The sequence below is a fragment of the Phyllobates terribilis genome, unplaced genomic scaffold (genome assembly GCF_046119375.1).
Source record: "Phyllobates terribilis strain yellow unplaced genomic scaffold, ASM4611937v1 Scaffold_8__6_contigs__length_399053987, whole genome shotgun sequence".
In the NCBI taxonomy this organism is placed as follows: Eukaryota; Metazoa; Chordata; class Amphibia; order Anura; family Dendrobatidae; genus Phyllobates; species Phyllobates terribilis.
In genome coordinates this window covers 289,756,642-289,900,820 of record NW_027362768.1, presented here as the reverse complement: position 1 = coordinate 289,900,820, position 144,179 = coordinate 289,756,642, and the positions used below count along the sequence as shown (strand labels likewise).

Genomic DNA, 144,179 nt, shown 5'->3' with positions numbered 1-144,179 from the left:
GATGCATTTAGCAGAAGATAATCCTCTGTCAAATGCATCAATAGAGCAACCGTTGCAGTTTCATATCACTGGTCTCTCAGCAGCAGACAACAAGCATGGCTCAACTAATCTCAGTCCCTGTATACAGTGCCATCCTGCAGTATAGTTTTCCTTAAAGTCCCATTCTGCTGTATGTCCTCCTTTCAGCCCCGCTCTACAGAGCACTATTCTGCAATAAATTTCTTCTTTCTGTTGTCTATGTACAGCCCATCCTACAGGATATCTCTCCTCTCAGCCCCTGTATACAGAGCACCATCCTGTAGTGTAGCACTTTCCTCAGCCCCCCCATGCTGTAGCCCTTCTATACACGACCCAGTCCTGCATTTTGTCGATCCTCTTACAAGCACACCGCTTTTTAATTGTATGAGCTCTGCACTATAATGAAGGAGCTCTGCCCCTTACTGTGACTTCACCTTTCACTTTAGAAGCTTTGTTCTAGACACAGCAGAGCCATTTTTGCAGGAAGCCAGCTGAGAAAAACTGCACTGCCTTTAATCAACCAGGGCCACTTGAACTACTAAAGAACGGCTCTAATGGCAACTGGATGGTCATCTGTATGGTCATGATATGTGCAAAACAGAAGAGATTTAAAAATGGGTTTTATTGGTACAAATGAATAAATATTCGGATATACCACTTTTAAAAAAAATGAACATGGGTAAAAGAGGGAAGGTGAAAGAGTCTTCAAACTTCCTCTTTTGGAGGTGATGGGGGGAAGCAGTAATCGGGACTAATGCACCATCTCTGCAGCTGGTTATTGGTACCAGCTGTCACATGTTGGCATAACCCAAAGCAGAACAGGATGTCCAATACCGGCTGTCAGTACACATTATTATAGCCTCTTTACACAACTGCTCAGCTGTCATCTTGGTTCTAAGGAAAAGAAGTCTCAATGATTGCCCCACCAGTTGGATCCCTAGAAAACCCTTTCCCTCCCCAGGATGTAGTAGTAAGTCCTGTGGGTGTATAGAGCCGACCCAGGAGATAATGGGTTGTTATAACAGCTAAAGGTCTGCTGGAGTCCCCCATTGTCTCCATCGGTGTTCTCCTGTGAAGCCCAACTAAAGTCTTCATAGGAGACTTTGATATTTACTACAGTACTGTCACGCAAAGTGTGGGAAAGACTAAGTGCAACATGAAGGGAAGAGGGAAGGGAGCCCAGACACTAAGGAGGGGGGGGTGGAGACCTCCTAGGCTGATCTGATATCACCCTGTCGCCCCTATTGTCCCTATATTGGTTCCTCACCAATCGCCGCACAGGAACCTCAACCCTGTATCTCCCAAGAGCTTGGCCCTGGATAGGGAAGGGAGGAGGGTGAGCACTAGTTGATCCCCACTAATGATTAAAAACAAGAAGGGAGACAAACACAGGGGAAAGTAACTTAGCTTGAGCCAACATCAGAGAGATTACACCGAACGTCCTCTAAGCACCAGAGAGGAAGTAAGCAGACAGCAACAGCTCCAAGCCTTCACAAGAGAACATGTGAATATCACCGGCTCCTGCCAGTAGCAAACAGCAAGTATTTAAACACCCAGGCCTGGATGTCAATTAGTAGGAGGGAGGTAACCGCTGGGTCCTGAAGTGAGACAGATCTAAGAAGGTGTCTGTAATGCCAAACGAAGGGATCTTCTGCAACCAACTGCAAGGCGACTGTCTGATCAAACAATCCCCAGGGGGACTAAAAAATAAAAGTGAGAGAAATGTATTTTTTTCAATATTAAAAAAATAAGCTAAAACGAATTTTAAACTAAAAAAATAAGAAATAAAAATGCATCTTTGGTATTACCACATTAGTAAAAGGCCTATCAAAATATTAAATTATTTAATCCATAGGGTTAAGACCGAGCATAAAAAAAAAAATCCAGAATTGCTGTTTTTGGTCACCAACGTCCCCCAAAAAATGCAATATTTAGGGCCCGATTTCATAAAGGTATTTATGCCAGTTCTCTGTTGTAAAACACCATTTATAAGTTAGCAAAGCTTGGAAGTTGTTCAAAAATTTTTCAACATTTTCAGGCCAGTCATGGCCAGCTTCGCCGAAATGGATGAAACATGAGCATGACAGGGAATAGCTTATCCCCTCTAATTCATTTAAATTTACACCACCTTGGTAGCATAAATTTTTCCAATAATGAACTCCAGTCCTTGACTGGACTACACTTCTGGCGGCGGCTTATGCTAGTTAAGTGATGCGCTTAATTCTTTTTTATATTTTATTTATTTTACTCACTTATATAGCGCCATTAATTCCACAGCGCTTTGCGGACATTATCGGCGCTGTCCCCATTGGGGCTCCCAATCTAGATTCCCTATCAGTATATCTTTGGAGTGTAGGAGGAAACTGGAGAACCCGAAGGAAACCCACACAAACCCGGGGAGAAGATACAAACTCCTTGTAGATGTTGTCTTTGGTGGGATTTAAACCCAGTGACATCTTTATCAGACCAAACAGGGATTCTATCAAAATGACAGCAAGCAGCCCAGTAAGTGATACATCTCTGAAATCAAGGTCTCTGTCTTTACCTTAAGCTACTATCAGATTCCATAGCAAAAACTTGGTGACAGATTCCCCTTAAACTTAAAATTTTCTGTCTTTTATATTAAATCTACATATCTAACATCTATAGAAATCCAAGGTTTTACTAGTGATAAAGTGCTAGTCTAAAGAACTGGAGATAGAATATGGGAATAATTTATGTTTTTATTATTATTTTGCCATATTTTATGCCCTTTGATTGATTGTACTGGTAACCACAAAGCCGAGTGTGGGGATTAATCCTCCAACCTGATGATCAACCCATCAGCAACCACTGACAAAGGACCACCAACGTACAGTAAGTTTAATTCCATTTGATTCCACTTTCAAATCCATTTTCTGCTCTCTATGTACAACAAACCATTACATGCAACATGTTAGTAAACTTTGAGACTTTTCTCCTAGGCACTAGGCAGGCAAATGTTAAAAGTGACAAAAAAGGCAGTTTAAGTAAATGTGGCACAATGATTTTCTGTACTGGTGACCGCACAATTTATACATGTTATGGACACAATAGTTGTTGTCACCAATAGTTATCCTACACAATAAAGTGAATTATCGCTGATACAATCAGGATGTAGAATGGGGCATTAGTGACAGAGAGAAGAAAGAAAATGCAAGTACTGTATGTGGTATTGCCCAAATGCTTCTGATTAGTGATGAGCGTCTGCCCAGTGTACCATACAAGTGTATTATAAAAGTGTTCAGCTCTGAAGAAGTATACAGCTATGAATTATACCAGAATCGAAAGAGAAGGGAACTGAAGGGAACTAGATACTTAGTCGCAGTAAACAATGTTTCTGTTTGTTTTCACTCTAACCCCTACAGTCCTTCACTTCCTACTAACCCCCCTAATCAATACACCTAGCAAGAAAGTGGTCATCTCAACCTCCATCTTCCCCATCCACCTCACCTCCTCCTCAGAACTGTTCCTCAACATTCAATCCTTTGTCTCCAAACACAGACAGCCGCCTCATGCTCTCTCCTGCTCCCACCTACTAACACTTTCTCTGCTCCTCCTCACTGCCGGCGATATCTCTCCAAATCCTGGCCCTCCTCACCACGTCCCCACAGTCACTTCTACCTCGCATCCTCGGTCTATCACAAATTTTTGCTACCTTTTTAACCTTATGCCCATCTGACTAGCCCCCACTTCCCCAGTCCCACTAACAGGAGCTCTCTGGAACGCTCGCTCTGTCTGCAGCAAACTTTCCTACCTCCATGATCTTTTCATTACTAACAAACTTTCCTTCCTCGACATCACCGAAACCTGGCTCATCCCCTCTGACACGGCCTCTCCAGCTGCACTTTCGTACGGCGGATTCCACCTTTCCCACAACCCCCACCCCAGTGGCAAGCATGGAGTTGGTTTTCTCCTGTCAGATAACTGCTCCTTTTCCCCAATTCCACTGCCACCCTCCATTACTCACCCCTCTTTTGAGATGCACTGTGTATCTTCTTCCTTTCCAACCTCCAACTGGCTGTAATTTACTGCCCCCAAGTCCAGCCACCCTCTTCTTAGACCATTTCATCACCTGGCTGCTTCATTTCCTTTCTGCTGACAATCTCACTATTATCATGGGAGATTTCAACATCCCCATTGACACGTCCCACTCATCTATCTCTAAACTTCTATCCCTCACTCCCTCCTTCGGCCTCACTTAATAGTCTTCCGCAGCCACCCACAAAGATGGCCTCACACTGCACCTCATCTTCACCCCCCTCTCTTCCCTATCCAACCTCTCTAACTCACCTCTCCCTCTTTATGACCACAACTTACTCACATTTCTCTTCCCTCTCCTCTCCAAGTCCACAATCCCCATCCACAAACTTGCACACCCTCGCAGAAATCTCTTACACGATGCAGATGCTGCTGCCACTTTATATAGCACCACAACAGCTGCAGCTCCTGAATCGGTCGCCCCCTTCACACATACCAATGCTCACACAATCAACAGGCAACCCTGTCACACCAGCCTGACTAAAGAACTGAGACTGGCTTCCAGAGTTGCTGAATGGAGATGGAAAAGATCCCACTCCAACAAGCACTTCATCGCATTCAAACAAACCCTCACTACTTTCAAGTCCACACTCACTGCAGCAAAACAAACCTACTTCTCATCCCTCATATTCTCCCCGTCTCACAAGTCTAAACAGCTATTCAGTACTTTCAATTTTGTCCTCTGTCCCCCAGCTGCGCCTCCCTCTCCTCTAATCTCAGCTGAAGACTTTGCCTTATTCTTCAAGCAGAAAATTGACAACATAAAGTAAAGCTTTTACCTAAAGTCCCCACAGCCCCTTCTCATAACTACTCAACTCTCCTCCTCCAAAACCAGCTTCTCCGCCATCACGGAAGATCAATTTTCCACTTTACTCTCCAAGTCACATTTCACCACCTGTGAACTTGACCCAATCCCGTCCCACCTCATTCCAAACCTTACCGCAGTCTTCACCCCAACCCTAACCCACCTCTTCAACCTGTCACTAGCAACTGGTGTCTTCCCCTCATCTTTCAAACATGCCTCGATCACACCCGCCCTCAAAAAGCCCTCTCTTGACCCATCCTCTCTGTTTAGCTATATCACTTCTTCCCTATGCCTCAAAGCTACTGGAACAACACATGCATCTTGAACTGTCCTCCCACCTCTCCTTCTGCTCCCTCTTTGACCTCTTACAATCTGCTTCTGACCGCACCATTCCACTGAAACTGCCCTGACTAAAGTCACCAACTACCTACTAACCGCCAAATCCAAGCAACACTACTCTGTCCTCCTCCTGGACCTGTCATCTGCCTTCGACACAATGGACTATACCCTCTTACTGCAGACTCTCTCATCTCTTGGCATCACAGACTTGGTCCTATCTTGGATCTCCTCATACCTAACACACCTCCCTACTAACCAGAATCCCACATTTTCTGTCTGCTATTTCATCTTTCTTCTCTGCTAGATTTCTAAAACTTAACATGGATAAAACCGAATTCATCATCTTTCCACCATTACATTCAATCCCCCCAACTGACCTATCTATCAAAGTCAATAGCTGCCCACTCTTCCCAGTCCCGCAAGCTCACTGCCTCGGGTAACCCTTGACTCTGATCTCTCCTTCAAACCTCATATTCAAGCCCTTTCCACTTCTTGTCTCCTCAAACTCAAAAATATTTCCCAGATCCGCACATTCCTCAACCATGAATCTGCAAAAACACCAGTGCACTCATCATCTCCCGCCTCTTGCAACCTCCTGCTCTGCGGCCTCCTTTCTAACACTCTTGCACCCCTCCAATCTATCCTAAACTCTGCTGCCCAAATAAGTCACCTGTCACCCCGCTATTCCCCGGCCTCTCCTGTCTGTCAATCTCTTCACTGGCTCCCCATTGCCCAGAGACTCAAGTTCAAGACCCTATCCTTGGCATACAAAGCTATCCACAGCCTGTCTCCCCCATACATCTGTGACCTAGTCTCCCAGTACTTACCTGCACGCAGCCTCCTATCCTGACAAGATCTCCTTCTCTACGCCTGTCTTATCTCCTCTTCCCACAATCGCATACAAGATTTCTCCAGTGCATCTCCTCTACTCTGGAACTTTCTATCCCAACATATGAGACTCTCACCTACCATGGAAACCTTCTAAAGGAACCTGAAGACCTGCCTCTTCCAACAAGCCTACAGTCTGCAGTAACTCTCGCTCCACCATATTGCTGCATGACGAGCTCTACCCTCACCTACTGTATCCTCACCCATCCCTTGTAGATTGTGAGCCCTCGCTGGCTCGTTTTTGTTCAAATTATTGTACTTGTTGTTTGCTATGTATACCCCTTTTTCACATGTAAAGCGCCATGGAATAAATGGCACTATAATAATAAATAATAATAATAATGAGCACAAGTGCTCATTACTCAAGTTTGCCGAGGGTGTTCGGGTATGCACTGTGTATCTCGGGTGCTTGAGTGACATGCTCGAGTCCCCGCGGCCGTGTTTGTCAGGCAATCCCCTCATATTTTGTGGCTATCTAACAGCTGGGAAACCGAACATGCCACTAGAGCACTCTAGGCAAACTGGAGTAACGAGCACTTGCGCTCATCACTAGTTCTGATTACTAACGGAAAAACGCAGTGTCTAAATATTTAGCACCTCTGGTAATTGGGAGAATTTTCACACTTCTGTCTCTTGTTGCTAAGTGAAAATTAAGTTGTAAATTAGGTTCTGTTGACAATGCAAAAAAAGTATGAAAATGTAAATTCAACCATTCTCACAGGTTTCTACGGATGGAACAAGCAGTATACTAAAATTCAGTTTTGCATGCACTCTGTCTATCTATCTATCTATCTATCTATCTATCTATCTATCTATCTAATATATTATGGCCAGGTTCCAACTGAGGCTGAAATTCTTACATAGAAGCTCCTAGTCACAAGGAGTTCTATAAAAATGGAACACTGGTGTCACCGTACCTTTCTTCACCATATTAGAAGTACAACCCCAATTCCAAAAAAGTTGAAACACTGTGTACGATATAAAGAAAGCCAGAGTGGAATGATTTGAAAATCTTAGAGCCATATTTTATGAAGAACAGAGATCCAATGGTGAAATTCAGGCATTTCTCCATTTCATTTGAAAAAAATGTAACTAGAAATTGATGACCGCAACACAACTGAAAAAAATGTTGGGGCAAGTTTAATAAAAGGCTGGGAAAATACGTGTTACTAATGAAAAGCACCTGAAGGGTCAATTTTCAACTGAGTCATATGACTGTGTATAAAAAGAGCATATTAGAGAGGCAGAGTCTCTCAGTAGCAAAGATGGTCAGACGTCGCCAATCTGTGCGCAACTGCATCTAATAATTGTGAAACAATTTCAGAAAAATGTTACTCCTAAGACTATTAACCGCACTCCAATGAAGAACTTGGAATGTTTTTGATGCTGAAGTTTTATTTGTGCAACACAACAACGTAGTGCTGGGTTTAGAGAAATATGCGACTGGCAACGTGACGTTTCAACGCGTCCCGGATCTTTTTCAAAGAGTCGCTGGGGGAGAACCATTTCTGGTGACTACCTCTTGAAGCTCATCAAGAGAATGCCATGAGTGTGCAAAGCGGTCATCAAAGCAAAAGGTGGCTACTTTGAAGAACCTAAAATATAAGACATATTTTCAGTTGTTTCACACTTTTTTGTTAACTATATAATTCCACATGTGTTTATTCATAGTTTTGATGCTTTCAGTGTAAATGTACAATTTTCATAGTCATAAAAATACAGAAAAATCTTTAAATGAGAAGATGCGTCCAAACTTTTGGTCTGTACTGTATACTGTTAATGACCTGACAATAGGCTTGTAATGAGAGCTGAAGAAGCAAGGAGAGGGATTGACAGGTCACATACAAGCCAGGAAAGTACAGAATGAAAGTGAGGGTGAGGGAGTACATCTAACCCACACAGACTGTGATTAGCCATGATCAGTGGGATGGATTACATAATAAGTAAGACACAATTCACACCCACTGATCTCTGATCTAGCGTCCCAAAAGGGAGATGGCATGCTCGAGCAGCAGCAGTCATGTTCACAAACCTTCCTATTGAATGGCTTCTTGAATTTTATTAACAAACTATCTGTTGTGTTTATCAATTAGGCTGAATATTTTATGGCTATGATTTGTCTCATCACCAATATCTCAATTGAAATGGGTGCTGAGGTTTGCATTATCTAAAAACTAGTTTAGCCCCCACTTCATTGATTTTCTTCATGAATTTCTTTGAAAAAATAATTTGTATGTCTAAATGATTTGTTTAAACAGAATGTACTTATTTGGTGCCGTTACATTGATGATGTGTTTTCTGTTTGACTGAAGGATTTCCATTCCCAGTGGCTCCGCAACACAAGCACCTCATTGTTTAAGTACATTCTTTGTATCCATGTCATTGGCATGGTGTGTGTGTAATGACACCATGATTTCACGACTTCATTGCATCCGGGATTATCACAGAGTCTGACAGATGCACAGGCATCAATGGCTTAGTGTGTGTCATGACATAATGACATCACAAAGTTACTGCCTCCAGGATTATCGTAGGGCCAGACACATACACAACCACAGACGGGGACAGGCGGAGTCAAAGGATAAATATACAGTACAGGAGAAGATGGAACACAAGGAGAGCAGCAGGAAGAGTAGGCATTGCTGTAGTATGACACGCAGTATCACGGCATGGAGAAAAGATAAAATAGGAGGAGAGAACTAAAGAGACATAAGAATCGGAATGATGATATATAGATTATGTAACATAGGAAGGCGAATATGGAGTATATGGAGAGCAGGAAAAACAGGTATGAATTACAAATAATAAGCGAAAGTCACAGTGTTACAACATGAAGGAAGTGGAACAAGCACACCCTAAGAATCAAAAGTAGAAATAAAACAGAAAGAAAGCGTAAGAAAGTAAATGATTACCAAAATCCAGGTCAGAGGCTGTACATGTCCACACATACAAGGGTGTGAACCTCTTATTGTCATATGAAAAAAGTCAATCATCTAGTGAGTTAAAGTGCAATAAAGAATATTAACAGAAGTGGTCCATTGTCACCACACCATTTAGAGTACCATAGTTCCTGCCTTTAGGATGCAGGAAATCCAGACTATAGATCCACTGCATCTCTTGTGCAGCATACTGGCTCAGTGGTTAGCAGCACTGTTGCTTTGCAGCGCTGGGGTCCTGCGTTCAAATCCCACCAAGAACAACATCTGCAAGGAGTTTGTATGTTCTCCCCTTGTTTGCGTGGGTTTCCTCCCATACTCGAAAAGACATACTGATAGGGAAAGATTGTGAGCCCCACTGGGGAATATGGTGCCAGTATGTAAGCAAAGAATAATAAAAGAATAATAAATCTCAACAACACAGCTCAGAGGTGGTACCCAATCTGTAACATGGAGAATAAATTGATGTTTCATTGAAATTAAATGGAATAGGAAGTTCGGTATGCCGATTTCTGATTGTGGACTTATGTTTCGATAGTCTGTACTTTATTCTCATACTGTAGACTATGCATTAGTAAGCATGCACACCATCCCTCTGACATCTCTATGCTTGTAATTTGGCTACACCAATCCCATTACCGCAAGTAGTTCTCTGAAGTTTTGCCCATGATATATTATGCTCTCTCCTTCTGGGGTTAATTATTTGAGATTATTTAACAATAAAGTGTATAAATGGCATGAGAATACTCATCTTGCTCATACAAGTTGACACCTAGTTATGTACCCATTTTATGGATCACAATAATTCATTGATTGTAATGGCCATTTACCCTTCCCAACTCAGAGGATCCTCTGTACCTACCTGCATGGTCCGATACTTAGTTTTTAAAGGGAATCTGTCACCAGGTTTTTGCTTTTTAATCTGAGTTCAGCATAATGTAGGGACAGAGGCCCTGATTCCAGTGATGTGTCACTTACTGGGCTGTGTTTTGCTGTTTCAATAAAATTAGTGTTTCATCACTACAGGACTAGGTGTCACTTCTCTTCTGGTCCAACCACATCCCCACCATTGATTGGCAACTTTCTGTCAATATACAATGTACACAGAAAGCTACCAATCCATGTTGTGGGTGCGGTTATACAGGGCTCAGCATTCCAAGCTCTGCTAGATCTGCAGTAATGAAAATTGTGATTCTACTACAACTACTGCACCCAGTCTACTAAGTGACACATCGCTGGAATCAGGGTCTCTGTCCCTACATCATGCTGCTGTTAGAATACATAGCAAAAACCTGCTGACAGATTCCCTTTACCTCTTCATTGTATGCTTGCTTATTATATGCATCATGGTGGCTCAGTGGTTAGCACTGTTGCTTTGCAGCACTGGGGTCCTAGGTTCAAATCCCACCATGGACAACATCTGCAGTGATGTATGTTCTCCCTGTGTTTGTGTGGGTTTCCTTTCACACTCCAAAGGCATTCTGGTAGGGAATTTAGATTGTGGGCCCCAATGGGGACAGTGATGATGATGTCTGTAAAGTGCTGCAGAATATGATGGCGCTATATAAGTAAGCATAATAAATAAATACTTTTAGTCTTCTAGATTTGGTTTACTTTTCTCATTACATCATGTGATTGATCTAATATTCATAGACGTTCTTGTATTTGTGGTTTCTATACTTGCATATATATTATATATGTAGATAGACTGTCCTGGGCATAGGAGGCGACCTACGCCTCTGTCCTTTGAATATTTTCTGCCATTTGATTCACTTGTTTTCTTTTGTACTAATGTTCTCTCTCCCCCACCACCCCAACTTTCTCCTGTTTGTGTGTTAGTACATATTTAGTATATACATATGTACTGTTTTATTCCTGCAATAATTGAAGGCTGTATACCATAACTCATTTTTGTTTCAAACTACTCATCACAGTGGGAACTTGTAAGAAAATACAGAGCCTCCACAAATTGCTCCCTATCCAGTTCTGGCAGTGATAAATAGACATACAGCTTCCTCATCAATACACAAATGGTGAAACCAGCTTTTTACACCATCTCCAAAACTCATAAACACCTCTAGATCGATCAATAGATAGATGCCTCCGCAGACTCCCTCCTCTCCTCTTTGTCCATTTTCTTAGAAAAGATTCTTTCCCATGTAGTCAAAATCCACAAAATCCTTCCTACTAGACACATGGGCTTTTCTGAAATTTATTACTGATCTCTGACAGGTCAAGAAAGATACCGCACTGGTCTTTTTATGTCAACTGTCTATAAACATCCATCCAACAAATAAGACAGATGAAAGCTGTAGGGAACTTCTTTTTAAATCAGAACTGGACATGGCCACAATTCAGTTTTAAATTGACTTATTGGAACAAGTACACACTAAGAATTTCTTCGTATCCCAGGATACTTTCTATATCCAGAACTAAGGGACCGCAATGGGGTCCAATCTTGCGCCCTCATATGCAAACGGCTTCATGTTACATTAGGCCACCAGAAAACACTGCAGTATTTTACAGATAGGTTAACCAGTAGTTTGTGAGTTTTGCGAGCCTTTCTTGCCATGTTTTCATCAATCCCCTAACTTTAGGAACAAATTAGTTTGAGCAAACATACATTTAATCACACTTTTTATCCTTTTGCATACTACATGGATAAGACTATGAAAAGACACTGTGGTATTTCACAAAAAGGTTACTCAATTGGTTCATGAGTTTTGTGAACCTTTCTTGCCATATTTTCATCATCTGTCTAACATAAGGGACAAATTATTTTGAGCAGGGTTTTGAGCTCTTAAAAAAAAAAACTATTGAGACAGAAATTCCTTTGAACTCCCATCCGAGGCACGTACCAATGTTTACAATGCTATCAGTGCAGTAACATACAGAAAGAGGATAAGGTCTACTCTGATTATTTTTTTCTTCTGAGTTTTGCTATGTTTTTTACATGAGCAAATATCCATGCAGTTTCATTTATGTATATGTCCACCAGGGGCAGGTTGGCAATATTTGGTCTGGGGGGCAAGCCCAAAGCACTGGCCAATGAGAGACTTGGCCCTTCTTTAGGTTTGGGTCTCATGTAGCACTAGGTTACAAATTATTCACAAATGGTTTATTATTGTCACTGGCTGCACAATTTCAGCGAAATTTTACAGTGACTAACAATAAGCAAGTAATATGCACTTGATTTCTAATTTTTCAGTGGAAAGAAGCTATGATTTGAGTCATCCTCCCATCAAAATGACATAGACCCTTGCAGTAATAACCTTCACTCATTGTATAATAATAAATCATCTCCCTACCATTATAACTTCATACCCCCCTGCAATGATCACCCATCGTATAATAATTAATCCCAGCCACCTAGATTATAACATGCAGTAATCATCCCTTCCATCTGGATTATAATCACACACCCCTTTTTGCCATGAATGAAAGATGGTAATAAGTAAGTATTTTAACACACAGTACATTACATACTCTTGTTCTTATTACCCTCTGATTTTCTCACTGGCCTTCATCTAGCACATACATGTCAAACTGTGGCTCTCGTGGGGAAAATGTGGCCTGAAGGGTGATTATATTTGGCTCGCAACAGCACAGCTGCCACCCCTATGTGGGGCCCATTATTCTGTATGGAGGACTATGTGGCCCCATTATACTGTATGGAGAACTATGTGGGGCCATTATTCTGTATGGAGGACTATGTGGCCCCATTATACTGTATGGAGAACTATGTGGGGCCATTATTCTGTATGGAGGACTATGTGGCCCCATTATACTGTATGGAGGATTATGTGGGGCCATTATTCTGTATGGAGGACTATGTGGGGCCATTATTCTGTATGGAGGACTATGTGGCCCCATTATACTGTATGGAGGATTATGTGGAGCCCATTATTCTGTAAGGAGGACTATGTGGGGCCATTATACTGTATGGAGGACTATGTAGGGCCATTATTCTGTATGAAGGACTATGTGGTACCATTATTCTGTAAGGAGGACTATGTGGGGCCTATTATTCCGTATGGAGGACTATGTGGGACCCATTATTCTGTATGAAGGACTATATGGTAGCATTATTCTGTATGGAGGACTATGTTGGGCCCATTATTCTGTATGGAGCACTATGTGGGGCTCATTATTCTGTATGGAGGACTATGTGGGGCCCATTATTCTGTATGGAGGACTATGTGGGGCCATTATTCTGTATGGAGGACTATGTGGGGCCTATTATTCTGTATGGAGGACTATGTGGGGCTCATTATTCTGTATGGAGGACTATGTGGGGCCCATTATTCTGTATGGAGGGTTATGTGAGGCCATTATTCTGTATGGAGCACTATGTGGGGCCCATTATTCAGTATGGAGGACTATGTGGGGCACATTATTCTGTATGGAGGATTATGTGGGGCCATTATTCTGCATGGAGGACTATGTGGGGACCATTATTCTGTGTGGAGGACTATGTGGGGCTCATTATTCTGTATGGAGGACTATGTGGGGCCCATAATTCTGTATGGAGGACTATGTGGGGCCCATTATACTGTATGGAGGACTATGTGGGGCCATTATTCTGTATGGAGGACTATGTGGGGCCCATTATACTTTGGAAGTGCATTGAGGTGAAGGGTACATTGCTGGAAAAGGAAAAAAAAAACAAAACAAAAAAAAAACCTCTTTAAATCTCTTAGTTTGCGAGTGTGAACGAGCTGCGTGTGTCCGGAGCGTAAGTGCGAACGAAAGTAAGTGTGTGACTTGTTTTTCAGTGAAGAGGTATTGGGAATCCTGCAGAAAATACCTGTGTGAATTGCGGTGAGTGCTGCATTGTGACCTGCTGAGTGCTTTTCTACCTGTTTAGATTTATTGGGCTTTTTAAAACCTATTTTCTCACTACAGTTTTAGTTTCTTAGTTTACTACCTGTGTATTTAAGGGTTAACTACATTGCACTAAAATCCTGAGGTGTAGATTTACTCACAAGGGGTTAATTAAGGGGAAGGGGTCATAATTAAGGGTTTATAAGGGGCAGCTGGTTGGGCATCAAGTCCTTTGGAAGTGCATTGAGGTGAAGGGTACATTGCTGGAAAAGGGAAAAAAAAAAAAAAAACTCTTTAAATCTCTTAGTTTGTGAGTGTGAACGAGCTGCGTGTGTCCGGAGCGTAAGTGCGAACGAAAGTAAGTGTGTGACTTGTTTTTCAGTGACTTTGGATTCAGGGAGTTTGGAAGGGAGGACTTAGGACTGAATTGCTGACTGTATTTCATTCTTTCTTTACTTTACTTTTTACTTAATTAATCCACCTGACCTACTTATCTGATTCCCCCGTCCATACTTGATACTTAATTGATCCCCCGTCCATACTTAACTGATCCCCCGCCGATATCTAATTGATACACTTGCACATCCCTAATTGATCCCCGTCCATACACCTATATATAAATAATTGTGTTTTGTACTTGTATATATATACTGACTGTATCCCCATATTTAGAATGACGTCCATGTTGGCCGGAGCCGTGCAGTGTACATCTTGCGCAATGTATGCATTCCGTGAGCAACAGCTCGAGGATCCATACTGCTGCGAGAGATGTGAGCATATCGTGCACTTGGAAGCCCAAATTCTGGATCTAAGTGCTCAGATAGCGATACTGAGGAGCATCGACAACATGGAACAGAGTTTGCTGCTCACCGAGCAGACACTCAATGGGTCAATACTGGGGGTGGAGCATAGAGGGGAAGTGCAGGCTGAACAGGCAGGGAGCTGGATAACAGTTAGGAGGGATAGAGGGAAGAAGTATAGGAAGGCTGGTTCAGAACCGGCATTATTGGAGCACGACAGATCCTCTGACCGCCGGGGGAGTGTATGCTCCAGTAATGAGGGGGAGGGGGGAAGTGTAGGGCAGGCAAGACAGGTTCTGGTAGTGGGTGACTCTATTATTAGGGGGACAGACAGGGCAATCTGTCACAAAGACCGGGATCGCCGAACGGTGTGCTGCCTCCCTGGCGCTCGAGTCCGTCACATCGCGGATCGGGTTGACAGGTTACTGGGTGGGGCTGGCGAAGACCCAGCGGTCATGGTCCACATCGGCACCAATGACAAAGTGAGTGGTAGATGGAGGGTCCTTAAAAATGATTTCAGGGACCTAGGTAGGAAGCTTAGGGCAAGGACCTCCAAGGTAGTTTTCTCAGAAATACTACCAATCCCGCGAGCCACACAGGAGCGCCAGCGGGAAGTTAGGGAGGTGAATAAGTGGCTAAAGAGTTGGTGCAAGGCAGAAGGGTTTGGGTTCATGGAGAACTTGGCCGACTTCGCGGTCGGCTACAGGCTCTACCGTAGGGACGGGCTGCACCTCTATGGGGAGGGTGCAGCGGTGCTGGGGAAGAAGATGGCTAATAGGTTGGAGGAGTTTTTAAACTATAGATGGGGGGGGGGAACCAAGGAAATAGGTGGGATGTGAGGCAAGCAAGGGGGAAGGGGAAAAGTGAATATAATGAGGGTGGAGAGGGGGGTGGGGATAGTACAGTTAGATCGTTAGAGAAGAATAGGATGCTAAATAACCCCAAAGTTTTATCTTGCATGCTGACCAACGCAAGAAGCCTGACCAATAAGGCGGATGAGCTGCGGGCGCTTATATCGGAGGAGAGGTATGACATCGTAGGTATAACAGAGACTTGGCTAGACGATAGCTACGACTGGGCGGTAAATGTATTAGATTATAGTTTATTTAGAAGGGACCGGAAACAGGGGAAAGGCGGAGGAGTCTGCTTATATGTAAAGTCATGTCTAAAACCCAGACTAAGGGAAGATATAGGAGAGGAAGAAGAGGGGGTCGAGTCCATGTGGGTAGAGATAGAGGGGGGCAAAAAATAATAATAAAATATTACTGGGGGTCTGCTATAAGCCACCAAATATAACAGAGGAGAATGAGAATCTGCTATTAGGACAAATAGACAAAGTAGCAAAACATAATGAAGTGATTGTAATGGGGGATTTCAACTACCCGGATATTGACTGGGAAACAGAAACCTGTAGATCTCAGAAAGGAAAAAGGTTCTTGACAAATATTAAGGATAATTATCTCTCCCAACTAGTGCAGGAACCAACGAGAGGGAAGGCCGTGTTGGACTTAATATTGACTAATAGGCCTGATAGAATAACTGAGGTACAGATAGGGGGGCACCTAGGTAATAGCGATCTTAATATTATCGACTTCAAAATGCCCTTCAGTAGGGTTATCAATAAGGGAACAACAAAAACATTAAACTTTAGGAGGGCGAAGTTTGATCAGCTGATAGAAAACCTTCAACTTATTGACTGGGACAAAGTACTTAATCAATGGAATACAAATAGTAAATGGGAAACCTTCAAAAGAATTCTGAATACTCAGTGCTAGAGGTATATACCATATGGGAATAAAAGGGCCAGAAAGAAGAGGAAACCAATATGGTTGAACAAGAACGTAAAAGGGGCGTTAAATAGCAAAAAAGAGGCATTCAAGAGATTAAAACAGGAAAACAGTAAGGAGGCACTAATGTGTTACAAGGAAAAAACGAGAACCTGTAAAAAACAAATAAAAATAGCGAAGGAGGAAACAGAGAAACGTATTGCTAGGGAAAGTAGATCAAATCCCAAACTGTTCTTTACGTATATAAATAGTAAAAGGATTAAATCGGATAATATTGGACCGATAAAAAGTGAGGAAGGCAAAATCATAGAGAAAGATGAGGATAAAGCTAATCTATTAAATAATTTTTTTTCGACAACTTTCACAAAGGAAATAGAACTAACAGGAGAAATGAGAAGTGACAAGCTTAATCCTCCACTAAGTATGACTAATCTAACCCAAGCTGGGGTACAGAAACGCCTCAGTAACATTAAAATAAACAAATCACCAGGACCTGATGGCATACACCCATGGGTACTAAGGGAACTAAGTAATGTGATAGACAGACCGTTATATCTTATATTTAAGGACTCTGTTGAGACTGGGTCTGTGCCACTTGATTGGCGACAGGCGAATGTAGTGCCAATATTCAAAAAGGGAGCGAAAAGTGACGCCGGAAACTATCGGCCGGTGAGTCTGACGTCCGTTGTGGGCAAAATTTTTGAAAGCTTCATTAAAGAGGCAATTACGGAGCATCTTGATGCTAATAATCTTTTAATCCCGAACCAACATGGATTCATGAGGAATCGCTCCTGCCAAACAAACCTGATTGACTTCTACAAGGAGGTTAGCTCTCGATTAGATCAGGGGGAACCAGTGGATGTCGTGTATCTCGACTTCTCAAAAGCGTTCGATAGCGTGCCACATAATAGGTTGGTATACAAAATGAGAATGATGGGGCTGGGGGAAAATGTCTGCAAGTGGGTAGCTAACTGGCTAAAGGATAGAAGGCAGAGGGTGGTTATAAATGGAATATACTCAGATTGGGTAAGCGTCACTAGTGGGGTACCACAGGGGTCTGTACTAGGCCCAATGTTATTTAATATCTTTATTAACGACATAGTCAACGGGATAAATAGTAAAATATCAATATTTGCAGATGACACAAAGTTATGTAAAACAATTAATACAAAAGAGGACAGTGCAGACCTACAGAGGGATTTGGATAAGCTGGGTAGGTGGAGCATTAAATGGCAAATGAGGTTTAACGAGGAGAAATGTAAGGTCATACATATGGGAAGGAAAAATGGAAGTCACCAGTACTCACTGAATGGGAAATCATTGGGGAATTCAGAGATGGAGAAGGACTTGGGCATCTTGATTGATAGCAAACTAAATTGGAGTGCCCAAAGTCAGGCCGCTGCTGTAAGGGCAAACAGGGTAATGGGATGTATCAGAAGAGGTATAGCTGCAAAGGATGAGAACATTGTTCTTCCACTGTACAAAGAACTGGTCAGACCACACTTGGAATACTGTGCTCAGTTATGGGCCCCAATATATAGAAAGGATATAAATGAGCTTGAAAAGGTACAAAGGAGGGCAACAAAATTAATAAAGGGAATGGAGGGACTGCAATATCCAGAGAGGTTGGCAAAACTAGGACTATTCAGCCTGGAAAAGAGAAGGTTGAGGGGGGACATAATAAATGTGTACAAATATGTTAGGGGACAGTATAGAGATCTTGCCCGGGATTTGTTCAAAAGGAGGGATATTACGGTAACGAGAGGGCATTCACTTAGACTGGAAGAGAAAAGGTTTCAGCACCAGCATAGGAAGGGGTTCTTTACGGTAAGAGCAGTGAGAATATGGAATTCACTGAGTGAGGAGACGGTAATGTCAGATTCACTACACCAGTTCAAGCGGGGACTGGATGCATTTCTAGATACCAGGCAGATTTCAGCATATACTTAAAAATAAAATAAAATAGTAGGTTGATACAGGGATTTATTCTGACTGCTGGTTTCAGAGTCGGGAGGGAATTTTTCCTCAGGTGAAGATTGGCTAAATCATTTGGGGTTTTTGCCCTCCTCTGGATCAACTTTAGCAATTACAGAACTAACAGGTCGAACTTGATGGACGCAAGTCTTTATTCGGCTTTACAAACTATGTTACTGTGGAGGACCATTATTCTGTATGTAGAACTATGTGGGGCCCATTATTCTGTATGGAGGACTATTATGGGCCCATTATTCTATATGGAGGATATGTGGGGCCATTATACTGTATGGAGGACTATGTGGGGCCATTATTCTGTATGGAGGACTATTATGGGCCCATTATTCTGTATGGAGGGCTATGTGGGGCCCATTATTCTGTATGGAGGGCTATGTGGGGCCCCCATTATTCACTGTATGGAGGACTATGTGGGGCCCATTATACTGTATACTGGTTGGCCCATGACTTTGTCCAAGATTTTCATTTTGGCCCTTTGTGTATTTGAGTTTGACATCCTTGATCTAGCATATGACTTATTGTCTTGCCAAAAAAACACTTTCTAGTTCAAGGTGCTCTTCTCCTCTGTTCCACAAGACCGGAAGCCTTCTATCACATGTTACTGACGTACTTCCAGTATTAGTCCTACGCTGACACAGCGCCCTCCCTACAGTGGGATCCCCACCTTCCATACAACACCAAACTTCTTTCTAACCTTTCAATGCATCTTCCTGCAGTTTAGCACTGACCTATTGCATATTTTTTGCTGCTATAGGGAGAAAAAAGTTATATTCTCCAGCCAGCTGTACACTTCCTGTCATCTGGGCGGTGCAGGGAGCTGTAGCAGTCACCACACTGAGTGCGCTGTACTCACTCCCCAGCACTTTGATTGACAGCCTGCTCTGCAGTGCATGTGTACAACAGGGACAATATAACTTCATATTCTCTCTGTAGGCGCTCTTCCAGTAAAATGGCCAGACATGATTTAAAGGTATATTTACTTGCAGATTACCACTATATCAGCAGGTAAATAGAATTTTTAAATCTGACGGCTTCCCTTTAAAGGGTAACCGTCATTTGAATTTTTATTTGATAAATCAGTGGTACACATGAAAATGAGAAACTTTGTAATATATCTTATCAGAGCAATCTGCTTCCTTCTCTGCCAGAATTGGGCATTAATTGGTCAGACCCTTTACTGAGATAGGAGATGACAGTTGTAGACTCCAAGTAGAGGGGACAGAGGAAGGAGCTAGAGCCTAAGCTCCTCTCCCCTTCCATCTACATAGAATCTTATCAACACAAATTGCTATCTCCCACAACCAGAAGTTTACATACACTCTATAAAAAGACACATATGCATATTTTTCTCAATATCTGACATGAAATCAGAATAAACCTTTCCCGTTTTAGGTCAATTAGGATTACAATAATTTTTAATATTTGCCAAATGCCAGAATAATGAGAGAGAGAGAATGTTTTAAGGCATTTTTATTACTTACTGCAAAGTCAAAAGTTTACATACACGAAGATTACTATGCCTTTAAACAATTCTGGACTGCCCATATCATGATGTCATGTGTTTGGAAGCTTCTGATTTTGGCAACGTCTGAGTTAATTACAGACACACCTGTGGATGTATTTTAATACACACCTGAAACACACTGCCTCTTTCTGTCGCATCCTGGGAAAGTCTGATAAGATCTACTACAAAGTTGCTTATTTTCATGTGTATTATTGATTTATGAAATAAAAATTTAAACAACATTTACTCTTTAAGGCCCAGGGTCTAGTGCTGCACTAACAAGCAGAAAATAATTTCAGAACTTCCCCTATACCCCCTCAGTAAGACCCGCTACTAAATGCGACATGTGTATTTTGGGAAAGGGTGCGCGACATACACGGCAGTGTTTTCTAGACTGGGATCTAGAGACAGACGGAGCAGTCGGACCGCTCCTTCCTCTGTTATGCCCTGTAGTACTAAGTGAAAATCGGCAGCGCTGATTGGTGGACCAGCAGTGGCTGTTGGCTGCTCCACCAATCAGAGTGTTGCATACTGACCGAAACATCACTGAGAAAAGAGGAGGGGGTCTGACGCCGTCCACTTGTCAGAGTCACACAGGCTGCTGTACACTAACTCTGCAAGTGTAATGTAAGTAGTATGCTTACACTTTGCTAAAAGCGACCCTCCATCCTTTATGGCGTTTGGCTTTGAAGACTGTTTACATCCGACCGCCGCTGGAGCGTAAAATGGCTGATTGTTGGGGGTGCTGGACCACCTCTGATTTGAGACCAATTACCTATCCTATGGCTGCATTCACACATAGCATCTCAGTGTGACTTTTTGCACAATTACAGTAAAACTTTAAAAGAAAATTATGTCAAAGTGGTGCAATTTTTTTGACTACGGGAAAAAAATGCGTCGTTGCTGCAACATGTGATTACAGCCCATGTATTGATTATCAATATCGCAGTGTCTATTAACACTTGGCTGTAACTTTTTTTGCAGTTTTGGCCACAGTAGCTCATCTGTGGGATTGTGCTATGTGAGCTAGCTTTTGCTCCTCACATGCTTCAACAAGCCTTAGCCACCTGTTATGGATTCACCAGTTATCTTTGCTTGAACAGCTTTTTGTTAGTTAATAAACAGAACGCCCTACAAGATCTGTCGTTCTGTAAAATGACCGTGGGCATTAGCCGTAGTCGAGCTGCTGTTCCATAACACCCGGGCACTTTACAGGAAAATCATGTCCCAGTCCCAATGTGCTACCAGGTTTGGGGTGCATCACACTCACTTGCAGGCCTCCACTTTCTCCAGGCCTCCATCTTCAGAAGCCGCTGCACATAACTCAGGGAACTTGCAGTTCGTTTATACAAGCAAAAGTTTATTTGGCAATTCAAGTTCATCAAATTCTAGCACAAAGTATTGGACACAACACTTCCTAGTTCTTGTTTCCTTAATACAGTGTGTCTTCAGCATTACTATGCGTTCTTCCTGAACTATCCCTATATTTACTGTTCTTGTCAGCCCCAGTGATTTCCCGTCCAGTTCCACAGTACACTCGGCATCCATTACCTTCCCTTCACACAGTTCCACATCCATCGTCTCCTCTACGCCAGAGGATAAGGCACTCTTCGTAGTATACAGTACAGAACAACAGTTTGGACACACATTCTCATTTAAAGATTTTTCTGTATTTTCATGACTATGAAAATTGTACATTCACACTGAAGGCATCAAAACTATGAATTAACACATGTGGAATTATATACTTAACAAAAAAGTGTGAAACAACTGAAAATATGTCTTATATTCTTGGTTCTTCAAAGTAGCCACCTTTTGCTTTGATGACTGCTTTGCACACTCTTGGCATTCTCTTGATGAGCTTCAAGAGGTAGTCACCGGAAATGGTTTTCACTTCACAGGTGTGCCCTGTCAGGTTTAATAAGTGGGATTTCTTGCCTTATAAATGGGGTTGGGACCATCAGTTGTGTTGTGCAGAAGTCAGGTGGATACACAGCTGATAGTCCTACTGAATAGACTGTTAGAATTTGTATTATGGCAAGAAAAAAGCAGCTAAGTAAAGAAAAACGAGTGGCCATCATTACTTTAAGAAATTAAGGTTAGTCAGTGCGAAAAATTGGGAAAACTTTGAAAGTGTCCCCAAGCGCAGTTGCAAAAACCATCAAGCGCTACAAAGAAACTGGCTCACATGAGGACCGCCCCAGGAAAGGAAGACCAAGAGTCACCTCTGCTTCTGAGGATAAGTTTATCCGAGTCACCAGCCTCAGAAATCGCAGGTCAACAGCAGCTCAGATTAGAGACCAGGTCAATGCCACACGGAGTTCTAGCAGCAGACACATCTCTTCAACAACTGTTAAGAGGAGACTTTGTGCAGCAGGCCTTCATGGTAAAATAGCTGCTAGGAAACCACTGCTAAGGACAGGCAACAAGTAGAAGAGACTTGTTTGGGCTAAAGAACACAAGGAATGGACATTAGACCAGTGGAAATCTGTGCTTTGGTCTGATGAGTCCAAATTTGACATCTTTGGTTCCAACCACCGTGTCTTTGTGCGACGCAGAAAAGGTGAACAGATGGACTCTACATGCCTGGTTCCCACTGTGAAGCATGGAGGAGGAGGTGTGATGGTGTGGGGGTGCTTTGCTGGTGACACTGTTGGGGATTTATTCAAAATTGAAGGCATACTGAACCAGCATGGTTACCACAGCATCTTGCAGCGGCATGCTATTCCATCTGGTTTGCGTTTAGTTGGACCATCATTTATTTTTCAACAGGACAATGACTCCAAACACACCTCCAGGCTGTGTAAGGGCTATTTGACCAAGAAGGAGAGTGATGGGGTGCTACACCAGATGACCTGGCCTCCACAGTCACCAGACCTGAACCCAATCGAGATGGTTTGGGGTGAGCTGGACTGCAGAGTGAAGGCAAAAGGGCCAACAAGTGCTAAGCATCTCTGGGAACTCCTTCAAGATTGTTGGAAAACCATTTCCGGTGACTACCTCTTGAAGCTCATCAAGAGAATGCCAAGAGTGTGCGAAGCAGTCATCAAAGCAAAAGGTGGCTACTTTGAAGAACCTAGAATATAAGACATATTTTCAGTTGTTTCACACTTTTTTGTTAAGTATATAATTCCACATGTGTTAATTCATAGTTTTGTTGCCTTCAGTGTGAATGTACAATTTTCATAGTCATGAAAATACAGGAAAATATTTAAATGAGAAGGTGTGTCCAAACTTTTGGTCTGTACTGTATGTACCAAGCCTTGAGCTCTGGACAATGAAGGAACGTCTGCAAGGGATTCCAGTAAGGCTTCCTACTGCCCCGAACGATAGATGCTTGCCCACTGCAACTTGAACTTGACCTTAGTTACTGTACTTCCTTATGTGACTAACTATCAGGAAGCAGTCCCTCTTTACTGGGGCTTTCTCCTCCCACTATGGGCTAGTCCCAACTTTAACTATCTCTATCCCTATTATATGTAACTTGGCAGATATACATTTACCAACAATTTGCATTGCATACATTAAATATATTACATTTATACTGCTTACCAAATTCTATCTTATCCTATGATCACTAACTTATGTCCTAAAACCTAACCTATGTATTATATCACTTATCTTATACTTTACACTTCCTGTATTCCTACTGCACCCTATGCCTATTACATACCTCCCAACTTTTGAAGAAGAGAAAGCAGGACAGATTATGCAGCGCACGTACCGCGCCGTGGCAAATTTTGGTCCCGCCCCTGGCCACACTCCAATCCACTCCCATTTACCATTTCTTTCTCCCCTGGAGGAGGAGTTGTCAGAGGGGTGCTGGTAATGAGGGGCATTCAGCAGACCACCCTCATCCCCATTCCTAGTATGCATGGCCCCCTCATCCCCATTCCTAGTATGCATGCCCCCCTCATCCCCATCCTGGTATGCATGGCCCCCTCATCCCCAACCCTGGTATGCCTGGCCCCCTCATCCCCAATCCTGGTATGCCTGGCCCCCTCATTACCAATCCTGGTATGCATAGCCCCCTCATCCCCAATCCTGGTATGCATGGCCCCCTCATCCCCAATCCTGGTATGCATGACCCCCTCATTCCCAATCCTGGTATGCATTGCCCCCTCAAGCCGAATCCTTGTATGCATAGCCCCCTCAGACCCAATCCTGGTATGCATGGCCCCCTCAGACCCAATCCTGGTATGCATGACCTCTTCATCCCCAATCCTGGTATGCATGGCACCCCTCACCCCCAATCCTGGTATGCATGGCCCCTCATCCCCAATCCTGGTATGAATGCCCCCCTCATCCTCAATCCTGGTATGCATGGCCCCTCATCGCCAATCCTGGTATGCATGGCCCCCTCATCCCCAATCCTGGTATGCATGGCCCTCTCATCCCCAATCTTGGTATGCATGGCCCCCTCATCCCCAATCTTGGTATGCATGGCACCCTCATACCCATTCCTGATATGCATGGCCCCCTCATCCACAATCCTGATATGCATGGCCCCCTATACTGTTATACATGGCCCCCATCACTGCACACATGAAAAAAATAAACACTTCTACTCACCTTCCTTCCTCCCCTCTGCTCCAGCGCTGCGTCCTGGGGATGAAGGGGCCTATCCTGGTATAAATGGCCCCCAATCACTGCACACATAAAAAAAATAAACACTTCTACTCACCTTCCTTCCTCCCCTCTGCTCCAGCGCTGCGTCCTGTGTGTCAGTAGCTGATCTCAGCATCTGAGCAGCACATGACATCACTGTCATGCGCCCTCAGATGCTGAGGTGAGCTGCAGGGATATTCAGTCCTCTCCACGCCAGGACTATGGGCATGGAGAGGAGTGAATATTCATTCTCCTTAATAGCGCACACTGTCAGCACGGCCGCAGCTCCTGCTAGCTCAGCGATCCTCTGTGCCCGCTAGTAATGAGAATGAATATTCACTCTTCTCCATGCCCATGGGAGTGGAGAAGAGTGAATATTTATTCTCTCTAATAGCTGGCACACAGGATCGCGGAGCCGCAGCAGGAAGCCGGCTTCTGCGATTGACAGTATGCGCTATTAAGGAAAATGAATATTCACTCCTCTCCACTCCCATGGGCGTGGAGAAGAGTGAATATTAATTAACTTTAGCAGCGGGCACACGTGGTAGCTGCAGCTACTGGCTACTACCTGTGCCCGCAGCTCCACCGCCACAACACTCCCCACCACCCTCCACAGCCGGGAGAACAGCTGAGCTGTGACGGGATGCGGGACTGAGCCCTCAAAGCAGGATAATCCTGCCTAAAACGGGATGGTTGGGAGCTATACTATTATACTAACAATACATTTCCCCACGATACATTATCCAGGTTACACCTATAATGCTTATCACACTCTATACATTATACAGGGTGGGCCATTTATATGGATACACCTAAATTAAATGGGAATGGTTGGTGATATCAACTTCCTATTTGTGGCACATTAGTATATGGGAGGGAGAAACTTTTCCAGATGGGTGGTGACCATTGCGGCCATTTTGAAGTCGGCCATTTTGGATCCAACTTTATTTTTTTCAATGGGAAGAGGGCATGTGACACATGACACTTATTGAGAATTTCATAAAAAAACAATGGAATGCTTGGTTTTAACGTAACTATATTCTTTCATGAGTTTTTTACAAGTTTATGATCACTTGTAAAATGTGTTCAAAGTGCTACCCATTGTGTTGGATTGTCATTGCAACCCTCTTCTTCCACCCTTGACACACTGATAGCAACACCACAGAAGAAATGCCAGCACAGGCTTCCAGCATCCATTCTTTCAGATACTGCACATCTCGTATCTTGATGGTATGGTGTGATATATGGGGTACAAAGATAGTGGGGCCATTCTTCATCAATGGAAACCTCAATGCCACTGGATATCTGAATATTGCTACATGATGATGTGTTGCCCTCTTTATGCACTGAAGATGGCACGTTCCCTGAGTTTTTCCAACAAGATGATGCACCACCACATTATGGGTGTCAGGTCCGAGTATTCCTACATGAACAGTTTCCTGGAAAGTGGATTGGTTGTGGTGGGCTAGTTGAATGGCCACCAAGGTCTCCCGATCTGACCCCCTTAGACTTTTATCTTTGGGGTCATCTGAAGGCAATTGTCTATGCTGTGAAGATACGAGATGTGCAGCATCTGAAACAACGGATACTGGAAGCCTGTGCTAGCATTTCTTCTGCGGTGTTGCTATCAGTGTGTCAAGAGTGGGAGAAGAGGGTTGCATTGACAATCCAACACAATGGGCAGCACTTTGAACACATTTTATAAGTGGTCATAAACTTGTAAAAACTCATGAAAGAATAAAGTTAGGTTAAAACCAAGCACACCATTGTTTTTCTTATGAAATTCTCAATAAGTTTGACGTGTCACATGACCCTCTTCCCATTGAAAAAAATAAAGTTGGATCCAAAATGGCCGACTTCAAAATGGCCACCCTGGTCACCATCCATCTGGAAAAGTTTTTCCCCTCCCATATACTAATGTGCCACAAACAGGAAGTTGATATCACCAACCATTCCCATTTAATTTAGGTGTATCCATATAAATGGCCCACCCTGTACATTACAGAAAATATCTAAAACCACATGACACTATTCACATTATAATTTACAGCACAGCGCGATTGGTGTCTCCAGGGGTAGGAACACAATAGCACAGTCCACCAGTCTTACAGTCCTACAGATGCTTTTACCCAGTCATCTAGTTATCACAATTTCTTAGAACCTTGTAATCTCCTATTATCTTGCTTCCAATACATCATCTTCAAGAATGGACTGTTCACTTGCTGCCTCATATCTCCCACCCCTTGACGGGTTTAGCAAGATAATCGAGGAATTATTCACTTCATCTATTAGGGGTTTTAGGCTGCGTTCACATACTTTTAACCGCATCAGCCTTGAGCCACGGCGGTCTTTCTACTGTTTCACTCCACGATCTCCTAATCTTGTAGGTAAACAACTCTTAGGCTAAGTGCCCACGATGCAGAAATTAAGCAGAAAATTTCTGCAGCATTTCTGCATCTCCCTGGCAGAAAAAAACGCATGCAGATTGTGCATGCGTTTTTCCTGCAGAATACATGCGGGTTCACATGCGTTTCCGCATGCGGATTGACAAGCACTTTCCAGGCGATAGCATCACTTGCAAAGTGCTTGACAACTAGGTCACACTGTATAAATCCATGCAAACGGCATGGATTTATATAGTGTGACCGTAAAAATAAAAAAATAAAGCCATACTTACCGCTTGTGCTGTCGCGCTCGTCCTGGCTTCTTCCGGGTTGCCGGCATCTCGCGAGACAGCCTGCGGTCACATGACCGCAACGTCATCTCAGGTCCTGGAAGGAGAAGCGCTGCTGGGGCCGCCGGACAGGTGAATATAAATTATTTATTATTTTATTCTTTTTTTACAGGTACAATGGTACCCAGGTCTGGATGAGAGTCTTCTCTCCTCCAGAACTGGGTACCATCCGCACATTGAGACGCATGATATCCGTGTGTACAAATGTACAGACACGGATTATATGCGTCTCAATGCAAGTCAATGACGGCGCTTCCGCAAAATTAATGAACATGCTGCGGATTTATTTGCGCTGCAGAAACGCTGCGGAAAAATCCACAGCATGTGCATTGACATTGCGGAATTCCATTGGGGACCATGGGGTGCGTATTACCATGCGTTTTTGATGCGTTTCCGCTGCGGAAATTCCGCAGCATAAACACATGAAAAACGCATCGTGTATACGCAGCCTTAGGCTATGTGCCCACGATGCAGAAATGCTCCAGATTTTTTCCTGAGCGTTTCTGCATCTCTCTAGCAGACAGAAAAAATGCATGCAGATTGTTCATGCGGATTGTACATGCGGATTGTACATGCGTTTTCCTGCCGGGGACATGCGGATGTGAAGCGTTCTTCACTTGCATTTTCGCATGCGGGTTGACAAGCGCTTTTCAAGCAATTTTAGCATCACTAGGAAAGTGCTTGACAACTTGGTCACACTATATAAATCCATGCAACCGGCATGTATTTATATAGTGTGACCCGAGAGAATGTAAAAAAATAAAAAAATAAATCTATACTTACCTTCCGATGGCCCCCGGAGTCTTTATTCGCTCCGTCCTGGCTGCCGGCACCTTGCGGTACACTACACTGAAGGACCTGCCGTCACATGACTAAATGACATCAGCGCAGGTCCTTCAGTCCACCGCAATCTGCCGGCAAGTGAAGACAAGGAGACCGGGGGCCATCAGAAGGTAAGTATCATATTTATTTTTTTTTTTTTACAGGTTCTATGGTACCCGGGTCCGGAGGAGAGTCTCCTCTTCTCCAAACCCGGGTACCATCCGCGGATTCCATGCGTTCCAATGCAAGTCAATGGCGGCGAAAACGCAGCACTTCCGCAAAATAATTGGTAGTGCGGCGTATTTTTCCACAATGATAATCTGCAGCGGAAATTTCTGCAGCATGTGCACATCACATGCGAATTATCATTGGGGAACATGGCAGGCCTTCTACCAAGCGTTTTTTTAAGCATTTCTGCAGCGTTTTTGCCGCTGCGGAAACGCTTAAAAAACGCATCGTGGGCACACAGACTTATAACTGGAGACCACACTGCTGATAGTAAAGGCTGAAAAAGGTGTTTGTCTGCAAGATAAAGTGATTGTGCACTAAAATAGTATAAAGACTACAGCAGTACAGGCCTGCTGAAATTAAAAGCTGCAGCATGTGAACATGGCCTGAAGCTGAATTTTAGACATCTTTGTAACATGGTCCCAGTCCTTGGACCATTCAGTCTTAGGTCTATTAGGACACAGACGAAAAATGGACTGTTTCAGTAGTGCTTTTGGTCCGAGTTTCATCATAGTGTCATCAGAGTTTCGTTTGAATTTCATCAGTTTTTTCGGAGGAGGAAAAAAAAGGTTCTCCACCTTTTCTTATCAACCAGACTGTGAAAAAAGGACAGCACACGGATGGCGTCTGCGTGCTGTCTGATTTTTTCTTTTCACAGACCCGTAGACATTCGATGCCAACTTTGATCCAACACTCGGATCAATATCAGACAAGTCTCTTCAACTTTGCAAGGACCACTCGATCCAACAAATAAACTGAACATATGAATAGCCCCATAGACTATATCATAGGTACATGTTCTATTTGTGAAAAACGGGCATCTAAATGAGTCCTTAGGATGAGACTACACACGGCAGCTTTGTTTCAGAGTCGTTCGGACATTGGCTTCTGCTGTTGGGTGGATCTTCGGAGGCCATTGGGCATCATGGTGGACAGATTTTCAGATACGTGCAGCATGTGCAATCACTCAATATACCATGACTAGAGTTGATGAAAATCGATTAGCACATCCCAGACCATCGGCCACAACAGTGATCAGTGGCCGTAGGATGGGAGCCGGAGAACCACCTCTTACCTGATGGCATCTACGGCTCTTTTTTTAATCAACCGGCCTGGGGTGATGTCACACCGCAATGTTGACGTCATATCAGGCCAGGCCAATCAAAAGAAGAGCAACGGACACCTTGAAGGAGGTTCTTCTGCTCCTGTTCGGCACCCACAGATTACGGTCAGGGCCGATGGACAAATTGATTTGCACCAACTCTAATTGTGACTGATCAGTGTTCTGGTCATGATATACTTAATGACCCAGTCTTCTGCATCGCTATGAATCCTCACTATAAACAGCAATAGGGTTAATTCATGACTCAGGATGTTCTGGCTGCAGACCACTTGCAGTAGTGCAGATTAATAAATTGCAGTATTAAATGATGGCTTCTGCCAGTAACATCCACTTCTGTGGAAAATCAATTCTGTAATGCAAAAAGTAAATGAGGCAGGTTTATCAATGTACGTCCGTGGAGTTTATTCCATTTTCATGAAGCTCCTGCACCACATCCTGGTAGATGAAAATAGTGGTCATTACAGAAAGATTTCGCCAAAATAGTCTGCCTTTAAGCGAATTGCATCTTTGCCCGGAGTGAAAGATCTGGACACAAACTACATTACTGAACTGCAGCGTTCATATTGAATTCAGATGTATTTCCTATCCTATGGGGAAGTAAGAATAGCTTGGATTTTTTTTTCCCCTTAAAATTTCTGACTTTTTGTCAAATAACTAATAGAGAAAATGGTTACTTTTATTAAAAGCGACTTAACTTTTAATAAACTTTGGGGTTGCAATTCCCAGAACAATCTTCTAGAGATGTAGGAAGGGTTGATAAATGACTGCGCTTTCTCCTGCTATGAGGCAGCGCCATCTAGAGGTAAGAGGGAGAATTGTGCTGACTGACATTCTGGCCTCTTCTTTCCACTCCTTCCCCATAACGACGACAACAAAATAGTTTCTTAGCAACCGGTGTAATGGGTGAAAGAGAATGAGCAAATGAGCATTGTGAGATTCGCTTCTCTGCTGAACTTATGTGGACGCCGTAAATGGAGGCTAAAAGCTCAGGTGAGATGAGACTGACTGACACAGACCCTTTCCTCTTGTCTTCATAGCAAAACCATGCATGAGAACCATAAATGATTCTACAGTAACTAGCACGTATACTGAGCGCTCACACAAGAAGTATTTCCGAGTATGCTAGTCAACTAGATGTGCTGAATGTCCCCATGTCTGGATTTTCTGGTCCTTTATATATCACCGAGAATTTTCGTATCAGTTTTTATCTCTAGGAGCCTCCCGAACGTACCTGGAGAGATGGCAATTATAGATCTAAAGGCCCCAATACACATTGGATAAAAGTAGTCCGATTATCTAATATCTAAGGTGGCCTCCCCATTGTCCAACAATGGATTACATCAAGGGAAAGAAGGATCCGGCCACTGGAATATCAACAGACAATTGTTTAGCGGCTGCACCGGCTCTGTCATAGAGAACACAAGAGCGCTCAGCCAGTATGGAGGAGTCGGGAGAGATAGCTGTCTAATGTGGTTTGGGTGCTTAAAGAGGTTGGCCACTACTCTTTATTGATGGTCTATCAGTAGGATAGGTCATCAACATCTGATCGGTTTCGGAGCGACACCCGGCACTCCCACCAATCAACTGTTGCTGGCGGCGGACAGAAGTTCTCGAATGCTCCTGGAACACAGCATCTCCGTCAAAACTTTAGTGGCCGTGGCCGGATACTACAAATAAACCCCCTTTTCATTTCATAGAGGGTTGATCTGTAGTACCTGGACGTGGCCACTATAGAAGTGACTGAGCTACTGTGGTCCCGCAGCGTCCGAGAACTTTTGGTCGCCGGCACCGGTAACAGCTGCTTGGCAGGGGTGTCAGGTGTCGCACACCCCACCGATCAGATATTGATGACCTATCCTAAAGATAGGCCATCAATGAAAAAGTAGTAGACAACCTCTTTAAGTCTTTTTTTTAATCTGATAAAATAAATACAGGTCCCTATAAATATTAAAATAAATTCATCCAAATTCATCGATATTGACGCACCCCCAGGGCCGTGGGGTACTCGGCAGCCGTGCCTCTGGTTGCCGGGGGATATCACGGTGGCGGGCCCGGTCTGTGGCCCAGGGCGGTCACTCAAAAGGGGAATAGTTATAGGGGATTTAAGTGTTCGTGACGCCACCCGTGGATTGCGGTTAGAGGGAGTCGCCGCTGCGGAGCAGTCCTCTGGAGCTGGTGTTACGGCAGCAGGGAAGGTGTGGCTCTCCACGGGTAGAGCTAGCTCCAGGGCAGTGTAGGTGAATGGTGGTTGCGCTGGGCGTTGTAGTGCAGGGAGGGAATGATGGCGCAGACGAAATAATTGGGCAGAGGCGGTGCAGTGCAGTCATCCGTGTCTTTACTCACAGTTCTTTAGTTCCACAGGGTGCACTGTCAGCTTACAGCCTCCCACGTCGCGCTGCGTTCACCAGGCAGGGGTTCAGCTCTTCCTCAGGGGATTTAGGAATGCCTGACAGAACCCCACTTTCTCGTGTTCCTCTCTAGACCGACTTCACACTGGGTCTTTCTCCCTCCTGCCCTGCGCTGCCCACTCTCAATGCTGCTCGGGTGCTCTGAAGTCCTTCCTGTACGTCAGATCCCGGACCTGCTTGACCGTCCTGGGGATTAGAATGCGGCATACGATCCCTCTGTCTTCTGACAGATTCGGGGCGTACGGGTGCCGTCCTGCACTCGCCGTACCCCCTAGGATCCCTTTTGACAGAACGAAGCCTTCTCCCTGCTCCCCTCCTGGGCCTACAGACTTGGCCCTAGTTGTGGAGTAGAGCTCCTAATGAGACTCTGCCCCTGGACTGTTCTTCTGAATTGTCCCGAGCTGTTCTTCTGAACTACTCTCCTCTGACTGATCTCACTATTCTGCCACCCTAAGATGGCTTCCCTATTTTATACTCCTACCAAAGTGCTCCCTCTAACTACTTCCTCCACCCACACCCACTACTGGTTCCCCCCTACCTTTGGGTTCCCCCCACTCCAGCCAGGGTCAGGGCTCAGCAGCTGCGCTCTGCATGTTGCCCCCCCAGCTGGCCTGGAGCAGTGTAGTGTTGGATGTGGGTGTTTGGGGTTCCGAGCAGCACTCCCTCCTTACCTGAGAAAAGGAGACACCACACCTCTGAGTGAGGTGCAGTACCTCTGTGGCGACCGAACCCTCAGGGGCGCCACAATATCAACATGCTTAGCCGACCACTTAATGTGTACAGGGTCCTCTCAACTCTTTCTCGATACATGATGTTGTGGGAGAGAAGGATCTGGCCTGTTAAATTTCAGCAGCCGATCCTTTTATTCTCTCTGGAGATAAACTGTTTTGTCACAAGAGTTTGGAAGCGGCTTTCTTATAGCGCACCCAGGCCAATCGTTCAAGTTAATGGAAGAGTCACAAAAGATAGTTAACAGCTATCTGTATAGGGGTCTTAAAATTGATGTTTTATTTGATCTCTGATGCCTTGAATTTCTTGACTCTACCCCTTGAAATGCACTGTATTAGTAACTAATGGTCTTGGGAAATTTTTTAAAGGGAGTTTATCACCCCCAAAAATGAAAATTAAACTACTTAAACATTTATATAGGGGGGACATAGCCCCTATAAAAAAATATACCAGCATGTATATTTTAGAGTTTTTGTGACAGAGAAATCAAATTTTACTTCATATGCAAATGAGGGTGCATTGGTGCACATTTGATATGGCCAATGCTCACTGCACCGTCACGCCCACCAATTTGCACTTCGAGAACTTTCCCTGATCTTGATTGACAGATCTCGCTTACCCAAAGCGAGCACTGCCTGAACTCAATCCATATTCCTATGCACACTGACACTGGAGGAGCCCAGCGGTGCACACAGTGTCAGTACTGGCGCACTCTGATCCCTGGCTCCTGTCTGCAGCCACTGCTTACTACACTAACACACCCAGAAGACTTCAGATAGGAGCCAGGGATCAGAGTGTGCTCTCCTTGAGACTGTGCGCACCGCTGGGCTCCTCCAGTGTCAGTGTGCACATACAGGATCGCAGATGGAATTTCCTTTTTAAAATGAACGTAGTTTAATTTGCGTTTTGGGGGAATGGAAATCTATGGAATCTAATTGCTTTATGATAACTTTTTGTATACGAACCTTCTCTGCTTCAGCACTCAATGCAATTAACTCCCCCTCTTCCAATATATCCAGAAAAAGTTATGACATACGTGCACAATCCATTAATCTACAGTAATCTCTGCACAGAATAGACTTTTATTATTCCAGACATGTTTATCATTGCTCCACTCTCCGTCAAGAAAAGTTGCATCACTCACCGGAAAATGGAAAATGTGCTGCCTCTATGTACGCCATTACTCATTACATGACTTTTAGATCCCGATGCTTTTAACACATTGCATTCACAGTTTTGCTAAATGGCACAGAATTGTCATATTTCTATTGTACCTTAAGTGATACATTAGGGCCTCTTTCTCACATACTTTTTTCAGCTTTTTTTTCCCTGCTTCTATAAAATGCTATGAATTTCAGGCTTTTTCATCTTTTTAAAAAAAACATTTTTATTGGCTTTTTTTTCTATTTACATCAATGAAACATGCATTTTTAGGGGATTTCTCAAGTCTAAGGGAGTGAAAATGCCATAAAAAAAAATTCTATACTGAGGCCATGCACTAGAAAAACTAAAACCAAAAGAAATGACTCAAACAATGCAGTAAAAGATCAGAAAACAAATATTGTTTTCATTTTATATCTCACTATAACAGTTCATCTGGCTGCTGGTTTTTAATTAAAAAAAAAACGCAGTAAAAAAATGGCAGGAAAAAACTTTTTTTTTCTTAAAAAAAAATGTCTGAAAGCAGCCAATAGTATGTTTATGCAGAGTTTTTTATCTTGAATGTTGAACCAGATTCTGCTCACAAATTTACGTGAGAAACCACTTCAAATACTCTTTCAATAAGCTTCCTATTCATTTCAGTAGGAAACACTGCTATAATACATAAGGTTCTGTTTTTTCCCAACTGGAACAAGAAGCAACATGTCAATTCTTGAGGCACTTCTGCTTGAAAAACGCTCCAAATTTGACTTATGAATCAATTGAGGCAGAAAAAACATCCCAAGCTAAAAAAAACATACCCAAAAATGTGCTAAAAACATCTGCCATACATATCCTTGTCATAAAACTCCTTGTAAATATACCCTAAAGGAATTTAGCATCTCCTATTATCTTTTGCTTCTAGTCATCAAGTGCGACCCATCTTTACCTCACCCAAGATCCGTTCCCTCTCATATAGTCCATCATCATAAGAAGAAGCTTCAAATGAGTTCAGCAAATTTGTACCGTGCGAATCATCAGACTACGAGCAACCAAAATGGAAATTTAGATATAAGAAGTAATACATCTCCAGCACATAGAACAAATTGTCAAGAACTTATGAGGGACCTGGTCCCAGCTAACATTAGACATAAGTATGGCAGCCACGTGGTTGACCAACTTATCTCTCCAGAGCAGGTAAGATGTGTGGTGTAGAACATTTTTCAATCTTCTGCCCAAAATTCATTTAACGAAGATTTTCTCCTTGTCCAACGTAGGTAAGAAGCTCTCTGAGTAAGGCGAGAACACAGTGCCACCAAGATTACTACATACCCAGACTAAGAATGGAGACCTGTTTCATGGAGGATTATCGACACAAGATCTATTATGAGCTGGGACATTGCCTCCGTAGTAATCTATTTCCAGGTCTTACTCCATCTCTTATTGCCTACTTAAACCTTCTTTACTTTCGAGCCTTCTTCTAAATATTTATTGGATCCTGGATTGATTTGTTTAAAATAATCTATGTAGAATGCAAGAGACCTAGTTTTAGGAAACCTCAGGCTCTAGAACTTTCACTACAAGCAAAATAGAACAATGTTAATAGCAGGAATAGGCTAAACTAAAGGTGGTCATACACATTGGATAGACGTTATGTGAGGGTTCAACACCCGTTGACCTAAACCAGGCCATACACATTAGATAACTGTTGATTGGACTGGGGTTTGGCTGACTGCTATCTCTCCCGACTCCCAAGCAGCTATCGAATTCCAACTGCTTGATCCTCATGGTCTACTGATATGATCGGTTGGAGGCCATACACATAAAATAGTAAGACGATTCTGCTGAAATTGGCAAGTTTGGATGACTTTTATCCTATGGTTTTGGAGGTTTTAAAGGCCTTCATATACATTAGATGAAAGTCAGTTGAGCTCTCTGATTTCAGTGGGACAAGATGTATATGGCGATCTCCTAACTCTTCCTTCAATAGATGATATTGGGGAAGCGAAAGATTGGATATTGGCGTTTCAACGCCTAATCCTTTTAATCTCAGGGGAAATAAACCGCTGTAAGATGATTCTGGCAGTGTTTTTTTCACAGAGGGGAGTCAGGAGAAATAGCTTTTAGCTGAACGATCGTTCTAATGTGTTCAAAGGGAAAATAAGAGAAAGCCAGTGCCAGACATGTCAGCAGCAGTTTTCTCCTCACGCCCCCATGAAAAGTGCATGGGAGAGCCAGGATAGATAGCTGACCACTATCTCATGTGTATAGCCAGCTTAACGATTGTTTCACAGACTAAACTATGTACATTTTAGTCTATATTGGCTCATGCAGTTGTTCAAGCTGGCCATACATGTCCAATACCAATGGATACAGGACGAGAGATCTTCCCGGGACTGTTCCTTCAAAGATGTTCATGAATGTAAGCTTTTTTGGCCAAAAGTTAGAAAAAAAATTTAAACACAGACGACTTTGATTCAGCCAATGGCTGTAGTCTACAGCGATCGTTCATTGCTAAATTTTGAAAGTCCATTCTGGTTAAAATTATACATTTTCACCAACTTTAGTCTAATTTGATTGGGCATCATTGGTAATTGAGATAGTAAAAAATAAACAAGTAAGTTGCCAGATACTGGTTGGGGGATATAGACTGTCTGATTTTATAATCTAAACTTCTCTAAATATGTGAAGTGTAGCAGTATTAAAATAATTACCGTTTGCCGTCTTCCCTGGTTTCTAGCTCCGTTCCGGTCATGTGACTTTAAAGGGAATCTATCAGTGCGCTTTTGTTATGTAATCTGACAACAGCATGATGTAGGAACAGGGACCCTGATTCCAGTGATGTGTCACTTAGTTCACTGTGATACAATCACAGTTTATCTGCTACAGATGTAGCAGAGCTCTGAATGCTGAGCTGTGTGTAACCCCGTCCACAACACTGTTTGGCAGCTTTTGTGTACACTATATATTGACAGAAAGCTGCTAATAAGTTGTGGTGGGGCGTGGTTGGACTATGAGGCATGAGACAGCTAGTCCTGTAGGGATAATCTCCTGCTGATAAAACAATGATTTTATTGAAATAAAAAAGCAAGTAAGTAGTAAATAAGTAAATTAAGAGACACCGCTTAAATCAGGCTCTCAGCCCTTACATCATGATGCTCTCAGATTACATAGCAAAAACCTGGTGACAGATTCCCTTTAAATTAGATTTGCCGGATCACACTGGGGTTATGTGCAGACCAGAATTTGCTTTTACCATGTAAGCCTATGGAATATCAGAACAAGACTCGATAGTCTTACATAGTAAAAACGATGCCACGTGATTCAGAAGAAGATCGGAGCAACAAAGTGTTTAAAGGGGTTGTCTGGTCCAAAATCTAAGCTACTGCAAGTTGTCGTTGTTTCTCCCATCAACATTGTCGAAATGCGTTGTTGAAAGCTATAAGACGACTTTCATTAACCCTTTCAGGATCTGGCGATTTTTAGTTTTTACACTTTCGATATTTTTCATCCCCGTCTTCCAAGAGCTATAATTTTTTAATTTTTTTCATCAACGTAGCTGTATGAGGGCTTATTTTTTGCGGTATGATTTGTAGTTTTGAGCTGACACTGTTTACTTTAACATACAATATACGAGAAAATGGGAAATAAACTCCAATTGGGATGAAATGGTGAAAAACTTACAAATCAATTTTTTTCTTCTTTTTTTTTGTCTTTATAGTGTTTGCCATATTGGTTAATTTCTTTTATGTTTTGATAGATTGTACTTTTATGCTGTTTATAGATATGTTTATTTTTTATTTCTTTATTTTTAAACTGGGAATAATTATTATTTATGTTTTTTTCTGAGTTTTTGAGTAATTATATTATTATTTTTTATATAAATATTATAATAGATAATAATATATTTTTTAGTCTTTTTAGTGCAGACCTGGGCAAACTGTGGCCCATGGGCCACATCCGACTGTCTGGCTGTTAACGCTAACTACATCCTTGGGATGCAAACAGCGGTGAATACATTGGTGGTGGACAACACCGCTAGCTGCATCTTCCACCAATCAGCATGTGCGACTGAGCAAGCTGACGTGTTGACGTCATGTCATTGTGTCAGCAAAGCACTGTGGAGAGTCAGTGCATCAGAGAGAGCAGAGAGCCGAGGGAATGGGAGCGAGGTGAGTATGTGTTGTTTTTTTTCATGTGTATGTGATGTTTGTATGTTTATAAGAGGCTTTGTGGGGCTCATACTGTATATAGGAGGCTATGTGGGGGCTCCTGTTGTATAATGGAAGGCTGTGTGTGACTCATGCTGTGTATAGGAGGCTATGTATGGCTCACACTTCATATAGGAGGCTATTTGGGGGCTCATAGTGTATATAAGAGGCTATGTGGGTTCTCATGTTGTTTATGGGAGGCTATGTGGGGCTCATGCTTTATATTGAAGGCTATGTGGGGCTCAAACTGTACATAGAAGGCAATGTGGGGTTCATACTGTACATAGAAGGCTATGTGGAGCTCATGCTGTATATCAGAGGCTATCTTGGGTTCATGCTGTATATGGTAGGCTACGTGGGGAATCATACTTTGCATATGACGAGCCCCCAGAGCCGTGGGGTGTACTCGGCAACCGGGCCTATGGATGCCGGTGGGGGATATCATGGTGGCTGGCACGGTCCGTGACCCAGGGCGGTCAATAAAAAGGGGGGTTTTTATTTATAGGGGGATTTATGAAGTTCGTGACGCCACCTGTGGAGTGCGGCCAAAGGAAGCCGCCGCTGCGGAGCAGTCCTCTGAAGCTGATGTTACTGCAGCAGGGATGGTGTGGCTCTCCACAGGAAGAGCTAGCTCCAGGGCAGTGTAGATATAGTTGGTTGCGCTGGGTGTTGTAGTGCAGGGGGAAAGACGGTGCAGTCATCCGAGTCTTTACTCACAGTTGTTAAGTTCCTCAGGTTGCACTGTCCAGCTTACAGCCTCCCACGTCGCGCTGCGTACACCAGTCCGGGGGTTCAGCTCTTCCTCAGGTAGGTTAGGAGCACCTGACGGAACCCCGCTTTCTTGTGTTCCTCTCTAGACCGACTTCACGCTGGGTCTTCTCCCTCCTGCCCTGCACTTCCCCACTCTCAGTCCCGCTCGGGTGCTCTGAAGTCCCTCCTGTCTAACTGGAGTTCCCGGACCTGCTTGACCCTCACGAGGATTAGAATGAGGCTTCGGCAACTGAACTATAAAAGCCAGAAGCCTCCGGTTTTTCCAGCCGAGACCTGGAGTAACACGGCTGGTCCAGGGGCCGGTCCCCTTCTTGCGGCCTGATCCCTCTGTCTTCTGACAGATTCTGGGCGTACGGGTGCCGTCCTGCACTCGCCGTACCCCCTAGGATCCCTTCTATAGATCGGAGCCTTCCTCCTCTGCTCCCCTCCTGGGCCTCTAGCACTAGGCCCCACTTGTGGAGCAGAGCTCCTAAAGAGACTCTGCTCCCCGACTGACTAACTTCTCCTACTGTGCTGTACTGCACTGACCTGCCACCCTAAGATGCCTTCCCTTTTTATATCTCCTACTATGGTGCTCCCCTAAACTGCTTCCTCCACCCACATCCACTACTGGTTCCCTCTACCTTTGGGTTCCCCCCACTCCAGCCAGGGAAAGGGCTTAGCAGGGAACACATTGCATCTTGCCCTTCCAGCCGGCCTGGAGCAGTGTAGTGTTGAATGTGGGTGTTGGGGTTCCAGGCAGCACTCTCTCCTTACCTGAGAGAAGGAGACACCACACCTCTGGGTGAGGTGCAGTACCTCTGTGGCGACTGAACTCTCAGGGGCGCCACACATAGAAGGCTATGTGGAGCTCATGCTGCATATAAGAGGCTATGTGGGGCTCATACTGTACATAAGAGGCTATGTGGGGCTCATACTGTACGTGGCAGGCTATGTGGGGCATATGTTGTACATGGGAGGCTATGTTGGGCTCATGCTGTATATAAAAGGCTATGTGGGGCTCATGCTGTATATAGGAGGCTATATGGGGCTTATACTGTTGATAGGAGGCTAAGAGGGGGTTCATGCTGTATATAAGAGAAAAAACTGACCAGCACCTCTTAGCTAGTGTGAACAGGTGCATGCTAATGTAGCTCCAATTGTATTCATTTACTAGAGTGCAGCTATATATTTTTTATAACTGTTGTCTTACACCTGTTCGCACTAGCTAGGAGGTGCTGGTCAGTTTTTGTTTAGGACTGAGCAGATGTAGGGAACGGTAAGAAGGCAAATCATCAATACCAGGAGTGAGTAGTCTCCCCCAGAACTCTTGGTTTCCAGGGCAAAATCTGTAGCCTACCATGCGCTATTTATGATAATGGTGTATTCTTATAGTTTGTGCCACAGCGGCTTTTGGACTTTCTCGGGCACTTGGGCCAAGGTGCAACAGCAGGACGGTCAATCTCCTTTAAGTCTGGATAACAGGCTGTGTCCAATGAGTGACTGAACGAGCGTCGATGCCAGTTATGAGTTATTGCTTTCCGTTGCTCAGTTATCGCTTTTTTATATTGCAATGTTATATATTTTCTCAGCCAATATATGAGAAGCTGTCACTTGTCAGCCAGCGTCTGAGAAGCTGCCACTTGTCTGATTTGTGCTCACTGATATTCTAAATCAGCCTCTGTTCCCACTTTCCAATTTGCTCGCTGTGAACAATCAGTTCTCCAGTCTTGTAATATATCGGATCTCACAGCTTACCCGTCTTGCAGGGGTGCCTATGAAACAGAACAGCTTGGTGCATGACTCCTATACAGCAGAAGTGAATGAAAAGGGAAGGCTGGAAAAACACAATAATCATCACTGGCATGGAAGGAAAACCGACGAGTTAGGTATTTATCATTTAATTTAGTATCCTTTAGAGCAGGGTTCCCCAACTCCAGTCCTCAAGGCCCACCAACAGGTCATGTTTTCAGGATTTCCTTAGTATTACACAGGCAATAATTCCATCACCTGTGCAATACTAAGGAAATCCTGAAAACATGACCTGTTGGTGGGCCTTGAGGACTGGAGTTGGGGAACCCTGCTTTAGAGAATTTACTTGCATGCCCAGAGAAATAACTTGAAGTTCCTGGTCCCAAAAAGTGTCATGGGCCATGATAGTACAAGAATCAATCCGTGTGGTAGTAGGAATGATGTGCCCCTTTAGGTACTTGGGTCTGGATGTAACTACAACCTCTGCACCTGCTATAGTTACACCCTTATGTGCCTCTTTTATGTTCTCTTATATTTTTTTAAAACATATTTCTGTAACTGATTGGTCAATTCATGCAATTTAGCAAAAGAAACTAACTAGCAAGTCCCGAGAGGTAGCTAGTGTTACCCTATAAGTCAGTGTCAGACCCTTTAACGAGCCTTGCAACATGACCAGAGATAAATTCCAAGCCAATAACTCATCCACAGACTGCTGTTTCGGGGTGTTTGCCTTTCATCAGTGTAAAGCAGTCTGGCCAGCTGAGTGCGTTGTCCATCCAGTACTTCATCATTGCCTCAAGGTGAGATCTCCTTCAATGGAAGTCTTCAAACACAGGCTGGACAGACATCTGTCTGAGATGGTTTAGTGAATCCTGCATTGAGCAGAGGGTTGGACACTATGACCCTGGAGGTCCCTTCCAACTCTAACATTCTAGGATTCTATGATTCTAAGGACTGTGAACTTAGCCAGCCAGACAATAAGGGTCAAACACTACAAAGCCAGTTTTTCATAGATGGGTTTCTAGTTTGGCATGTATCCCTGTTTTATTGCATTCTTTGACAGCACTAATTTGCATACTTTTCTCCCTTGGGGCATTGCATGTAGACCTCCATACTCACCTGATCTCTTTACGTAGAACCAGCATTTCCCCCACATACTTATTTGATGTTAATTAAACTGGTTGCTGTAATATTTAAAAAAAAGGGGGAGCCAAAAAAGGGGAAAAACAATTCTTTAAAAAAACTAGTATATATAATAGCTGTACGGTAGATTTTCAGAAATTGTGACCCCTTTTCCTGTGGGTCCCAAAGGCTTAAACATAAATTTAGCCATAGAAATTTAAATGGAACCTGTCACCTTGGAAAAATCTATTTATCTGCAGATATAGTGTTAATCTGCCAGTAAATAGCTTTACAATGCTGCCTGGCCTCTTTATTGAAAGTACAGCTTCTGGGAGAAAGCAAACTTATTTTGTCCCAGGAGCTGCTGGCTTTCAGTCATGGGGGCGTACACAGAGCAGCTACAGTCATCACTCACAGCACTGCTCATTATACTTTGAGAGGCAGCAGTAAGCACGCCCCGACACTTTGATTGATGGCTCACTCTGCACAGATGTGCTGCAGAACCGGCTGTCACTCAACATGCCAGGCCATGCTTACAGCCATTTCTCACAGTACAGTAAACGGTGTTGTAAGTGGTCACTGTAATCGCTCCCTACATCGATCCTGCAACTGAAAGCTGATGGCTCCAGACGGAATAAGTTCATTTTCTTCCGGTAGCCGCCGCAAAGTGGCCAGGCAGCATTGTGATGCTATTTACAGTTGAAACCAAAAGTTTACATACACTATATAGAAAGACACATCTGCATGTTTTTCTCAATATCTGACATGAAATCAGAATAAACCTTTCCCGTTTTAGGTCAATTAGGATTACCATAATTTTTAATATTTGCCAAATGCCAGAATAATGAGAGAGAGAGAATGTTTTAAGGCATTTTTATTACTTACTGCAAAGTCAAAAGTTTACATACATTTCATTAGTATTTGGTACCATTGCCCTTAAACTGAATGACTTGGGTCAAACGTTTGGGATATCCTTCCACAAGCTTCTCACAATAGTTGGTCAGAATTTGGGCCCATTCCTCCTGATAAAACTGGTGTAACTGATCCAGGTTTGTAGGTCGCCTTGCTCGCACCTGCCTTTTCACCTTTTCCCATAAATTTTCAATAGGATTGAGATCAGGGCTTTGTGATGGCCACTCCAAAACATTAACTTTATTATCCTTAAGCCACTTTGTTACCATTTTGGCAATATGCATCTGGTCATTGTCCATCTGGAAGACCCATTTCTGCCCAAGCTTTAACTTCCTGGCTGATGTCTTGAGATGTTGCTTCAGTATTGCCACATAATTTTCTTTTCTCATGATGCCATCTATTTTGTGAAGTGCACCAGTCACTCCTGCAGCAAAACAACCCCATAACATGATGCTGCCAACCCCTGTGTTTCATAGTTGGAATGCTGTTTTTAGGTTTCCAAGCTTCTCCCTTTTTCCTCCAAACGTATAGATTATTATTATTATTTATTATTATTATAGCGCCATTTATTCCATGGCGCTTTACATGTGAAAAAGGGGTATAATACAAGAACAATTACAATAATCTTGAACACAATGTGACAGCGACTGGTACAGGAGGAGCGAGGACCCTGCCCGCGAGGGCTCACAATCTACAAGGGATGGGTGAGGATGCAGTAGGTGAGGGTAGAGCTGGTCGTGTAGCGGTATGGTGGAGCGGTGGTTATAGATGGTCATTATGCCCAAAAAGTTCAATTTTAGTTTCATCAGACCACAGGACATGTCTCCAAAAATGAAGGTCTTTGTTCCTGTGTGCATTTGCAAACATTAATCTGGCTTTTTTCCTTTTCTTTTGGAGTAATGGCTTCTTCCTGGCAGAGTAGCCTTTCATCCCGTGTTGATACAGTACTTGTTTCACTGTGGATATTGAAACAATCTTACCAGCTTCCGCCATCATCTTCACAAGGTCTTTTGCTTTTGTCCTTGTGTTGATATGCACATGTCGAACCAAAGTACATTCATCTCTGGGACACAGAATCCGTCTCCTTCCTGAACGGTATGATGGCTGGACATTCCCATCTTGTTTATACTTGCATATAATTGTTCGTACAGATGAATGAGGCACCTTCAGGTATCTTGAAATTGTACCCAAGGATGAGCCAGACTTGTGCAAGTCCACAATTCTCTTCCTAATATGTTGGCTGATTTCTTTTAACTTTCCCATGATCTTACACAAAGAAGCAGTGTGTTTCAGGTGTGAATTAAAATACATCCACAGATGTGTCTCTAATTAAATCAGATGTTGCCAAAAAACCTCAGAAGCTTCCAAACACATGAGCTCATCATATGGGCAGTCCAGAATTGTATAAAGGCATAGTAACTTAGTGTATCTAAAATTTTGACTTTGCAGTAGATAATAAAAATACCTTAAAACATTCTTGCGCTCATTATTCTGGCATTTGGCAAATATTAAACATTATGGTAATCCTAGTTGACCTAAAACGGGAAAGGTTTATTCTGATTTCATGTAAGCTATTGAGAAAAACCTGCAGATGTGCCTTTTTATATAGTGTATGTAGACTTCTGGTTTCAACTATACCTGAAGATTACCCCTATATCTGCAGGTAAATAGCATTTTCCAATGTGACAGGTTCCCTTTAAAGTGTAAGTAGACATTTTTGATATATTGTAGTCCTTCTAATACACTGTGGGTCAGTGGGGTCAGGTTCTGACACCAACAGGCATAAGCATTGAAGGTCATACATGTATGGACCTATAGTCTTTCTAATTATTTAATAATTATTATTCTTATTTATATATTGCCATCATATTCCACAGCGCTTTGTATACATTATTATCACTGTCCCCATTTTAACAATTTCTTGTTGGGTCAGCACTTATCTCTCCTGACTCCTCTATAAACATGCATGCTCTTCTCAGCCCAATGTCCAGATTTAGCTGTATAAGAAAAGGGGAATAAGCTTACTGCAAACACCAACAAGCCGACTCTTTTTTGCCCTCTAAGATCTGCTGCTGCTGACACTTGCTAACTCCCATACGTTTGGGCCATCATGATCATTCTTAAAGAAGCACTCCTCTCATCAGAGTTTTTATCCTCTTAATATATTGCAATCATCATATTATATAGCACTGTGTACTTACAATTGCTCATTTTCCCTTCTACCCAGATAATTCTTCTCTTTTCCATAAGGTCTATGACATCATATGATTAAAAACGAGCTAAATCCTTCTAAGCTGTATGTAGAAACAGGAGGTCAATTTTCCCTGTATGAGTCATGAGTGACTGCAAAAGTACCTGGCAGGGGGGAGGAGGAAGCAGCTGGGTCAGTAGTTGAAGAGGTGAAATGTTTTTTTGCAGGGAAAAGAGACTTCCTACTTCTACATAGAGCAGAGAAAAGAGAAAAATTAGCTGGGTAGAAAAGCAAAATGAGCAATTGTAAGTACATAGTGCCATATAATATGATTATTGCAATATATTAAAAGGATAACTTTAAAAACTTTCACAGGAGTGCTGCTTTAAAAAACAAAAAAATGATAGCCTGCAATTTTCACACTGGACACTGGTGTTTTATTATTCTCCTGCTGCTTGCTCCTTTCAGTAAGCATTTTTAGCAGGTTTCTCATCATTAGAGGCAGGATTACATGACACACAACTGATAACAAAAAGATCCACCAATTACAACAGGCGATGACACAGGTGACCCTGCACACCTTCTTGTTCCAATGACCATTGTGACTATGTACACATGTTGTTTCCTTAAACAACAGGAAGTTAGAGTCTAAAAAAAGCCCCAGTAGTCAGTGTAAAAATTGCAAGATTCCTATTTTTTAGATTGTGATGCAGAAAAAAACAACATTGACAAAAAAATACATTTAACAGAAAAGTTAGATATAAACAATAGATCATTTACTGTTGATAGCTTTCCTTTATAGTGTACAGGCTGCTTATGAAAGGAGATACAATGACTTATCACGCTACTTGTACAAAGAAGTAATCACACAACACATGCAAATGAATGATTCATGCTTATAGAAAATGTAAATCTTATGTGTAAGTACATCAGCTCATGGCATCATAAGGAGTAAAGCAGTGGGCTAACGTTCTTCAAGCTACACCGCTGAATACCATTAGTATTGTACTATTACCTATTACTGATTTACTGTCTATAGGGTATATACTCATTCTTCTTTTTTTCCTTAACGTTTATGTGAATAGGAGCATAGAAAAATTACTGGAAAAGTACTTTTGCCCTTTAACATTACATAAAATCTGGTATCTGAACTAAATATTATCAATATTATTATTCAGTCATTGGCATCATGATGCCAGTAATAAGGCACATGACTGCTGTGGTACTGATTGGCTGCACCGGTCAGAATCTGGCCACCAATAAACAAAGACAAGAAGCACCGCTGCAGGGTCAGTGCTTGCTTGTCTGGAAAAAGAGTAAGTACCCTGTTTTTTGCTTTTTTTTCATCCCCTGTTGTTTTTAAAAAGTTGGATAACCTCTTTAAGTTTATGTGAATAGGAGCAAACAAAAGTTACTGGAAAATTACTTCTGTCTCCTTTACCATTACAGAAAACCTGGTTTCTGAACTTCGTTGCCATCTTAAAATATTTGTACTGGTTGAAATTATGCAGACTTTGGAGTCACAAATTTTACTTTACCAAAAAAAAATAGTTCTTTAGTATTTTATCATTTAGGCCCTGTTCACATGTTCAGTATTTGGTCACAATTGAATGCTATTGAAATGCACATTAATACTGTTGGGGGCTGATTCGTCATACAGTTTACACCAGTTTTCTGTCTTTAAAGGGGTTGTCCACTATTTCGACAACCCCTTCTCAATCCGTGTGTTTTCCCCTAGTAAAATAATAACACTTAGGCCATGTTCACACGTTCAGTATTCGGTCAGTATTTTATATCAGTATCTGTAAGCCAAAACCAGGAGAGGAACAATCAGAGGAAAAGTATAATAGAAACACGTCACCACTTCTACATTCATCACTCACTACTTGTTTTGGCTTACAAAGCCATCCCACCACGTCAAGGTGTACCCATTGTGACGGTCTTAACCTGTCTCTAGTATTAAAACCTTACCATGAGTGAAACTACGTCAATGTGAATAAGGGCAGAGCAGGACAGGACCTTGGTGGGATGGCTTTTATGCTTTTTTGACCAAAATAGCGTTAACTATGTACCCTATGTAATTGAGATGTACTATTACTATTTACTGACTTATTTGCTGTAGGGTATATGCTCATTTTTGTTTTTTTTTCTTGTTTTTTTGTCTATAAAATGGCTACAGTGTGAACGTGCTCTTACACTTTGCACTACACCAGCTTATAGTCCAGCTCAGTTTTTTGGTTTTGCTGTAATCTCTTGTATTTTATACAAACATGGGGCATGGCACCTCTTTCTGAGCTGAATATTCTATCTGTGTAGCTTCCCATGGATGGGTGTCTCAGTCGGGCCTGTCATGCTCTGCCCGTATTCACACTGACATCGTTTGACACATGGTAAGGTTTTAATACTAGAGACAGGTTAGGACCTCCCGATGGGTACACCTTGATGTGGTGGGGTGGTTTTATATTTTTTTGATCAAAATAGCGTTAACTAAGTGCCCTATGTTATTTACATGTACTATTACTATTTACTTACTGTAGGGTATATGCTCATTTTTGGATTTTTTTGGGGGGGGGTTGTCTGTGAAATAACCACAGTGTGAACATGCCCTTACACTATGGACGTGTACCAGCTTATAGTCCAGCTCAGTTTTTTTGGTTTTACATAAACTTTAAGGGGTTAGCCAACCTTTATAAAACAATCAGGGATGTTAAAAGAAAATACAAGATACTTACTTATTCTTTTCTCCGACGAACAGGCACCGACTCTGCAGCAGTGCTTCTTGTCTTTGTTTACTTATGTCCAGCTTGTGAACGCTGCAGCCAATCAGTTGCTGCATCAGTAATTTGCCTTATTACTGGCATCATGGCTTCCATCGCTGAGTGGTAATGCCGGTAAGATTGTACATGACAGTAGATATTTTTAAAAGTAAACTGTCAGCAGGTTTTTGCTATGGAATATGAAAGCAGCATGATGAAGGAACAGAGGCCCTGATTCGCCCGATGTGTTACTTCCTCAGCAGCTTGCTGTAGTTTCAATAAATCAGTGTTTTATCAGCAGGAGATTATCACTGCCAGACTAGGTCTCATATGCAGGCCAGTCAGGCTGACCTCTGTAACCCCGCCCCCACCACTGATTGGCAGATTGCTGACAATGTACAGTGTACACAGGAAGCTGTGAATCAGGGGTGTGGGCGGGGTTATACAGAGCTCAGCATTCTGAGCACCGCTACATCTACAGCAGAGAGAACAGGGATTCTATCAAAATTGCACCAAGCAGCCCAGTAAGTGATACATCGCTGGAATCCAGGTCTCTACACTTACATCAAGCTGCTCTCATATTACATAGCAAAAACTTGCTGACAGATTCCCCTTAAACAATTTTCAAAGTCACAGATAGGGACAGTGGTCTCTCGCATATCACAACTGTGTTTCTGCATGGAGCTTACATAAACTGGAAAAATTCGACAATATGGCGCCCACACAGGGCTAGTTTTGCTAGTGATCCTGCACGACACAATTCTGCATACGGCAGCGAAGCTCAGGCTGACCAGTGTCCTCTACTTTTCCAGGCAGGTGGCATGAGAAGAACTTTACTCTCCTGAACATAAAGAAGGCTGTAGAGCAGAGAACCAGGGAATCGCAGCAGTAATCAATGACAATAAAACTGATTTTGTCGCAATCAGGGTCTTCTATTTCCTATGTATTGTCTAGGAAATTTCTTTAAAGTTTGATTTTCATTTTTTGCCTGTTAGGACTGATCTCATAGTATATAGGTCTCAGCCTAATAGTTCTTACACAATATCTTTTGGCCATGTTGGATTCTTCGCTTGGGGTAAAAGCACTGACAGGTTTCCAGCACCAGCTTATTGCCTCCTCCTTATGGCACTAAATCAGCAGCATGAGTGCTTGTGGCAGAGTCATCGGCGATAGCTGGATAAAGTTTTGAACTTTTTTTCCGACTCTTATGATACGTGTGGTTCCCTATACAAAGGATGGCCCACAACAAAATAGTTTGGCTAGGTCCAGACGCCATATTTCACAGCCTATATATGGACCGTAATGCAAGGACTGACCGCTTGTCTCACAACCTGAACTCACAGCCTCTTATCTGTAATTTCGGATCAGAAGAGCCTAGGTCAGTCCTGGCATTGCGGTCCATATATTGACTGTGAAGAACAGCTGTTTGCACTAGGCCTTAAGGTGCCATGAATATGCAATGTGAACCTATGGTAATATTGCATTATGAGACTTCAGATAAATGACATTTTAAAAAGAAGTAGGTCAACTTTATTCAGAACTTTTAATTTAAATGGAATCTGTAAGCAGGTTGTTGCTGTGTAATCTGAGAGCAGCATGATGTGGGGGTTGAGACCTTGATTCCAGCAATATATCACTTACTGGGCTTTTTTAATGAAATCAGTATTTTATCAGCAGGAGATTATCACGACAGGACTAGTGGTCTCGTGCCTCTTGGTCCAACCACGCCCCCACCACTGATTGGTAGCTTTCTCTGTACACTGTACATTGACAGAAAATCTGCCAATCAGTGGTGTGGGCGGGGTTATACAGAGCTCAGCATTTGAGCTCTGCTAGATCTGCAGCAAAGAAACAGTGACTGTATCAAAATGACAGCATGCAGCCCAGTAAGTGGCACATCGCTGGAATCAGAATTTCAGACCCCAAATTATGCTGCTCTTAGATTACATAGTGAAAACCTGTTCACAGATGTCAATGGAAGTTTTACCAAACATTTTGTAAACATGATAGCAGTCTACATATTTGTTAAGATATTTTTAATGACCAGTTCACCAGTCCATGTATTCAAAGTTCCCCAGTGTCTTCAGAAATTGTGAATCACCATCGGAAATGTGGGCAAGATATAGCACATCTCTAGTTATACTCTTGGGATCTGGATTTAACTTGCTATATGTTGAGCTTCTACATTGAAAAGTTGAATCAGCAAAAACTGACAAGCCCATTATTGAGCCCTTATTTTTCAGGTTTTGGCAGTTGTTCTACCAGTTGAGATTGGTTGGCAAACCAGTTTCTCGAAAAATTACCTCTTCCGATTCCCTACTTATTTGGTTTTAGGGTACCGTCTCACATAACGACGTACCAGCGATCCCGACAACGATGTGACCTTGCTGGGATCACTGGTGCGTCGCTAAGTGATCGCTGGTGAGCTGTCAAACAGGCAGGCTCACCAGCGATCAGGGAAGCAGTAACATCGTGGAAAGAATCTTTCCACGATGTCCTGCTCCTGGTTACCAGCCTGCTGAAGCAGGAACAGGCTGGTAACCATGATAAACAGCGGGTTACTAGGGGCACATGCACACTTAGTAACCCGCTGTTTTATCATGGTTACCAGTCTGCTACGGTGAGCGGGAGGTTACCGCTCACCGTAGCAGAGTGGTAATCTTGATAAACAGCGGGTTACTAAGTGCGCGTGTGCCCCTAGTAACCCGCTGTTTATCATGGTTACCAGCCTAATCGCTGGTCCCGCTGGTCACACACAGCGATGTGTGCTGACCAGCGGGAGGGCAACGACCAAAAAATGGTCCAGGACATTTTGCAGCGATCAGCGACCTCACAGCAGGGGCCTGATCGCTGCAAAGTGTCACACATAACGACATCGCTGGTGAGGTCGCTGTTGCGTCACCAAAACCGTGACTCAGCAGCGATCTTGCTAGCGATCTCGCTATGTGAGACGGGGGCTTTAGGTTGTGTGCCCACGATGCGTTTTTTAAGCGTTTCCGCAGCGGCAAAAACGCTGCAGAAACGCTTAAAAAACGCATGGTAGAAGGCCTGCCATGTTCCCCAATGATAATCCGCATGTGCTATGCACATGCTGCGGAAATTTCCACTGCGGATTATCTTTGCGGGAAAAAACGCAGCACTACCAATTATTTTGCGGAAGCCCTGCGTTTTCGCCACCATTGACTTGCATTAGAACACGCCATTTCCGCAAGTCTTCATCTGTACTTGCGGAATTGGCGCGTTCTAATGTGCGGATGGTACCCGAGTGTAGAGGAGAGGAGAGTCTCATCCACACCCAGGTACCATTAAAAAAGCTGTAAAAAAAGAATAAAATAAAAAATAAATGTATACTTACCTCCGGACGGCCCGCGGTGCGCTCCTCCTTGCTTCCCGGCACTTTCTGCATCGTGGGCACATAGCCTTATGATTCTTTGACTCTTTAGTGATATTTTTTCATTTTACATCTAATCTAATCCATCTTCTTTTTATTGTATAAGCCATTTGGTCTGCAATGTTAGTGAAAACTGAAGCCATAGCCAAGATCCTGCAGAGTCAGCCCAAATCAGCTCGTACCTTCTCACTCCCTACGCGGACTAAAGTTCCTAAAGACGTTCCTCCTCTTCCTTCACCAGTGCAACCACCAAAGAAGCCAAGAAAAGAGAGACACCAGGCTAAGAGTGAGAAGCCAGAGGTCCAGCCTCCTCCAGTCTCACCGCCCAAAGAAGAAGATGACTTTTGGGACTTCTATGATAAATCCATTTAGTAATGTCAGACAGCAAATTGGGGAGAATTAAAGGGGTCTTCTTCATACATACTCTACTGTATGTGACTGCGTATTGCTGAATCTTGACTGTGTGCAACATGCACACTGTCAGGATGCTGCACTTTTACTGGCTGGAGCAATATGTGGTCACGTGCCGATTAGCTTCTCATTGGCTTCTCTCATAGGCGTCACAATGGAAGAAAGAAATATTGCTTGTTGGCACGTTTCTGCATGCATGCAAATCACATACATGTGGTCAGGTGATGACCGCTCAAGCTGGCAAAAGAGAGGATTCAGCCATCTGCAGTCATATAGAGTGGCTGCAAAAATTCATGTGGAGTCTGGAAAACCCCTTTAAATAGTGACTACGATTTCAGCAAAGTAATGCAGTATTCTAATATGCAACTTTTCCTCATAGTTGTCAAGATCTCTGCTAGCTGTTAACCATCATTGTTCACTGACAGTGGATAGAGAGCTCTGATAACAGTACCTTTAAGGCTTCTGTGTTTAGTTCTTCATATATTTGCTGATCGGCAAAATAGTTACCGATCTGCAGTCATTTAACGCTGCAAAATCGATAAATGTTAATGCTCCCTAAGTTTACCCTGAAAAAGTAGACAGGTATAGTAAATCTTCCCCAATGACTTTCCTTTAGAGAAGAGTCAGACAGCCGTATAACTCGAAATGGCGATAGCAACACAATGTTCCGACTGGCCGTTGGCTCTCCTTACCCGAGTGAGACAGCTTGTATCTCTATGCAGCTATCATGTTCAGGCCGGGAGAGCCGACGGCCAGTCGGAGCATTACGTTGTGATCCCCGTCCGAGTTATATGGCCGTCTGACTCTTCCTTTATAAGCACCGCTTGAGCATTCGATGATCACAGGGTATCCCACTGCTAGGAACGCTCGGGTGCTCGCCGAGTATTTGTGATGTGCTTAGCATCTAGGTTTGATCTGTCGCGGCTTCATGTGTCGCGGCTGTTAGACAGCTGCGACACATGCAGGGATTGACTAACAACAGGCAATCCCTGCATGTGTCGCAGCTATCTAACAGCCGCGACACATGCAGCTGCGGCAGATCAAACCTAGATGCCGAGCATGCCACAAATACTCGGTGAGCAAGGATTAAATGAGCACGCTCGCTCAACACTACTAGGAACCCATGTGCTCAATAATTGATGACAGTCTTAATTAGGGGGCAACTTTTATTAATGCAAAATTTACATAGGTAATTACAGGGTGTTTTTTAACCAGACAACTTCTTTGAAATTTTTGCTGACATCCATTCTTTCTGATTTCTCTGTCCATTAGTTCTGCCATGTAGGAAATAAGTAGAATTCTATAAGATGCACAGCTCATTATTTGCGGGCTCTGAATATACGGTATGTCATATTGGCATGACTGTGCTTGCTTAATTTTGTGGCAAAGCGAGGTAATCTCCTTGCATCATTTTGAATGCTTGCACGGCAGGAATGGTGGAATCTTTTGACACCAGCGAATGCATTTTCGCATTTGCTGGCGCCATCTTTCTTTCTAAATTCTCTTGACTTCCACGAACTCCAGGGAAGAAGCAATAATCTCCCACCTGCTTTAACACAAGTGGACCAGTTCCATCAGGATTAATGATCATCAAAGGTCCTTCTTGGGAGACTTGGACATCGGCAGGTGGTGGAATAGTAAAATAACCACTTTTCTTAGACTGGTGTTTATTATCGTTGTCTTTCGGGGGTGTCTGCAGAGGCGGTTGTGTTTCCATATTCAATACGTAATTCATTTCATTCCCAGGGGATATAGTCTGGCAAGATGGGATGAACTCCTTGGGAAGACTGAACTTCTCACTCTGACATTTAGGTATCGTAGAATTATCTGATGACTTGGATTCTTTTGCAGTAAAATCTGACATTGACTGTGCGCGAGTGAAAGTGAAGTATGGGCTGTTGTCACCCATCCTGGAAAGATTTACAGTAGGCTGTGAAATGGACGCTCCTTTTAAGTCTGGAGTTCCTTCAGTTCCTGGTAATTTGCAAGAGTCTTGGAGATCCTGGACTTTCTCTGCCATAGGTGGAGCCATTGAGTATGAGCCCAGTGGAGAAACGCCCAGCTCTGATGGCGTCTCCACTACTAACTCTTCTGAAACACGAAATATGGACTGTGGTGATTCAATTGGACTGTAAAAAACAAGTGAAAGACAAGTTTTTTTAATTTTTTTTTCAATGCAAGTTCATAATAATTAACATGTGAAAACTAATATAGTTTTTGTTAACCAAACTTTTCGATCTCCTCTATATAAGACAACCAGTCGTTATAGCAATGTAATACCGTCCTTTTTTGCTCCTCATGATCAAAATCTCATTCCTGTTTGACTACTTATTTTTGTTGTGAGGTTATTCTGCAGTTTTTGGTCAAAAAATCACTATAGCTGATTCCAATGATTCAAAAGGAACCAAAAAAGTAATGTAAGTCTATGAGGGCCTCGTTCCGACCTCGTTCTGTCTTTTATAGACTTACATTGAGAAGTAACCACCGGATCGCCCAGCAAACAATGGATTGATACGGCAGGTCACAACCCGCAGAAGAAGGACTGAAGCGGTGGCAATAAAAGATGAAAATGGCGCATGGTAAGTATGATACTAGTTGCACCACTCCAGCCCTGCAATAAAAAAAACCCTGGAGTGATGCTTTAACTAGCATTCACCTTTTAATGAATTTGGGGCATCTAATTTCTGCACGCCCCTCATCAAGGCTGGTGTACGAAACCATTCTTATTGAATCGGGGTCTTAGCCTCACTGGCAACCCAACTATTCGATAACTGGAAAATGAGCTCTATCTCATGAAGAAGACACATTATGACAGCACATCCCTCAGATGGTAAGACAGAAAGCCACTGCATTTTATACATACATGATTTAGGGCAAAGGACAATCATTTTCTGGCCTATTGGGCCATTGAGATTACAGAGACTTAACATGGGTTCCAGTGGGTGTTCAGAGCTGGTATACAATGGCAAGGTGTATAGTTGGTGGTACAATTACAAATAAATGGCGGAACAGAAGCCTTAAAAGATTCCACACCCCTGGCATCCTGACCTATTCAAAAAAAGGGGTCTCGGGAACCTATCCCCACCAGTGATGCAGCAGTTGTGAATGAATAGGTGGCCACATATGGAGCTCTACAGCCCCTTACGTTGCTTAGTAGTAACTGCCAAGTACTGTGTTTTGTCTCCCATTAAGCAACTTACAGGGCTGTTGCATTTCACTGTGTACATCACTTTAATCCGGTGGCCACCAGAGTGGTTTTCAGCTGATCATTGAAGGAGCTGTGAGTTGGATGTCCACCGATCTCATATCTCAAACATCATTAATATATCATAATTAGTAAGTAAGTAAGTATCTTAATATTTTTAGGCTATTTTTAGCATTTTTTTTACAGAAGTGGTTATTTTATACACTATTTGCTTGTAAAAATATACAAACCAGAAAATGGTGCTAATAAAACTAAGCATAACCACAACGTGTCATTATGAGACAGTGCCCACAGAACATCATGTTGGTGATTGCTACTATCACAGCCATGATTGCCCTCTGTCCATGAAATGACTGAATATTTTCATGCTTATATAATCTTGGCAGGGGTACGATGGCATTTATGGAAGTTCCTTCTGTTTACCCAAGACGCCGTTTGCCCTGTGTTTGGGTTCTATGTGCAGAACATGTGTGGTTGGCGTTCTTCAGCCGGGAGTTCAGCCAACAACAGGCAATCTGCTCAACTATCTGGATAAAGTATAAGCACCGAGGCTTCATGAAAACTGAGACCTACAACAATGGCTTAATTCCTAACAGATGTTCATTAATGAACGTGGGTAGAGAGTGCATCTTTTTCCAAGGATTCATCTTAATAGCCCTTCATAGACATAGCCCACATCTAGTCCATAAAGCCACCTGTTCAGAGAAGAGGCAAGAAAGTAGATAATTTTCCTGGCAAAAACATTTTGACTCAGCTCATTTAGAACCCATGCTTATATTTAGCTATAAAAATGTGGTGCATACTTTTCAACTTTTTATTGCTCTAAGGCAGGGCTGGGCAATTAATTTTCCTGAGAGGCCACATGAGAGACCATGACTGTTGTGGAGGCCGAACCAATAGGCTGAAATTAATTCTGCTCAATATTAATATTAACATATTAAGTATAATTATTTATATTATTATTAATAGTATCACTTAATATTGAGCAGAATTAAATATACTGACATGACATCCCTCTATATACCGTATGAGCCCATACACAGCCCCCCTTATAAAATATGAGCCAACACACAGCCCCTACGTACCAAAAGAGCCCACACACAGCCATTACATACAGTATCAGCCCCCACATAGCCTCCTATATACAATATGAGCCCCACATAGCCCCCTATATACAATATGAGCCCCCACATAGCCTCCTATATACAATATGAGCCCCACATAGCCTCCTATATACAATATGAGCCCCACATAGCCCCCTATATACAATATGAGCCCCCACATAGCCTCCAATATACAGTATGAGCCCCAAATAGTCTCCTATATGCAGTATGAACCCCTACATAGCCTCCTTCATACAGTATGAGTGCCCACATATCCTCTTATATACAGCATGTGCCCCACATAGCCTCCTATATACAGCATGTGCCCCACATAGCTTCACTATGTACAGTATGAGCCCCCACATGGCCTCCAATATACAGTATGAGCCCCCACATAGCCTCCATATATACAGTATGAGCCCCACATAGTCTCCATATATACACTGTGAGCTCAATATATACACTGTGAGCCCCACATAGTCTCCATATATGCAATATGAACCCCACATAGCCTTCATATATACAGTATGAGCTCCACATAGCCCCCTATAAACAGTATGAGCCCCACATAGCCTTCATATATACAGTGTGAGCCCCACATAGCCTTCATATATACAGTGTGAAACCGACATAGCCTATTTTAGAGAAATCCATAGTAGAAATGATATGCTAATGAGGTGCAGGTGTAGCGGGTGGGCGCTGCACTTACAGGTCTCCTGCCTCTCTCCCTATTCCCTGCCCACTCCCAGCCTCTTGTCTCTGATTGACAGATGACTCGTGCAGAGATGAACGAACCCGAACTGTAAAGTTCAGGGTTCGTACCAGACACCTAATGTCTGGTGCTGAACTCTGAACACGGACTTGTCCCGGAAGTCTGTTTTAGTGTTCATAGTTCAGATGGAGAGAGAGAGACAGACTTTGGCAGCCCCCTAGCCCTTACTTCGACCATTTTACACCACCAAAGTTGGTGTCCCCATTGACTTCTATGTGGTTCGGATTCAAATTCAGGTACAGTTCTGGTACCCGAAACGAACTGACTAAAGTTTGGTCGATCCCGGTAGACCACTCATCCCTACTCATGTGTTAGTGACCTGTAAGTCAGAGGCAGGCAATGGGTTGGGAAAAGGCAGAGAGGCAGTAGAGCTGTAAGTGCAGCGCCCGCCCACTGCACCTGCACCTCATTAGCATACAGTTTAACTAGGGATTTCTCTAAAACAGCAAAATGGATTTCTACAAGAAAAGTAAGGATTTACTCATCATAAAGCACCTTTACATACATGCCATTACTTGGGGTATAAAATCCTGTTAACAGATTCCCTTTAACGTCTAGTAAGTCCATCTGGTGGTCTGCCTCTAAGGGTCCATTTACACCGCAATATTATCGTGAACAAGCTAGGAACTAGGAATGCTTCTTGCCGATAATCTTGCAGTGTAAACAGGCTGCCAATTACACAACAAATGAGCAAAATTCTCGTTCATTAAGTGCAATGATCTTTTGCGCTGCACAAAAGATCATTGTTCTCCACAGCGCATTGTTCTTTAGTAAATAGGACCTGTGTTGCCGAGAACAATGGCAGCCTTTGTGCACAGAATAACCTATTACAGATCGTTCAGTGCACATCTGAAGCGCGATCAGCTTGTGTAAACAGGATATTTAACGATATGCAATTGGTAAATATTTCTTCGCAGTCGTTTATTGTGCATTGGGTGCTGTAAACCCACCTTTACTTATAGCTTTAGTGGTGACCTTTTTTACAGTTGATTCATACTGGCTTTTGATAAAATTTTAAGGGCATATGTGGGTGGATTAAAGCAGTATTATACAGTTGTGCTCAAAAGTTTACATACCCCGGCAGAACTTTTGCTTTCTTGGCCTTGTTTCAGAGAATATGAATGATAACAAAAAACTTTTTCTCCACTCATGGTTATTGGTTGGGTGAAGCTATTTATTGTCAAACTACTGTGTTTTCTCTTTTTAAATCTTAATGACAACCAAAAACATCCAAATAACCCTGATCAAGAGTTCACATACCTGCCCATTTTTCTTGGCAAAAAGCCTCCAGTTCCTGTAAATTCCTGGGCTGTCTAGCATGAACTGCACGCTTGAGATCTCCCCAGAGTGGCTCAATGATATTGAGGTCAGGAGACTGAGATGGCCACTCCAGAACCTTCACTTTGTTCTGCTGTAGCCAATGACAGGTCGACTTGGCCTTGTGTTTTGCATCGTTGTCATGTTGGAACGTCCAGGTACGTCCCATGCCCAGCTTCCGGGCTGAAGAGTGCAAATTTGCCTCCAGTATTTGCTGATAACGTGCTGCATTCATCTTTCCTTCAACTTTTACCAAGTTTCCTGTGCCTTTGTAGCTCACACATCCCCAAAACATCAGCGATCCACCTCCATGCTGATGTTCCTTTCATCATAGACCTTGTTGACCTCTCTCCAAATATAACGTTTATGGTTGTGGCCAAAAAGTTAAATTTTGGTCTCATCACTCCAAATTACCTTGTTCCAGAAGTTTTGAGGCTTGTCTCTGTGCTGTTTAGTGTATTGTAGGCGAGATACTTTGTGGCATTTGCGCAGTAATGGCTTTCTTCTGGCGTCTCGACCATGCTGCCCATTTTTCTTTAAGTGCCTCCTTATTGTGAATCTTGAAACAGCCACACCGCTAGTTTTCAGAGAATCCTGAATTTCAGCTGATGTTATTTGTCGGTTTTTCTTTGCATCCCGAACAATTTTCCTGGCAGTTGTGGCCGAAATAATTGTTGGTTCACCTGACCATGGTTTGGTTTTTACAGAGCCCCTGATTTTCCATTTGTTAATCACAGTTTGAACGCTGCTGACTGGCATTATCAATTCCTTGGATATTTTTTTGTATCCCTTTCCTGTGTTAGACAGTTCAACTACCTTTTCCCGTAGATCCGTTGACAATTCTTTTGCTTTCCCCATGACTCACAATCCAGAAACGTCAGTGGCTGGATGAAAGATGCAAGAATCTGTCTGGATCCTAGAAACTCGCTCAGCTTTTATGCACACACATTGATTACAAACAAACAGGTCACAAGTGAGGATGTTACCTTTAGTAGCCATTCAAACCCATTTGTGTCAAATTTTGTGCATGTTATCAGGCCAAAATCACCAGGGTATGTGAACTTTTGATCAGGGTCATTTGGATGTTTTTGGTTGTCATTAAGATTTAAAAAGAGAAAACACAGTAGTTTGACAATAAATGGCTTCACCCAACCAATAACCATGAGTGGAGAAAACGTTTTTTGGTATCATTCATGTTTTCTGAAACAAGGCCAAGAAAGGAAAAATTCTGCCGGGTATGTAAACTTTTGAGCACAACTGTAAGTATGTGTGATCGATAACTTGCATACCCCTTCATGTATGTTTGTGTTCATCATTATATTACATATGTGTACTGGGTGGTGGAATATTGTCCATTATTTTTGCTATCGGTGCTTTATGACTGTTGTGCTTTTATGAAGTATATGTTTGAAATTTGTCTTTTCGTATTGAATCATGCTATATATTTTTTCAATACGTGTTTTGATTAATTAATTATTACACAGCCAAAGCCACATGCATGGAACTGCGCAAGGGCACAAGTGATAACATGCTCTAAGCTTTCTGTGTGCCACTATATGGTGTCTGCACAACAAGGCATATGAGTGAGCAACCTTCAGATGTCAACATGTAATATTGAACACACACAATGGTACATTAATCTATGGATGTCCTATTAGGTATCAGCATAATCGTTACACACCTGTCCAGGGTGTCCTGGGTTCTGCTTTCTTCATCTCAGTCCACCCTCTGTTGTGCTCCATGTTGAGTTTGGCAGATTATCCGCCATGGCTCAGTGATGTCACCTCCCTAATCCCATTTAAGGCCCATTTGGACACACAACTGTGTCTTGGGATTGAGACTCTAGCGTTCCATTTTTGGTTTGCTCCATTACTTGCTGTGTTTTCAAATTGCATCCATCCCTGATGGGTTCCTCTACAACTATCTGACTACTTCTGGAATTGCAGATAGTCAAAATCCTTGACTCCACATGTCCTATGGGAAGCTGCATCAACACTCGGGATACCCAGGACAGGTGTGTAGGCAATAATATAGGTCCATAACATGGTTTAGAGCATGGGCCCTAAGTCATTGCTATCAGATTATGCACCATATTCTGTGGACATACTATAGACTCAGTCAAGCATGCCTCTGCACAGTGGGAGGAGAGGCAGACTTGCTCTTAGTGACTGACAGTCAGAAAGACCCAAGAAGTCAAGACTAAATAAAGCAAAACTAGGATTTATACCATGTGGGAGAGTAGCGGTTGGTAAGTTGCTAATTTTGTGGTGAATCCATAATGCAGGGATCTGTGCTAATATTCTGTGGCTTTATCAGCAATGCTCAATGCATAGAAAGTTTCACTCCAACTTTTCACCAACGAGAAAACAAGAAAGTCACTGACATTTACCCCTGAAGTATCAGAAATAGGCGAAACCACTGTAGTTCTACAACTATAGCTAGAGTTTAACAAAAGTTCTACACTACAGGATTGCTGTTGATTTTAAGCAATAAATGCCATGAACTTTCCTGTATTCTTGTTGGTGAATAACTATGATATATTTAAAGTGAATGAAATGAACAAGACCTGCAAAATCACTGCCAGTATGGAAATTGTATCTGGTATTCAGCCTGTATTCATCTGCACTGCACCATAGGGTATTTAGGTGAGCCGTATGACAACCTAAGTTCTGCATATTATATAACAGAACATTTTTCTAAATGACTCAGTTTGTAATAGGTCATGCACTGCTGAGTATGAGCTTTCGCTTGAGACTAGCAAAAAGAGTACAAAATGTCACACAAGGAATAGATTTCAGGCCAAAAAAAGAGGGAACTTTTATACATTTCTTAAAATGAATCTGAGCTTAACAAGTCCCTAATGAAATGAATGTCAAGTTTCTGCCAAGTCAAGTTTGCTTTTCTTTATTACATTATTACCCAGGAAGGGAAACATCGAAAATTTTGAAAACAGGTGCAGATGAGACGTTTTCTATTTTCAGTAAAAAAAAAATCCAAGTTCAGTGTGACACTCCACTTACCCCACCTATGTAATCATATATTAAGCTATTATCTTTGTAGTAGCAATCCCTAAATATATCATTATTAATAATTCTTGCTCTCTAGTGCTGACATTTAAAGTTTCAAAATGACAGTATGGAGTCCGCTGATGGTGCAATAAAAGGGTCTGAAAGTAAACCCAAGGTAATCTACAATTCTGCCCCATTTTCAGGTTACTATTGGATCACCCTTTGCCTAAAAATGTCCAGAGACACCACTATGTGTTGCAAATGGTGCAACAAGGCAAGTCTGGCTGTGAAGCCTGGAGCAAAGGAGACTTGCATCATCATGCCAAGATTTGGTTCTGTGGGTGTGTAATATTGAGTCCTTTACAAAAATTGAATATTTGTTGTGTCGATAAGGGTAAGGTCTAGTGTTGAGCAAGCATGCTCGACATGGCTCGGTACTCGCCCGAGCATCTCACTACTCGGGATGTTCGGCGAGCACCGAGCATTTTCGGGTTACTCGGGCGGGTGCTCGGGTCTCCGCCCTGCATGTTTGGTGCTCTTTACAGAGCCAATGAACATGCAGGGATTGCCAGCCAGTCACTGGAATGACGCAGCCATGTTGTTTGTGGGCATTACAGTGATTGGCTGGCCGCACAGCGTCACCTCGAGTATTTAAAACCGGGCGCCGCCATCTTGGACACAGTCGCTCCGGATCAGACAGTGTAGGGAGAGTGCTGCTGAGTTAGGGAGAGATATATAGTGCGAAATAGGTAGTGTAGGGTAGGGTCTCTAAAGCCTGCCAAATCAAACAAACAGTCCTTCTCAGGACTAATATCCATCCCAGATATCAGGCAGGCAGGCTGTATAGGAGACACAGTGGTTATACCAGCAAAAGGTGCATTACAGTCCTGTGTGCTCCTGTTGGTCAAATTGCTAGACTTATCCCCCGGTCTCAGGGGCCAGGAGAAATTCTTTTTTTTTTCATCTAAATCCTGTATTTTTTTTTTCCTCAGTCAGACTGTACAAATACGCGTCTTATTAACCTTTTGCTATTTTTTTCCCCTCCCCAAAAAAATTGAGTGTGTCTGTGACTGTTCAGACACCAATATATCTGTTTAAAAGAGTCTGGTGTAGGCCAGAGAAATAGAACTGTGGTTTTGTAGCTCCATGGGTTAAATCTCTGTATTATCCTGCTTTTGGCATTTTTTGCAGTAAAAAAAAACTGTAATAGTGTCTCCCTGACTGGTCAGACACTAATATATCTGTTTAAAAGAGTCTGGTGTAGGCCAGAGAAATAGAACTGTGGTTTTGCAGTTCCATGGGTCAAATCTCTGTATTATCCTGCTTTTGGCATTTTTTGCCGTAAAAAAAACTGTAATAGTGTCTCCCTGACTGGTCAGACGCCAATATATCTGTTTAAAAGAGTCTGGTGTAGGCCAGAGAAATAGAACTGTGGTTTTGCAGTTCCACGGGTCAAATCTCTGTATTATCCTGCTTTTGGCATTTTTTGCCGTAAAAAAACCTGTAATAGTGTCTCCCTGAGTGGTCAGACACCAATATATCTGTTTAAAAGAGTCTGTTGTAGGCCAGAGAAATAGAACTGTGGTTTTGCAGTTCCACGGGTGAAATCTCTGTATTATCCTGCTTTTGGCATTTTTTGCAGTAAAAAAAACTGTAATAGTGTCTCCCTGACAGGTCAGACACCAATATATCTGTTTAAAAGAGTCTGGTCTAGGCCAGAGAAATAGAACGGTGGTTTTGCTGTTCCACGGGTCAAATCTCTGCATTATCCTGCTTTTGGCATTTTTGCCGTAAAAAAAAACTGTAATAGGGTCTCCCTGACTGGTCAGACACCAATATATCTGTTTAAAAGAGTCTGGTGTAGGCCAGAGATATAGAATTGTGGTTTTCCTCTTCCACAGTTCTAATCTCTTTTTTATTACCCTTTTTCCATTGATAGTGCAAGTGTAAGCTATTTTACTTCATTTACAATGGGCAAGGCGCGTGGCAAGGGACGTGGAACCGGACGTTCTGGTGATGGTGCGTGTAGAGGACAGGGGCTGTGCCCAAGGTGAAAATGTGCCACAACCAACAGCCACATCTTCTCGCTCCCACTTCTTGACCGAATTACTAGGGAAGCACACTACAACACCAGTATTGCGAACTGATTAGTGTGAACAGGTTATTAATTGGATAGCAGATAATACTTCCAGTTACCTGGGCACCACCACCTCCAGTCTGTCTTCCACACGGTCAAGTTTTAGTAGCCGTGAGTCTCGACCGCATACTCCTCCTCACCCTGATGCTCCTTCCTCCCACCATGCCGAGTGTCGTCAGACAGCAACTGATCCCACACTTGGACACTCTGAAGAGCTGTTCACTGGTCCATTTCCATATTTGTGCCCCTCGCCTGCTCAGCTTGAAGTGGTGGAAGAGGAGATCCCATGTAGCGATGCCCAAATATTTGAACAGCCATGGCCAGAGGAAGTCGACACTGGCAATTTGTCACAAGAGGTGGACGATAACGAGACACAATTGCCACGAAGTGAGGAGGAGGATCGTGGTGCGCAAGTGGAAGAGGAGGAGGTGATGGATGATCTAGTAACTGACCCAACATGGCAGGAGGACACGCAGAGCGAGGCCAGCAGCACACAGGGGGAGGGAGGCAGAGTACCCCAACAGGCAGGAAGAAGCAGTGTGGTGGCCGCACACAGAAGGCGGGCAACAGTTCCCTGTAACACCAACACGAGGGACCTTGCCAGTGCAACCGGTAGGTCTTCCAGAGTCTGGAATTTTTTTAAAGACTCTGCTGATAACCCCAAAAAGGCCATTTGTACCACCTGCCATGCCAGCATCAGCAGAGGTGACAAAACTACCAGCCTGACCACCACCAGCATGATCAGGCACATGGCAGAAAAGAACCCCACTTTGTGGGGCGAACCCCAGGGTCCACGACCAGTGTCAACGGGTTTCACCACTGCTTCTTCCGCTGTTGTGCGTGTAATAGAACCCCCTGTTGTGCGTGCAAGGCAATCCCCTGTCCATACTGCATGCAAAGATGCCCCCTCCTCTCAGTCTTCACTTGTTATGGCAGTTTCTCAAGAAACAGCATCAACGTCCACGTCCACTTCCCACCGCAGCGTTCAATTGTCCATATCCCAGAGCTTTGAACGAAAGCGCAAATTCGCAGCCAACGCCCCACAGACCACAGTCCTAAATTCGCACATTTCACGACTGCTTGCGTTGGAAATGCTGCCTTTTAGGTTGGTGGAGACGGAATCCTTCCGCAACCTTATGGCGGTGGCCGTCCCTCGGTACTCGGTCCCCAGCCGACACTATTTTGCCCGGTGTGCCATCCCCGCACTACACAAGCACGTGTCCCAAAACATCTGCCGTGCCCTCAACAATGCAGTTACCTGGGAGAGTCCACCTGACAACGGACACGTGGACAAGTGCTTGTGGCCAGGGACGGTACATCTCCCTGACAGCACACTGGGTAAACATAGTGGAAGCCGGGACCCAGTTGGACCTTGAGTCGGAACACATCCTCCCCACACGAGGATTGTGGGCCCTATGTCAGTCAGAGTTGCCCCTACAGTGTACAGCTCCTGCGCATCATCCTCCTCCTCCTCCTCATGTTCAGCCTCCATCTCAGATATCACCACATCAGTTACAAGCTGGAAGCACTGCAGTACTGCCTCAGCCAAGCGGCAACAGGCTGTGCTGAAACTCATAAGCTTAGGTGATAAACCTCACATTGCTTGTGAGTTGTGGACAGCTGTGAAAGAGCAGGCAGATCTGTGGCTGAGACCGCTGAACCTACATCCAGGCATGGTCGTGTGTGACAATGGCCGTAACCTGGTGGCGGTTCTGAGGCGAGGCGAGATCACACACGTACCCTGCCTGGCTTATGTGCTTAACCTCGTGGTTCAGCGGTTTCTTAAATTGTACCCCGAGTTGCCAGATCTGCTCGTCAAAGTACGCAGCCTGTCAGCTCATTTTCGCAAGTCGGCTACAGCTTCCACCGCCCTTGCTGTGTTGCAGCAGCGTTTGCAGCTTCCGGCACACCGACTGGTGTGTGATGTTCCCACACGTTGGAACTCTACCCTCCACATGTTGCAAAGGATTTGTGAGCAGAAGAGAGCAGTTGTGGAGTACCAGCTGCAACAAGGCCGTCGATATTCAGGTCAGACTCCACACATAAGACCTCAGGAGTGGACCTGGATGTCTGACATATGTACCATCCTGACAAACTTTGAGGAGTCCACCAAGATGGTGAGTGGCGATGACGCCATCATTAGCGTCAGCATCCCACTTGTCTGTCTTTTGCAACGCTCTCTGCAGAGAATTAAAGAGGAGACATTGCAGCCAGAGTATGATGAGATGGATCAAGAACCCGTAATGGCCAATTACACAGAGCCCAGCCTCATCTCATCCCAATGTGCATTGGGGGGCAATGAGGGAGAGGAGGAGGAGGAGGAGGAGGAAGAACAGGAGCTGGTATCATGCGCTGTAGACCGTAGTACCTGTAAAACTGTCATACAGTCGGTTCAGCGTGGGTGGCCTGAGGACAGGGGGGAGGAGGAGGAGGAGGAGAGCATGGTCATTCGTCATCTTGGTGAGGACACGGAAGTCTTGCCCGTTACCAGTTTGGCACGCATGGCTGACTTTATGTTACACTGCCTTAACCGTGACCCTCGCGTTGTCAAAATGTTGGGTGACAGTCATTACTGGTTGGTGACACTTTTAGACCCCCACTACAAGGGCTGGATTGGGCCAGACTTCTCATCACCACCCAATGACAGCAGAGTAACATAAAGTCAAATCGACTGTGTTATTTCGGGAGGTGTATTCCCATGCACCGCTTCACACCCACACATGGGTATACGCTTCCTCATTTCGGCTGCATTTTGCTCTTCTCCTTATCCTCAGCCTCCACCACCACTATACCACCAGGGTGACCGTGGTCCGTGTTGCCAGCATTGCAAGTTCCTCCGTCCTAATTTTTGCAGCTTTTGCTTGGAAGGCATAGGCAAAGACTATGGGAGACCCACTCCCCAATAATGGGAATAATATTTTTAATATGCTGTACTGCATGACTCTTGTAAGGGGCATGAAAACCATCTTGTTAAGCTACTGCGACCTCCACCACTTTTCCCAGGGGCATTGATATTGTCTTTTTATTCCACTGCAACCTCCACGTCTCTTCCAAGTGGCATTAAAACCGTCTTGTTAAGCTACTGCGACCTCCACGTCTCTTCCAAGGGGCATTGATATTGTTTTTTTATTGCACTGCAACCTCCACGTCTCTTCCAAGGGGCATTAAAACGGTCTTGTTAAGCTACTGCGACCTCCACGTCTCTTCCAAGGGGCATTAAAACCATCTTGTTAAGCCACTGCGACCTCCACGTCTCTTCCAAGGGGCATTAAAATCGTCTTGTTAAGCTACTGCGACCTCCACCACTTTTCCAAGGGGCATTGATATTGGCTTTTTATTCCACTGCGACCCCCACGTCTCTTCCAAGGGGCATTAAATCCGTCTTGTTAAGCTACTGTGACCTCCAAGTCTCTTCCAAGGGGCATTAAAACTGTCTTGTTAAGCTACTGCAACCTCCACGTCTCTTCCAAGGGGCATTAAAACCGTCTTGTTAAGCTACTGCGACCTCCACCACTTTTCCAAGGGGCATTAAAACCGTCTTGTTAAGCTACTGCGACCTTCACCACTTTTCCAAGGGGCATTGATATTGTCTTTTTATTCCACTGCAACCTCTACGTCTCTTCCAAGGGGCATTAAAACCGTCTTGTTAAGCTACTGCGACCTCCACGTCTCTTCCAAGGGGCATTAAAACCGTCTTGTTAAGCTACTGCGACCTCCACCACTTTTCCAATGGGCATTGATATTGTCTTTTTATTCCACTGCGACCTCTACGTCTCTTCCAAGGGGCATTAAAACCATCTTGTTAAGCTACTGCGACCTCCACGTCTCTTCCAAGGGGCAATAAAACCGTCTTGTTAAGCTACTGCGACCTCCACGTCTCTTCCAAGGGGCATTAAAACCATCTTGTTAAGCTGCTGAGACCTCCACCACATTTCCAAGGGGCATTGATATTGTCTTTTTATTCCACTGCGACCTCCACGTCTCTTCCAAGGGGCATTAAAACCGTCTTGTTAAGCTACTGCGACCTCCACCACTTTTCCAAGGGGCATTGATATTGTCTTTTCATTCCACTGAGACCTCCATGTCTCTTCCAAGGGACATTAAAACCGTCTTGTTAAGCTACTGCGTCCTCCACGTCTCTTTCAAGGGGCATTAAAACCATCTTGTTTAGCTACTGTGACCTCCACGTCTCTTCCAAGGGGCATTAAAACCGTCTTGTTAAGCTACTGCGAGCTCCACCAGTTTTCCAAGGGGCATTGATATTGTCTTTTTATTCAACTGCGACCTCCACGTCTCTTCCAAGGGGCATTAAAGCCGACTTTTTAAGCTACTTCAACCTCCACGTCCCTTCCAAGGGGCATTAAAACCGTCTTATTAAGCTACTGCGACCTCCACGTCTCTTCCAAGGGGCATTAAAACCGTCTTGTTAAGCTACTGCGACCTCCACCACTTTTCCAAGGGGCATTAAAACCGTCTTGTTAAGCTACTGCGACCTCCACCACTTTTCCCAGGGGCATTGATATTGTCTTTTTATTCCACTGCGACCTCCACGTCTCTTCCAAGGGGCATTAAAACCGTCTTGTTAAGCTACTGCGACCTCCACGTCTCTTCGAAGGGGCATTAAAACCGTCTTGTTAAGCTACTGCAACCTCCACCACTTTTCCAAGGGGCATTGATATTGTCTTTTTATTCCACTGCGACCTCCACCACTTTTCCAAGGGGCATTAAAACCGTCTTGTTAAGCTACTGCGACCTCCACCACTTTTCCAAGGGGCATTGATATTGTCTTTTTATTCAACTGCGACCTCCACCATTCTTCCAAGCGGCATTAAAACCGTCTTGTTAAGCTACTGCGACCTCCACGTCTCTTCCAAGGGGCATTAAAACTGTTTTGTTAAGCTACTGTGACCTCCTGGACTCTTCCAAGGGGCATTAAAACCATCTTGTTAAGCTACTGCGACCTCCACCACTTTTCCAAGGGGCATTGATATTGTCTTTTTATTTCCACTGCGACCTCCACCACTTTTCCAAGGGGCATTAAAACCGTCTTGTTAAGCTACTGCGACCTCCACCACTTTTCCAAGGGGCATTGATATTGTCTTTTTATTCCACTGCGACCTCCACCATTCTTCCAAGGGGCATTAAAACCGTCTTGTTAAGCTACTGTGACCTCCACGTCTCTTCCAAGGGGCATTAAAACTGTCTTGTTAAGCTACTGCGACCTTCACCACTTTTCCAAGGGGCATTGATATTGTCTTTGAATTCCACTGCGACCTCCACGTCTCTTCCAAGGGGCATTAAAACCGTCTTGTTAAGCTACTGCGACCTCCACGTCTCTTCCAAGGGGCATTACAACTGTCTAGTTAAGCTACTGCGACCTCCACCACTTTTCCAAGGGGCATTGATATTGGCTTTTTATTCCACTGCGACCTCCACGTCTCTTCCAAGGGGCATTAAAACCGTCTTGTTAAGCTACTGCTACCTCCACGTCTCTTCCAAGGGGCATTAAAACTGTCTTGTTAAGCTACTGCGACCTCCACGTCTCTTCCAAGGGGCATTAAAACCGTCTTGTTAAGCTACTGCGACCTCCACCACTTTTCCAAGGGGCATTGATATTGTCTTTATATTCCACTGAGACCTCCACGTCTCTTCCAAGGGGCATTAAAACCGTCTTGTTAAGCTACTGCGACCTCCACGTCTCTTACAAGGGGCATTAAAACCATCTTGTTAAGCTACTGCGACCTCCACGTCTCTTCCAAGGGGCATTAAAACCGTCTTGTTAAGCTACTGCGACCTCCACCACTTTTCCAAGGGGCATTGATATTGTCTTTCTATTCCACTGAGACCTCCACGTCTCTTCCAAGGGGCATTAAAACCCTTTTGTTAAGCTACTGCGACCTCCACGTCTCTTACAAGGGGCATTAAAACCATCTTGCTAAGCTACTGCGACCTCCACGTCTCTTCCAAGGGGCATTAAAACCATCTTGTTAAGCTACTGCGACCTCCACCACTTTACCAAGGGGCATTGATATTGTCTTTCTATTCCACTGAGACCTCCACGTCTCTTCCAGGGGGCATTAAAACCATCTTGTTAAGCTACTGCGACCTCCACGTCTCTTACAAGGGGCATTAAAACCATCTTGTTAAGCTACTGCGACCTCCACGTCTGTTCCAAGGGGCATTAAAACCGTCTTGTTAAGCTACTGCGACCTCCACCACTTTTCCAAGGGGCATTGATATTGTCTTTTTATTCCACTGCGACCTCCACCATTCTTCCAACGGGCATTGCATTTCCTACTAATTTTAGTCAGCTTTTGCTTTTAAATACATAGGCGAACACTAAGGGAGACCCACGCCCCAATAATGGGTAGAAGGTTTTTAGTATGCTGTAATCCACGTCTGTTTAAAGGGGCATTGCAGTTCCTCATAATTTTTGGAAAGCCTTCCATTCACTGCTTAGGCCAACAGTGCACAGGAGACCTAGTTGTTATAAATGGAAAAAACGGTTTAGTTAAGGCCCTCTGACCTCCATGTCACTTCCAAGGGGCATTGGAGTGCCTCTAAATTTTTGGTAGGCATTGCACTCACTGCATGCCCTATAACTGTGTAGCCGAACCGCTGCTTTTGGTACAGAAATATATCCTACAAGACATATGTGGTTGACTGGCCTGATATTGATGTGAATGGTCCCTGTTCCTCCTGCTCTTTCTCCTTTGCCACCACCTCATCCATCATTCATCACCTGAAGCTTTGTTTTAACGGGAGTCATAGAACTGGGATAGTAGCAGGAAAACATCCAGCAATGCTCGGAAGAGGTAGGATATGCGCCAAAACGCTTACCACCTCAGGCCTAGCCGCTACTACCTACATGCGCTTGCATTCCAAGAAAACAAAGTTGACGCTAACTTCTATCATCATCATCATGCTCCTCACCTTGGCACTCTCAACTCCCCTGATGGAGAAGCCAGGGCCCACCGGAAGAGTCTGGTTCTCTGGTGGGCTCGTCCAATGCTGCCCTAAAGCAGGCCAGGCTAAGAAAAGTGTGGGGAAACTTCCAAAGAGAAATAGGGGCGGCTGGGGACCGTTTATGGACACCCGGCCGTGGGGCAGCTGGGGACCGAGCGTGGACACCCGGCTGCCGGGCGGCTGGGGACTGAGTATGGATACCTCGCTGCTGAAGCAGCCATGAGGTAGTGGCCAGCATCGGCCTCCTCCTAACTAAAAGGCCCCATTTCAAGTGCAAGCTAGCAGTATGGTATTGCAGCCTGGGGGTGGGTGGGTGGCAGGTTGCACACTTACGCTTGCATTCCAAGAAAACAAAGCAGATGCTAACTTCTATCATCATCATCATGCTCCTCACCTTGGCACTCTCAACTCCCCTGATGGAGAAGCCAGGGTCCACCGGAGGAGTCTGGTTCTCTGGTGGGCTCGTCCAATGCTGCCCTAAAGCAGGCCAGGCTAAGAAAAGTGTGGGGGAACTTCCAAGGAGAAATAGGGGCGGCTGGGGACCGTTTATGGACACCCGGCCGCCCCCAGACGGCTGAGGACTGTGTGGGGACACCCGGCCGCGGGGCACCTGGGGACCGAGTATGGACACCTGGCCGCCCCCTGGCGGCTGAGGATTGAGCGTGGACACCCAGCCGCCGGGCGGCTGGGGACTGAGTATGGATACCTCGCTACCGAAGCAGCCATGAGGTAGTGGCCAGCATCGGCCTCCTCCAAACTAAAAGGCCCCATTTCAAGTGCAAGCTAGCAGTATGGTATTGCAGCCTGGGGGTGGGTGGCAGGTTGCACACTTACGCTTGCATTCCAAGAAAACAATGCAGATGCTAACTTCTATCATCATCATCATGCTCCTCACCTTGGCACTCTCAACTCCCCTGATGGAGAAGCCAGGGCTCACCGGAGGAGTCTGGTTCTCTGGTGGGCTCGTCCAATGCTGCCCTAAAGCAGGCCAGGCTAAGAAAAGTGTGGGGGAACTTCCAAGGAGAAATAGGGGCGGCTGGGGAGCATTTATGGACACCCGGATGCCCCCAAGCGGCTGGGGACCGTGTGTGGACACCCGGCCGTGGGGCGGCTGGGGACCGAGTATGAACACCCGGCCGCCTCCTGGCGGCTGGGGACCAAGCGTGGACATCTGGCCGCCGGGCGGCTGGGGACTGAGTATGGATACCTCGCTGCCGAAGCAGCCATGAGGTAGTGGCCAGCTTCGGCCTCCTCCAAACTAAAAGGCCCCATTTCAAGTGCAAGCAAGCTAGCAGTATGGTATTGCAGCCTGGGGGTGGGTGGGTGGCAGGCTGCATACTTGCGCTTGCATTGCAAGGAATGGGGGAGGTACAATTGAACACTGCCCTGGGACAAGGACTTCTGATGCGGAAAGGATCACTTCTGATGGGCACACTTTTAGGCAGTGACCTGGGTGTCAGAGATGCTTCCAGGGGTCTTCCCCATGCTGTTCCCATGTCCCTTTCAGCACTGTATGCATGTGTCACACAGCACTTGGCCAGATAAGATTGTAAAATGTTAAAATGACATATCCTGGTGAATTCATTTGTCACAGTTGAAAGCAATACAAAAGTGCAAAAACACATAAAAAATGCTACTTGTGAACATAGCCCAAGTTGTGGAGGAGTATTTTTGGTTTTGGTTATTTATTTTACCTTATACACAAGTCTTTACCCTGGATAGGAAGTTCCTTAACATATTTCACAGGAAAACCATTTCAGTTTCGTTTTTGAACGTTTTATTGTGAGCCCGTAAAAGTGGCTTAATACCTCTGACCACGTTGTTGACAGCAGTGACATGGGGGTCAGAAATGCTTCCTGGGGCGATGCCCATGCTGTCCCCATGTCTTTTGAGCACTGTCACTATTGTTTTGGGCACTTTTTAGGCTTTCTACAGACTGCCGGGGGTGCCACCGCAAAAATGCTCGGGTCTCCCATAGACTAACATTGGGCTCGTTGCTCGGGTCGAGCACCCGAGTATCACGGTGAGCTCAGCCCGAGCTTCGAGCACCCGAGCATTTTAGTGCTCGCTCAACGCTAGTAAGGTCAGATGACAGTTTTCTCCATATTTGAGAAAACCAGTCCTATTATTCTGATCAGAGTTTGATCAGAGTGTCATCAGTTTTTCTGGGATGTGGAGAGAAAAAAAAAGTTTCTTAACCCTCTCCATTCTGTGAGTCTGTGTAAATCGGACCATGCACGGATGTCATCTGAGTGCGGTCTGATTTTTTTTCATGGACCCATAGACTTGCATTGCCAATTTTGATCCAACACTCGGATAAAAATCAGACATGTCTCCGATTTTTTTCTGCAGACCACTGTGTCTGAGGAAAGAATCGGACATGTGCACAGACTCATAAAATATCATAAGTACGAGTGTTATCCGTGACAACCACCGATAGCACCAGTCCAAGAGAATCAACCGTGTGCACAAGCTCTAAGAGAGAATTTTGTCCTCAACATTTTTAGTCTCCAACACAAGTCTTAAAATTCAACGAGAAGACTAAAAATTGCCAAATTATTATTCCATCTATTCCATTTAATTTAGGGTGGAGAGTGCACCTCATTTACCTTTACAAGACATGAAGAGCAAAAAAATCTGAACATTAAAATTTTTCTAATATCTAATCTGTATCTTCTCCCATTCAGTTTCATCCCATTGCTTCTAATGGGAGAAGATACAGATTAGATATTGGAAAAATCTTTTTGACAGTGAGAGAATCTGTTTGCACTAGCTCTATACTGTGAATGCCAGAAAAAAACATTCTTCATTTTGTAATCTCAATAATGTTGCTTTCTTACCTGATTTGGAGAGATACCAATGGCCGTTCTACCTCTACGCAGTAATCTGAACTTATGAACTGAGGAAGACATGGATCTTGGTATCCCTAAAAATGTAGAAAGAACTGTTACCGGACATGAAGACCATACTGTGCTCATTATTAGATTTTTAGCATTTCCATATTCAGAATTTCTGATTACACTTCCTCACATAATATATGTTTCCATAAAAAAATATCACCAGCGTGTTCATGGAAATATATAATACCAAGGCGTTTACCCCATATTACACCCCATATTAGTTGAGATAATATTGTGTTAATTGAGGGAAATCAGTTGAACAAAATCCCAGAAGGTTTTAGCTATTGCGTTTCATCATAGTAGTCTCGATAAATATTTGGACCTGTGAAAACAATATATAACACCTATTATTTTGATTCTTATTGTTATATTGTAATACCTTGCAGGTCCATCTTTTATTTACGGAGTTGTCCACTATTTTTCCACTAATGACCTATGCTTAGCTTTGTTGGCCATATATAAATGGTGTACAAGGTTGAACATTGCAGATGCATACACTGCTACTGGTTGGTTACTGCAGATCAGTTCCTGTTGTCTTCAATATTAGCTGATCTGCAGTTCTCAGCAATTGCCACCAGTGTATAACACATTGTTTGATGGCTTCTGTTTGGTCACATGTAATATCATGCAGGCCCCAGGAGATCTGGTGCCAACATTGTTGGAGGTGAGTATATGTTCTTTTTATTTTACAAAGGGGTGGTGTGTTACTTAATTTAAAAAGGGGGTTGTCCAGGTACTCAGTAAAAAGTAAGCATCACCAAGAACATAAAGAGGACTTATCAGTTCAGTTGTCTGTTTTAGTAATTATTATTATTCCATTTCTGTTATTTCAGTTATAAATTATGAAATGCCAACTGTTTGTTAGCATTTCCATTCTTATAGGTGTTGTCCCATGAACAAAGTTCTTCTAATCAATAGATCTTGGAATAATAATAATAGGTTCCATAAATGAGTGTGTTAAAAAATGTTAGTGTCCTGAGATGACCTTATAAATGAGCCCCTGCTATGTATTGTCTTATTTGCTGCATCTGACCATGCAGACATACAACAGCTCCTGGCCAGGAGAAGAAGCATAAGTGAATAAATAGACAACATAGCAGGGGCTCACAGCGTCTGCTTTCTGTGAGATAACATATTTTCCTCCCTGTTTGCTTTATTACAGGAGCGGATGTTTTTGCTGTGTCACTTGCCCTATGAGCTCATCATAAATCAAGTCAGCGACATACATGCTCAAGCGGCAGCTGATCTCATACATTACTGACTGATTTATGGTGAGCTCAGAGGGTTGGTGACATGGAAGAAACACTTACTGCTGTGATAAAACAAACAGCCAGGGAAAAGTATTACCTCACAGGAGGAAGCAGCTGTGAGCTGTGAGCCCCTGCTATTTTGTTTGCCTACTCACTTATGCTTCTTCTTCTGGCCAGGAGCTGTTGTATTATGGGCCGACCGTGAGATGTAGTATGCCTACATGGTCGGACATACTGTAGCAAATAAGAAAGTTCATAGCAGAGGCACGTTTATAAGATTATCTCAGCATAGGAACATTTATTAACACATCCAATTGTGAAACGTATCATTATTCCAAGATCTATTGCTTAAATTGTAGTTTGTTCGACGGACGGCGCTTTTAAGGGAGTGTTTCAGGTACAATCAGCACTGATTGGACAGTCTCACAGTTTGCATGCACACAACCCCAACTAGTAACACCAAGATGTCAGTTTAATCATACATTTCTAGAAGGAATGACATAATATAAAGGTCTATGAAAACACAAGATTTCTTGTTAAACAGGGACTATTTTACTAAAATTGTCAAGTCAGGAGTGGAGCGGTTTACCCAACGAAAAACATTTACAGCTGTCTCACAAAAATTGTCAGTACACATGCTTTAATGGGGCCGTTGTATTCACATAGAGACTGAGGGGCTTAAGAGAATGTGAAAAATTGTTTATCACCTATGGTGCATTGAAGTGACAGGTGACCATAAGAAGAGCACAGTATGAACAAATGACTATGTGCTGTGACCTCCCTCTCTGACAAGAAGCAAGATCAATAGGGTTTAATGAGTAACTAAACGCTTTTTTTTTATTATTTGTCTAGCATGGAAAGTTATGAAAAATTGCAAATCACTTTATTAGGGAATTTGTCTTCACTGTTGTAAAAGAATTGCATGTATTTGGCTTCCAAACCCCTGCTTTTCCGCAGTCTATTTGCTTGCCTTAAGCTTCATTTATATCAGAACATACTCATTTGGAGTACAGATGATGGCAGTGATGGGTCAGGTCAGCATCTGTGTGTCACTAACTCTGTGGATAAGCTGCGGCAGGAGATTGTTCTAATGAGTAAAACACTCAGGATAGGAGACATGTGTTGACTAGTGATGAGCGAGTATGCTCTGTTAACCCTTTCGGCGAGCATGCTCAGGTGAACACCGTGTATCTTCAGTGTGCTCGGGTGTTATGTTTCAGTCTCTCTGTGTGCATGATTTGTGACTGTTTGACAGCTTTAATACATGTGAGGAATGCTTGTTTCTTAGGCATTCCTCACATGTATTAAAGCTGTCAAACAGTCGCAAATCATGCACACGGGAGTGATTCAAACATAAGACCAAGCACACTGAAGATACTCGGCGAGCACCCGAGCATGCTTGCCTAAAGGGTTAACAGAACGTACTCGCTCATCACTAGTCAACACATGTCTCCTATCCTGAGTGTTTTACTCATCAGAACAATCTCCTTCCGCTCATCACTAGTGCTGACCTATCACTGCCATCATCTGTACTCCAAATAAGCATGTGCTGATACAAATGCAGCAAATAGACTGCGGAAAACAGGGTTTTGGAAGCAACTTGCATCCAATGTTTTATAGGTGTGAAGACAAATTCCCTAATAAAGTCATTTTCAAAATTTCATAGCTTTCCATACTGGACACAATTATTTAAAAAAATGAGAAAGTTTAGTTACTCTATAAATATTTTCTCGGCATTTGCTTTTGGTCTCCGCATTCATGTAACTGATGGGGATCACAGAAGTCAATACCTCATCAATTAGATGCTCGTTTACTCTCAGTATCTTTATATACTTACCAGTGGCGATTTGCCAAGCTTACTTTTCCTGGGATCAGGGATGGAATTCTCCCACTGCTGCTTCAATCTGAAGAAAAGAAAACACAGTTAGGCTATGTGCCCACGATGCAGAAATGTTCTGGATTTTTTCCTGAGCGTTTCTGCATCTCCCTGGCAGAAAAAACACATGCGGATTGTACATGCGGATTGTACATGCGGATTGTACATGCGGATTGTACATGCGTTTTTCCTGCCAGGGACATGCGGATGTGAAGCGTTCTTCACATGCATTTCCGCATGCGGGTTGTCAAGCGCTTTCCAAGTGATTTTAGCATCACTTGGAAAGTGCTTGTCAACTTGGTCACACAATATAAATCCATGCAACCGGTAAAAAATAAAAAATAAATATTATACTTACCTTCTGATGGCCCCCGGTGTCCTTATCCGATCCGTCCTGGCTTGCCGGCAGCTCGCAGTGGTCTAAAAGGACCTGCCATGACGTCATTTAGTCATGTGACAGATTTTTCCGCAATGATAATCCGCAGCGGAAATTTCCGCAGCATGTGCACAGCAGATGCGGATTATCATTGGGGAACATGGCAGGCCTTCTACCAAGCGTTTTTTAAGCGTTTCTGCAGCGGAATTGCCGCTGTGGAAATGCTTAAAAAACACATAGTGGACACACCGCCTTAAAAGGGTTATCCGGGACTATTATTATTTTGTGTAGGAATCTAAGAATTAACAGGTAGGTAGCTACTAACCACCTGCCTGTTTTGCATGGGGACAATCTCAGACATCGATTCTGCTGCTTCATTTTAACCCCTTTACCCCCGGGCCATTTTCTATTTTTGCGTTTTTGCTCCCCTTCTTCCCAGAGTCATAACTTTTTTTTTCAGTCAATATGGCTATGTGAGGGCTTATTTTTTACGGGACAAGTTGTACTTTTGAATGACACCATTGGTTTTCCATATCATGTACTGGAAAACGGGAAAAAAATTCCAAGTGCAGTGGAATTGCAAAAAAAAGGAAATTCCACAGTGGTTTTGGGTTTTTTCTTTATCAGGTTCACTATATGGTAAAAATGACCTTTTATTATGATTCTCCAGGCCATTACGAGTTCTTAGATACCAAACATGTATAAGTTCTTTTTTATTTAGTGGGGGTAAAAAAATCTAAAGTTTGTTAAAAAAAAGTCGTTAAATCAGATCAGCTATCATGTCCCTGTAAAGGTGCAGACTCATCGCCGGAGCCCGCTCCAAAGGGAGAGACACAACTTGTGCCGTAAATGTACGGCACATGTCAGAAAGGGGTTAACATCCTCTTCCAGGCTGCTCTGTCGACAGGGTTGCGACTGCAGACATCATGCTGATTGACAGCCGGCTCCCTGCAATTAGGCAGTCAATCAGTAGACATTGGTAGTCACACCCATCAACAGAGCAGAACGAAAGAGAAGCAGCTGCTTTGTTGAGGTGACATTTGCGAAAGCCGCAGAATTGCCGGCAGGAGCAGTCTGTTACCACTTTGAGCTGGAACCACAGAGACAATGGCTCCAATTAATGAAAGAAGTTCTCTGAGAATGTGATTAAAATGGCCAACGTAACATATTTCAAACTACAAACCATCCCAGTCACGCGTCATTACGGGTTGCAGCTGGAAGAAACACCACTCGAGACGTGTCTCAGCTGTGAGGCTGAGGTGCAGCATCATCAACAAATGTTACTACTGATCTGCTCACTCAGCCGCAGAGCAGGGCTGTAACAGGAGGGAAAAAAAACTTCTCCTCTTCTGACAGAGCAGAACAGGGTTTTTTTCCCCAGCTTCAGTACTGCTCCATGTTCTTCTCAGTCAGTCTGAGAGATTCACAGCAGGGCATGGCGTCTGACTGAGCACAGAGCAGGACTGAAGAAGGAGAAAAATATAGTTTTTTCTTTTTCTCCTTCTACAGCGCTGCACCGTGGCCTGAATGAGCAGATCAATTATGCTTGCTCCTGATGCTGCTCCTCAGCCTTATATATGAGACTCATATATTTTCCTCAGACTGAAACCCATCCTGACATGTGACTAGGATGGATTGCAGCTTGAAATATGTGAGGGGGCCATTTTTTATCACATTTTGAGCTTGTTTTAAGCTATTGTGGGGTAATGTTATTATTTATTCCCTGTGTATTCCTGCCTGCTTATGATTTGTAAGCATCAGAGGAAACAAAGTACACGTCCCCAGTGAAACCTCTCTGGAAATGCCCATTTGGACTTAAAATAAATTAACTGTTTAAGTGCCAAATACTTTAATCATTAATATCTTCCCAACGGAGAAGTGAAAGAAAAAACTATTACATCGTGTGTCTAGTTCAACATGAAACATTTAATGAATCTGAGTCTTCAACCAATATTGGTGTAAAATTACTGCCATTATTACCCAGTTTTGTAACTTTAGGGGGGGGAGGAAGGAATGAGAATCCAAATTTACTTGAAGAGTTTCTGCCCAATCTATACAGAACCATAATTAGGTGATGATTTTTCTGACCCAATGCTAGTAGTCACATATATGGATGTTTAATCTGTTGCATCCATACAGACTGGATACATACCACATGTGAAAGCACTAATATCTACAATACTAACGTGACTCACCTTTTGAAATAAATAAGGCAAAGATATACAAAAATCAAGAGTCCCACAGATGCAAAAAACGTAGAAACAATTATGGCCACTGTATCCACAGCTGGAAGAAAAGAAAAATCATGTCAAAAAATGTGACAGCACACAGGCCCCGATTTGTCATTGTTGATTATCCACATTTCTGGAGTAATTTGCTCTTTTTTAGTGACTTTAGCTTTTTTTCTCCTTATTCTTAATTCTCAAGAGAAAGCCAACGGTGAAACATTCTTCTGAGTCCTGGGGTCTTTAGCTCTGTGTTGATATCGCTTACGTATGGTATGTCTGTTATTCGATATATGAAAGGTATTCCTATTGTACTAGTTATTTATTTAATAATCCACTTGTTTGGTATATTTATACAGTAATTTCTAATATTGTATTCTTTTTATAAAGACTATTACTTTTATTCTTAGAGAACACAACGCCACTATTTATATAATATCCATTTCAGATGAGCTCACCTTTGTCTGTTTTCCACGAATGATTTTGACTCCAGACACTCCATGGCCCATTGAATCCAGACCCATTTTCTGGTTTTGCTCGCACCTTCGCTGTGTAATTAGTAGAACTCGAGAGTTTAGAACTCGGGATGTAATATTCAGGCACATAACCTGACACATTAACCAGTAAGAGATCAGAACATTCTTCATCACCCTACAGGAGTAAAGACGATAGATAGAATCACTCTACAGGTATAATGACAATCACTGGAGTAACACTACAGATATAAAAAGTATCCCTTCAGGTTTAATAACAATGACTGGAGTCATACTACAAAAATAAAGAGACACTCTACAGGTATAATGACAATAACTAGAGTCATACTACAAAAATAAAGAGACACTCTACAGGTATAATGACAATGACTGGAGTAACACTACAGATATAAAAAGTATCCCCTCAGGTTTAATAACAATGACTAGAGCCATACTACAAAAATAAAGAGACACTCTACAGGTATAATGACAATAACTAGAGTCGTACTACAGATATAAAGAGACACTCTACAGGTATAATGACAATAACTAGAGTCATACTACAGATATAAAGAGACACTCTACAGGTATAATGACAATAACTAGAGTCATACTACAGATATAAAGAGACACTCTACAGGTATAATGACAATGAATAGAGTAACACTGCAGGTATCATAATCATAACTAGAATAACACTAAAATTGTAAGCGACCACTCTACAGGTATAACAATAACTACAATAACACTACAGGTATAAAGAGACACTCTTTATGACACATGTATGATGGCCATAGCTAAAGTCACTCTACAGGTGCATAATTACAATAACTTAGAGTCATATTAGAGGTATAAAGAATCACCCTACATGTATAATGACCATAGCTAAAGTCACCGTACAGTTATAAATAGCCTCTCTACAGGTATTATAAGAACAACTAGAGTCATACTACACATATAAAGAGTTACCCTAAAGGTACAGTCATGGGCAAAAGTGTTGGCATCCCTGAAATTGTTACAGAAAATTAAGTATTTCTCCCAGAAAATGATTGCAATTACACATGTTTTGCTATATACAGTAAGTCCTCAGACAGTTCTCTTCTCCTCTTTCTGTTCTCCATGCTTAGTGTGGCGCATACAGACACACACTGCAAAGACTGAGTTAACTTCTCCCCTTTCAGGTGTGATTTCTATGTTGCCCACACTTATTACTTGCCACAGGTGAGTTTGAACAAGCATCACATGCTTGAAACAAAGTTGTTTACCCACAATTTTGGAAAGGTGCCAACAATTTTGTCCAGACCATTTTTGTGTAAAATTATGTCCAATTTGTCTTTTTGTCACAATTTATATTGTGTTGTTCCAATACACATAAAGGAAATAAACATGTGTATAACAAAACGTGTAATTGTAACACTTTTCTGGGTGAAATGCTTAATTTTTTGGAAAAATTTCAAGGATGCCAAAACTTTCACCCATGACTGTATAAGAACAATAAGTAGAGTCACCCTATAGGAGACATTGACCTCCAGTTGGAAAGGGATAGAGAATATAATAACAATCTGTAGGATTACTTGCTTCCAGAAGCATAACTGGTATGTCAGCTTGATTGTGGGATACGCAACCACTGGTGGACTCCATCCCAACTTGTATTTGTAGTTTACCGGGTCCTTTATTTTGAGATCTGTGGGGGGATCAGTCTGGACTGAAACACAGCAAAATACACTGATGTATTACACTAATGATAAGGAAGGACAATTTATAAAATGCAAGGCGTAAGTGAGCTAAATTCTAACACTGGAATACCAAGGTTTACTGTATTTAAAGGGTCGCAACAATTGCATCACTTATTTTCAATAAAAGCCAATAATATTTTGATATACGGAGATTCAGATAGAGCTAAAATTAATGTAGCAAACATCTTCCTCCATACATCCATATGTATGGCCACAAGGTATGTCCTAAATGGACCTTATGTGGCCATTCTCCAAGCGACACAAATTTAAGAATTATTTTGAATGATCACATGTTAACAAGCACCTATAGAGTTTTTGGGTGTGGAAGGAAGAGATGTAAACCATATACAGTTATATGAAAAAGTTTGGGCACCCCTATTAATCTTAAGCTTAATGTTTTATAAAAATTGATGTTTTTGCAACAGCTATTTCAGTTTGATATATGTAATAACTGTTGGACACAGTAATGTTTCTGCCTTGAAATGAGGTTTATTGTACTAACAGAAAATGTGCAATCTGCATTCAAACACAATTTGACAGGTGCATATTACTATATATCCACGGTTATGACCACTAGCAACTAGCTAACTAACTGTGACTTTATCAGTGGATGTAACCATGGATGCCTAAGGTCCTGTGATGCCTGCACATGAGGAAAGAGAGATAGTGAATCAAAAATACGATACTACATTTCTAATTGGATGTATTTGCTAATATTATTATTATTATTATTACACCTACTACATATTGGGATAGGATCTTGGAGATGGGAATACCCCTTTAAATCCGATTTGCATAATAATTTGGAATGCAGTTGTAGAAGAGGATACATTGCATATGAATGTAGATATAAGACAAAAAACAAATGGAGGGAGAGGATCCTGCATGTAACAACTTGCAATTTTCATGGAATAGGAAAATAAGGCAGAAAAAGGGGTGGTAGGAATGTATTATGTTAGTATAGAGGGAGTTTTAGTAGGCATTAAAGTCCAAGAGCGCTAAAAACGCAGGTGAAAAAATGCATGTAACAGCGCTGCAAAAAATGCACATTTTTGCAGCTACATTTTTTTCTGCCAAGAGATGCAGAAATGGTGCAGAAATTTCGGTATCCAAATACTCAACATGTGCACATACCCTTACTTTCAAATGATTTAGCAGCTATGGTGACCAGCTAGGTAATTGAGTAAAGCGCTGCCTCCAGTTCCTATACAGAGCGCAGCAGTCAGAATTAAGTTGTCATCAGCTGCTCTGCTTTGTATAGGCTGAGACTGAGATGACAGAGACTAAGCAAGACAGTACCGAATCATGTGCACTCTACAAGTGCTGCACTGTGCTCTCCCACAGCTCTCTGTCTCTCCTCTCTTCTTATCCTAAGTCATGTGACAAGGCTCGTTAAAGGGTTGATATTGACTTTTAGGATTGCTACATCCAATAGGTGGTGACAGAGATCATGTCCTCTTCCTCTCTGAAGAGGCTACTTGCTTATTTAAGTTTCTAGAGAAGCACTGCTTGGCCTACGAATCTCCTTACGCCAACTTGGCACTTTTCACAAGGAGAAATATCCCCCCTTAGAGCCCCAGTCACAGGCCTTTTGTCTAGCCAAATCAGACCTCCTGCTTTGCGCTGAAGAGGGGCAACATCCTGAAACACACTTCTGCAAATTGAGTTTCTGGTTTGGTTTCTTGTCCTTAGTCATATGACAAGGCTTGTAAAAGGATCAATCTTGATTTGTTAGGATTGCTACCTCCAATAGGTAACCCCAGAAATAAAGTCCTCTTCCTTCTGCAGAGGCTATTTGCATATCTCCTCTCACTTGCAATTTTGAGGAGACCTGCTCCAGAGTTATACAAAAGTTAAAAAAGTTTCCTGCTTAAAAAAATCTATTAACTTTATAAATAATTATAATAATAACACAATAAATATTACAGTTTTATTCACATTTTCCAACTCTAATTAGGATTAAGGGTAGAATTAGGGCTAGGGTAATAAAACTGTCACAAAATACACAAAAGAAACTAATAAAAAGAAATCTAAATAAAACAATGTATATAATATTATTATTATTTTTAAAATTTTATATCAAATTTCAGCAAAGAAAAAAACAAAAATTGAAACAACTAGAGATAATGGGCAAACTATAATTACATTAGAATTTTCTAACTACAACACTTCTATATAAGAAGAATATTACTCACTGTGTTTGAAGGGTTTGAAAATTTTCAGCTCTTCTTGTGGTCGGACTTGAATGTGAAAAGAGCTATGGGCTTGAGAAGAAGGGATTTGGAATGAGCAGCTGTACAATACATACGGCGTCCCATATTTCATTTGTCTTGAAGGATTATTACAGGGCTTTTCTCTGCAAAAGAAAATTCACATTCTCTATTAAAAGGAAACATGTGAGGAGGTTTAAAGTCCCCAAAGTAATAACATTGCTGAAAAGCAAAGTAAAAGACAATTTAAAGGGATTGTCCAGCCTTAGGCTGCAAATCTGCAGTCTCTCTATGTGACTGCAGACTTGTGAATCCTCACATCTCATGCACTGCTCACTGTAAGGATTCACTGCCATCGGGAGCGGGCGGCCATGTGACCATACTTCCAGCCACATTCTAACTAGACTGTGTCTCAATGGCCGCTCCCATCTAGTTGGCATGTGACTGCATATAAGCAAATCTCATACTTGCGGTCACTCCTGGCACCGGCACCAGAGAATCCACATAGAACACAGTGCGCGCGTTGTGAGGATTCACAAGTCTGCAGTCTCATAGAGTGACTGCAGACTTGTAGCTTTAGGCCGGACAAACCTCTTTAAGCAAACCGGTCTGGCCATCAAATTAATATTTCATAACTGGGAGAATCAACTTTCAGTCTTTATGTACAGTAAGTGTGGCTGCAAGTGCATCGAGGGAGGGACAATTCCCATCTAGTGCATGAGTCCTCTTTATTTTCCCCCCTGAGCTTGATTGATGTCTATTTAGTGCTGCTAATAAGGACACATTACGGGCCGAGATTGGACCACAATGCTCGGAATGGCCAGTGGCTCTCCCGACAGCTTAGTAAATTTCTATACAGCTGGCAGGGTGGGGTCCGGAGAGAAGCCGGCCAGTCCGAGCACTGCATTCCTATCTTTGTCCGATATACAGTACAGACCAAAAGTTTTGACACACCTTCTCATTTAAAGATTTTTCTGTATTTTCATGACTATGAAAATTGTACATTCACACTGAAGGCATCAAAACTATGAATTAACACATGTGGAATTATATACTTAACAAAAAAGTGTGAAACAACTGAAAATATGTCTTATATTCTAGGTTCTTCAAAGTAGCCACCTTTTGCTTTGATGACTGCTTTGCACACTCTTGGCATTCTCTTGATGAGCTTCAAGAGGTAGTCACCGGAAATGGTCTTCCAACAATCTTGAAGGAGTTCCCAGAGATGCTTAGCACTTGTTGGCCCTTTTGCCTTCACTCTGCGGTCCAGCTCGCCCCAAACCATCTCGACTGGGTTCAGGTCGGTGACTGTGGAGGCCAGGTCATCTGGCGTAGCACCCCATCACTCTCCCTCTTGGTCAAATAGCCCTTACACAGCCTGGAGGTGTGTTTGGGGTCATTGTCCAGTTGAAAAATAAATGATGGTCCAACTAAATGCAAACCGGATGGAGTAGCATGCCGCTGCAAGATGCTGTGGTAGCCATGCTGGTTCAGTATGCCTTCAATTTTGAATAAATCACCAACAGTGTCACCAGCAAAGCACCCCCACACCATCACACCTCCTCCTCCATGCTTCACGGTGGGAACCAGGCATGTAAATGTAATAATGGGGAAGGGCGTAGCCTTCCCTTGGCACTGAGGTAGTTAAAAGAAGTGTTCCTGTAGTTAGACTTCTCTGAACTGTTGGTAGGCCAAGCTAAGGGGTTAGCTTCAGTGGTCCAGTCAGCAGAGTAAAGGGGGAACTTAGTGCCCTGATCAAGCCTTGAGTGATATAGAGCTTGTTCCTGGCATAATTCCTTGTGGGCTGCAGTACCTGTAAACAGCCACAAGATGCCACTGTCCTGGGTGCAGATGCCAGGACGAGTCTGCTAGCAGTGTTACAGACAGTGATGGGTTAATACTGAATGATGACAGCTCACAGAGGGTGGGCACTTTAGGAAAATCCCTGCTTAGTTTCCAGAAGCAGGAGGAGAGATTCAGTAAGAGATAGGACAGTGAACTGTGCGGGCAGGCTGACTATATAGTGGCTGCTAGGGTAGACGGGAGCTCCATACCCTCAGACAGTGGGATCACCAGTGTGAAAGTCTCCCTACGCAAGAGCAAGAGTCCTGTTAGCCGGCCGGAGAAACTCAAAGGAAGTATTGAGGACCCGGGGCACTTCTAGTCTGCAGGAAGCAGAGGAAGATAAATAGGACTCCTGGCTAAGACGTGGGGGAGAGATATCGGATCCAGATCACTGTTGGTAGTGCAGAAGAGTCTCTTGGGCTAGAGATTAGAGTCACAGAGATGCTTCACTTAAAGAGGGAACCAGGGCTGAAGATGTTGTGAAGCACCTGTGAGAGAGATAATAACCTGTCGGGCCTTATCCATTATATCTGGCTGCAAATACTGTACATATTCCTCTTCCCCAAGTAAAGTCCAAGTTATGGTTAAGAATCTCGTGACCTCTGAATTTATTGCTGCCCTGGTCCCAGAAGAGAAATGCCTGGAGACAGCCGCGATCGGATAGCTTGAAGTAAGTGGAGAGCACCACATACACAGCCACACATCAGAGGGAGGACATGAATTGTTTGTAGGGTGCCAGAGCGAGAGGGGGCTACAGCTCGCCCACGACTACCTCGCTGGGGCACCTTACATAGAGTCCATCCATTCACCTTTTCTGCGTCGCACAAAGACACGGTGGTTGGAACCAAAGATCTCAAATTTGGACTCATCAGACCAAAGCAAAGATTTCCACTGGTCTAATGTCCATTTCTTGTGTTCTTTAGCCCAAACAAGTCTCTTCTGTTTGTTGCCTGTCCTTAGCAGTTGTTTTCTAGCAGCTATGTTACCACGAAGGCCTGCTGCACAAAGTCTCCTCTTAACAGTTGTTGTAGAGATGTGTCTGCTGCTAGAACTCTATGTGGCATTGACCTGGTCTGTAATCTGAGCTGCTGTTAACCTGCGATTTCTGAGGCTGGTGACTCAGATAAACTTATCCTCAGAAGCAGAGGTGACTCTTGGTCTTCCTTTCCTGGGGTGGTCCTCATGTGAGGCAGTTTCCTTGTAGCGCTTGATGGCTTTTGCAACTGCACTTGGGGACACTTTCAAAGTTTGCCCAATTTTTCGCACTGACTGACCTTCATTTCTTAAAGTAATGATGGCCACTCGTTTTTCTTTACTTAGCTGCTTTTTTCTTGCCATAATACAAATTCTAACAGTCTATTCAGTAGGACTATCAGCTGTGTATCCACCAGACTTCTGCACAATACAACTGATGGTCCCAACCCCATTTATAAGGGAAGAAATCCCACTTATTAAACCCGACAGGGCACACCTGTGAAGTAAAAACCATTTCCGTTGACTACCTCTTGTTAATTCATAGTTTTGATGCCTTCAGTGTGAATGTACAATTTTCATAGTCATGAAAATACAGAAAAATCTTTAATTGAGAAGGTGTGTCCAAACTTTTGATCTGTACTGTATATGGCCATCTGATTTTGCCATAGTGGTGCAAAACAAACATCAATCAAGCCCATTGACATAGGATTGTTGAGAAAAGGCCCCACCCTGGATGCACTTGCAGTCTCATATACATAATGACTGACAGCTGGTTTGCTAAGTGATGTCAAATCAAGGAGGTTTTCTTGAACTTGCCTTTTGCTAACCTGCCTGGTACTGTAATTTCTTTGTTAACCCTTAAGCACTTGACAGGCTTCCTTTAAAGGAAAGTCTAGAAAATAATGATCTTATGCATGTTCCCACATTCCGACTGTCTTCACCTTGAGGCCTCATTCACACGTCAGTTTTTCACATACGGGTGCTTTCCGATTTTTTCACAGTTAGTCTATGGGGCTGTTCACATGTCTGATTTTTTGCGGACCGAGTGTTCCATTCAAAATAGCAAAGACATGTCCGATATTGATCCGAGTGTCTGGTCAAGCTTGGCAATACAAGTCTATGGGTCAGTGAAAAATCGGACAGCACTTGGATGCCATCTGTGTGCTGTCCATTTTTCACCGACTGATCGGAGAAGGTGGAGAAACTTTTTATTTTCCCATCAGTGACAAAAGCTGATGAAACTCGGACCAAACTCTGATGAAACTTTGATAAAACGCTGACTATTTTTCTCGTAAGTGAAAAAAACCTGACGTATGAATGAGCCCTTTAGTGGGTATGACTTATCAAACAGGGCACAGCATATATATATTGGCATTTCTAAAAAGTGAGGTCATCACTAATTTGGAAGTGGACATTTTTACATATTTTTAAAAGACAAACTCAGAGGTGAATCTTGACCACAATGAAAAATTTGTATCAGGGTTACCTACTCCCCATATGTCGTTACTGCTGCCTTATTAGGCAGAGGGGTCTTCAGGCACCAGATTTCCTGCACCCATATAGGTAAGCCCCTGAATAAACTCTGCATCCCTATAACATCTTACCCATGGATAGATGTCTTGGTTGTCCCATTTCTGGCACCATCTTTGTAGAACAACATGTAGGACAAAGAACTTAGCTCTTTTCTCACTTCCCAGCTGCACTTCATCTGTGTAACCCCATCATATTCGCAGTGCAGGTTTTGAGGGACAGCTCTGTCCGCTGGAGAAGAGGATAGTAACAAATCAACCAGTGAGATATTTTATATTTTTGCACTATTGATATGTGATATTTTCTGGACAAACAACTCACAACTTCTGAGCATTTTCTCTGCATCTAAACCCAAAACACAGGAATGGGGATTTTTTTTTCAATTTATATTTGACGGAATACTGAATAACAAAGCTAATATATTATACTATTATGTTATATTACTATTCCATGCTTTTATTTGTTGTTTATGTGCCCCCTCTGGTGAGCAAATACTGGAGCCACCCTGCCATCTGGGAAGAATGGACATCAACTTCACTAGTCACAGTTGGAGAGTTCATGTTAACTTCAATGGGGAGAGGGGAAAAAGCCTCTCACACAAGAATAAAGGATTAGACATGTTGAATTCCAACATGCCTGCTCTTACTTTATCCCAACATTTGTCTCACTAAATACACTTAGCACCTTTCCACAGGATAGTTGATAACCGAATGACAACTGGGGAGACATCACCAATCTGGAGATGAGTGGTCAAAAAGTTCTCTGTGTGAATGTTGAGCACTTGCTTGAGCACCACTCCATGAACTTCTATGGGCCTGATTGAGATAGCAGTTGAATCCTCACCATAGAAGTGAATGTAGAAGTGGTCAAGCAAGTGCTCAATTGTTTCACTCACACAGGGAACTTTAGGACACTTTTTTCCTCTATATAAGGGCTCATTCAGACATCAGTTTTTCACGTATGAGTTTTATCTGTGTTTTTCACAGATAGAACTCATAACCATTATAGTTTATGGGGCTGTTAATGACGCGCCAAGGGGATGGGGACGACTCGGTACCCAGGCCTTTGCCTGGATTGGGGATGTCGCGGTGGTCGGCTCCCGGGCCCGTACCCTGGGGTCACTCTTGAAAAAGGGGATTGGAACTTGGATAGGAATAAAAATAAAGTAAATAGTTTGTGATGCCACCTGTGGTACCTGGTAAGGTTTACCAGCGCTGCTGCAGACCCCCGGGGGGTGATGGGATGGCAGCTGGGATGTTTCTGCTCCCCACAGGCGGAGCGGGCCCCCGGGGCAGTGTGGAGTTTGATGGTGGGTGGTGATGCTGGGGCTTGTAGTGCAGGCGGGATGGCGCAGCAGGAGAAACTGACAGAGACAGGGGATTTGCTTCAATACCTTTACTGGTGTGGATGTCAGGTACGGTCCAGGGTACTCAGTAGGATGGGTGCACTTCAGGACTTCTCCCCAGTGAGCGGGTATAAGGCCTCCTGGTCCGTGTCTGCCTCTCTGTATGCTCCTGGCCAGCCTGCAACTGGGCCTTCACCTGTCGCTTGATAGTGGGACCTTCTGCTGGCAACCACTATCCCTGGTCGCCGGGACCTTCATGGTTCCTGGTCCTGTAATGGGTCTAGCTTCAGGTCTGCCAGGGACTTGTAGTCCTCCTGGAATGCCAGTGGTCCCTACTGGATATAAAGGACCCTGTAGGCGCGGACCCAGTGTCCGGTTTGTATATTCGGGTTGAGCCTATGATGCTCCTCTGCCCCTTTCAACTTCTCTCTCCTCTCCTCCTTGCCGTCGGCCACACTCGGTGCCCTCAGAACTCAGCAGCAGACGTGCTGCGTCTTCGCTGCTCTCAGCGTCAGCACGCTCTCAGACTCTCTGATTCTGTATGACTGACTGACCTTCCTCCATATATATATGTCCCTAATGGGCTCCCTCTGGTGGTATGAGGTGGAAGGGTGGAGGTGTTTGTATGTAGTGAGGGCCTCTTGTGGAGAAGTCCATCCATGCACCCTGGGTCCTGTGGTACCTGTGAACAGCAGGGTGCCACATTAACATCTCCTTGTATTTTTGGGACTGAGTGGTCTGAGTGGTCTGCACAAATCAAGGAGACCTGTCTGATTTTGATCAGTGTATGCAACTGTTCACATGTCCATGATTTTTTGCAGACCGAGTAATCCGTGCAATATCGTGTAGACATGTCTGATATCAACATCCATATGCTGTCCATTTTTGCCAGACTGTTTGATCGGAGAAGCTGGAGAAACCATTACTGTTTATTTCTTTATCATCAGAGCAAAAACTGATGACCAAATTCTGATGGTAAAAAACTGACCAAACTAAAAACACTGATAAAACCCGGACCGTTTTTGAGAACAAAAAATATCACTGACATCTGAATGAGCCCTAAATATTGATCCAACCATTGGCACATATTGTGCTTTAAATCTGATGTCAGGCCATCAAAGATCGTCTAGGCTCTGCGAAATAAATGTTGCAGTGAGAAGTGATCATGGCAATCATTTTTCTCACAACCATGACTTCTTAAAGGGAATCCGTCACCAGATTTTCGCTACTTCATCTAAGAGCAACATAATGTAGGAAAAGAGACCCTGATTCCAGTGATGTCTCACTTAGTTTACTGGGTGCAGCAGTTGTGACACAATCAGAGTTTTTAGATGAAGCAGAGCTCAGAAAGCTAACCCCGCCCACAACACAGTTTTCTGTGTACATTGTCTATTAACAATGCATTTCTTATTAGAGGAGGGGACGTGGTCAGACCAGGACTCACATGAGCTGTAGTCCAGGCAGTGATAATCTCCTGGTGATAAGACATTCATTGTATGGAAACAAGAGTACACAGCCTAATAAGTGACCCATTCCTGAAATCTGTGTCTCAGCCCCTACTACGTGTTGCCCTCAGATTACATAATAAAAAAAAACTGCTGACAGATTCCCTTTAACATGCAGCCACTTCTAGACTAGATCATCTAGATACCAAATATTGGACAAAAAAGTCGAAAAATCCAAAGTTATACCAAAAGTTTACCCTCATCTTCCCCTACCTCATCCCATTTGGATAGAAAAAAGTTAATTTTTTCCACCACTGACATTATTATGAGAACATCAGTTTTCCCATATGTCATTAACAATGAAGTCAATCAGATGACGGATGAGAAGCACAAGAGGTGCTGTGAGTGTGAAAAAGCAGTAGATGCCTAAAGAGGTTGTCTCATTTCTAGAACTCCTTTTTAATATGAAACTATTTTTGCAGAGGGAAGCTGCAGGAGCAAAATCATATTACTTTTAAAAAGGCTGTCTGGGACTTATCATCATTATTATTATTTATTTCTTTTAAAGGGAATCTGTCACCAGGTTTTTTCTATCCCACCTGGGAGCAACACCATTGACAACAACACACACACAGTTCTTGGGTCCCAAAGATGACAGTACCTGGGCGCATCAGGAGTGCCTCCCCCATTGTACAACAGTGTGATAATAAGGCTATTTTCAATGGTTGTCACTTTTTAAGGGGCTTTCCGATCTCATAAACTGGTGGTACATTGCTAGGATATTCTATCAATTTCTGACCTAAAGTCCAAACTGTAACCAGTACTTTAAAGTAACGTTTTGAAATAAGCTGTCCTGTGTGCGCACAAGAGAAACAAGACTATCTCTGTCCATTATATCTCTGGTATCTGGAATTTTCACCAGTTTTCTCCTCTGCAGGCTCTATATCTTAATTTGCAATTGACTCTGAGTTGGTGGGAGGAGAGGAGCAGCTATAATGTGTATCATACACTGCACAGGACACAGAGAGCAATTCCAGCTCTTCATTCCTTTCTTAGTGCAGCCAGAAGCAGCAATAGCATGGAGAAAATTATTCATCAGTACTGATCAGTGTGGATGTGAATCCAGCTCAAGGGTGAGGTAAAAGCACGATCTTTCTGTGTCTCCCTCTACCTGTTTATAACAACAGAGAACGTGCTGCTGTTTGCAGTAGCCTGTTCACATGCTCGAAATCTAAGATGCAGAGTGTGAATCTGCTCTAAATCCACAACATTCTTATAGCTAAATCCACACAATTTGGTGCTGGTTTCGCTATGGATTTTCCAAGTAGACATATGCAGGAGGTTGTAAGCAGAGAGAATGTAGTTGCTGATAGATTTGCACAGCAACAGGAAATAAGTTTCTAGGTTGTAAATAGAGGAGTTTACTACATTTTGTTAAAGGTCTGTATATATCTCTGTTTTGTCCATAAATACCTTCTTCAGGCATCGTCCATGCTATATTGTCACTCCAGGCACTACGGTACAATTGGCCTTTGTCTGGGACACAGCGGACTCTGAACAGGTAGGTGTTCCCGGGGACAAACTGCTGAGGACTGAAGCTGAGTTCTGTCTTTCCCATAACATTGAGTAAAGCAGCGTCCTGAAGGGTGAAGAGTAAAATTATATACATACACCAAGAGACATAGCTCCAGCTCATGAGGTTCAGATAAGGGGAACTCCGCAAAGTATTCATGCACATGATAACAGGAATTCACCACATCTGAGCAAAATGGTCCGATTGTTCTGATCAGAGTTTTATAAGAGTAGCATCAGTTTCTCTGGGATGTTGAAAGAAAAAAAAAGTTTAAAAACTTTCTCCACTTTTTCCATTCTTTCTTTCTGTGAAAATCGGACCTCACTCAGATGTCATGTGACTTTTTTCATGGACCCATAGACTTTCATTGACGATTTTGATCTGACACTCAACTCAAAATTGGACATCTCTCCAATTTTTTCCTAAGATTGCTCAGTCCGAGGAAAAAATTGTAAGTGTGCACAGCTCCATAGAATATCATTGGTACGAGTGCTATCCGTGAAAACCACAGATACCACTTGTCTGAGATCTTTGATCGCGTGCATGAGCCCTAACTAAGCACTATAGCAAGGTTCTTTGACACTAGGTATATGCTGGATCTGGAACTATTAGTATATCTTAGCTCTAAGGCTGGTATTATTACACTATGTAAACAATTGCCCCGAGTCATTAATACTGGCGTTTTATATCCCAATCTTATTGGGAGGCGTGCTGGAATAAGATGTGCCAAATCACTTAATTATTACGATGCATCTTATCAGTGGCGAGTGCCTCTGTGTGCCTAGCCAGAAATGTTACTCTAGTCAGGGACTGGAAAAACATTTCTGGCATAAGAAATGTGGACACTTTTGCTGAGTTTGTTGGGCACTCAATTCCGACTCTTCCCAAGCTTCACCCATTTTGGCAGAGCTGCTTCAAACTGTCTCGAAATCGCCAAAAGTTGCAACATTTTTGTGCAAAAATGTTGTGACTATTCAAATTGCTTTATGCCAGTGTTTAAACACTTTAATATATTGGCCCCACTGTGCCTGGTACTATTTATACACTATAGGACATACTTATGAATACTGTCAAATTTTTCGGGCCCCGATACACATTGGACTAAAGGCAGCTGAACTTGATGATATCGGCAGGATTGTCCAACAGTCTAATGTATGAGTATGAGAGTCTTCTGACTCACCCCTAAAAGTTGGTGTTGGAAGAGAAAAGGATCTGATCTGCAGAATTTCAGGGGTCCATCTTTTTGTTTTTACTGGAGATAAGCAGCTGCTGATGGAGTCTGGCAGCGGCTCTCTCATAGAGAACACAGGCGCGCTCTGCTGAGTCCATCTTTCCTGTGTATGAGGGAATCGGGAGGGATACCTGTCGGTGAAGGATCATTTTGCCAACTACTATCTTATGTATTTAATGACCTTTAGTCGGTGCACACTTTGACTGTCTTAAAAATGCTCTTAGATCTATTAAATTCTGATGCATTTAGATTGTTGAATATGCCCCTATGTCTGGTAATATTATCGAAACTATGCAATATGTACTATTATTGTATCTGTGCACTTTGCCTGGTATTATTACACAATCTGTACACTATGTCTGGAGTTATTAAACCGTGTCGGGTCCTATTTTGGTGTCTGTGCTTTGTACTGTTTCTAATACAGGATGTATCCACTATGGTTGATACTGGTGTAGTTCTGTATCACCCCCGACCCAACTCCCAGACCCGTATAGTAGATCTAACGATACCTCCCAAGACTCCCAGTCCTTTCTGTAGTATGTGACTTGGTATAGGAGATTTTCAGAGTAGACATTTTCAGACATTCTCCAGCGTACAATTATTGAACCATTATTTGAACCAGACTCTTGGACCATTAGCTCTTTTGGTGGTGGCATCCGAACTGCAAAATTAAAAATTATTCATCGTTAATGGACAAAATGTAAAGTATGACTCCTTCTTTCTACAATGCTCATCTATCTTTTCAAGCACAAGAAGGAGTACACTGCGCAAAAAAATAAAGGGAACACTCAAATAACACATCCTAGATCTGAATGAATGAAATATTCTCATTGAATACTTTGTTCTGTACAAAGTTGAATGTGCTGACAAAAAAAATCACACAAAAATCATCAATGGAAATCAAATTTATTAACCAATGGAGGCCTGGATTTGGAGTCACCCCCAAAATTAAAGTGGAAAAACACACTACAGGCTGATCCAACTTTGATGTAATGTCCTTAAAACAAGTCAAAATGAGGCTCAGTATTGTGTGTGGCCTCCACGTGCCTGTATGACCTCCCTACAACACCTGGGCATGCTCCTGATGAGGTTGCGGATGGTCTCCTGTGGGATCTCCTCCCAGACCTGGACTAAAGCATCCGCCAACTCCTGGACAGTCTGTGGTGCAACGTGACGTTGGTGGATGGTGTGAGACATGATGTCCCAGATGTGCTCAATCGGATTCAGGTCTGGGGAACGGGCGGGCCAGTCCATAGCTTCAATGCCTTCATCTTGCAGGAACTGCTGACACACTCCAGCCACATGAGGTCTGGCATTGTCCTGCATTAGGAGGAACCCAGGGCCAACCGCACCAGCATATAGTCTCACAAGGGGTCTGAGGATCTCATCTCGGTACCTAATGTCAGTCAGGCTACCTCTGGCGAGCACGTGGAGGGCTGTGCGGCCCTCCAAAGAAATGCCACCCCACACCATTACTGAGCCACTGCCAAACCGGTCATGCTGAAGGATGTTGCAGGCAGCAGATCGCTCTCCACGGCGTCTCCAGACTCTGTCACGTCTGTCACATGTGCTCAGTGTGAACCTGCTTTCATCTGTGAAGAGCATAGAGTGCCAGTGGCGACTTTGCCAATCCTGGTGTTCTGTGGCAAATGCAAAGCGTCCTGCATGGTGTTGGGCTTGTGGGCACAACCCCCATCTGTGGACGTCGGTCCCTCATACCACCCTCATGGAGTCGGTTTGGAACCGTTTGTGCAGACACATGCACATTTGTTGCCTGCTGGAGGTCATTTTGCAGGGCTCTGGCAGTGCTCCGCCTGTTCCTCCTTGCACAAAGGCAGAGGTAGCGGTCCTGCTACTGGGTTGTTGCCCTCCTATGGTCCCCCTCCACGTCTCCTGGTGTACTGGCCTGTCTCCTGGTAGCACTTCCAGCCTCTGGACACTACACTGACAGACACAGCAAACCTTCTTGCCACAGCTTGCATTGATGAACCATCCTAGATGAGCTGCACTACCTGAGCAACTTCTGTGGGTTGTAGAGTCCGTCTCATGCTACCACGAGTGTGAAAGCACAACCAACTTTCAAAAGTGACCAAAATATCAGCCAGAAAGCATTGGTACTGAGATGTGGTCTGTGGTCCCCACCTGCAGAATCACTCCTTTATTGAGGGTGTCTTGATAATTGCCAATAATTTCCATCTATTGTCTATTTAATTTGCACAACAGTATGTGAAATTGATTGTCAATCAGTGTTGCTTCCTAAGTGGACAGTTTGATTTCACAGAAGTTTGATGTACTTGGAGTTATATTCTGTTGTTTAAGTGTTCCCTTTATTTTTTTTGAGCAGTGTATAACTCCGTAAGTCTTGTTTCCAGTTTGGTTAAAATTTGGTTGACGAGGAATCATTTGCTAAACGCGATGGCATAAAGATCAGATATACAATTAATGTCTAATTAATGTGGTTCCATAGTCAGTTGCCAACCATGTGGCCTCTTGAACAAGCTGAGAAGAGCTGACAGGAAATGAAATGCCATAGAGCTTTCCTATGAAATTGGTGGAGGCAACAATAGTTAGAACCTTACAGATTGAACATTGATGACATATCCTAACATTTGTATTCAGAAAAGTCATTTGAAATGAACCTATCACATCAGTAAATGCTATTTACCTGCAGATATAGGGTTAATCTGCAGGTTTATTGAATTACAATGTTGCCTGAATGTCTTACTGAAAGTGCAGCTACCAAGAGAAAATGAATTTATTTCCTCCCAGGAGCCGCTGGCTTTCAGTCATGGCTGGCGCACACAAAGTGGCTGCAGTCACAGCTCACAGAACCCTCAAGAAGACCATTTGTCAGTCGCTTTTCATCTCAAAGTGATGTCACTGTACTGTTATAGGGGTTGGAGATCGGTTTCTGCAGCATGGACCTCCCATTGTGCTTGGCTCGCTTCAGTTATTATTTTTTCAGCTCTCCATGGATTTCTGGTTTATTCACTTACCATTAGAATTTGGGATGATGTAAGTATCTTTACTCACATCCCACTTTGGTTCAAAGTGGTATGTAGTATTCATTGCGTAGATGAACCTGTCATTTATTTGACAGGACATATATACTTCTCCATCTTTTATCTTGACAGAGTTTTCTGGTTCACATTGTCGATTCCCATTTCTACAAATGAGGATAAAGAAACACGTAATTATGATCATATGTTATAAAACCTCTCTGCTCAACAAACTGTATATGTTTTCCTGACATATACTGTATGTCTTTCTGTATGCTTATACATATAGAAATGGTCGTATGGTGTTCTGTTAAATGTAATATGCAAATTAGCTCTTCAGAAAGGAAGAGGACTAGAACTCTAGTGCCGCCTACTGGAAGAAGCAATCCTAAAAGTCAATATCGACCCTTCAATGAGCCTTGACACATGACGTAGAGTAAAAGTCAAACCAGATTCTATATTTGCAGACACGTATTTCGGGGTGTTTGACGCTCCTCAGTGCAAAGCATGAGATCTGATTTGGCTGTATGAGAAGTGTCTGACTGGGGTCTAAATTGTAACATCTCTTGTGGAATGTAACATGCCTTATTGACTTTTAGCATTGCTACTGCCAGTAGTTGGCACTAAAGTTGTATTCCTTTACCTCTCTGAAGAGGCAATTTGCATATTTAATTTCCCAGAGGGCATTGCATGGCCTATAAGTCTCCAAATACTGGCATGACAGGCATGTCACTCTCCACAAGGAGAAACGTTACCGCTTAGACTCTATTTAAATGTCTTAATTTGTCGCACTAATATTAATTTAAAATTGCAAGAAAAAGTAAGTGAACCCTTAAGAATTACCTGGATCTCTGCACTGACTGCTAATAAAATGTGGCCTGATTTTTATCTGTTACAATTATTGGCTAAGACAATCAAATAATATTAATAACACAAAAGTAGTTGTTCTACCACATAGGGAGAAAAAGTGCTTGAATTATAAAGATGAGAATGAAAGTGTGCTTTGCCCATGACATAAAGGTGCACAAAGCCTGGTTTATTACAGATCTGTTCTTATTAAGAAAAGTTGATTAGTGTGAGCCCTGAGATAGAAAAAAGTTTTAAAAGACATGTTGTAAAAAAGTTTCACCAGAATTCTGGTATAAATTGCTTTGAAAAGTCTTAAAACTTTTGGGCAATTCGAGAGTTGCCCAAAAATGTTGTGTCTTTTGGCATTTTCACCCCCACTGCCAAAATGAGCAGAGCTGGGCCAGGACAGAGGCACGACGCCATAGCTCTTTTAGCTCCTGATGCCAGGAATCTTACTCAAGTCCCGGACTGGAGTAATATTTGTGGCGAGGTGTATTCAGGAACACACCACCCGTCCACTCATCAGACTCTCCTGATTCGTTAAGAGGTGTGTGCCTCTTAATGATTCAGGAGAGTCTGACTCCAATATGCCCCCGTCATCAAGATCGGAGTGAAAATCACCGGTCTTGATGACATCCGAGTGCGGTCCGATTTTCTTGGACTGACATGATAGAGGAGGTGGAGAAACTTTTATTTTTTTCTAAACCTGCATGAAAACCCGATCCCACCCTGATCAAACAATGCACAGAGCTCCTGTTCTCAACTTGGCTATAAATGAAACACAATTACGCTGATGTAGCACCCTGAGGATTCGACTGCTACAGGGGTATTGCACCTCAAGCCAGAGGTGTGATATTCCACTCCCGGGTAAGGATGGAGTGTGGAACTGAGCTCAGTTAGCTGCATACACTACATACATCCCATTTCCGGGGGACAGATCAATGGCACTCCCACTAGGTATATGTGCAGGTACGACAGTGTCTGTCCCTGGCTGGAGTGGGAGGGGGGTGGAACATCCCAGTAGTGTAGGGGCAGATAGGGGGAGCAGTCTGGGTAATGCTAGGAGCTCATTGGGTGCTGGTCACCTGAGCTCACACATAGAGGGAGTATATAAGGTGGGAACCATCTTAGATCAGGGTCAGTCTTCTGTAGAGAGTCAGTCAGTCCTGAGAGAGGTCCAGGAGCGCCTGCAGAGAGAAGAGAGAGAGGAGAAGAGAAGGACCCAGAGGGGGAGAAGAAGGAACCCCAAGAACCCAGAATTAAACCAGAAGGGTGAAGGGTTGGCACGCAAGGGAACCGGATCCCAAATTAGTGGAGGAGAGAAACAACCCTCAACTAAGAACCGGAGGCTGCGACATTACATGTGGAGCAGCCCCTCACCAAGTCCACAAGGAAGGCACACCAGGTATAGGGTCAGGGAACCCCGAAGAGGTGCACCCACCAAGAGGCCCGAGGGAGCCGGACATAAGTGGACCCCTGGTGGGAACGGCCAGTAGAGAGGACAGTCAGAAAGGGAGCTCAGGACCACGCTCCAGAATTGCTTGGGGGTTGGCCGAGTCCAGGACCTGGCGGACGCAGCACGGCTCGGGCGGTCACTCAAGGCCAGAGTGACCAACAGAACAGCAGTAAGTAAAAACCCTGAACTGCACAGCCCGACTCTGAGTCTTCTTACCATCCACACTGCACCACCACTACCACCATCCTCTACACCTGACCCCCTGAGGCTATACCCCTCCCGTTGGGGGTTATGCTATCATAGCTGCACACATACCACCAGCCTCAGCGGACCCTGCTGCAGCGGCGGCCGTATTGACCGCAAATCAACGGGTGGCGTAGTCGACACTAAGAACACTAACAACATCTGTAAAGACTGCCACACACGGAGTTTGACACCCTGGGCACGGACCGGGTCGCCGCCACTCGGAGACTACAACCCCCATCTGATCCGGCTCCGGGTATTCCCCAAACAGCACTGGCCCAGGGGGCGCGTCACTGACTCATCAAAACTGGAATTTTTCAAGCAGGATGGAGCACAAAGCACCTTATTCATTAAGAGGCTGAATCCTCTTAATGAATCAGGATAGGTGTGAAGTGCTCTGCACTTTCGTGTGTGGGACTGGAGTAAGTTTTAAGACTTAAGGAAAGCCACCAGGCTTCATAAATTTGACACTTAGTCAGATTTGAGTGAAAATATCACCAAAAGTCGCAACATTTTTGCTCAGTCTAATGTTGCTCAAAAGTTTTGCGACTTTTCAAACTTTTTTCAGCCAGTTTTATGGCGTAAAAGCTTTGATGAATCAGGCCAGTGTTTTACAATTGGAGAAGGTTGAAGGTCAAGTCTGGTCACATGATACTCCAGCAACAGGAGACTGCTGCACTAAGTGGGCACAGGGTAACAAAGGCAGAGAACCTGTAATACTTATATATTGGTGTCACACAATCATGTCCCCAACAATAGAATACAAAAAGTAGACAACTCTTTTAGCATTAACATTGACTTCTTCAGCTGTGATGCTCCTTTATCCAATATAGTCTGATTTGTTTACCTGGTGCTCTTTGCTAATGTTTAACCCTACCGCTATAACACAAGGCGATTTTTGCTTTCTCAAAGTTTTGGATTGTCAAGTCCATCATAGAAGTACTGTACCTGTTCAAATCACTGCGATAAATTAGGTTCATGGGGAGAAGTTCATGAGCTTCTACGCTTAATTTCCAGTTACATTTCCAGTGTGTTTTGTAGTTGTTCACACAAGTAAGAGAGTCTAGAAGTGCAGAACCTGAAAGGTAGACATCTAAATCAGGCTTGTAGTTATCAAGCACCATGACAGACTAGACAACGTGATTGAGATATAGCAACTGGCTCAAATGTGTTCCTCTAATGCTCCTATAAAATAATTTTACTGACATTACTATTAGGCTACGTTCACACAACCACATTTTCAGTCCTAGTGCTGTCCATGATGAAAAAAAATGACAGTACTTGGACCAATTTTATTCAATAAGGTTGCTCCGAATGTCCCCGTGAAAAAAAAGGACAACATGCTCTGTGCTATTTGTAACAGTGTGGGTCTTTTTGAGGATGTCCATTGCTTGGCCATGTTGATAGCTTGCTAAAGTCAGGACAGGTTTTTCCTCTCCAGTTTTGTGGAAAGAACAAGCTAATCGTTGAAAAGGAAACTCAAGTCCAGGACTTGGGCCCCTACAGAGAGTAGATGTCTGGTGGAGCACAACTGTCTCTAAGCAGATATCCACTCTATGTATTACTCCTCTGTGAGAAACCTGAATATTCTATGTGTAGTGTAAGAGTGATCTTGGAGAGAACTCTGAAGGACACTTTTAAACCTTTACTGTTCACATCTCCATTCATGGCTCCATTAGGAGAGTCCAGCTTAACCTTTGAAAAAAAAATGGGATTTGGACATGGCCCCAACGAAGTCCTTGACTTGAATGAGGCAAAGGGATTCCAAATATGAAACTTTGGACTCTATCTCACCTCCTTTATGGTGGTGTCCGTCTCTTTAGCTGAACACACGAGTGTAGTCTGCTCATTGAAGTCAATGGCTCCATAGAGGGCACACCGGCACCCCACAACAGAGTATGAATGGGGACACAGACGTGATCTGAACCAAACCTCAGCCTAACATTTGTTTGGCTAGCAGCTATTTCCCACATCGTTTTGATCAACATTCTCATTTAGTGCCACCAAGTTTTTATGTTAATCCCAGTTGATGGAGGAAGACAAGGATCTGTGACACTCTGAGCAGCTCAAGGTGCATTTACACCCGTTGACTGCAGCCATTAAATGACCATTGATTGGCTATATGCAAACCGGTGGTCGTTTAATGGCCTTGTTTAGACAGACTGGCCACAGTTTTATGCTGGCAGAACAATCATTAATGTGATCGTTCTGTGCTCTTAAAACATCGGTATCGGCAGACCATCTCCTAAGGATGCAGAAGGTTGTGAAACTGATATCGATTTTAGGGCTGGAACAATCCAATCATTCAATGAAGAAGGATGTTGTTTGAGTGCTGGATTCACGAACAGAATTCTAATGAACTCTCGATCCTGAGTATTGGTTCATCTAAATGGCCTTAATTTATAAGCAAAATGAAATAACATGAATGGTGAAACTCAATAGACCCATCCCTGGATAATGAATCGACTGCCATCAGGGTACAATCTGGACCAGACACATTAGATTGTCGAAGACATTAATTTAATGTAAGTAGGTAGCTATAATCTTTCCATTAAGGTTGAAATCGGCTACATAACGATTGTCAGTATAAACACTATACATACCTTGCATCCCCTGTAGGAACTGTAGGGTGCAGAGTAAGACACATAGGCCCCGTGTTCCCATTTTTACCTCATCCTTGAAAGTATAGAAAAGGCAAATGTCACAACAAAATCAGACCTTAATGTTTTTAATCATCCCATCTAGACCTGCATAAATTATCTTCTCTTTGTGGGGATTTCTCATGGAAAATTAAGTAACACAAAATAAGAAAAAAAGTTCTGACGCATAATTTTTCGTTGAGCCTATGGAGAGAGAAGGTCCCCTGAGTCACATTCTCTTACCCCATGGAAGAAATGGGAACCCAGCTCAAAGTTGTGCAATGTGGATAGGTCAACCTCACCATAAACATGTGTTCTCCACTAAACCTGACTGTTCTTTCAATGGAAGAAGGGACTAAAGTCCCCTATAGACTTGAAATTGCTGTCAACAGCTTGACTTCCCCATACACATGAGTGCTCGACTCCTCTGGCCGTGACTTATCTCCAGGGGGATCAAAAGGATCGGCCATTAAAATCCAACAAGATGCCGAATCCTTCTCTCTCCCTGCAATAAATCTGTCGGGGCAGAGTCAAGAGGTCCCCATCCACATTAAACCATTGGCTATTCCCAGCAACATGAGAGGCTTTTGACGACCTTAGTCTTCTGCAGGAAGAAAAGAATTCAACTCTTTCTTCACCTGATATCTTCCATTGAGAAAGTATCTAAGTACACCCTAAAAATGAGATAGTGTCCGATCCTGACAAATTCTCTATGTTTGGCAGACTTTTTTCTAATATCAACTTAAACAATACCTGTGATTTAAAAAAAATGTTTACCATGTCATATTGACATATCAAAAGTTTTGATTGGTTGGGATCTGGCTGTTTCAATGATCATTAACACAATGGGAGCACTGTGCCCCTTAGTTTCTGGTCAGCTTTGCTTGACCTCGGAGCATAGGTGAAAGGTGTAGACTTTACCCGAGGAATGCTGAGCAAAGACAATGAGAAATAAAAAGCGCATAGCTCAGCTAAGTGCTTTTTCTGTTTTTTCTTTGATTGCGGTTAGTCTCAATGCCAAGACCCCCCCTCCAAATCAAAACTTCTGACAAGTCACCAAAACTTATGAAAAGTTTTTATGAATCATAATTGATACCCTTCAAGGATCAAATCTCTTTTTCCTTCTGCATGTGAGGAGTCATCAGGATTTTCATACTTAATGCCTGCCTGGAACATAACAGTAATATCTATAATATGTAAGGTAATTCAGAGCAACATTTTTATGTAAGGTTCTTCTGGCTCCTATGTTGGAATTATAACTAGCGCTGAGCGAGCACTAAAATGCTCGGGTGCTCGAAGCTCGGGCCGAGCTCACTGTGATACTCGGGTGCTCGACCCAAGCAACGAGCCCAATGTTAGTCTATGGAGGACCCGAGCATTTTTGCGGCGGCATCCCCGGCAGTCTGTAGAAAGCCTAAAAAGTGCCCAAAACGATAGTGACAGTGCTCAAATGACATGGGGACTGCATGGGGATCGCCCCAGGAAGCATTTCTGACCCCCAGGTCACTGCTGTCAACAACGTGGTCAGAGGTATTAAGCCACTTTTACGGGCACACAATAAAACGTTCAAAAACGAAACTGAAACTGTTTTCCTGTGAAATATGTTAAGGAACTTCCTTTCCAGGGTAAAGGTTTGTGTATAAGGTAAAATAAATAACCAAAAACAAAAATACTCCTCCACACCTTGGGCTATGTTCACAAGTAGCATTTTTTATGCGTTTTTGCACTTTTGTATTGCTTTCAACTGTGACAAATGTATTCACTGGGAAATGTCATTTTAACATTTTGCAACCTTATCTGGCCATGTGCTGTGTGACACATGCATATGACTCGCCCCCTGGGCCGTGGGGCACTCGGATCCGGGCAATAGGGGAACGATAGGGGTAGTAGTGGCAACCCGGTTCCGTGGCTCAGGGTGGTCAGGCCAGTGGTAGTCCGTTATGTGCTGATGATTATGTCCGACTACGCCACCAGTGGATTTGCGGTCATTAGGAACCGCCGCTGCAAGGCAGACCGCTGGGGCTGATGGTGTATGCAGCTGAGGTGGTGTGACTCCCCACGGGAAGAGTGCAGCCCCAGGGCAGTGTAGTGGATGGTGGGAGTGATGGTGGTGAGAGTCCCAGTGCTGATAGTGCTGGAGGAGCAAGGAGCACACAGACAACAGGTTGCAGTCCAGGGTCTTTACTTAAACAGATAAACTGACCCATAAACAGTCCCGGCTAGGAGGGGACCTGGATGTCTGAGAGCAATTGGGAGATTGGCCCTGGTCAGGGTGAGGGTGTAGGCCTACCGTGCTTTCTGTGCTCCTTCTGGCTATCTCCTCCTTATAGGGTAACAGCCCACGTTTCCGAGCTTTCCGTGTACTCTCGCCTGTATGGCCTGCGACGTGGGTTCCTTTCTGCTCCCGGCCTGGTACGGCTTTACTGGTCCCTTCTGTTGTGGCAGAGCCTCCAGGTTTCTTAGGCCAAGGAACATACAGTCCCCTGCGGACTGGTTATATGCTGTGGGATGTGGAATCCTCCCAGCCTCAGACACCAAAGTCTGGTAAATTAAGTCCTTTATCTGCTAAGACAGGCTCACTTCGCTTCTTGTCTCTGGCTTGTGGCTCTCCTCCTGCCACACTTCCTCTTAGGTGCAATACAACTTTCTGTCCCTGCTCTGCTCCGGGACAAGTCTCAGTACTGAGACAGGTCATCCAGTTCTCTCTAACCCTGCCCCCAGTACCAGCTTTTATAGGGGCAGCCTGCTCCCCCTACTGGCCTGAGGCAGGAGGTACTGCATGCTAATGTTCCCCTGACTAGAGAACCTCCCCCTTGCTCTCAGACACAGCTTTATTACATTTTGTGGCATCCAGGCCAGGGTGACACATTCCCCCCTAGTAAAATTTAGTACTCCGGGACTAAACAATAAACAAAGACAATATGCATAACCATAAAACATTAACAGACAGACGACGCACAGCTTGAGTTCTTAAGGTCACAGTGTGGCCTGTGACCGGGTGTCCATATCACCAATACAACGGGGAGCCTTAACCAGGTGGGGGTCTGTCCTATCCCAAGTCCTTCACAGTCTTAGTTCATTCCTTGGTTAGGCTCCGAACGCAGTCCATACAAGGTCCCGGTTATAAAAAGTCCATAACCTGTGAGTCCTTACGGTAGCTGCAAGAAACTGAAACACAGAATTACCAAACATGCATGTAACTTGGCAAACATTTCAACATTTGGCAACAGGGTTATTTACAACTTTAGTGCACCCTATATTCTCCAGCGAGCGGGTATCTGCCCCTTTGTGCTCCTGGTTGATCTCCTTAACCCACTGTCTGGTGGTGGACCGACTTGGCTTTCCCCACTAGCGTTAGGGGTACAGCTACCAGCTGGGTGTACAGGTAGGGCAGGCAGCTGTCTGCGGGTTCTTTGGCTTACAGCAGGCATGGCATGCTCACTGTCAGCAGAGGGTTGACTCTCCTGGGCTGCTGATACAGGCTCTTCTGCCTCTGGAACCGCTTGCTCCTCTTCACCTTCCGGCTCTGGCGTTGGTTATTGCGCAGTCGGTTGCAGGAAATGCAGGACGGGTACCACTATAGCATCATTTATTCGAGTCCAGGACTGAGGGAACTCTCCGAGAACGGTGCTGATCATTTCTTCCTTGTCCTCTGCGGGTTCAAGGTCACTCTGATCCTCTTCTGCACTACGGAGTTGCTCGGGGCACCTTTTGAGGTGGTCTCTGGAGACGGTACCAGTGGTTTCTCCTCCGTCGTTGGTGATCACGCACACCTTCGGGTTGTCGTGACCAGACTGCAGTACGGTGTAGGCTTCCCTTTTCCACTGGTCGTCCAACTTGTGAAGCCTTCTCTTTCGCTTCAGGACTTGCTCACCTGGTTCTAGGGGACCAGCAGGGGCGTGTTGGTTGAAGAGTCTTTCTTGCCGTTCTCTCACCTGGGCTAGGCTCCTCTCCACACTCTTCTGTACCTTCTTGTACTGCAGTTGCCTTTCCGTATCCCAGTCCGCATCCGGTGAGCTGTCCTCAGGTGTTAGGACTCCCATCTCCAGGTCTACGGGCAGCTTACCTGGTCTGGCTCGCATCAGGTAAGCCGGGGTGCAGTTGGTAGCATTCACCGGGATATGATTGTATAAGTCTATCAGGTCCGGCAGTTTTTCTGGCCACAGGCTGCGTTCCTCCAGGGGCAACGTCTTCTGGAGATCAATGACTATGTTGTTCATTTTCTCACACATCTCGTTGGTTTGTGGGTGGTAAGGCGTTGTCCGAATCTTCTTACAGCCATAGAGGTTGCAGAACTCCTGGAAGATTTCAGCCTCGAACGCTGGACCCTGGTCTGTCAGGACCTGTTCCGGATACCCGTGTGTACGGCAGAAGTATTGGCTGGAAGGCTCTGGCCACTGTTTGGGCTGTCAAGTCTGTTACCGGGACCACCACGAGAAAACGAGAATAGTGGTCAACGATTGTCAGGGCGTAGATGTACCCCGACCGGCTTGGAACCAACTTGACGTGGTCTAGAGCTACCAGCTCAAGAGGCTGCGTGGTGACGATGGGCCTCAAGGGTGTCTTCTGGCTGGCACGGTCCTTCCTCCTTAGGTGACAAGGGCCACAGTCTCTGCACCACTTCTCTACAGCCCCTCTCATGCCGACCCAAAAAAACCGTCCTCTTAGCAGGAACTCCAGTTTCTTCCAACCGAAGTGCCCCCCTCTGTCATGGTAAGCCCCCAGGACCATAGCTGCATCCCGCCTTGGGACCACGACTTGCCAGGTCAGCTCGTGCGTCCGGTGTTTGACAATCCTTCTGCACAGCTTGCCTTCGTAGAGGAACAGCTTGCTCTTCTCCTTCCACAGCTGCGTGGCTTCCGCTGGAGCATCCGGATCCATGCGGGCGTCTTCCTGGGTCAGCAGATCTTTCACCAGGCGGATGGCAGGGTCACTATCTTGGGTCTCGGCCCAGCTGTGGTGAGGTAGGGGATTGATCATCACGGTTGTTAGATCCTCCTCCTTCACGCGGTGGGAGTATTGAGCGGCTCCATACCGGTGAAACGCGGGGAGTTCTACCTCCTCCAGCTCTTCTGGGTCTTCGTCACCTTCAGGTAAGTGAGGCATCCTCGATAGGGCGTCAGCGTTGGCATTGGTTTTGCCGGCCCGGTACTTGATCACGAAGTCATAGTTGGAGAGACGGGCCATCCACCGCTGTTCTAGGGCACCAAGTCTTGCATTGTCTAGGTGTGTTAACGGGTTGTTGTCCGTGTACACTGTGAACTTTGCGGAGGCCAGGTAATGCTTGAAGCGTTCCGTCACGGCCCACACCACCGCCAAGAATTCTAGCTTGAAGGAGCTGTAATTCTCCGGGATCCTCTCGGTGGGCCTCAGCTTCCGGCTGGCGTACGCGATCACCCTTTCTCTGCCCTGTTGGTTTTGGGACAGTACTGCTCCCAGTCCCACATTACTGGCGTCCGTGTGGAGAATAAAAGGCTGATCATAATCAGGGTAGGCCAGGATCTCATCCCCCGTGAGGGCCATCTTCAACTGGCGGAAGGACTCCTCTTCCGGTTTATCCCACTTGAAGGGCGGCTTTTGGCTCCTGGACTTAGACTGTCCGATTAGGAGGTCCTGCATAGGAGCTGCCATCCTAGTGAACCCGGGGATGAACCTTCGGTAGTAGCCTACCAATCCGAGAAACTGTCTCACCTCTTTGATGTTCGAGGGGCTTGGCCAGCTCTTGATTGCCGTGACCTTGTCAGGGTCGGGGGCCACTCCTTCCGCGCTTACCACGTGCCCTAGGTACTGGACCTTTGGTTTCAGCAGGTGACACTTTGATGGTTTCACCTTCAGGCCATAGCCTGCCAGGGCTTCGAACACCTCGGCCAGGTGCTTTAGATGGTCCTCGTAGGTTTTCGAATAGACGATCACGTCGTCCAGGTAAAGGAGGACCGTCTCGAAGTTTCGGTGCCCTAGATAGCATTCCATCAGCCGCTGGAAGGTCCCTGGTGCGTTGCAGAGCCCGAAAGGCATACAGTTGAACTCGCTCAGTCCCATCGGGGTGGTGAAGGCGGTCTTCTCCTTGTCAGCCTCTGCCACAGGAACCTGCCAGTACCCGCTAGTAAGGTCCAAAGTAGAAAAGAAGTTAGCTGATTTTAGTGCGGCTAAAGACTCCTCTATTCTAGGCAGCGGATATGCGTCTTTGTAGGTGATACGGTTGATTTGTCTATAGTCCACGCACATTCTCATGGTGCCATCTTTCTTTTTCACCAGAACCAAGGGGGCTGCCCAGGGGCTACAGCTATCTCTAATGACCCCAGCTTCTTTCATTTCACGCAGCATACCCTTGGCATTCTGATAATGTACAGGGGGTACAGGTCTGTGTCTTTCTTTTATCGGTGGGTGGCTCCCTGTGGGGATGTGGTGTTCTATCCCCTTTACTCTGCCGAAGTCTAGCGGGTGCTTACTAAAGACTCTCTCGTACTCCTGTACCACCCGGTAGACTCCTTGTTTTTTGTGCAGGGGAGTGGAATCAGCACCCACATGAAGTTTCTGGCACCAGTCCTCCTTTTGTTTCTGGGAGCCATTACCCTCCGCCTGTGGAGATGGAGGCAAGGGTTCCACGGCCCTGATAGCTTTGTGTTCGACAACAAACAGTTTGGCGAGTGTAGCGTACCTGGGTAAGTGTACTTCCCTCTCCCCAATGTTGAGGGTGCGGACGGGCACCCTCCCATGACGGACATCAACCACCCCCCGGGCTGTTAAAATGGTGGGCCTGCTGTCTGAGTACACGGGTTCTACCATGGCTTGGTAGTCTCTACCTCTCAACCCGATTGCAGTCCGACACCAGATCATCATTTCACTTTTGGGAGGCATGGAAATGGGGAATGGGTCACTCAGTCTTACGCTACCGATCTCACCACCAGACAGTTCTACCTGCTGCCGTCTCATCAGGGCTTTTATCTCCTTGTTGAGGACTCTCTGTTGGCTGGAACTAGCATTCACCACCACCTGTTGTAGAATTACAATTACCTCTGAAAGACAATTTTCAATCACTTTAGTACCCACAGTTATTTTAGGGTGACTTTCACGACGGTCAATGTCCACAATAATTACTCCCTGTGCCGGCAGTTCAACTTTACCAATCTTAATTGTCATCTCCTTGAACCCCATCTGCGGCACGGGTAAGCCATTGCTGGCGATGATACTCAAGTTACTGTCTGGATACCGTGTGATATCAGCTTCAGTCCAATACTGCTTAAAAAGTACATAAGGGATAGTGGTTACTTGCGACCCAGTATCCAGCAAGGCGCTCATGGGGATACCGTCCAGCACCACGGGTAAAACCGGGCGCCCCCCAACGTACTTATTACGCCAATTGTAAGGGCCTGGTGATCTTATGCCTGGGGGTTGGCCCTCTGCCCCAGGTTGGACCCGTTTAAATTACAGTACCTGGAAATGTGTCCGGGCTGGTTGCATCGGCGGCAAATGGGCTGTCCATCCTCTGCGTAACGGTCTGTGGGCCTCCCTCGGAACGACGGGATCCTCCTCTGTCGACGCCACGGGACATCCTCCGGACTTGAAGCCAGCTCGATGGGTCTTGACGGGTCCACTTGTAACGCCTGGACGGTCCTGGTCAACGCCGCGACGCTCCTGGTCAGCTCCTGGACTTGGTGGTGCAGGTCTTTCGACGAGGCTTGGTTCAGGGCCTGTGCATCAGCCCCCACGGAGTCCATAGAGGAGGGCGCCGCCTCCTGGTGGTAGGTGAGAGCAGGGCGCCGGGGGTTTATAGCGCCACTTGTTGCGGGTTCACGGAGCACCCTTATGGCCCTGTCCTTAAATTGGGCAAAGGTCAGGTCAGGGTTCTGAAAGAACATGAGGCGCAGTTGGGCCCTGTGGGCGCTAGACAGCAGACCTTCTATGAATTGTTCTGTTAGTAGTTTATCCGCTTCCTGCACGCTGCCAGGGTCAGATTGTTGGATGGCCCTCAGGGCTTCCTGCAAATTTAGGGCATAGTCTCTGATGCTGTCCTGTGCCCGCTGCTTACATCCATAGAACCTCATTTTAATTTCAGCGGAGGTACGTGTGTCAAAGGTACCCCGCAGCCAGGCTAGAATACCCTTCACAGTCCTTTTCTCCTCAATGGGCCATGATTTTACCTCCCTTTGGGCTGCGCCAGTTAACTGCCCTGTCAATATGCTGACCTTCTGTTCCTCTGTCAGGGGGTAAACCTGGAACAAACTGTACAGCCTTTCCTTAAAGTCAATTAGGGCATGGGGCTCCCCTGAGTACTTGGGCAGCCAGGCTGCTCCAGGGATGTAGGGCAGGGAAGATGGCATCACCGCTGCTGCAGCTGCGTTGGTGGTAGTGGGCGCCTCTGTGTCCGACATCTTCCTCCCCCCTAGTTAAGCGTGGCCTACCTTCCGACGATCCTCCTCTGTAGGCCGCGGCTCCGCTGCTGCTGCTCTGGACGAGGACCTTGCGTCGCGTCCTGATGACGTCAGCGTCGCTCTCTCTCCCTTCCAGGACCTTGCGCAGCGTCGGTGCGTGGGGCGGAGCTTCAGGTCTCGCGCGCTTTCGGCATCCACGCCCCTCTTCTTCCCGCGCGGCGTCCTGAAGATGGCGTCCGACGGCGGGAAAACGACTTCGGATGGCGGGAAAACAGCTGAAGATGGTGGGAACCGACTGAAGATGGCGGGAACCGGCTCCGGATGGCGGGAGCCTTCACCACGGCAGGTATGACAGTCTTTTGAAGGCACGCAGTACCCGGTGGTTGCGGGCACGAAATCCTGCCGACTACGCCAAAGCTGACTTTCCCCCTGGGCCGTGGGGCACTCGGATCCGGGCAATAGGGGAACGATGGGGGTAGTAGTGGCAACCCGGTTCCGTGGCTCAGGGTGGTCAGGCCAGTGGTAGTCCGTTATGTGCTGATGATTATGTCCGACTACGCCACCCGTGGATTTGTGGTCATTTGGAAACGCCGCTGCAAGGCAGACCGCTGGGGCTGATGGTGTATGCAGCTGAGGTGGTGTTACTCCCCACGGGAAGAGTGCAGCCCCAGGGCAGTGTAGTGGATGGTGGGAGTGATGGTGGTGAGAGTCCCAGTGCTGATAGTGCTGGAGGAGCAAGGAGCACACAGACAACAGGTTGCAGTCCAGGGTCTTTACTAAAACAGATAAACTGACCCACAAACAGTCCCGGCTAGGAGGGGACTTGGATGTCTGAGAGCAATGGGGAAATTGGCCCTGGTCAGGGTGAGGGTGTAGGCCTACCGTGCTTTCTGTGCTCCTTCTGGCTATCTCCTCCTTATAGGGTAACAGCACACGTTTCCGAGCTTACCGTGTACTCTCGCCTGTATGGCCTGCGACGTGGGTTCCTTTCTGCTCCCGGCCTGGTACGGCTTTACTGGTCCCTTCTGTTGTGGCAGAGCCTCCAGGTTTCTTAGGCCAAGGAACATACAGTCCCCTGCGGACTGGTTATCTGCTGTGGGATGTGGAATCCTCCCAGCCTCAGACACCAAAGTCTGGTAAATTAAGTCCTTTATCTGCTAAGACAGGCTCACTTCGCCTCTTGTCTCTGGCTTGTGGCTCTCCTCCTGCCATACTTCCTCTTAGGTGCAATACAACTTTCTGTCCCTGCTCTGCTCTGGGACAAGTCTCAGTACTGAGACAGGTCATCCAGTTCTCTCTAACCCTGCCCCCAGTACCAGCTTTTATAGGGGCAGCCTGCTCCCCCTACTGGCCTGAGGCAGGAGGTACTGCATGCTAATGTTCCCCTGACTAGAGAACCTCCCCCTTGCTCTCAGACACAGCTTTATTACATTTTGTGGCATCCAGGCCAGGGTGACACACATACAGTGCTGAAAAGACATGGGAACAGCATGGGGAAGACCCCTGGAAGCATCTCTGACACCCAGGTCACTGCCTAAAAGTGTGCCGGTGGCACCCTGCTGTTCACAGGTACCACAGGACCCAGGGTGCATGGATGGACTTCTCCACAAGAGGCCCTCAGTACATACAGACACCTCCACCCTTCCACCTCATACCACCAGAGGGAGCCCTGTTAGGGATATATATATGGAGGCTGAAGCTAGGCAGTTCAGTTAGTCAGACAGAGAGAGAGTCTGAGAGCGTGCTGATGCTGAGAGCAGCGAAGACGCAGCGCATCTGCTGCTGAGTTCTGAGGGCCCCGAGTGTGGCCGAAGGCAAGAGGAGAAAGGAGAGAGGAGCTTAGGGGGCAGAGGAGCATCATAGGCTCACTCTGAAGATAAAAACCGGACACCGGGTCCGCACCTACAGGGTCCTTTATACCCAGTAGTGATCACTGGCATTCCAGGAGGACTACAAGTCCCTGGCAGACCTGAAGCTAAACCCATTACAGGACCAGGAACCACGAAGGCCCCGGCGTCCAGGGATAGTGCTTTCCAGCAGAAGGTCCTACTACCGAGCGACAGGTGAAGGAACAGCACGACACATAAGCTAGGCCCAGTTGCAGGCTGGCCAGGAGCATACAGAGAGGCAGACACGGACCAGGAGGCCTTATACCCGCTCACTGGGGAGAAGTCCTGAAGTGCACCCATCCTACTGAGTACCCTGGACCGTACCTGACATCCGCATCAGTAAAGGTATTGAAGCGAATCCCCTGTCTCTGTCAGTTACTCCTGCTGCGCCATCCCGCCTGCACTACAAGTCCCAGCACCACCCACCACCAAACTACACACTGCTCCAGGGGCCCGCTCCACCTGTGGGGAGCAGAAACATCCCAGCTGCCATCCCATCACCCCCCCGGAGGTCTGCAGCAGTGCTGGTAATCCTTACCAGGTACCACAGGTGGCGTCACAAACTATTTACTTAATTTTTTTTTCTATCCAAGTTCCAATCCCCTTTTTCAAGAGTGACCCCAGGGTACGGGCCCGGGAGCCGACCACCGCGACACCCCCAAACCAGGCAAAGGCCCGGATACCGAGTCGTCCCCATCCCCTGGGCGCGTCATGCCCATCAGAAGTGATCCTTGCCGCATCAGAAGATGCAGACTTGCAGCTATCCCCGTGCAAGTCCTTGTCCCAGGGCAGTGTTCAATTGTGCCTCCCCCATTCCTTGCAATGCAAGCGCAAGTATGCAGCCTGCCACCCACCCACCCCCAGGCTGCAATACCATACTGCTTGCTTGCTTGCACTTGAAATTGGGTCTTTTAGGCATATGCAGACGGAATCTGGCCACCACGTCATGGCTACGTCTGCGGCCTGGTACCCATACTCAGTCCCCAGCCGCCTGGCGGCCGGGTGTCCACGCTTGGTCCCCAGCCGCCAGGGGGCGGCCGGGTGTCCATACTCGGTCACCAGCCGCCCCGCGGCCGGGTGTCCATTCTTGGTCCCCAGCCGCCAGGGGGCGGCCGGGTGTCCATAAACGGTCCCCAGCCGCCCCTATTTGTCCTGGTGCGCCTTATACACAAGCGCGCATACCAAAACATTACCTGTACCCTCCCCAGTGCGTTTAGTGGGAAGGACAGCCTAACCACAAACACATGGACAAGTGAATGTGGCCAGGGATGGTCCATCTCACTGACGCCTTCACACTGGGTTAATATTGTGGAAGCCGGGACACAGTTGGACACTGGGATGCAACATGTCCTCCAGACATAGAGGATTGCGGGTCCTGGGTCAATCAGGCTTCAACACAAAGTTCAGATGGTAGACAGCAGCTGTGGTCGGCCTACTACACAACGAGTAAATTATTAATGATCATGAGGCCATCCATCTCCTTAGCTTTCTGTTCCTTGGAATGCAAGCACATATATGTAGTAGCGGCTAGGCCTGAGGTGGTCAGTGTTTTGGTGCATATCCTACCTCCTCCGACGATTGCTGGATGTTTTCCTGCTACTATCCCAGTTCTATGACTCCCGTTAAAACAAAGCTTCAGGTGATGAATGATGGATGAGGTGGTGGCAAAGGAGAAAGAGTAGGAGGAACAAGGACCATTCACATTAATATCAGGCCAGTCAACCACACATGTCTTGTAGGATATGTTTCTGTACCAAAAGGAGCGGTTCGGCTACACAGTTATAGGGCATACAGTGAGTGCAATGCCTACCAAAAATTTCGAGGCACTCCAATGCCCCTTGGAAGTGACATGGAGGTCAGAGGGCCTTAACTAAACCGTTTTTTCCATTTATAGCAACTGGGTCTCCTGTACACTGTTGGCCTAAGCAGTGAATGGAAGGCTTTCCAAAAATTATGAGGAACTGCAATGCCCCTTGAAACAGACGTGGATTACAGCGTACTAAAAACCTTCTACCCATTATTGGGGATTGGGTCTCACTTAGTGTTCGCCTATGCATTGAAAAGCAAAAGCTGACTGAAATTAATAGGAAATGCAATGCCCGTTGGAAGAGTCGTGGAGGGAGGAGTCCTGAGGAGATAAACCAGGGGAGGAGTCCTGAGGAGATAATTTGCATATTCCCACTGCATTTTGGGGTAAGTGAAGAGTCTCCGCGAGCTCAAAGAACACTGGATTTTGGCTGTTGGAGCTGAAAAGAGGACATCGGTAAACCAGGGGAGGAGTCCTGAGGAGATAATTTGCATATTCCCACTGCATTTTGGGGTAAGTGAAGAGTCTCCGCGAGCTCAAAGAACACTGGATTTTGGCTGTTGGAGCTGAAAAGAGGACATCGGTAAACCAGGGGAGGAGTCCTGAGGAGATAATTTGCATATTCCCACTGCATTTTGGGGTAAGTGAAGAGTCTCCGCGAGCTCAAAGAACACTGGATTTTGGCTGTTGGAGCTGAAAAGAGGACATCGGTAAACCAGGGGAGGAGTCCTGAGGAGATAATTTGCATATTCCCACTGCATTTTGGGGTAAGTGAAGAGTCTCCGCGAGCTCAAAGAACACTGGATTTTGGCTGTTGGAGCTGAAAAGAGGACATCGGTAAACCAGGGGAGGAGTCCTGAGGAGATAATTTGCATATTCCCACTGCATTTTGGGGTAAGTGAAGAGTCTCCGCGAGCTCAAAGAACACTGGATTTTGGCTGTTGGAGCTGAAAAGAGGACATCAGTAAACCAGGGGAGGAGTCCTGAGGAGATAATTTGCATATTCCCACTGCATTTTGGGGTAAGTGAAGAGTCTCCGCGAGCTCAAAGAACACTGGATTTTGGCTGTTGGAGCTGAAAAGAGGACATCGGTAAACCAGGGGAGGAGTCCTGAGGAGATAATTTGCATATTCCCACTGCATTTTGGGGTAAGTGAAGAGTCTCCGCGAGCTCAAAGAGCACTGGATTTTGGCTGTTGGAGCTGAAAAGAGGACATCGGTAAACCAGGGGAGGAGTCCTGAGGAGATAATTTGCATATTCCCACTGCATTTTGGGGTAAGTGAAGAGTCTCCGCGAGCTCAAAGAACACTGGATTTTGGCTGTTGGAGCTGAAAAGAGGACATCGGTAAACCAGGGGAGGAGTCCTGAGGAGATAATTTGCATATTCCCACTGCATTTTGGGGTAAGTGAAGAGTCTCCGCGAGCTCAAAGAACACTGGATTTTGGCTGTTGGAGCTGAAAAGAGGACATCGGTAAACCAGGGGAGGAGTCCTGAGGAGATAATTTGCATATTCCCACTGCATTTTGGGGTAAGTGAAGAGTCTCCGCGAGCTCAAAGAACACTGGATTTTGGCTGTTGGAGCTGAAAAGAGGACATCGGTAAACCAGGGGAGGAGTCCTGAGGAGATAATTTGCATATTCCCACTGCATTTTGGGGTAAGTGAAGAGTCTCCGCGAGCTCAAAGAACACTGGATTTTGGCTGTTGGAGCTGAAAAGAGGACATCGGTAAACCAGGGGAGGAGTCCTGAGGAGATAATTTGCATATTCCCACTGCATTTTGCGGTAAGTGAAGAGTCTCCGCGAGCTCAAAGAACACTGGATTTTGGCTGTTGGAGCTGAAAAGAGGACATCGGTAAACCAGGGGAGGAGTCCTGAGGAGATAATTTGCATATTCCCACTGCATTTTGCGGTAAGTGAAGAGTCTCCGCGAGCTCAAAGAACACTGGATTTTGGCTGTTGGAGCTGAAAAGAGGACATCGGTAAACCAGGGGAGGAGTCCTGAGGAGATAATTTGCATATTCCCACTGCATTTTGGGGTAAGTGAAGAGTCTCCGCGAGCTCAAAGAACACTGGATTTTGGCTGTTGGAGCTGAAAAGAGGACATCGGTAAACCAGGGGAGGAGTCCTGAGGAGATAATTTGCATATTCCCACTGCATTTTGCGGTAAGTGAAGAGTCTCCGCGAGCTCAAAGAACACTGGATTTTGGCTGTTGGAGCTGAAAAGAGGACATCGGTAAACCAGGGGAGGAGTCCTGAGGAGATAATTTGCATATTCCCACTGCATTTTGGGGTAAGTGAAGAGTCTCCGCGAGCTCAAAGAACACTGGATTTTGGCTGTTGGAGCTGAAAAGAGGACATCGGTAAACCGCGCGCCTGCCGGCGCGCGCATTTTGAAGCTTTTTTTTTAAGCTTTTTTCACTGTTTTCAGAACATTAACAATAAGAACATGGAAGAGTCCAGGAGCCATTTGGTGAGCTGCATATCCTGCTACATGTTCACAGACTTGCCAGTGGAAAAGCCAAACTTCACATGCCAGAAATGCAAGCTTGTGTCCCTGTTGGAGGAAAAGTTGCGAAATCTAGAAGAGAGGTTAACTACCTTGAAAATCATTAAGGAAGGTGAAGAGTTCTTAGACAGAGCAGAATTATCTCTTCATGATTCAGAAAGAGAAGAAATTCGAACTGCACCTGACGAAACAGAGGATTGGAAGCATGTGACCCACAGAAGCAGGAGGATCGAGAGGCAGTCAGCACCCATACTGCTCAGGAACCAGTACCAGGCTCTCACGCAGGAGAACCATGAAGAAATACAGCAAAATAAGACTTTGCCAGCAATGAATAACCTTGTAAGCCCTCAGAATCCTCCTGGATGGAGAAAGAAGAATGTTGTGAAGAAAAAACGGAGAGTGGTGGTCATGGGGGATTCCCTGTTAAGAGGAACAGAGGCCGCTATCTGCAGACCAGACATAACCTCAAGAGAAATGTGCTGTCTTCCAGGAGCAAAAATTAAAGATGTGTCTGACAGGATATCAAGACTCTTCAGACCTACAGATCACTACCCATTCCTGCTAATACATGTGGGGACAAATGACACCGCAAGAAAGGCCCTGGAAACCATCTGCAGTGACTTTGAAGACTTAGGCAAGAAAGTGAAAGAATTGGGAGCGCAGGTGGTCTTCTCATCCATCCTCCCAGTGGATGGCCATGGAACAATGAGGTGGAATAAGATTCTACAGGTGAACAACTGGCTACGTCGATGGTGCCGTCAACAAGGATTTGGATTTCTGGATCACGGAATGAATTACCTATACGATGGACTACTTGCTAGAGATGGGGTGCACCTTACGAAGACTGGAAAACATGTATTTGGAAGTCGCCTTGCTACACTCATCAGAAGAGCTTTAAACTAGAACAATGTGGGAAGGGAAGCAAAAGGCCAGAAAAAGCCATACAGCTGACAAATACTATTGAGATCTCTGCTACTGGAAGTGGAAAGGAAGAACAAAGACAAAACAATTTAAATAATAAAAATATGGGAGGAAGAGAAACCAATCACAAACTAAAATGTTTTTATACAAATGCACAAAGCATGGGCAACAAACAAGGAGAATTGGAACTACTAATGCAGGAAAAGGAATATGATGTCATTGGAATCACTGAAACTTGGTGGGACGATACACATGATTGGAATAAAAGGCTAAAAGGATACAACTTATTTGCAAGAAACAGACTTGATAAACGAGGAGGAGGTGTTGCATTGTATGTTAGAAAAGCGTATATCTGCACAGAGATTGAAGCTTCAGAGACTGGGAGTTCTGTGGAAACTGTTTGGGTAAGAATACAAGGAGAGAACAACGGAAAGGACACCATTGTAGGCATTTACTACAGGCCACCTGGGCAAGCTGAAGATATGGATGAACTCTTTATGTATCAAATGACCAAGTTCTCCAAAAAATATGACGTAGTGGTCATGGGAGATTTCAACTATCCAGACATTTGTTGGGAATCTCTCTCAAGTAAAACTAACAGGTCAAGCAAATTCTTATCCTCTCTTGCTGACAACTTTATCTTCCAAAAGGTAGGGGAGAAAACAAGGGGATCTGCTACTTTGGATCTAATCCTTATAAACAGGGAGGAAATGGTTGAGGAGGTAAAGGTGGCTGGGACCCTAGGAGGCAGCGATCATGCTATTATAGAATTTTGGATAACTAGAGGAGGAAGACATGTGAAGACTCAGACTTCAAGGTTAGATTTTAGAAAGGCAGATTTTAAGAGACTCAGAAAGAGAATAGGAGGGATCCAATGGCTGGATGTCCTTAAGGACAAAAATGTCCAGGAAGGATGGGAAATTTTTAAAAATGAGATTCTCAAAGCACAATCGTTAACAATCCCGAAAAGTAGGAAGAATGGGAAGCATTTAAGGAAACCAGGATGGATGAACACAGAACTTAAACACATGCTAAAAAGAAAGAAAGAAATGTTTATTAAATGGAAAGAGGGAGGCATATCTAAAGAAGATTATAATGCAGTCTGCAGATCCTGCAGGGCACGTATCAGGTTAGCTAAAGCTGACAATGAATTAAGGCTTGCAAGAGATGTCAAAAGCAATAAAAAAGGATTTTGGGGGTATGTCAAAAGTAAAAGAAAAGTCAAAGATGCTATAGGATTTTTACAGGATGAAAATGGAGAAATGGTAAGAGAGGATGTTGAGAAGGCCGAACTTTTTAATTCCTATTTTGCATCTGTTTTCTCTCAGAAAGAAAATGTAACATCAACTGATCTTCACTGTCCTTTTAAAGGAATAGAGGAATCCAAGTTATCTGTAAACAGAAAGATTGTGAGGGAATATTTAGCTAACATAAATAAGTTCAAGTCTCCAGGTCCAGATGAATTACACCCCAGAGTACTGAAGGAGATCGTAGAAGAAATTTTAGAACCACTCTCCATAATCTTTGAAAATTCTTGGAGAACAGGAGAAGTCCCAGAAGACTGGAGAAGAGCAAATGTTGTTCCTATCTTCAAAAAGGGGAAGAAGGTGGACCCAGGGAACTATAGGCCGGTGAGTCTGACTTCTATACCAGGAAAGATCTTTGAACAAATTATTAAACAACATGTATGTAAGTACATGGATAAGAATGAAGTGATTAACCAGAGTCAGCATGGGTTTGTAACTAACAAGTCATGTCAGACTAACTTAATTTCCTTCTATGACAGAATCACTGACTGGGTGGATCAGGGAAATGCTGTAGATATAGTATATCTTGACTTCAGCAAAGCATTTGACAAAGTATCTCACACCATCCTTATTGAAAAAATGACCAAGTATGCAATGGACCAGTCAACTGTTAGGTGGATTCATAACTGGCTTAGTGATCGGACTCAAAGGGTGGTTGTAAATGGCTTCACATCCAGCTGGATGAATGTCTCAAGTGGGGTACCACAGGGCTCCGTCCTGGGACCTGTATTGTTCAACATCTTTATCAATGATTTAGATGAAGGAATTGAGGGTAAACTGATTAAATTTGCTGATGACACAAAGCTAGGAGGGATAGCTAATACTAGAGAAGAGAGAGAGAGGATTCAAAAAGACCTAAATAAACTGGAGCAGTGGGCAGCAACCAACAGAATGGTTTTTAACAGGGAAAAATGCAAAGTACTACATCTGGGCAATAAAAATGAAAAAAGCATATACAGAATAGGAGGAATAGAGCTAAGCAACAGTACATGTGAAAAAGACTTAGGTATACTAATAGATCATAGACTGAACATGAGTCAACAGTGTGATGCAGCAGCAAAAAAGGCAAATACAATTCTGGGATGTATTAACAGAAGCATACAGTCTAGATCACGTGAAGTCATTATCGGTCTTTACTCCTCTTTGGTCAGACCTCATCTGGAATACTGTGTACAGTTTTGGGCACCACATTTTAAAAAAGACATAGACAAACTGGAGCAAGTTCAGAGAAGAGCGACCAGAATGGTGACTGGTCTGCAAACCATGTCCTATGAGGAACGGTTGCAGGATTTGGGAATGTTTAGCTTGCAAAAAAGAAGACTGAGAGGAGACTTAATAGCTGTCTACAAATATGTCAAGGGCTGTCACATTGTAGAAGGATCATCTTTATTCTCATTTGCACAAGGAAAGACTAGAAGCAATGGGATGAAACTAAATGGGAGGAGACACAGATTAGATATTAGAAAAAACTTTTTGACAGTTAGGGTGATTAATGAGTGGAACAGGCTGCCACGAGAGGTGGTGAGTTCCCCTTCAATGGACGTCTTCAAACAGAGGCTGGACAGACATCTGTCTGAGATGATCTAGTGAATCCTGCTTTGAGCAGGGGGTTGGACCAGATGACCCAGGAGGTCCCTTCCAACTCTACCATTCTATGATTCTATGATTCTAGGTTAGAGGTAATTAAAAACAACATTTCAATGCCCCTTGGAAGAGCTGTGGAGTTCAGAGTGGTTTAACAAGACGGTTTTAACCCTTTCGCAACCTTGGGATTTTTCGTTTTTGCATTTTCGTTTTTTGCTCCCCTTGTTCCCAGAGCCATAGCGTGTTTATTTTTTGGTCAATATGGCCATGTGAGGGCTTATTTTTTGTAGGACGAGTTGTACTTTTCAACGCCATTACTAGTTTTACCATATCGTGTACGGGAAAACGGGAAAAAAATTCCAAGTGCGGTGAAATTGCAAAAAAAGGGCAATACCGCAGTTGTTTTTTATTTATTTTTTTTAACCACGTTCACTGAATGCTAAAACTGACCTGCCATTCTTATTCTCAAGGTCATTACGAGTTCGTAGACACCAAACATGTATAGGTTCTTTTTTATTTAAGTGGTGAAAATTTTTTCCAAAATTTGGTAAAAAAAATAGCGCCATTTTCTGAGACCTGTAGCGTCTCCATTTTTCGGGATCTGTGGCTGGTTGAGGGCTTATTTCTTGCGCGCCAGGCTTACGTTTTTATTGATAATATTTTGGGGTAGATGCGATGTTTTGATCGCCCGTTATTGCATTTTATTGCAATTTTGCGGCGACCAAAAAATTAATTCTGGCGTTTAGAATTTTTTTCTTGTTACACCGTTTACCGATCGGATTAATTCTTTTTTATATTGATAGATCGGGCGATTCTGAATGCGGCGATACCAAATATGTCTATGTATGTTTTTTTTTTTATTATTTTATTTTGAATGGGGCGAAAGGGGGTGATTTAAACTTTTATATTTTTTTAATTTTTTTTTTATATTTTTAAAAACTTTTTTTTTCACTTTTTGCATGTTTCTATAGTATCCATAGGAGACTAGAAGCAGCAACTGTCCGATTGCCTTTGCTCCATGCAGGGGATCAGCAGATCCCCTGTATGCAGCAGAAATGGTCCTGTGCTATGAGTGCAGACCACTAGGTGGCGCTCATAGCAACCAGCTCATGACAACCGCAGGCGTCTGCTGCAGACCCTGGGTTTTCATGCCCACCCATCGGTGACCCGCGATCACGTGACAGGGTCGCCGATGGGCGGGGCTTAGGACGCGCTTCCCAGAAGCGCGCTTTAAATGCCGCTGTCGGAGATTGACAGCGGCATTTAACATGTTAACAGCCGCGGGTGGATCGCGATTCCACCCGTGGCTGTTGTGGGCACATGTCAGCTGTAATAATCAGCTGACATGTGCTCGGTTCAGTGCGGGCTCACCGCCGGAGCCCTCACTGAACTGGGAGATTACAGCCTGTGCGTACTAATACGTCACAGGCTGTAAAGGGGTTTAATGCCCCTTTGAAGAGACATGGAAGTCACAGTAGCTTAACAAGACGGTTTTAATGCCCCTTGGAAGAGACGTGGAGGTCCCAGTGGAATAAAAAGACAATATCAATGCCCCTTGGAAGAGACGTGGAGGTCACAGTGGAATAAAAAGACAATATCAATGCCCCTAGGAAGAAACGTCGAGGTCCCAGTGGAATAAAAACACAATATCAAGACCCTTGGAAGAGACGTGGAGGTCACAGTAGCTTAACAAGACTATTTTAATGCCCCTTACAAGAGCCATGCAGTACAGCATATTAAAAACATTATTCCCATTATTGGGGAGTGGGTCTCCCATAGTCTTTGCATATGCCTTCCAAGCAAAAGCTGCCAAAAATTAGGACGGAGGAACTTGCAATGCCCCTTACAAGAGCCATGCAGTACTGCATATTAAAAACATTATTCCCATTATTGGGGAGTGGGTCTCCCATAGTCTTTGCCTATGCCTTCCAAGCAAAAGCTGCCAAAAATTAGGACGGAGGAACTTGCAATGCCCCTTACAAGAGCCATGAAGTACAGCATATTAAAAACATTATTCCCATTATTGGGGAGTGGGTCTCCCATAGTCTTTGCCTATGCCTTCCAAGCAAAAGCTGCCAAAAATTAGGACGGAGGAACTTACAATGCTGGCAACACGAACCATGGTCACCCTGGTGGTATAGTGGTGGTGGAGGCTGAGGATAAGGAGAAGAGCAAAAAACAGCCGAAATGAAGAAGCGTATACCCATGTGTGGGTGTGAAGCGGTGCATGGGAACACACCTCCCGAAATAACACAGTGGATTTGACTTTATGTTACTCTGCTGAAATTTGGTGGTGATGAGAAGTCTGGCCCAATCCAGCCCTTGTTCATTTTGATAAGGGTCAGCTTGTCAACATTGTCAGTTGACAGGCGAGTGCGCTTATCAGTTATAATTCCCCCAGCGGCACTAAAAACACGCTCCGATAACACGCTAGCGGCAGGGCAGGCCAGGACCTCCAAGGCGTACAGAACGAATTCATTCCAAGTGTCCAGCTTGGATACCCAATAATTAAAAGGCACAGAGGAATCACAGAGGACGCTTTTGAAACTTTCCACTCCTTGTGAGAGTACCCTGCGCCTCAGGGCCTGTAAGCTGGGCGGGTCTCAGAAAACTGTCCCAGAACGTTGACAGTGTTCCCCTGCCTCTGCTGGATTGGAGTTGCGTCTCTCTCGCCTGTACGCCTTGGTTGGGCAACAAACTGTGACCTCTGCTGCTAGCGTGTTCAGATGGGAATTTTTTTAACAGTTCTGCAGCAAGGGCCTTCTGGTACTGCCACATTTTTGTAGACCTCTCCACCTCAGGAATAAGAGAGTGAAAGTTCTCCTTGTAGCTTGGGTCTAAAAGTGTCACCAACCAGTAATGACTGTCACCCAACATTTTGACAACGTGAGGGTCACGGTTAAGGCAGTGTAACATAAAGTCAGCCATGCGTGCCACACTGGTAACGGGCAAGACTTCCGTGTCCTCACCAAGATGACGACTGACCATGCTCTCCTCCTCCTCCTCCCCCTGTCCTCAGGCCACCCACGCTGAACCGACGGTATGACAGTTGTACAGGTACTACCGTCTACAGTACATGATACCAGCTCCTGTTCTTCCTCCTCATCCTCCTCCTCTCCCTCATTGTCCCCCAATGCACATTGGGATGAGATGAGGCTGGGCTGTGTGTAATCGCCCACTACGGCTTCTTGATCCTTCTCATCATACTCTGGCTTCAATGCCTCCTCTTTAATTCTCTGCATAGAGCGTTGCAAAAGACAGACAAGTGGGATGCTGACGCTAATGATGGTGTCATCGCCACTCACCATTTTGGTGGACTCCTCAAAGTTTGTCAGGATGGTACATATGTCAGACATCCAGGTCCACTCCTGAGGTCTTATGTGTGGAGTCTGACCTGAATATCGACGGCCTTGTTGCAGCTGGTACTCCTCAACTGCTCTCTTCTGCTCACAAATCCTTTGCAACATGTGGAGAGTTCCAATGTGTGGGGACATCACGCTGTGGGGGCAACTCTGACTGACATAGGGCCCGCAATCCTCGGTGTGGGGAGGATGTGTTCCGTCCCAAGGTCTGACTGGGTCCCAGCTTCCACTATGTTTACCCAGTTTGCCGTCAGGGAGATGTACCGTCCCTGGCCACAAGCACTTGTCCACGTGTCCGTTGTCAGGTGGACTCTCCCAGTAACTGCGTTGTTGAGGGCACGGCAGATGTTTTGGGACACGTGCTTGTGTAGTGCGGGGATGGCACACCGGGCAAAATAGTGTCGGCTGGGGACCGGGTACCGAGGGACGGCCACCGCCATAAGGTTGCGGAAGGATTCTGTCTCCACCAGCCTAAAAGGCAGCATTTCCAACGCAAGCAGTCGTGAAATGTGCGAATTTAGGACTGTGGCCTGAGGGGCATTGGCTGCGAATTTGCGCTTTCGTTCAAAGGTCTGGGATATGGACAATTTAACGCTGCGGTGGGACGTGGATGTGGACCTTGATGCTGTTTCTTGAGAAACTGCCATAACAAGTGAAGACTGAGAGGAGGGGGCATCTTTGCATGCAGTATGGACAGGGGATTGCCTTGCATGCACAACAGGGGGTTCTATTACATGCACAACAGCGGAAGAAGCAGTGGTGACACCCACTGACACTGGTCGTGGTGCTTCGCTGACATGTGCCTGATCATGCTGGTGGTGGTCAGGCTGGTAGTTTTGTCACCCCTGTTGATGCTTGCCTGGCAGGTGGTACAAATGGCCTTTTTGGGGTTATCAGCAGAGTCTTTAAAAAAATTCCAGACTCTGAAAGACCTACCGGTTGTACTGGCAACGTCCCTAGTGTTGGTGTTACGGGGAACTGTTGCCCGCCTTCTGTCTGCGGCCACAACACTGCTTCTTCCTGCCTGTTGGGGCACTCTGCCTCCCTCCCCCTGTGTGCTACTGGCCTTGCTCTGCGTGTCCTCCTGCCACGTTGGGTCAGTTACTAGATCATCCACCACCTCCTCCTCTTCCACTTGCGCACCACGATCGATCCTCCGCCTCACTTCATGGCAATTGTGTCTCGTCATCGTCCACCTCTTGTGACAAATTGCCAGCATCGCCTTCCTGTGGCCGTGGCTGTTCAAATATTTGGCCATCGCTACATGGGATCTCCTCTTCCACCACTTCAAGCGGAGCAGACGAGGGGCCCAAATATGGAAATGGACCAGTGAACAGCTCTTCAGAGTGTCCAACTGTGGGATCAGTTGCTGTCTGACGACACTCGGCATGGTGGGAGGAAGGAGCATCAGGGTGAGGAGGAGTATGCGGTCGAGACTCACGGCTACTAACACTTGACCGTGTGGAAGACAGACCGGAGGTGGTGGTGCCCAGGTGACTGGAAGTATTATCTGCTAACCAATTAATAACCTGTTCACACTGATCAGTTCGCAATAGTGGTGTTGTTGTGTGCTTCCCTAGTAATTCGGTCAAGAACTGGGAGTGAGAAGATGTGGCTGTCGGTTGTGGCACATTTTCACCTTGACCACGGCCCCATCCTCTGCACGCACCATCACCAGAACGTCCAGTTCCACCACCCTTGCCACGCGCCTTGCCCATTGTAAATGAAGTAAAATAGCTTACACTCGCACTATCAATGGCAAAAGGGTAATAAAAAGGAGATTAGAACCGTGGAAGAGGAAAACAACAGTTCTATTTCTCTGGCCTACACCAGAATCTTTTAAACAGATATATTTGTGTCTGAACAGTCAGCAAGACACTGAAACTGTTTTTTTTTTATGTAAAAAAGGCAAAAAGGTGGATTACACCCAGATTTGAACGGTGGAAGAGGAAAACCACAGTTCTATTTCTCTGACCTACACCAGAATCTTTTAAACAGATATATTTGTGTCTGAACAGTCAGCGAGACACTGAAAATGTTTTTTTTTAATGTAAAAAAGGCAAAAAGGTGGATTACACCCAGATTTGAACCGTGGAAGAAGAAAACCACAGTTCTATTTCTCTGGCCTACACCAGAATCTTTTAAACAGATATATTTGTGTCTGAACAGTCAGCGAGACACTGAAACGTTTTTTTTTTATGTAAAAAAGGCAAAAAGGTGGATTACACCCAGATTTGAACCATGGAAGAGGAAAACCACAGTTCTATTTCTCTGGCCTACACCAGAATCTTTTAAACAGATATATTTGTGTCTGAACCGTCAGCGAAACACTGAAACGTTTTTTTTTTGTGTAAAAAAGGTAAAAAGGTGGATATCACCCAGATTTGAACCGTGGAAGAGGAAAACTACAGTTCTACTTTCCTGGCGTATACCAGACTTTTTTAAATAGATATATTTGTGTCTGAACAGTCAGCGAGACACTCGAACTGTTTTTTTTTTATGGAGAAAAGGCAAAAAAGTGGATAATACAGAGCTTTGAACCGTGGAACTGCAAAACCACAGTTCTAGTTATCTGGCCGAAACCAGACTCTTTTAAACAGATATATTTGTGTCTGAACACTCACATACACACTCAAGTTTTTTTTTGAGGGGGGGGGGGAGAAATACCAAAAGGTTAATAAGACGGGTATTTGTACAGTCTGACTGAGGGAAAAAAAAAAAAAGAGGATTTAGATGAAAAAAAAAGGATTTTTCCTGGCCCCTGAGACCTGGGGCTAAGTCTAGCAATTTGAGCAGCGGTAGCACACAGGACTGTAATGCAGTGTTTGTTGGTATAACCACTGCGTCTCCTATACAGCCTGCCTGCCTGCCTGATATCTGGGATGGATATTAGTCCTAAGAAGGACTGTTTGTTTGATTTTGCAGGCTTTAGAGACCCTACACTACCTATTTTGCAGTATAAATCTCTCCCTAGCTCAGCAGCACTCTCCCTACACTGTCTGATCCGGAGCGACTGTGTACAAGATGGCGGTGCCCGGTTTGAAATACTCGAGGTGACGCTGTGCAGCCAGCCAATCACTGTAATGCCCACAACCAACATGACTGTAGCATTACAGTGACTGGCTGGCCATCCCTGCATGTTCATTGGCTCTGTAAAGAGCGCCAAACAAGCAGGGTGGAGACCCGAGCTCCCGCCCAAGTAACCCAGAAATGCTCGGTGCTCGCCGAACATCCCGAGTAGTGAGATGCTCGGGCCAGTACCGAGCAGTGTCGAGCATGCTCGCTCAACACTAATTATAACTTTGGTTTTCTTCGTTGACCTTTTGTCATTAGACTAGTGCACGTGACCTGAGTAATGAGAAATAAAAGTGTCCAATTTCCACAAAGTCAGGTAATTGTAGGTAAGCGGCACTGTAGGTTTTATTAGGCTGAGTTAGCATCTAGGTTAAGGTCACAGGGTTACGTGTCTCCATTTCTTTCAGATGCTTTGTACAACACCGGCAATAAATGAGGTATTTGAACACTTTTTTTCATCTAGAATTAGGAAAAATTGGATTTTAGCAAGCAATCAATTTACATCTCAGATGCTTTTATACGTAGATTAGCTGCACCCAACACTCCATTCTTTAGTTAGGCCATAACCAGGGTCTAACTATAATGGGTTCAGGGGTTGCAGTCGCACCCAGGCCCTGGATTCTAGGGAGTCTCAAAAAGTCCTTTTGGCCCATATGAGAAGAGCAATACTGTTTAGGACCAGTGATAGCTGAGGGCCTCGTCGGAGGTTTTGTATTGGGGACAACAAGCTTCAAGTTGCGCCACTGGCCACAACTATAGTCATGCACTTTAACTTTTACACTGTGTGTCCTACATATCTTATCTTTTAAAACTCATCAGGAAAGTTTCCATCATTTATGTCCAACCAAGGTCGGACACAGACAGAAGGGTGCACCCGTGCAAGCGGAGAATACTGGCGATTGCAGTCCAATACTTCACCAGGATACACCCTTTATTGGTCTGTGAGAGAAGCTGCTTGTTGTTTTGGAAGTGGAAATGGGTCCCCTTATCACTTGAGCCCATGTGCAGCTGCTCAGGCCCCACGCCACATATGTCTGCCCTTCATCAAATACAGTGTATCCATAAGCTCCTAATCACCCTACAGTGTCTTTCAGGCTAGAGCACCTTTTTACTTGCTGTATACATTAGTGTAGTTGACTATGCCATGTATACCAAGTCATCCAGTAAAAAAGCATGCGCATACTATACGCTTTTAAGTCTTTGAGCCCTTGTGAATATATCAATGGCATCCATTGGGCGCATCCCCCCTGTGTAGACTCCAAATGCACATTTAGGATAATGGAAACAGAAAAATTCATATAGAAGAAACTATAAAGTTGCAAAAAACAAATATCCAATCATATCAGAAGGAAATATGGACTGCATAAAAAATCAAGCGCGAATATGTACCCTTTAAAAACATAGTATAATGAGCAAAATTTTTTGTCAAATAATTAAAGGGATTTTCCCCTTTAATGTTAATTCTTGACTTTAGGGGCAGTTTGGGATACAGAAAACAAACCTCACTTTACTCGATGTCCCCAGTGTCCACTGTCGAATGTCCGCCGCTGCTCCCGGTGACTGGCATTGCCTATGGTGTTGATGTCCGGGAGCAGTGACGGAGTTATGCCGCTGCTTCGTGTTACAAAATGAAACTCCCACCCATACTAAATTATATCTACAAATAAATACATTTACCATCTGTGTCTCACCCACCATTCTACATTCATGCTGCAATTTTTGTGCAGAAACAATCCTACCACCAATATATGCCCTCTACGGCTTCCCTAGATTTGTGATACAGGCACAATGGATAACAAATTACAGTCGGTTGTGAGTTATTTTGTATATTTTATGCATATACGGATGCATCATAATTTCACAAAATAGTAAATGTGACACAAGTTATAGAAGTGATACAAATAACTATAAAGATGGCGACATCCTATGCATAATAAAATAAATACTCTCATAGACGATCAGTTAGCAGATATATTCTCAGCCCATGTGGTAGATAATATCATGTCTTCCGCTATCAGTTCCCTTAGCCTTTCTCTTACCTGTGCTTATCTCACGGCCATAGTTCCACAGTGACACAAGTCTATACACAAACGTGCACCATCTTGTGAGATTAGCCGGTGTCCAGTCTTTGTGTAGGAGAGAAATGTGGTTGACTGTTTTCCTGTTTGTTGCAACCTCTTCTAGGAATGGGGAAGTGGTTTTATGTCACAGTCGAGAATAGGTGGGAAGAAAACAATCTCTGTAATGGGAAATTCCAAGTGGTTCAATCATAAAGAAAAGGGTTGTCTCATGACTTTAATAGAGCATATGGGATGGAAACTTGGGACCCCCCTCTATGAAAAAGAATGGAGAGCAGCTCTGTGTGAGTGACTCCCACTGTAGTCAAACCTAATGTCAAGCTCCTGGATTTCATCCCTTGAGCTTGTGTTCTGTGGTCGGCTTCTCTTTCTGCAGAGCCACAGGAGACACACCTTTTCTCTCGGTGTTTGGGTTCTGCTATTCAGGCTGCAGTCTGCCTATCACAGGTGTTTTCATTTGCCTATTTATCACCTTTTGGGTGCAGCTCTATATTCTGTCCCCCAGCTGGAGTTTCCTGCTGGTGATAGATTCTTTTGGATGTTCTGACATTCTATTAATGTTTGGAGCCAGTCTGTGAGATTCCAGTTAGGGATTTTCACTTTACTGTTTCTCTGCTATAACTTGCACCTATTTTCCATTTATCATTAGGAAGTAGGCAATATATTGGCTAACAGTATTTGCTTTATTCTTCTGTTTACTGTTTTGTTAATTACTTTACTCACTCTGGGATCTTTCCTTTTGCAACACACTTTTCCTTTAATAGGCATTCACACAATGATCTGCATTCCAGTTCTTTAGGAGACACGTGAAGCAACTCAATGGACTTTTAGGCACTTAGGTCCGAATTGCCATCTCCTAGACTAGATATCTAGTCTGTACAGGAACTGGCAGGGTAAGTTGCAGTTTTAAGTGTATAACCTATTTTCCCTAGTAAGTTGCTACACAGGTATAACACCCAATATAACACCCGTGAAAGCGCTGCTCGTGCGCGAAACGGCCGTCGTCTTTCTTTCACCCTCGCACCCCTGAACCAGCCGCAACGTCTGTATGCTGGATCTGAAATAAAAGGATCTTTTATTGGCATCCATTGGTGAGTGCTGTCTTTTTCATACGTCCTTGGACATTTGATTAGCACTGCTTATTTAGACATAGCACCTCCTGATCTGGATAGCCAAGGGCTAGAGAAACCGTCATAGAGGTTTTTATGACTAAGCAGGCAAGATTTGGGAACTGGTGCCTGCCGGCATACTTCACTTCTATGTGGATAACACCCAATTTGTAAATTTGAATTTCATTCAGTCTGATGAAGGCACCAATTTGGTAGCGAAACGTGTATCCTGAATGTCTCACCAAAAAAGGAACCTTGTCTACATCTTCTATTATTTGAACGGTCATTATCAGCAGTGCCCGGGTCCTGCATTTTTTTCTATATTGTTGCATATTCTGTTGGGTTGTTTGTCCACCATTGCAAAAATAGGAGCTGCTGCTGACAGAAGCATAACTCTACAAGTTTTTCCAGGGTTGTGCCTGTAATTTCACAACACCAGAAGGTGAGCGCATCCCCCACGAATCTACCTATATCTCTACCTTGTATTGGTTTTATTGTTCTAGGAGACGCTGGTTCTCTTTTTTATCTTTTGCAGCAACTATTTAACTATTTGCATGGTCATTATGTAATCGACCGCTGCTGGGAAAATGTATAGTGAGTCCTTGCCTCTACCACCGATAGAGACTGATTGTTATGAGTTAGAAAAGACGGATTTTTATTGTACCATGTTTTAATTTCTGCAACTATCAAATACAGTCTGTACTCCAATTCCTCAGTAAGTTAAAGATTTCTGCTTGATGTCAGTGAATGGAAACATTACTGTTTGCTGGAAATTCTTTTTGCCCTAGTACTATTATCTACCATGTGCCAAACTAGGAAGTGAAAGCCATGGTGGTGTCTACCAATTTATTCACACTACAAAAAATGTTTCCTCTACCTCAAAGAAGTAATCCTGGATTTTTTGGGGTCCGATACCTGACACCACTGATCAGCTGTTATCAGCTCCTGTGGTGGCCAGATGTAAACAGTAGTGATGAGCAAGCACAAAACTGCTCGGGTACTCGTTGCTTGGGTCGAGCAAATTGGAATGCTCGAGTGCTCGGTCCGAGTAACGAGCCCAATGTAAGTCTATGGGAAACTTGAGCATTTTTCTGGCGGCTCCCCCCGGCGGTCTGCAGAAGGCCTAAAAATTGCCTAAATCGATGGGAACAGTGCTCAAATGACATGGGAACAGCATAGGGAAGACCCCTGGAAGCATCTCTGACTCCCAGGTCACTGCTGTCAACAACGTTGTCAGAGGTATTACGCCACTTTTACGAACTCACAATAAAACAAAAAAAAACTAAACAAAAAAGGATTTTCCTGGGAAAAATGTAAAGGAACATACTTTCCAGGGTAATGACTTGTATATAAGGCAAAATAAATAACCAAAACCAAAAATACTCCTCCACACCTTGGGCTATGTTCACACGTAGCGTTTCTGATGCGTTTTTGCACTTTTGCATTGCTTTCGACAGTGAAAAATACATTCACTGGTAAATGTCATTTTAACATTTTACTACCTTATCTTGCCATGTGGTGTGTGAGACATGATCAGACACATCCTGTTTCATTTCCTGTTTCATTTATGAAGGAGGGACTCTGCCAGTCACAAAGACTATTTTTATTGGGCCATCAGGTGGCCCTTACTATTCTTAAAGGGCCAACAGTCAGCTATGCTTTGTTGTTCCCATAATTAAAGAGTGGGTCTCCTATACTGTTATTGCGCATGCAGTGACTGCAAGGGCTGCCAAAAATTTGGACACACCCCAATACCCCTTTGAAGAGACCTAGAGAAGGGCCTCAGTAAAAAAAACATTCTCATTATAAAGGAGTGGGTCTCCTATAGTGGTAATGCCCATGCAATGACTGCAATGGCTGCTAAAATTTAGGAAAAACCCCAATAACAATTTAAAGACACATAGAGCTGGGCCACAGTAACAACATGTTCCCATTAGAAAGGAGCGGGTCTCCCATACTGTTCTTGTGTATGCAGTGAATGCAATGGCTGCCAAAAATTTGGAGGAATTCCAATGCCTCTTGCAAGAGATGTAGAGGAGGGCCTGCTGAAAAACATGTTCCCATAATTAGAAAGTGGGTCTCCCATACTGTTTGCTTATGCAGTGAATGCAACAGCTGCAAAACCTTTGGAGGAACTCCAATGCGTCTTGCAAGAGACGTAGAGGTCGGAGGGCCTCCTGAAAACAATGTTCCCATTATTAGGAAGTGGGTTTCCCATAATGTTTGCCTATGCAGTGAATGCAGCGGCTGTAAAAAATGTGGAGGAACTCCAATGCCTCTTGCAAGAGATGTAGAGGTCGGAGGGCCTCCTGAAAGCAATGTTCCCATTATTAGGAAGTGGGTCTCTCATCCTGTTTGCCAATGCAGTGAATGCAAATGCTGCCAACAATTTGGAGGCACTCCAATGCCCCTTGCAAGAGATGTAGAGGTCGGAGGGCCTCCTGAAAACAATGTTCCCTGTAGCATCAGCGTCTTTGCCTCCTGTCCGGCAGAGACGCCAATCCCCTCACCGCCGCGGTCCCGGTCCGGCATTCTCCGGCTCCCTTGCTGCATGCGCCCGGGGTGCGCGTGCTGCGTGCAGATCCCCGGGCACTGTACTTAGGGTGGCACGCACTCCCTCTTAAAGGGGCTGCTTCCGCCGTCCTAAAGAGTCCCCAGCCAATGGCCGGAGGTCTGCCCCTATATAAGGCACCTCCTCCAAAATGGAGGTGCCTGTGCAATGTTGAAGTTTGTGTGCTAACACTCTCTCCAGCCCTCAGGTTCCAGTGCTGTCCTCCAGCCTGTCTGTCAGCCAAGCCCGCCAGCCTGCCTATCTGCCGTGCCCGCCAGCCTGCCTATCAGCCATGCCTGCCAATCAGCCTGACAGCCGAACCGCTCCATCCGTCTGCTCCGTCCGCCTGCCTACCAGCCGTGCACATCTGTCTGCCCATCTGTCGTGCCAGTCCGCTTCGTCTATCAGCCCGTGGGAGTCGTCTGCTCTCACACGAGGTCAGTCCCAGAGTGGTACCTGGTTCACCTTCCCAGTCGACTAAGCCGTCATGTAGCCAGGGTCGGTCCAGGTAGGCACTTAGTTACGCCCCTCTGGTCCCTCCTTGTACCATGGCACAGTGGTTCCACCATCCAGACCCGTAACATTCCCATTATTAGGAAGTGGGTCTCCCATACTGTTTGCCTATGCAGTGAATGCAACGGCTGCCAAAAATGTGGAGAAACTCCAATACCCCTTGCAAGAGACATAGAGGTCGGAGGGCCTCCTGAAAACAATGTTTCCATTATTAGGAAGTGGGTCTTCCATACGGTTTGCCTCTGCAGTGAATTCAACAGCTGCCAAAAAATTAGAGGCACTCCAATGCCCCTTGCAAGAGACGTAGAGGAGGGCCTCCTGAAAACAATGTTCCCATTATTAGCAAGTGGGTCTCCCATACTGTTTGCCTATGCAGTGAATGCAACGGCTACCAAAAATTTGGAGGAACTTCAATGCCCCTTTCAAGAGATGTAGATATGGTGGTGATATGGTGGTGATATGGTGGTGGAGGATGAGGATGAAGAGAAGGAGGAAGGCAAGAGCAAATAGACAAAATCAGGAAGCATATACCCATGTCTGGGTGTGAAGACAGAGGTGCATGGGAATAAAGTTAGACCTCCCAAAAAAAAGACACTGTATTTGAATTTATGTTACACTGCTATCATTCGGTGGGGTTGAGAAATCTGGCCCAATCCAGCCCTTGTTCATTTTTATAAGAGTCAGTCTGTCGGCATTTTCAGTTGACAGGCGGATGCGCCTATCGGTTATAATTCCACTAGCGGCACTGAAAACCAGCTCTGACAAAACGCTAGCGACAGGGCAGGCCAGGACCTCCAAGGCGTAGAGAGCCAGTTCTTGCCACGTGTCCAGCTTGGATACCCAATATTTATAAGGCACAGAGGAATCACGGAGGATGTTGGTACAGTCGGCAAGGTACTCCCTCAGCATCTAGCAAAACTTTTCCCTCCCTGTGAGAGTACTCCGCGCCTCAGGGCCTGTGTGATGGGAGGGTCTGAGAAAACTGTCCCAGAACTTTGACAGTGTTCCACTGCCTCTGCTGGATTCGATTTGTGTCTCTCTCGCCTGTACTCCTTGGTTGTCCAATGAACTGTGACCTCTGCCGCCAGTATTTTCAGATGGGAATTTTCTTAATAATTCCGCAACAAGGGCCTTCTGTTACTGCCCCATTTTATTAGGCCTGTCCGGGGTACGAATAAGAGACAGAAAGTTCTCCTTGTAGCGTGGGTTTAGAAGTGTCACCAACCAGTAATGACTGTCAGCAAAAATTTGGACAACACGAGGGTCACGGGAAAGGCAGCATAACAAACTCAGCCATGTGTGCCAGACTGCTAACAGGCAAGACTTCCATGTCCTCACCAAGAGGACGACTGACCATGCTCTCCTCATCATCCTCCTCCTTCTCCCTGACCTCAGGCCATCCACGCTGAACAGACGGTATGACAGTTGTGCAGGTAGTACTGTCTATAGTGCAGGAAACTAGCTCCTGTTCTTCCTCCTCCTCTTCTTCTTCATTGTCACCCAATCCACGTTGGGATGAGATGAGGCTGGGCTGTGTGGAATCACCCTGTATGGTTCCTTGCTCCATCTCATCGTGCTCCGCCTGCAATGCATCCTCTTTAATTGTGAGCAGAGAGCATTTCAGAAGACAGAGAAGCGGGATGGTGATGTTAATTATGGTGTCATCGCTGCTCACCATCTTGGAGGAGTCCTCAAAGTTTTAGAGGATGGTACAGATATCTGACATCCATGTCCACTCCTGAGGTCTTATGTGTGGAGTCTGACCTGAATATCGACGGCCTTGTTGATGCTGGTAGTCAACAACTGCCCTCTTCTGCTCACAAATCCTTCCCAACGTCTGCAATGTAGAGTTCCAACGCGTGGGGACATCACACACCGGTTGGTAAGCTGGAAGCTGCAAATGCTGCTGAAGCACGGAAATGGCGGCGGAAGCTGTAGCTGACTTTCTAAAATGGGCACACACGCGGCGTACTTTCACCAGTAGATCTGGCAGATCTGGGTAGGTTTTGAGACACTGCTGAACCATGAGGTTAAGCACATGGGCCAGGCATGGTATTTGTGTGAACTCGCGTCAGAGACACCATCATGTTCCAGCCATTGTCACACACGACGATGCCTGGCTGTAGGTTCAGAGGTGTCAGGCACAGGGCTGCCTGCTCTTTCAGAGCTGTCCACAACTCTTCAGTGTTGTGCGGATTGTCACCTAAGCATATTAGCTTCAGCACAGCCTGTTCCCGCTTGGCCGACTCAGTGCTGCAGTGCTTCCAGCTTGTGACTGATGTGGTCATTTCGGAGGTGGAGGCTGAAGAGGAGGAGGAGGTGCAGGAGCTGTACAATGTGGGGGCAACCTGAATGACCCAGGGTCCGCAATCCTCAGCGTCGGGAGGACGTGTTCCGTCCCAAAGTCTGACTGGGACTCAGCTTCCACTATATGCCACAAAAGCAAACAAGATTTTAGGGTGTATAAAAAGAGAAATAAAATCCTGCGATCCCAACACATTGTTACCCCTTTATAAATCACTGGTGAGGCCACATCTAGAATATGGGATCCAGTTTTAGGCTCCACATTTTAAAAAAGATATTCAGAAGTTAGAGACAGTTCTCATATGTTGAGATGTTGAAAAAGTTGAGCTTGTTTAGCTTAGAAAAATAACGCCTCAGAGGGGATCTCATTTACATGTATAAATATGTGTGTGGTAAGTACAAAGGTCTAGCCCATAACTTATTCCTTCCAAATACTATACTAAGGACCAGGGGGCACTTATTTCGGGTGGAAGAAAGGCAATTCCGGCACCTAAACAGGAAAGGGTTCTTTACAGTCAGAGCAGTCGGACTGTGGAATTCCCTTCCACAAGAGGTAGTAATGGCAGATACTATAACAGCGTTCAAAAAAGGATGATATCCTAGATACACATAACATTGTGGGCTACAGTTAAATTAAACAAAATGTTACACCTATAGTAGTACTTTTGATCCAGGGATCTTGTACTGATCGCCTTTCTTGGATTCAAGAAGGAATTTTTCCCTGTGATGCAAATTGGCTGAATGTATCCTGGGGTTTATGCCTTCTTCTGGATCAACAGATTTAGGTATAGGGATTTTAGTAATACCATAACAGTAATGCAAAAATAAAACTAACTAAAAAATTAAAAACTGGTTTATTTGTAATTGTAATAGTGCAGTAATGATAAAAATAAAAATGGTAATTCATTTGTGAGGCCTAGTTCCAGTAAGTTAGTGTAGTGTTGGTATGGGGAGTACAATTGGGGGAGATGGACCTAGGTCTTTATTCAACCTATGTCACTATGTTACCCGCAGACACTGTTTCTGGACCCTGGGGTTTGGCCCACTTAGTCGGGTGCTTCGCTGCCATGTGCCTGATCATGCTGGTGGTGGTCAGGCTACTAGTTTTGCTACCCCTGCTGATGCTGGACTGGCATGGGGTGCAAATGGCCTTTTTGGGGTTATCTGCAGAGTTTTTAAAAAACAACAAGACTCGGGAAGACCTAACAGTTGTACTGGCAACTTCTGTCGTGTTGGTGTTACGGGAACCGCTTTCCCGCCTTCTGTCTGCGGCCACCACACTGATTCTTCCTCCCTATTGTGGTGCTACGCCTCCCTCCCCCTGTGTGCTGCGGTCCTCGCTCTGCATGTTCCCCTGCCAGGTTGGGTCAGTTACTATATCATCCACCACCTCACCTTCCACTTCCGCACCCTGGTCCTCCTCCTGACTTTCTGTCAATTGTGTCTCATCATCATCCACCTTGTTAAGGATCCGGATGGTGGAACCTCTGTGCTGCGGTGCAAGGAGGGACCCAGATGGGCGTAACTAGGTATCAACTTAGAGCGACCTAGGTCGTACGGCGGCTCAATCGACTCCATGACCAGGGAGGATCCGAGCAGAGGGACCAGGTTATACTCTGGGGACGACCTTGTAAGGGAGCAGGTGACTCCCACGGTACAGATGGCAGGGACTGACCGGTATTGCAGATGGGCAAAGCAGGCAGGCTGACGAGTGATCCGGGTGGATGGATTGGCAGACACGGCAGGCGACAGGCGCGAGCCTCTAGGTAGGCTGTCAGGTGGTTACGGCAGGTGACAGGCAGGAGCCTCTAGGTAGGCTGTCAGGTGGTCACGGCAAGTGACGGGCAGGAGCCTCCAGGTAGGCTGACAGGTGGTCACGGCAAGTGACAGGCAGGAGCCTCTAGTTAGGCACGGCAGGTAGCAAGCCGGAGCCTCCAGGTAGGCACGGCAGGTAGCGGGCAGGTGCTTCCAGATAAGCAGGCGGGCAAAGCCCATAGACAGACTGGCGGACTGAACGGAAGACAGACTGTCAGGCTGGAGAGTAGTCAGGCTGGCGGACTGGACTGGTAGTCAGGCTGGCGGGCAGGACTAGTAGTCAGGCTAGCAGCGGGACCTGAGGGCTGAAGCAGAGGTAAGTACACTGTGCAACAACTATTGCTCGGGCACCTCCATTTTGGAGGAGGTGCCTTATATATGGGAGGACCTCCTGCAATTGGCCGGGGATTCCTTAGGGCGGCGCGCGTGGCCCCTTTAAGAGGGAGGGAGCACGCGTGCACGCGCCCTAAGCACCGTGCCCGGGAAGCTGCGCGCGCCGGCAGCAGCAGGAAGAGGAGTGCTGGAGAACGCCGGACGGGGAGTGCGGCGGTGAGAGGGACGGCATCTCTGCCTGGCAGGGAGCAGAGATGCCGATGCTACAGTACCCCCCCCTTTACGCCCCCTCTTTTTTAGGCCAGAAAGAAATTTTTTAAGGAGAAGCGGGGCATGAATGTTCTCCCTTGGTTTCCAAGTTGTCTCCTCTGGGCCAAACCCCTTCCAATCCACCAGAAAAAAGGTTTTTCCTCTTACCCTCTTGGTGGCCAGAATGTTCTCTGCCTCAAAAACGTCCTCAGCGGAAACCGGAGCAGGGGGAGGACCTGGATTGTTGGAAAAATAATTAAACACAACTGGTTTGAGGAGAGATACGTGGAAGGAATTGGGAATCCGCAAGGTGGCCGGGAGTTTTAACTTGTAGGCCACTGGGTTGATTTGTTTGAGGACTTCAAATGGACCGATGAACCGAGGACCCAACTTATAGGAGGGTATTTTGAGCCGAACATGTTTGGAGGAGAGCCAAACCTTGTCTCCCGGACGGAATTGAGGCGGATCCAGACGTCTCTTGTCAGCATGTCTCTTCATCCGCTCGGAGGACTGAAGAAGTGCGGACCTAGTATTCTCCCAAATGGTGAAAAATTCGCTGACCAGAGACTCCGCGGCAGGGTTGTCCACAGAAGCGGAGACGGGAAACGAAATCCGGGGATGTTGACCGTAGACTATAAAGAACGGGGACTTGGAAGTAGATTCGCTCTCATGGTTGTTGTAGGAGAACTCGGCCCATGGTAGGAGCTCCACCCAATCGGTATGGTGAGCGTTAACAAAGTTCCGGAGGTAGCTGGTAAGGATCTGGTTGATACGCTCTACTTGGCCATTGGACTGTGGATGGTAAGTGGAGGAGAAATCCAGGGTGACATCCAGCAGCTTACACGTAGCTCTCCAGATGCGTGAGGTGAACTGAACCCCTCGATCCGACACAATGTGGAGGGGTAGGCCATGGAGACGGAACATGTGAAGCATGAAGTCCTTAGCCAGCTCCGATGCAGACGGGAGACCAGGCAGAGGGATGAAGTGGACCATTTTAGAAAAGCGGTCGGCGACCACCCAAATGACTGTACAACCGGCAGAAACAGGGAGATCTGTAATAAAGTCCATAGCAATGTGCTGCCATGGGGCAGCAGGTACGGGAAGGGGCAGGAGGTGACCGGCTGGTAGATGTCTGGGAACTTTGTTACGGGCACAAGATGAACAAGCCGACACGAAGTCTACCACATCCTTGCACAGGGTAGGCCACCAGTAATGCCGGGTAATGAGCAGGAAGGTCTTCTTCTGACCGGCGTGGCCGGCTAGTTTAGATGAATGACCCCAGTGAAGAATCTTCTCCCGCTCTGAAACTGCTACAAACGTCTTACCGGGTGGGAGACGAGCCAGATCCAAGGGGGACATACTCATCACTTTGGAGGGGTCGATGATGTGCATAGGCCCCTCCTCTAGATCGGAGGACAGGAAGGATCGGGACAAGGCGTCAGCTTTAACATTCTTGTCCGCCGGGTGGTAATGTAGGATAAAGTCGAAGCGAGCGAAGAACAGAGACCACCGGGCCTGACGCGGATTGAGTCTTTGGGCATTCTGAAGATATGCTAGGTTCTTGTGATCAGTATAGATGATCACCGGGTATAGAGCCCCTTCAAGCAGGTAATGCCACTCTTCCAGTGCCAATTTGATGGCTAGCAGTTCTCGGTCTCCTATGGAGTAGTTGCGCTCAGACGAGGAGAAGAGTTTGGAGAAGAAGCCGCAGGTTACTGTGGCGCCCAGCTGCACTTGGTACCACAGATCCTAGAGGCTTGCATAGAAGGATTTCTCCACAAGAGGCCCCCACAGCACACACACACCTCCACCTTCCACCTCAGACCACCAGAGGGAGCCCATTAGGGATATAAACAGGGAAGGTGGAGCCAGGCAGCTCTGTGATTCAGCAGTTTCTGCTCAGACACAGAAGGAGTCAGTGTTCAGTCTGCAAAGAGACAGGATGTAGCTGCACGCAGGCTGCTGTGTGAGACAAGCTAGGCCTCCAGCAGCCCTGAAGCCTAGTGAGGGCCGAGCGGGGCCGAAGGCAAGTGGAAGAGAGTAACATAGGGGGCTGTGGAGCTTTACAAGCTCACCCCAGAAGCATATACCAGACACTGGGTCCGAGTCTACGTGGATCTTCATGACCAGTAGAAAACAACCGGAACCCCTGGCGAACTACATGTCCCAGGATCACCAAAAGCTGATACGTACCAGGGTCAGGAATCACGGAGACCCCAAGAATAGGGAGAGTGATCTCCAACAGAAGGCCCTATCACCAAGTCAGCATGTGCAGAACAGAAACCAAGTTAGGCCTAGCTCCAGGCAGGTCAGAAACTTACTACAGAGAGGCAAGAACCAGGAGGCCCTACACCCGCTCACTGGGGAGAATCCGAACGTGCACCCCTCACCCTACAGTGCTCCGGGATGTGCCTGAATTTCCATCAGTAAAAGGTACTGAAGTGACTTTGGTGTGTGCTCCTATTCTTGCTCTGACCCGGCTGGGTCCCCTCTGTCCTGCATCCCCCCTCCTATGCTGCCCTGAGGCCCTGCTCCACCTGTGGGGAGCGATACCATCTAAGCTGCCACAACATCGGCCTCAGTGGACTGCTGCAGCGCTGGTGATCCTCACCAGACACCACAGGTGGCGTCACGAACAATTACAAACCTATTATCCCAATATACATTCCCCTCTTTTCAGTTGTCCGCCCTGGGCCACGGACCGGGCCAGCCACCGTGATATCCCCCAAGCATCTGAGGGCCCGGCTGTCGAGTACCCCACGGCCCCGGGGGCGCGACATTACCATTCTCCCAGATGAAGATTTTTGGGTGAGCACCGCTCCGGCTCCGGAGGAGGAAGCATCAACTTCCAGGAAGAACTGTTTGTCGCAGTCCGGACGGTGCAGCACTAGGGCAGAGGAGAAGGCTTGCTTTAAGGAAAGGAAGGCCTCCTCAGCTTCGGGCGGCTATTCCTTGGGATTTGCTCCCTTACGGGTGAGCGCAGAGATGGGAGCAGACCGGGAAGAGAAGTGCGGGATGAAGAGATGGTAGCAGTTGGTGAAGCCCAGGAATCGCTGAATCGCCTTCAACCCCTCCGGACGGGGCCACTTTAAGACAGCAGAGAGCTTCTCGGGGTCCATTCGTAGACCTGTCTGGGAGATAATATAGCCCAGGAACGGAAGGGAGGTCTGTTCGAAGAGGCACTTCTCAAATTTGGCATAGAGGTGATTCTGCCTGAGCCTAAGCAGGACCTGACGAACATCCCTCTGGTGTGTGGGAAGGTCCGGAGAGAAGACCAAGATGTTGTCCAGGTACACCACCACGCAGGAATATAGAAGGTCACGGAAGATGTCATTGACTAATTCTTGGAAGACGGCGGGAGCATTGCAGGGACCGAAGGGCATCACTCAGTATTCATAGTGACCATCCCGGGTATTGAATGCCGTCTTCCACTCGTCTCCTTGACGGATCCGGACCAGGTTATACACCCCACGTAGATCCAGCTTGGAAAAGATCCTAGCGCCCATAAGGCGGTCAAACAACTCGGAGATGAGCGGCAGGGGGTATTTGTTTTTGACCGTGATTTGGTTGAGTCCTCTATAGTCAATACAGGGGCGTAGTGAACCATCCTTCTTCTTGACGAAGAAGAATCCGGCTCCAGCTGGGGAGGTAGATTTACAGATGAATCCCGTAGCCAGATTCTCCTTAATGTACTCCGACATGGCCCGGGTTTCGGCCGACGACAACGGGTAAATACGCCCACGGGGTGAAGTGGCACCGGGTACCAGGTTGATCGGACAATCATATGGCCTATGAGGTGGCAGTGTCTCTGCTTCCTTTTTGTCAAAGACATCTGCATAGGACCAGTAAGGTGCCGGTAAACCGGGTAGATTAGCCGGGGCGGATGGAGGACGAACCGGGCGGACGGGGCAGGTCTTATGGCAATCCTGTTCCCAACGGAGAACTTTACCGGATTGCCAATTCAGCACGGGTTCATGTCTCTGAAACCAGGATAGACCTAGCAAAAGGGAGTGAGAGAGACTGGAAAGCACATGGAAGGAGATCCTCTCAGAGTGCAGCATTCCCACCTGCAGGGTTATAGGTTCTGTGACGAGCATGATGGTCACCGGAAGGAGTCTTCCATCCACGGAGGCGACTGCCAATGGTTCAGCCAGAGGTTTGGTGGGAATGTGATATTTCTCTACCAGGGACTGGGAAATGAGGTTCCCAGCAGCTCCGGAATCCAGGTATGCAATTTCAAAGTAGCGGTTCTCTCCCCAGGAGATAGAGACGGATAAAGTCAAGGACGGAGAGGATTTACTTTTGCCTAGGACGACCTCTCCGAGCGGTCCTAGACTCTGGAGTTTCCCGGCTTCACCGGGCAGGAACGGATGAAGTGCTCCTTACTGCCACAGTAGAAACAGCCTCCCTCGGTTCGGCGAGTTTCTAGGCGAGACTTGACCATCTTGGTCTAGTCAATCTGCATAGGTTCGGGCGAGCGTGCCCGGGAAATTGCTGGTTGTGAAGCCGGTTTCTGAAAAACAGGAGCAAGACGAGGAAATCTTCTCTCCCGGGCAACCTCCTTGGTACGTTCTTGGAAACGGATGTCAATTCGGTAGCTAGTGACACCATTTCATCCAGGGTGGTAGGAATGTCCCGACCGGCTAACTCGTCCTTAATCCGACCGGAAAGACCCTCCCAGAAGACGGACACCAGAGCCTCGTTGTCCCATGCAAGCTCAGAAGCGAGGGTACGGAACCGTATGGCATATTGGCCCACGGTGAGGCTCCCTTGGCGGAGACGTAGCAGAGAGGAGGCAGAAGAGGATTTTCATCCTGGTTCATCGAAGACTCTCCGGAAAGCAGCGAGGAAAGACGATAGATCGGACACCAGGGGATCCCCTCTCTCCCACAGGGGATTTAGCCATGCCAGTGCTTCTCCGGTGTGGTGAGACATGATGAACGCCACCTTGGCCCGGTCGGAGGGAAACTGATGTGCCAAAAGTTCAAAGTGCAGCGTGCACTGGTTCAGAAAGCCCCAACATGAGACGAGGTCACCTCCAAAATGAGGAGGTGCAGAAAGCCGGGGACCTGGGTTGGATGCCGTGGTATTGGTCGGCAGCGGCGCTGCCGGAGCGGGAGTCGCACGACTCGGGGCGGACACGGGTGGGACAGACAGCGTGTCCAGGCAGGAGTTGACATTCCACAGGAAGTTCAGGATGGTTTCCTGTTGGGATCTCTGTCGAGAAGCCTCCTGGTACAGGTCAGAGAGCGAAGGAGCTTGGGGGCCACCGGGTTCCATGGCCCGAGCAAACTGTTACGGATCCGGATGGTGGAACCTCTGTGCTGCAGTGCAAGGAGGGACCCAGAGGGGCGTAACAAGGTATCAACTCGGAGCGACCTAGGTCGTACGGCGGCTCAATCAACTCCGTGACCAGGGAGGATCCGAGCAAAGGGACTAGGTGCTACTCTGGGGACGACCTTGCAAGGGAGCAAGTGACTCCCACAGTACAGATGACAGGGACTGACCGGTATTGCAGATGGGCACAGCAGGCAGGCTGACGAGTGATCCGGGTGGATGGACTGGCAGACAGGGCAGGCGACAGGCGGGAGCCTCTAGGTAGGCTGTCAGGTGGTCACGGCAGGTGACAGGCAGGAGCCTCTAGGTAGGCTGTCAGGTGGTCACGGCAAGTGACGGGCAGGAGCCTCCAGGTAGGCTGACAGGTGGTCACGGCAAGTGACAGGCAGGAACCTCTAGGTAGGCTGTCAGGTGGTCATGGCAAGTGACGGGCGGGAGCCTCCAGGTAGGCTGACAGGTGGTCACGGCAAGTGACAGGCAGGAGCCTCTAGGTAGGCACGGCAGGTAGCAAGCAGGAGTCTCCAGGTTGGCACGGCAGGTAGCGGGCAGGTGCTTCCAGGTAAGCAGGCGGGAAAAGCCCATAGACAGACTGGCGGACTGAACGGAAGACAGACTGTCTGGTAGTCAGGCTGGCAGGCAGGAATAGTAGTCAGGCTAGCAGCGGGACCTGAGGGCTGAAGCAGAGGTAAGTACACTGTGCAACAACTATTGCTCAGGCACCTCCATTTTGGAGGAGGTGCCTTATATATGGGAGGACCTCTGGCAATTGGCCTCGGATTCCTTAGGGCGGCGCACGCGGCCCCTTTAAGAGGGAGGGAGTGCGCGCGCCCTAAGCACTGTGCCCGGGAAGCTGCGTGCGCCGGCAGCAGCAGGAAGAGGAGCGCTGGAGAACGCCGGGCGGGGAGCGCGGCGGTGAGAGGGACGGCGTCCCTGCCTGGCAGGGGGCAGAGACGCCGATGCTACACACCTCTTGCAACAGTAATTGCACTTTCCCACCGTTGACTTCTTGTGACCGTGGCTGCTTAAATATTTGGGCATCGCTACACAAGTTCTCCTCTTGACTCGCTTGAAGCTGGCTGAGCAAGAGGCCCAAATCTACAAATGGAAAAGTGAACAGCTCTTCTGAGTGTCAAAGTGTGGGATCAGTTGTCTCCGGGCACTCGGCATGGTGGGAGGAGGAGGATCAGGGTGAGGAATATGCGGTCCAGACTCTCGGCTACTGAGACTTGACCGTGTGGAAGACAGGGTGGTGGTGGCGGCAAAGTGACTGGAAGCATTATCTGCTATCCAACCAACAATCTTTTGACACTGCTCTGTGTTCAAAAGTGGTGTTCTGCGGTCCCCTAGTAATTGGAACAGGAAGGTCGAGCAACAAGACAAGATGTGGATGTTTGTTGTGGCACAATTTCAGCTTGCCCATGGCCCCGGCCTATGCATGCACCATCACCATCACCTCCACTTCCCCATCCCTTGGCATGCACCTTGCTTATTTTAAATGGAGGACAATATTTTCCACGTTCAGTACAAATGGCTGGATTTGAAACGCAGTTATATTTGATACATCTGACTGAAAACCACGGTTTTAAATAGCGGGCCTGTAGGTTACTATTCTTCACAGCGATCTTGTGTGAATAGCTTCGCTGACACACTGCAACAAAATGGAAATGGAGGGCAGAAATGGCTAAATTTGGAATGCAGTTATATGTGATACGTCTGATGGAGAACCACGGTTTTAAATTTCAGGCCTGTAGTTTACTAATACTATTCTTCACAATGACCTCGCGTGAATAGCTTTGCTGACACACTGCAACAAAATGGAAATTGAGGCCAGAAATGGCTGATTTTGGAACGCAGTTATATGTGATACGTCTGACGGAGAACAACAGTTTTAAATTGCAGGCCTGTAGTTTACTAATACTATTCTTCACAGTGATCTAGTGTGAATAACTTCGCTGACACACTGCAACGAAATGGAAATGGAAGCCAGAAATGGCTGATTTTGGAACGCAGTTATATGTGATACGTCTGACGGACAACCACGGTTTTAAATTGCAGGCCTGTAGTTTACTAATAATATTCTTTACAGGGAACTCGTGTGAATAGCTTCACTGACACACTGCAACAAAATGGAAATGGAAGCCA

General features: G+C 45.0%; 2 protein-coding genes across 4 annotated transcripts; one reads left to right on the top strand and one right to left on the bottom strand.

Annotated features, from left to right (window-relative positions):
* Positions 1–30,312: 30,312 nt before the first annotated feature.
* On the top strand, positions 30,313–51,892 carry CIMIP4 (ciliary microtubule inner protein 4). Of its 2 annotated transcripts, none has more exons than XM_073644376.1 (5): positions 30,313–30,457; positions 34,670–34,941; positions 35,022–35,169; positions 40,475–40,594; positions 51,071–51,892. In XM_073644376.1, exons 1-5 carry the CDS (start codon positions 30,439–30,441, stop codon positions 51,199–51,201), a joined length of 690 nt encoding a protein of 229 aa, XP_073500477.1. In that variant the 5' UTR covers positions 30,313–30,438; the 3' UTR covers positions 51,202–51,892. The 2 variants fall into 2 exon arrangements, with proteins under 2 accessions (XP_073500477.1, XP_073500476.1); XM_073644375.1 differs by having other exon boundaries at positions 50,936–51,892.
* Positions 51,893–52,388: 496 nt separating this feature from the next.
* CSF2RB (colony stimulating factor 2 receptor subunit beta) lies at positions 52,389–127,943 on the bottom strand. 2 transcript variants are annotated; one of them, XM_073644373.1, is made up of 14 exons: positions 127,788–127,943; positions 100,889–100,961; positions 99,234–99,363; positions 95,735–95,904; positions 93,248–93,399; positions 91,408–91,573; positions 87,219–87,375; positions 82,780–82,940; positions 80,423–80,553; positions 78,834–79,026; positions 78,346–78,436; positions 75,736–75,802; positions 72,589–72,674; positions 52,389–53,369 (listed from the first exon to the last, which is right to left on the bottom strand). In XM_073644373.1, the coding sequence occupies exons 2-14, from the start codon at positions 100,947–100,949 to the stop codon at positions 52,613–52,615; spliced, it is 2,322 nt and encodes a 773-aa protein (XP_073500474.1). In that variant the 5' UTR covers positions 100,950–100,961; positions 127,788–127,943; the 3' UTR covers positions 52,389–52,612. The 2 variants fall into 2 exon arrangements, with proteins under 2 accessions (XP_073500474.1, XP_073500475.1); XM_073644374.1 differs by lacking the exons at positions 99,234–99,363; positions 100,889–100,961 and having other exon boundaries at positions 127,788–127,936.
* Positions 127,944–144,179: the final 16,236 nt, after the last annotated feature.

What these genes read in the sequence shown, in the direction of transcription:
- CSF2RB (XM_073644373.1), bottom strand. Translation starts at nt 100,949, where the DNA reads ATGGGAACACGGGGCCTATGTGTCTTACTCTGCACCCTACAGTTCCTA. An exon ending in CATCATCCCAAATTCTAATG is followed by an intron (nt 93,400 to 95,734) that starts GTAAGTGAATAA and finishes TTAATTTTGCAG; the next exon opens with TTCGGATGCCACCACCAAAA. An exon ending in AGGACTGGGAGTCTTGGGAG is followed by an intron (nt 91,574 to 93,247) that starts GTATCGTTAGAT and finishes TTCACCCTTCAG; the next exon opens with GACGCTGCTTTACTCAATGT.
- CIMIP4 (XM_073644375.1), top strand. An exon ending in AACTTATCTCTCCAGAGCAG is followed by an intron (nt 34,942 to 35,021) that starts GTAAGATGTGTG and finishes TGTCCAACGTAG; the next exon opens with GTAAGAAGCTCTCTGAGTAA. An exon ending in AAGGAAAACCGACGAGTTAG is followed by an intron (nt 40,595 to 50,935) that starts GTATTTATCATT and finishes TTATTGTATAAG; the next exon opens with CCATTTGGTCTGCAATGTTA.